This window comes from Larimichthys crocea, chromosome XVI (assembly GCF_000972845.2).
Source record: "Larimichthys crocea isolate SSNF chromosome XVI, L_crocea_2.0, whole genome shotgun sequence".
Lineage (NCBI taxonomy): Eukaryota > Metazoa > Chordata > Actinopteri > Sciaenidae > Larimichthys > Larimichthys crocea.
In genome coordinates, this window is record NC_040026.1 from 17,921,506 (window position 1) to 18,051,087 (window position 129,582).

General features: G+C 40.2%; 5 protein-coding genes and 1 pseudogene across 13 annotated transcripts in view; all 6 read left to right on the forward strand.

Annotated features, from left to right (window-relative positions):
• Window positions 1-3,405, forward strand: part of LOC104924139 (ras-related protein Rab-5C-like) — a 5,142-nt gene extending 1,737 nt beyond the window's left edge. The window contains exons 2-6 of one of the 2 annotated variants that reach the window (XM_010737387.3): window positions 3-351; window positions 570-721; window positions 1,466-1,588; window positions 1,691-1,784; window positions 2,421-3,405. In XM_010737387.3, the coding sequence (XP_010735689.1) occupies window positions 183-351; window positions 570-721; window positions 1,466-1,588; window positions 1,691-1,784; window positions 2,421-2,548 (666 nt within the window). In that variant the 5' untranslated portion in view covers window positions 3-182 and the 3' untranslated portion in view covers window positions 2,549-3,405. The remainder of the gene's footprint in view (window positions 1-2; window positions 352-569; window positions 722-1,465; window positions 1,589-1,690; window positions 1,785-2,420) is intronic. The other variant, XM_010737388.3, reaches the window with a different exon arrangement.
• Window positions 3,406-12,069: 8,664 nt separating this feature from the next.
• On the forward strand, window positions 12,070-86,157 carry LOC104930988 (zinc finger protein 385B-like). 5 transcript variants are annotated; one of them, XM_027289767.1, is made up of 10 exons: window positions 34,119-34,223; window positions 34,849-35,139; window positions 38,875-39,153; window positions 71,700-71,854; window positions 75,587-75,694; window positions 80,440-80,623; window positions 82,851-83,225; window positions 83,374-83,576; window positions 83,753-83,851; window positions 84,743-86,157. In XM_027289767.1, the coding sequence occupies exons 2-10, from the start codon at window positions 35,124-35,126 to the stop codon at window positions 84,971-84,973; spliced, it is 1,650 nt and encodes a 549-aa protein (XP_027145568.1). In that variant the 5' UTR covers window positions 34,119-34,223; window positions 34,849-35,123; the 3' UTR covers window positions 84,974-86,157. The 5 variants fall into 5 exon arrangements, with proteins under 5 accessions (XP_019120260.2, XP_019120262.2, XP_027145568.1 ...); XM_019264715.2 differs by lacking the exons at window positions 34,119-34,223; window positions 34,849-35,139 and adding an exon at window positions 12,070-12,235; XM_019264716.2 differs by lacking the exon at window positions 34,119-34,223 and having other exon boundaries at window positions 34,407-35,139.
• Window positions 86,158-87,572: 1,415 nt separating this feature from the next.
• On the forward strand, window positions 87,573-95,429 carry LOC104930985 (dnaJ homolog subfamily C member 7). 2 transcript variants are annotated; one of them, XM_010745898.3, is made up of 14 exons: window positions 87,573-87,677; window positions 90,291-90,379; window positions 90,615-90,739; window positions 90,879-90,992; window positions 91,128-91,202; window positions 91,410-91,528; window positions 91,638-91,791; window positions 92,185-92,349; window positions 92,524-92,615; window positions 92,708-92,781; window positions 92,881-93,027; window positions 93,129-93,284; window positions 94,126-94,200; window positions 94,297-95,429. In XM_010745898.3, the coding sequence occupies exons 1-14, from the start codon at window positions 87,607-87,609 to the stop codon at window positions 94,332-94,334; spliced, it is 1,494 nt and encodes a 497-aa protein (XP_010744200.1). In that variant the 5' UTR covers window positions 87,573-87,606; the 3' UTR covers window positions 94,335-95,429. The 2 variants fall into 2 exon arrangements, with proteins under 2 accessions (XP_010744200.1, XP_027145279.1); XM_027289478.1 differs by lacking the exon at window positions 87,573-87,677 and adding an exon at window positions 88,229-88,251.
• Window positions 95,430-96,841: 1,412 nt separating this feature from the next.
• Window positions 96,842-113,388, forward strand: aclyb (ATP citrate lyase b). 3 transcript variants are annotated; one of them, XM_019264796.2, is made up of 30 exons: window positions 96,843-97,023; window positions 99,503-99,684; window positions 100,252-100,374; window positions 101,274-101,336; window positions 101,689-101,879; window positions 102,606-102,685; window positions 102,931-103,061; window positions 103,308-103,426; window positions 104,222-104,358; window positions 104,643-104,704; window positions 105,022-105,139; window positions 105,329-105,483; window positions 105,863-105,956; window positions 106,214-106,270; window positions 106,832-106,861; window positions 108,699-108,840; window positions 109,041-109,209; window positions 109,284-109,388; window positions 109,515-109,711; window positions 109,836-109,917; window positions 110,024-110,134; window positions 110,221-110,348; window positions 110,439-110,532; window positions 110,956-111,110; window positions 111,201-111,351; window positions 111,464-111,607; window positions 111,728-111,841; window positions 111,994-112,076; window positions 112,463-112,539; window positions 112,613-113,388. In XM_019264796.2, the coding sequence occupies exons 2-30, from the start codon at window positions 99,526-99,528 to the stop codon at window positions 112,705-112,707; spliced, it is 3,366 nt and encodes a 1,121-aa protein (XP_019120341.2). In that variant the 5' UTR covers window positions 96,843-97,023; window positions 99,503-99,525; the 3' UTR covers window positions 112,708-113,388. The 3 variants fall into 3 exon arrangements, with proteins under 3 accessions (XP_019120342.2, XP_019120341.2, XP_019120343.2); XM_019264797.2 differs by lacking the exon at window positions 106,214-106,270 and having other exon boundaries at window positions 96,842-97,023; window positions 112,613-112,707; XM_019264798.2 differs by lacking the exons at window positions 106,214-106,270; window positions 106,832-106,861 and having other exon boundaries at window positions 112,613-112,707.
• Window positions 113,389-115,101: 1,713 nt separating this feature from the next.
• On the forward strand, window positions 115,102-119,820 carry klhl11 (kelch-like family member 11). Its single transcript, XM_010745893.3, has 2 exons — window positions 115,102-116,294; window positions 117,719-119,820. Exons 1-2 carry the CDS (start codon window positions 115,717-115,719, stop codon window positions 119,301-119,303), a joined length of 2,163 nt encoding a protein of 720 aa, XP_010744195.2. The 5' UTR covers window positions 115,102-115,716; the 3' UTR covers window positions 119,304-119,820.
• A 3,616-nt stretch (window positions 119,821-123,436) lies between these two features.
• Window positions 123,437-124,889, forward strand: LOC113747877 (7-methylguanosine phosphate-specific 5'-nucleotidase-like; annotated as a pseudogene).
• Window positions 124,890-129,582: the final 4,693 nt, after the last annotated feature.

The window sequence follows — 129,582 nt, forward strand, 5'->3', positions numbered from 1 at the left end:
AGGTAGACCGGGTTTACTCCACTGCTGCCCACCTGATCCGGTTCTTTCCACCAGGGAGTTTGGTTTCTGGCCTCGGTCTCACCATCAGTGCCTGCTTGTCCGGACTCTGCTCCCATCTTCACGCCTTCACGTTAACCTGTAGTTTCAGGCCATCTTGTCCCTGACAGTTACTGTCCTTGTCAATGGCTGGGCGCGGTGGAGGAGCAACCAGGCCTAATGGTGCCACGGTAGCAAACAAGATCTGCCAGTTCAAACTGGTGCTGCTGGGCGAGTCGGCGGTGGGAAAGTCCAGCTTAGTGCTGCGCTTTGTCAAAGGCCAGTTTCATGAATTCCAGGAGAGCACCATTGGAGGTAAGAGAGCTCTTTCTGGATGCTTCAAGAGCTGAACTTTTGGGATTTGGGTGTTTGAAATGTATCACTAAGAGTGCCAATACAAAACCTTAGAAATATAACCATGTTATATGTGTTCCCACGGTCAAGCAAGTTAGTGGCGTGGTTCATTTAATGTTCTGATCTTCAGGTCTAACACATTATCATTCCACTCATCTTCTTTGTCCCGTTCTCCTCAGCTGCCTTCCTCACTCAGACCGTCTGTCTGGACGACACCACTGTGAAGTTTGAGATCTGGGACACGGCAGGTCAGGAGCGCTACCACAGCCTGGCTCCAATGTACTACAGAGGCGCTCAGGCTGCCATCGTGGTTTACGACATTACCAACACGGTAGGTTTCTCAGAGTTTCTTTAACTCAAGTGTAACAGACACCTTTCTTCTTTTTAAATAGCCTAATAAGTGAAAAGAAGAAATTTCTGTAAAATAATACAAATGCTACCTGATGGGTTGTGGCCAAATTAATGCTACAGTTAAAACTGTCATCGATTCACCAGAGACGACAACAGAAGAATCAAAGTGAGCCACAAAAAAGGGGCTAACATGGCATGTCTTGTAAATACTGACCACCCATGATTTCTTTATTTCTTTTTACTTTATACAGTACTGCTGTGAATGTTCCTCATAAATAATGAATGGTTGGAGCTACCTCTAGTTATGTGTGAGCTATGTATTAAAAAAAGAAGTAATAAAACTGTTAATGTAACAATACCAGGCCCAGCAGTAAATTATATGGCCTCTCTTGGGACAAAAACTCTTGGAAAAGTCTCAGAAAACGATTTCTTATCGTGTTTTTCATGTTTTATTGGCAAAAAACAAACAAACCCCAGCTACATTCAGAAGTTTTAAGCAAAACTATGTTGATATGTCAGTTTCAGAAAGACGTGTGTTGGATTCATTTTGAGGCAGTGTTACAAAGTAGAAAGGAGGATACATGTTTAATGTTTTATGTTTAGGTATGTAGTCTAGAATTAGACCTGTAGGTGTTCAGCCTTGTGGGTGTTGTATTTACATGACAACTTTAAATATAGTTGTCATGTAAATACATAAAAGTGATAAATTCTGTTGTTCAATTAGGACACATTTGCACGAGCGAAGAACTGGGTGAAGGAGCTGCAGAGACAAGCCAGTCCCAACATAGTGATCGCTCTGGCTGGAAACAAGGCGGACATTGCAAACAAGAGAGCTGTAGAACTTCAGGTATCGAATATAAATCAACTTTATTTACGAGAATTCATTGGATCATAAAACTAAGCTTGTCAGTGCAGTAAATGTCTAACATTATTTAAATGATGTGTTTAGGAGGCACAAGCATACGCTGATGACAACAGTCTACTCTTCATGGAGACCTCGGCCAAGACCGCCATGAACGTCAATGAAATTTTCATGGCTATTGGTAAGTGCATCACTCTGTGGAGTCAAAAGTTGGATGGATAATTCAGGCAGACGTTTTTAAAACAAGGAAAGTCTCACAGCTTTCCAGAGCTGGCTTGATTTAAACAGTTGCTGTTAAATTTTGTAGATGGAATGGATTTAAATTGTTCTTCGATCAATCAGAATATTATGGAGCCTAGCAGGTGTCGTAGGGGAAAATGATTTGTGTTTTTAAAATAATTATTCATGTGCACCGTGCAACTTTGAAGGTTATTTATGCTGGAAACAAACTTCGCCTGAAGGAATAAATTCAGCATTTGTTGGTAGTAAAATGCCAAAAGACAGCTGTTAGTTTGCTGCTAGTACTCTGAGTACTCCTCATTAACTGACCTGAGTAGCCCCAACAGCCTTTAATCTTAGTTCATACAGTTGACATTGACTTTTTTTTGGCTTTAATTGATAGTTAACGGTGCAGAGAGGGCATGGTTATAACAAGGGTCAATCAAACCGTGATTATATATTACACATCTTAATCATTACGCTATCAGCTAATTGCCAAATTTAACCACACAAATTACTAATTAGTTTTTTCCACGTCTGATTTTGCAACCCTGAACTTTAAGGATTTGCTTTAACATTTTTGATCCTGTCCCTGTAGCCAAGAAACTACCGAAGAACGACCCTCAGGCCGGAGCCGGACAAGGTGGGCGGACCAGGATCGGAGTGGATCTACAGGAAGCTGCTCCACAGGGGCACAGCAGACAGTGCTGCGGCGGGGGCAATTAGCACAGTACAAAAACGATGAACTTAGTGAGCGAGCCCTGAACAGCGTTTTAAGGACAGCACGTAGCTAAAAACCCAGAGAGGCAGGAGAAGGCAGAGCCAGTCGCCAGCCCTGCACTTAAACTGAGATTACAGATGAGATTATCTGGATCCTTTTTGATTTAAGGAACATTTTTTCCCAAAAAAAAAAAATCATAAGCTAGAGGGAATTACCAAGATCCCTCACTACTTCTCTTCTGTCTTTCCCCCGTGTATCTATCTACCTCCCTGTTCATCTTCAGCCTCTGTCTCAGTTGATTGAATTCTGTCTTAAATATTTTTTTTGAAGGGTGATGCTGAGGTTGTTTGCCATTTTCCCGAATTGTTTGAGTGTGTGTTTGTGTGCGTGTGTGTGTGTGTCTGTCTTATGTATGTGTATGTATATAGTACACACACATACATGTATATTGGCAGTTTACTTTTCTACTCTTGTCATTTCCCTCTACATTGATCATCTTTAGGAAAGATACAAATACCCGACTATTAATGCTGAAATTGCAGATGACGGAACGATTAATCTTAAAAGGATTTTTGTCTTAATGCAATTTAGATCACAGCATTTTGTTCTTTTTAGGGACCTGGATGTGACACAGTTATAAGTTAAACTCTAGACTTTGCTTATTGGAGCTGGTCATGATTTATTAGGCTACACATCTGAAGATGTTTCTGAACTGTGCGACAAATGCAGTTGTTTGCATTCATTGTGTATTGATACCTGTAAACACCAGAGAGTTGTTAGCCTTTTTTAAGAAAAAAAAAAAAGTGAAATGTGAAAAGAACTTGTAAATCTAAGAAGTAAATAAATAACATGCACAGATTCATTTTGTTTCGAGTTGTTTTGCAGCGCTATGCTTTGGCTGTGGAGGACATTTCCAGTGATTAATTGCATGTCTGTTTTCCAGTCTGTCGGCTGCCTGTTGGGTTCAAACCTCCCTGGCTTGGTTTGGTGTCAGAAGCAGCATAGCCACAGGTTTTTAAATTCATGAGACACCATATTGGCCACAAATATAACACACACTGTTTTGTTTTTCTTGTGAAAAAGCAGGAACTGTGACACGAGACTCATGATTCATGTCACGGTTAATTAACTGCTTCATGTTCATTTTCTTTTGAATTATAAACTAGAATCAGAAATAAAGTTTTTATCTTATTATTTAAATAGATTTATATTTTATTGACTTGCTTACTGTAACTATGATCTTCCCACCTTGTTGAATTAGGGTTGGTATCGGGTTAAAAGGTTGTTATCTTATAATTGGGTCAATCTAACCTGTCCAAATTCTCCATATGCTGTGCATACGCGTTGTGCAATGTCAATATGCACATTTATTATGTGAAACTATCCGTGTGCATGCAGCAATGAAAAGTAAATATTTGGTCATGAGAAGATTAAAACTGTCCTTTATTTTTTCTTTAGGTGGAAGACAAACATATAGCATGTGTGTTTATACAAAATATGGTTGCCACTTAACCCTAACATGCACCAACAGGCCATTTTAATAAGGTCAATTTCTTTGCGTAATTCACGTTCGATTCCGTAATGTTGTTGTTCGGCGGCTGACTCATAAGATATGTCAAACTGTGTCCTGTAGTGTTCAGCATCTTTACATCAACGCGGTATCTGTTTCAACTTGTCTGAATTCCCGGGAGCACAGATGGGCTTTAACACGACCAAGGTTTGATTGTATCTTTATCGAGTGTGCTCATCCGTAACAATGATATTTCTGGATCAGTAATATTCATAAAGCTTTGTTGAACAATGGAAAAAAAAAACACATTAAATACTGGGAACCTTGATTGAGTTACTAAGAAATGTCTGAATCAGGTTTTTGGCCGCATGTTCTACAACACAAAGATTAAAAACCTAAAATGTACATTTGTGATCGCCTGAAATAATCAGCTGAAACCACATTAGTAGAGATTTTCAAACACTAGATGGCAGCATCACACCTGAATCCAGATTCAAAGATTCTTGGCACAATTATTTTTATTTTATTATTTTGGCGTTAATATTTCCTATTAAGTAAAAGAAAAAAAAACATCAATTCATCTTAAACAATTAGTTGATTAAACATTTAGTGACTGACATAAATTAATCTGCCATAATTTAGATAATTGATTCAGTCATTTTTAAAGCAAAAATGTCAAACACAGTTCAAATATTACTATGTTTAAGTGGAGACACTCACCCACGATGTAATGGCTTATACAAACACACATCGATGTTCGCATTTGCATGCATGTCCATCTGTGTGTGTGAAAGTGTACAATGTGTACATTGAATACATAATGAGGCTTTACGGGAAAAAAAAATGTTTCCGTGGCAGTCGTGTGCTTCATTTGTGTACACCTGATTTTTCTCCGGCTCATTTCAAAGCAGGGCTTTCTCTGGCTTAAATGCAGCAGTTCGCTTTATTGTGATGAACGGTGACCTTTCAATGGAGGTGCCTGAAGCTCTTTGGGGGTTTTAAGTCTATTAGTTAAAGAAACTGTATAATATATTAAATGGGATCCACGCAGGGGAAGTGTACTGAGCCTGTCGTGGCTTTTAGAAACATCTAGGCTGAGTACTGAGAATGTGGACTGCAGTAGCACATAGTGAAATACACTGACTCTTGTTATTTTATTCAGTGCAATGAGCTGAAACTAATGCAGTTTTGCGCAAAAACACAGTAAATCCTCCGTGTGTGATGATTATTATGTTCAGTTCAGTTTTAGAGAGGCGTTGATTCGACTTTATGGTCATTTGGTGGGGCTCTAGTTTGTGCTGTATTGTATTATACTGAGAGCCATTTCATTAAAACAAATCTTCTGCATGAATGGAATTAGTGCTAGTTGGATACCTAACCTGTGGTAGGGAAGTTGGCTGTTTAATAAATAATATAGTGTTATTTCAGAATACAGTCATGCTCAGTAAGGAGCAGGAGAGACCTGACGTCAAACACTGTATTTTTAAATGAGATAGCTGCCAGTTTCAATCCAAAGTCGGCACCCAAATTTCAAACAAATTTCCAGAAAATTGGCAAGAAAAAACGTGAATTTGTGTTAGGATTTGGGTGTGTATCGAGATTAGCAGCCAGGCACATTAATTCTCCGGTCATGTGCCCGTTAAATGGTTGCAGAAGATGAGGCGACAAATGATGGAAAAGCGTATGGAAACTTCTGTTTGTTTCATGTGTTTGTTGAAGAAACATGCATCACTCTACACTGATCTGATGCTATTTGTCGCCTCACATGCTTCTTGTACATCATGATGCTTCCATTGCTTCAGTTTTAGTGACACACCAACTTTTCCACTTCAAGCAAAGCTGAAAAAATGTTTGTTGTGATATTTTTCCTTTTGAATTTAAAGTATTAGACTATGAAAATATAAATAAAAACAGAATGAGCTTTATGTAACTTTTCATAGAGGGAATAACACATTCTTCCAAGAAGATCTAGCCCCCCTCCTCAGTTCAACACAGTTTCCTGGTACTTTCTTGGTCTGGTATGACCAGTAGTTTATGTTATTGGCTAATGCTCTGTATATTATCTTATGGCCACAGAGTGGCTGCTGTTCAGTAAACGTCTCACTTCATAAACGTTTCCACTGGATAACAAGTTTGTCTCTATGTGTTACACTGAATATTTCTACACACACACACACTCAACAAATTCAAACAAGAAGTCAAGTATAAGATTTTTTTTTTCTATTTTGAGCTGATGAATGGACTCGTTCATGTTTTACCCAGAGACAGGAAACTAATGAGGAGGAATATGTTTGCTTTAAAGGTTTCTTTGTGTTCCACTCACAGGTAGAGCAGGTTAAAGTCTGTTTGGGCTGACCCTCCATGTAAAAACTACAACCATGTAAAGATTTGTACACCGGAAATGGTGTTTTTTTTTTTAGGTTGACAGTTCTGCTATTGTGGTTTTGATGCCTCAGACCTAACATTAAATCCGCTTTTAAAGCCATTTGAACACACACACACACCCACGCACACACACACACACACACACACACACACACACACACACACACAGGCCTCAGAGACAGGCAGCATCTCTGCCAAAAGCAAGGCGGCCGCTCTGTTCACAGTAAATGATTTCTCATTTGTTGAGCTGTCAATCAAAGACGCGTTCTGTCAAAAAAGAAACTAATTTCATACTTGGCCTCTGTGAATCATAATGGTGTGAGAGCTGGACTGAAATTGCCTGTGTTCAGAGGGAGGAGGGTTTGCAGAATAGAGGAAATGTGCCCTGAAAATAAATGCAGTCACAAACCATTTACACGTTCACATTATTTGTTTCTACTTTATTCGTACGACAAATGAAAACAGGTAAAAAAAAAAAAAAAGGCCAAAACGTAACTTCAGTCCTTTTTGCGGTTGTCATAACAACGAGGATTTTCAGATTAGCTTCGGTGCTGTAAATGTGTTTTTGCTTGAGAAAACCACTGACCCAGTTCAAATAGACAGTCAGATACTTCCAAATGCTCGCTCTGATGGATTCTGTCTATCTTCACGGACAGAAAGAAATGTCATTAAATACCAAGGGCACAGGGACACGGTATCTGGATTGCACATTCTGCGGTTTGAGATTTCAGCTGATAGCGATGTGATGTGGTACAATAATTGTCTCTTATCTAAAATGAAACATCTAACCGTGTTGCTACCGGATAAGACGCTAGTGAGGAAGGAAGCGGGCTAAAGCACAATAACAACAATTGTCGAAAGGATAGTAATTGTTTCTTTTATCCTAACCTAAGCTAACCAGGATCTGGCTCCTTTAAGACGAAGCTGAATTATTTTCTTTTGAGAAAAATTTAAAAAGCATCCAGCCTCGCAATTTTGCCATGTTTCTTTTTTTTCCTGAACTCCTTTTCACAAATTTTAACACCCGCAGAGCAGACGGCCCGACGAGGGGGAGATTTTTCTGCAGTGTCACACTTTTCCCAGTATCCAGAGGACAATGGTAGAAGGTATACTTGCAGGATTTTAAAATATATTGAAGTGCTCATACGTACACTGCGAAAATGTCATTGATTTTATTTAGTCATTGAACTTTATTCATGATTTTTACTTTAAACAATGCCTAAAAACCACATAAAATCAGGAAAAAAACAAGATCTAATATGATTTTGTAACTCCCGTTTCAAGATAGTTTCAAGCTCTCATTGTCGTCCCTTTGGCACTTCGTCTTCAGGGAATCGTCGCCATCTCGAGCTTCCATTACTGAGAAAACTCAAGTGGACTTAAGTGACATTGACCTTCAAGGACAGAGGTGCTGATAGAACAATGATGTATATTTGAGGGGCACATCTTACCCAGAATTGCATTCTGATCTTTTACAGTTTCTATCAGTCACTTTCCTGAGAGTCATTCATCGTCGGGCTTGCCTAAAAGTAACTGTGTCTTTGCTCTGTTCACTCTGAAAATGTTCAGGCCTGATGTGGGTCTGTACTGCTCAGAGGGACGTGAAGTAATGCATGTTAAATGAGCACAGGGCCATGATGACTTCACATGAGTTTTTCAAAGTAAAAGAATGAAATGAGGAATGTCAGACAAGGTCATGTAGATAAACACACTACTGTTGTAGCCTCTAGAAATAGTTTGAATGAATGTCTTGTTTAAACGTATATATGATATTTGCAACAAATTTTATATCATCAAATCAGAGAAACATCCGAGAAAGTAAAAAAAGTAGCAACATATTCGATATGCCAGGCATATATGTACGATGTTGCCACAGGTCATTAGAGGCCACAGTTTTTCATATCTCAAACTCAAATCTTGTTTGGTAATTTTCCATGTCATTATAAACACAATTTATTCCGTACTTGTTGTATTTTTCAAAAATTCAATTTCTTTGTCCTGTGTACTGAATAGTTTCTATTCATGATCTCTCCTGGCTTCACGTCCTTCAAATTTCAGACATATTTTATTGTTAATTTTTTACTTGAAACAGAAAAACAAACCATGATGAGTTTAGAGGAAAAGGTAAATAAAGTCAAAGTCAATAGCTAAAGTGGCACTTGAGAAAGTAAAAATAATAGAAATAGAAACAAAGAAAAATGTCCCTGACATTTGTCACGCAGAGCAGAAAGGATATATTTTTCTGTCTTAAATTTATAGATGACGATAAGTTAGGAGTTGATTATGGATGTAAATTTAAGAAATCTCTTAACGTCTTCTGACAAATAAACTGAGTCAGCAGTCGATGATTGTAGCCTTGCTCGAATACTTTTTACCGCTGAGGGTTATGCTGTTCCAAGTCTGGCTCCGTGCTATTCTTCTCTTACACATCCTGCTTGTATCGTGTCGTCTCAATCACACTTTAAAGTCAAGAGAACATGTTTTTCTTTTTTTTTAAACTGTTGCCATAGTGACCAGGTTAAACTGAAATGTGCCGGGTTGTTGAGGATCCTGATAATTGTGGGACCAGAGGAATAAAAATGTCCCTTTAATGAAAGCACTCAAGATGATGATGGAGCAGAGCGCTGGTACAAACTTTGATGCTGGGAACACGTTGATTGGACTCGAGCTTCGTGGAAATGGAGCGAGCGAATATATTCAATAAATCCTCCATCCAACCTTAACAACCGCAGCTTGAGTCTACTATTGTGGGAGCATCCAGCCTGAGCTAGCTTTGTGTGTATCTGCATATGTGTTGTTTTCTTTTGTATCCACACAAGCAGAGACATCAAGAGCCCATGATGAGCTGTGATATCTTACACCCTTGTCTGTGCTTGCATGTGCACACAAGCGCATGTGCACCTTTTTATTTTTAGGGTGGCTGCCTTGTGGCGGGGTCAAGCAGGGTGCCAAAGGGACTTCAACAAGAAGGACATAGCTCAAACTCCAAGTATGTTTCCAACGTGCATCCATCACCGTCCAGCTGACAGCTGACCAAAAAGCACACACCAACAGGTCGGCCGCAGCACATGCAGGCATGCGCCCGCGTCACTCTCCTGCTGAATTCGTTTTCAGGCATCTGCTTTTGAACATAGCCCAACAATGTTAATGAGGGGTCCAAAGGGGGAGGGATTAGGGAAAGACGGCTGGTGATAGGCCGTGCAGGACACAAACATGACCTAAAGGTGGAGAGGATTTGACATGGCAGAGTGATACAACATTTTCCTTTGACCCCCCCTCCACGACCACTTTATCTTACTCCAAAGTGGCTGTTATGTGGTGAAGGGTTTTAATAGAACTGTTTATGGCTATACATTAGCATTGTTACAATGCTGTAAAGATGCCGGTAGATGTTTTACACAGACTTTATGTGAAGTCGTGCAAAAATGTACTTTCGCTGGACGAAATGAGCAAATAATAGAACAGCTAAAAAATTTTATTTAGACTGAGGACTCTAACCTTTAGGACAACAATGACAGGCAAATTTTGAAGGGTAAAGGGTGCTCCACTAATTTTACACATACATAACCCTGATGTCACTGCGGTTTATTTCAGTTTGGTCTCTGAGACTACAAAGCATAACACAAAGCCTCAATCCAATCTGAACACATATATATACACGTAATAGGGAAAATTCAGGGTATCTTGGCCTCGGCTGCTTCAATTTTATTACTCAATTTAATTACTTCTATTTCTATCTCCCAATTATTGGTAAAATGCAATACCAAATCGCTGGAGTATCACTTAAAGATTTGCTCTGTTATACTATTAAGTGGAGCCCAAATCAGTCAGGTAGATTGGCTGATGTTAGATTATTGCAGATATTTTGGTGTCATCTGTCGTCTGATACAAACACGAATTTGCAGTAGAGAAATGCCAAACATGTTGTATGTTTTCAGCCAGTTTTGTTAAAAAAAATTGTTCACAAGACAAGTTAGGTCCATGAACTGTATGAAACATGGATGTAGCTTCTGTGACGTCATCTGAGAGGATTGCAACATTTTTCCACTTCTTTCTCTTCTTCCATGCAGACAGAGTATTAGCACCAATATTTAACTGCAGCATTCACTGCAACCTCTTCAGCTCTAGCAGCTTCCCCAGCTGCCATATTCACAAATGGCAGTGGTCCATCCCTTTCCACTTCATAGCCAAAACAGCGACCATTGAGGACAAGAAGTGTCCAGCATTCCACACTCAACTTCATGACCGTAATGAATGCACCATCTGGATACTCACAGTACACTATATTTTGACATAACTGGCAGTGTGAGTACTCAAAATAGCAAGTATAAATATGGAGGTACAGTTGTCCCTCGCTATAACGCGGTTCACTTTTCGCAGCCTCGCTGTTTCGCAGATTTTTTTAGTGTAATTTTGCATGTTTTTTATTTTTTTTACAGCGTACTGTACAGTATGAACGCGCATTGTGTTCTGCGTCCTGATTAGCTAAGGGAATACTGTACAAAATGCGTTGTATGTTCTGCACTCAGAAAAAACACCTGCACCAAGGCCTTCAGAGGAAAAAAGAGGTACCGTCAGAGGAACTGTGAGATACGGTTTCATTTACTAATACAGTATTATACTTATTTCTGTTAAATCTGCGAAAGTTTGAACTTTGAGAGTGTTTAAATAAGAGGGAAATGTGAGAAAATGTTAATGCCTGTCTGAGAAAAGTGTATAAAAGTGTGTGATTAGGGGTTTTACGGCCTTAAAACATGTATAATAATTGTAAAAAATAAAGCTGATTAATCCGCATATTTCGTCTATTGCGGGTTATTTTTAGAACGTGTCCTCCGTGATAAACGAGGGACCACTGTATATAAATTGAGACCTAAGTGCCTAAAACTGCAGTTCCTCAAATGTCCACTTGAGGCTGGCTACAGAACGAGTCAATTTCCATAAGTCCCCATGTTAAAATGTCCAACTTTACAGCAGAATTAAATAAAGTTTACAGTCTGGTAGAAAACAAAAGCAGTTTTGGTCTCTATAGCTAATTTCACATCACAACTGTACTGAGGCTGAATTTTCTATTTAACTCACCACCCATTCAAATTATATTAAAGCTTCAATTTATGTATAATTAACAGCGTGACTGTTTTGATTATTAGGTGGGTGCCATTACAGATGGCTTGTCTGAGCAACCAGGGTTCATTCAGTCCCGCCTCAGGGTCCGCCATCGATCAATGTCTTTGCCAATTTTTAGATTAGCTGGAGGCAGCAGAGGCAGAACTGCCAAGATGGCGGTGACCAGAGCCACCATACTCTGAGCTTCCAGAAACTTGTGGGTGACATCACGGATACAGCGTCCATATTTATACTGTCTATGACTGAGACACAGTACTACTGTGTCTTTGTTGTTATCTTACAGTCAAGCCTACCAAGCAGCCATGTTAAGGAGACTAAAACACTAAATCCATTTTTACGCAGCATTGAATTAAAGTGCACAATAAAAAGTTAGTCCTGCTGGTTTGAACCAAATGAAATGTTACATTTCAAACAGTCTCAGCTCTGACACAGACTCATCTCATTTGTCCTGTCCCCTCTCTCTCTCTCTCTCTCATCCTCGCGCGCAGTGATTTGGTATCTCAGTGGCGCAGGCGGCGTTGGCACAGCGCGCGCACAGTACCCGCGTGGTTTTTTTATCTTCTCTTGACTCTGCTCGCGGGACTGAAACGCCTGCAGCTGAGCTCGCGCTGTAATCTGTGACAGCTGGAAATGGACAGCGGTACCGGAGGAGCCGCGGAACCGTCTCACACAGGTAAGAATTTAACATTTCTACATGTCGGAGATGTTTCTTTGTCATTTTTTTTTAGACACGTGGAGTCTGCCCTGCTGTCTGTCGACTAAATGTTTCTACAGTGTCTCTCTGTCATGAGGTAAAAGGGAATTTATTTGGTCTAAAGCTGATAAAAATAATCTATTACTCTGTGTTCGTACACTAATAAGAAATCACTTTAATGTTCTTCATTAGTCCAGGAACGACCACAGTGTCTTTACTTTTCATATTGCAATATTGTTTTCAAATATAACACAATATTTCCTTAATTCACATTTTGTTTATATAATAATGTGTTTATACTGTATTTCTGGTATGGAGGGACAGGATCCAAACATTTTTGTTCTTTTAATTAACAGTTACATTTCTTGTCTTGATTTGAAATATTTTACACTTCGAGGGTATAAAATTACTCTTACGAGCATTCAGATTCAAAGGCACAAACATGAAGTTATTCGTGTGCTTTTATTGTTGTTCGCAGCACTGCCTCTGTCTTTTCAAAATAAATTTCCCCCTCATCTGTGGTCTTCCTGTTGATGAAGGTCAAATGTTGTTAACGAGGTCAATGAATGGAGTAATTATGTGAAGCTTGGGAGTTGTTGGCTCTGCCGACAAAAGTCTCAGTCAAGGTGTGACTGCCTGCTTGTGTTGCCATGCATATTTTCATACTGTGTACATACTGTAGTCCTGTGTGTGTGTGTGTCTGTGTGTGTGTGTGTGTGTGTGTGTGTGTACATGCTAGTATTCCGCAGAAGAAGTTGGAAATTGTCAGTGAGAGAAAGTCGAGACGACTCTAACTAACCGCAAAAGACAAAAATATTACCCTGTTTACTAAAGTAAACTTGATTACAGTTGCAGCAGGTGGACAAGAATGACATTGACTTTATCACAAATATAAATATAAAATATTACAATCCATCCGATTCTTTAACAATGGCACTAAATTCAAATTATCAGTAGTAATTAACAGATATAAATGCACTTATTCATTGAAGAATTTTAATTCTGATTATTCATAAACAGTGGTGTAAAGTACATTTATAAGCATTTTTAAGGACCAGAGTGTCAGATTTAGTGACATATAGCGGCATATTTTTTTTTTATTTCAACACCATCACCTCAATCTTTACTTTCTAGCGTGAAGGCAAAAGGGCCTATCTAGAGTCAGCGTCCAACATGCAGCTCCAGTATACACTAATGAAAACATACTCCTACATTCTGTCAGTGAAGTCCTCTAAATCTTACACGCTGGATCTGTAAAGGACTAGACATATCTAGAGTGGCATGGGTTGGTGGTTCAAACCTCTTTGAGCAAGACTGATTCCTAAATTACGTCCCTTCAACTTCATCTACTATATGTTCGAGATCCATGGAGAAAAAGTCTGAAGAGGTCAAAACTTGTAACACTTGTAGTAAAAAGAACAGCTTGCTCATCAGATCGACACATTAAGTCTATCTGGAGGTGTTCTATTAGATAATAAATATGTATATATATATATATATATATGATTGGTTGTTTAAATGTTTTTGCTTCATGTCCATCTTATTTTTAAGGGGCATCCCTCTTTACCTTTAAAAAAAGCTCCCTTAACCTCACTTGATTATTGCTGCACTAACATGTCCTTGTCATACTGTGCTACTTTGTAATGAGTTTTCGTGATGAAGGCCACACACCGAATTGCACAGTTCTTCTGTGTGTGTGCTACAAGTGTTGCTCGATCTCTTCAGCATATGTGGGGGAGGAAAATGTAAATCGCTCCAAATGAAAGCATCTGTTCAGTGAATGTATTGTTATGCTCCCCCCCCCCCCCCCCCCCCCCAACAAAAAAAAAAAAGAGTGAACTCAATGAGCTGTGGTTATTTTATCAAGATTTTTCTTGTCTATAAAATGGAAGAAAATATGAAAAATACCTAAATATATTCAGAATAACTATTACTGAAGACTAAAAAAACCCAGCTACTATTTACATTTCAGTTAGTGGGATCACTGAATGTTTGGCATTTTACTAAATATACTTAAGCTTTCTGAATAATCAAGTAATCAACTTATCGTCTTGCCTATACACGTGTATACTCACACATTATGTGTCAGCCTTGCCTTGTGATAGTTCGGATTGTGTTTCTTCCTATACGCGCTCGTCTCACACTGTCATTACCGTGAGTGTTGCCATGGCATACTCAGCTGCTACTCAATTCGAGCAGAGGAGTCCCACTTAAACACCCAGCACTGGCCACATCATCATCTTCTGCATCCTCTTTAAATGACCTTGCTCTCTCCTCCGTCCCCTCTCCAAATGGCTCCAAATGATGCTCGCTCCCCTCCTGCCAAGCACCGGCGCATCGCCGAAGAGATGTTCTTTCCAACTACATGCAAGCAGTCATTTTCGCTGTGAACAAAAGGTCCTTGATTCATCAAATCCTGCACCTCCTACTGCCCACTCTCCAGAGTGATGCTGTAATTTTCACCAGCACTCCCCCCTGTGCGAGGCTCGTAGAGTTCGTAATGTTTTTTTTTCGTACCTTGTGTGATTGTGTTGAGCTCTTAGGTGTGTTCACAGCTGGGCCAGACTCACTCTCCAAGCAGCATGACTTAAATTCACACAATAAGCTTCCTAAAGAAAGAATATTTACGTTGCAAGATCAAATCAGCTTTGAATTAAAGACGTTAAAGAAATACATTTGTTTTGAGGCTGCCTCTGCACATTTTAAGTCTTCAGAAAGATGATTTTAGTGACCAGGAGCATGAAAAAAATCAGCTTAACTAGACCAGTGCCAAATGACCTGAGAGGTCTGGTTATCTTTTAGCTTTTAAGCTGGTACAACAAATTATGGCCACCCCAGTCCTTAACTTTACGTGTCTGACCAGCTTAATGTTACTAGTGCCTCATTTCACAAGGGTGATTATAAGCACTGCTTATACATGTATTGCAAATAGGTGATTCATTAATGTTCTGATGACTAAATAATCATTTGTATTTTTTTAAAGCAAACATTCTCTAATGTTCCACCTTCTCATTTATAAGGATTTGCTGCTTTTCTTTGACCTGTGTGATGGTAAGCTAAATATGTTTGGATTCGGGCCTGTTGGTTTGTGAGTGATAGTCGGTTGCTGCCCTCGTGTGTCTTTCGATTAGTAAAATGTGTAAAAATGTGCAACCTCATGGTGCAAATTGCTTTTTTTGTTGTTGTTGATTTAAATGTGTCTGTAGTCTGCTGTTGGCTGTTAACAATTTGGACTGTGGAAATATATTTTTCCAAAAAAAGAACCAGTCAAGCTCACAAAAACATCCCCACAGTAGAGGTGAATATATAATTCAAACAGCCGGACACTAGTTTTTAGGAAACATCACTCAATGGGAGTAAATTGTGTATTTGTTGGTGACTGTTTTCAGCAACAGATTTGGTGCTCCAGTGATTATTCTAATCCACGTGGTGATGTATGTGAGGCAAACTGAATATAACGTAAGTTATCATGATCTTTGATATGATGGGAGAAGTTGTGGTCAGGTATCTCTGTGATATTGGAGTTATAGATTTTAGTCATTTTAGTGTGCGATTTCCTTCAGTACTTCAGGTCCAAGTGGTCGAAAGTAACATTTACTCAAGTACTATACTCAAGTACAGTTTTGAGGTACTTGAACTTTACATGAGTGTTTTCAGTTTATGTTGTGTCACACTTTATCTCAGAGCTTTTCTGCACCACATTTATTTGACATCTTGGAGTTACTAGATTTTACATCAAAAGACATTTGATAAGATTATACAACACAACACATTGTTCACGATTAAACAGGTTTGTGACCTCATAATACTTGTAATGGAGTATTTTAACTCGATTACTTCTTCCAGCACTGTCAGGTTCACATAAAACAATTCTAGTATCAGACCTGAAATCTAGCAGCACCCACCGCACCCTCCATCCTGCGCCTGGCAATAGGTCACATTCACAGATTCCTTCTATCCCAAACAGTGGCGATGAAGTCGAGTGACCAGCCTATCTTTTCTTTTCTTTTTTTAATCCCTCTCTTACTTTCTCTCTCACCTCAGAGCATTCTCTGTACTTTGGCATTTGGCTGCTGCCGTCTGTCTCAGTAAAAACCATCAGCTGTGAAATTGAGAATAATCATGTGGAACGAGATTGGGATGGGAGCAGCTTGAGCTCCAGACCCTCACTGTCAATGGACTCATGGCTCCTGCTGATAAAGTCCACCAAGGATTGAACAATAACACACAAAACATTTTTTTTGTTGACGTGTGAGGAATATTACATTTTGTCACCAGCATGACCTAGATGTCTCTGAAAAACTCGATACTCTCAGGTGTCGGGGAGGTAAAATGGGCGGTAATTAGCCCACCCAGACCTGCGTTTTCTGCATGTTTTAAGAGATCTCCCATTGGTACTCGCAAATAATATTCTCCGTGGGGTGTAGTATTCCTAATGTGTGTGATTATTCCACTTGAATATTCAAGTCTGACTAATGCAGACATGCAGATCTGTCTGTCTTTATCTGTAGAGCCTCTGCACGGTTGGAAAGATAACACTGTGCTGAAACCACATAAGAAAAATACAAAAATATATATAATCATAGGTGTATCATATAAAAACAATGTTGCACTTCATCACAGAGAAACATGACTATGTGCAAACCTGAAATATCATACTCAGAAATTATTCAATAAAAGAGATCACAAACATGCCCCGTAGGAGTAATATGTTATAATAATCAAACTGAAATTAAAATGAACTATGTGCTCGGGAAATGAATCAGTAGGCTTTCAAATTTATGTATCAAACACAACCTCTTATTTGGTCTCTGTAATAACCTTTTCTTTACATCCTGAATAATGCAGGCCAAATTACAGAGCGCGGACTACATGAAGGTCACAGTTCGGTAGCGCTGAATACAATTACAGTTTTAATACAGTTCCAATGTATTATGTGTTGCTCTCTAAATATAGAACATAGTTAGGAGATAAGTAATGTTTTAAGCAATCCAACTTGAGGTTTTTGTAAGAGGAATAAACCTGATTTAATCTGTCTGATGTCTGCTTGATCTGGAGTGGTATATATAACTTGTGTACAAACCAACTATACGTTAATATTTTAAAATAAATCCATCGTTTTATTGTGTATACAGCTGTCAGTGTCGCTTAGACCTTTGCTTTGTAGATACACATTCATTTATCACCCACAAAAAATCACCCAAAAAAGACAAAAACAAAACAAAACAATGAGATATTACTATGAAATCTCAGTAATTGTTGTGGCCTTGAACACAGCTTGTTGAAGACTGTTCTTGGCATAACTAGGAATTATGTAAATGTTTATCAATCTCACCATAATCTCTTACATCTTACAGTTTAAAAACTAATACTACAATCCTTTAAATACAAATTGTCAGTGAAGCTTTTGAAAAATTTGAAATGAACTGGTCGATAGTAGACCTCTCATCTGTTTCCCTTTCTCCCAGCTTCGTATTAAAACATGCTCAGTCTTATAATAATTTATGAAAGTGTTTTTCACTGTAGCTGTGTGACTCTCAGCTTTCTCAGAGGACAGATTACATTCAAGGACTGCAATGCATTACAAATACTTCATCATGTTTGAGGTATTTCACTCCTTTGCAGAAAATTGCTTGTCCACAGATATTGCTTTTAGCAGGGGTTGTTTCAGCCTCTTAAAGGTGCAGATAGACTTAAATCAGTCAGAGCGGTCCACCAATGGGAGGCAGGACTCAGCTTCAGGCCGTCCGCTCACCATGGTAACCTCATATGTTTAATTTCTTGAATTAGTTTAACAGTATTTTCGTTTTTAATGTTTTATTGGTTGTAACCTAAAATTAAGAACTGTATGGTTCTTGTACGTATTAAAACATATAAAACCGGCTGGATAAACATAATTCTCATAAATATCAGCACAATATTTGAACAAAAATAATAACATTGAATGTCGGACTTGCGTTATACCTTTGCTTTTGATGCAATGATGCGATTTCTTTAATGCATAATCCATTTCTTCTACGAAACTTTCGAAAACTGCGAAAATGATCCTTGTAATTTTCCAGAACCCGACATCTTGTCTTGAGATTGCTTCTTTTCCCAACCAGTCTAAAACCTGAACCTAAATATCTAAAAATATTTTCAATGTACAAAAGAGAAAAACAGAGAGTCCTCATCATCTTTTTAGGAAGCTTGAACCAATCAATCACTCAAATGGTAGTTCATTTTCTGTAAACCATCTTTTTATATCATCCCATATATAAAAAATTGATTAGAATATAGGTGAGATAAAGGATGCATATGATATTACGATACATACAGTACATTACTATTAAAGTAAGAATACAGTGGTCATACTAGTCTTCCCTGCCTGTATTGTCAACACATTTCTTCTGCAGAAAAAATTAACAATTAAGTCAACAAATGTTCTGATAAGACACTTCTGCCTTCCGCCTGTGTGACTAATCTGGAAACAGACTCACGACGACAAACCAATAGTCACCTTCAAAGGGAACTTCCACCTGTAAATGTGCAGCGTGCACCTTATCACAACAGACTCGCAGCAGATTGCTCTTTCCAAACCTTTCCTTCTGAGGCTGCCTCACCTCAGACACACTGAAATGGATTTCTGCTTAAGTCTCCCATCAAAGATGTAATGGCTCTCGGGCTGTGTCATTACAAGTCAGATGACAGTCTCCTTCACACTATGGAGGCTTAAACCTGCCTCTGGACTGATAACTGTGATCTTTATTTGGCTGCTTAGAAGCGAAGATGGGGCAAAGCCACCTCCACGACTCTTTTCTGATCCACCCAAACCAATGTCTGTCAGCTGCAGCTTTTTCAAGGTGCTGCAAAAATGGCCCTGAAATATCAATATAAGACATGTAATGACAACACAAGCAAGTCAATACTGCGCTGGAATAAACTGAAGAGAATCAGGCAGTAAGTAGCTTTCACAGCTTGTAGTATATCACTGCATAAATTATGTCTCCTGAGGTTGAATCATCAGCTTCCCTATTGGGGAAAAAACAAAAAACCTTTTTGTGAGCGGCTGCACTCGTGTGAAGGACTCTGAAACAACATAAATGCCGGCTGTCAGGAAAGATACACACAAAGATACAGTAGTCCACAAACTGTTCTTTGTCCTCACACGCTGCCAACTCTCCTGTCGTCTTGTCATGTAAGTATACGTTGGTATGTACACATAGCACAGAGAATCCCTTGATTTCTCCGTCTCCATCTTTCTTGAAAGCAACCCTGTAGTCGCCTCTCAAATGCCAGTCACATGCTGCTGCCAGTATTTTTCCAAAAATGCTGGCTGTTAGGGTTCGCAGCATCCAAAAAAATGGCCTCGTGCGTGTCGCATTTCGACCAGTGCTCTGAAAAAAACAAGGTTTGTGTTGGCTGTAATGTCTGCCAAAAGAAGCAGATGTATGTAACGTCGCAGCCCTGATGGATAGCCCCCTCTTTGAGACCCCCGTCACATGAACAGAGGGGTGGACAGACACCTTGAGGGCTGTGTGGGAAGTTGAATTTTCGCACGGTCCATTACCTCTCCATTCCCCTGTGGCTGTATTGCAGGTACAGATTCAACACAGCAGGCAGCAGTGGGAAAATGTTTCTCTTTGTGTGTGTGTGGTGTAGGTGTGTCCGCGTACTGTATGTGTGTGTTATCTGTGCCTGCACGTCGACCCGAATGAAGCAGTGTTCTGTATATTTGTATGATTATGCCTCATTTTGTCACTGAAAAGGTGATGATGAGACTAAACGCGTCAGATATAGGTGGCTTATCTACGTAGGGAGGCACTATTTCCAGGCTGCGGCATTATGTCTGCAGCGATTAACCGATTTCACATTTAAAACGTCATGGTTTTGCATCTCTAAAACGAGTTAAAAATGTGTTTTTTGGTGTGAAACACCTTCAAGAACACATGAAAAGAAGCATTGCATTCTTCATAAACACCAAAATGGCACATAATCCCCTCAAGGGCAAAACACCTGCCGAAGGCCACGTTCAGACAGGATCAGACACTATGGCCAATCGCCGCAGGGTTGTGCTGCTTTGAGGGGGTCTGCTGCGGGTGTGTTGAACATAACCGCTGTTAAACAATCAGAAAATAACATGAAATAATAAAAATCCACCTGGGTAGCCTCAGTTTCAGTGACATTTCAGGCCGAATGTGGATCAGCAACCGCAGCATGATGTTGGGTTTTAACTTCTCTGCTGCGGGTCACTGCGGCCCGCATTTGTTAGAATCCATGGGCTAAACTATGATGTATGTTTTCTGGCTTGGTTTATTTCATGTATCCAGCTTCTCTGTCTGTGTCTGGCTTACAATTTCCGCTGCAAAATCTCTATGTATAATATATTTGTGATCTGCTACACAAGCGTTGGTTGTCCTATCTCTTCCTGCAGTTCTCCCTCTGAATTTCTCTCGCCTACAACAAATGCCTTCACGTCCATAAGGGCCAATATTTATACAGGTGTGCGTGTTTGTGTAATTAATGCCGAAGTTATGAGAGAGTTGGCACGCTGTGCTATCAAACGGCAATGCACACGACAGCTTCATCTTTCAGAGATGAGAACATTTCCTCCAGAAAAAGGAGCGCCCTGTCCTTCTCGGGTTTTTCTCGGATCAAATGGCCTCGCTTCGCACCTGATTTGTCACGCAGTTGCTTATTCTGAAATGATTTTTTTGCTCTTTGTTCCTCCACTAAACGGTATCTTATATTCTCTCTAATGCCTATTAAAGCTGAACACAAAAGGCCAGCCGAGCAGGCCAAATTAAATGGCCGTTAATTGAAGCAGCCATTATAGCTTGGCTCTGCTGCTTGCCTAGCACCGTCTGTTGCAGTCATGACTGAATCACAGTCAGCTGATGGTGAAGCCTCTGGACTTGATTTTTGATCATTTCACTGAATGAATGTCACTTCTTTTTAAATATCATTCTAATTTTGATCACTTACTGTTGTATACGGACCTTATTTCCATCAAGGCTTGATGACTGATGGGGTTTTTTTTGGTCACATTTACAATTTTATTTCTAACAGAGAAAATGTTTTGTGTATTTTCTGCGAGCTGTTTCTCCATTCCCCGTGGAGCACTTAACTCCAGGGGAGAGATGATCACTCTCCAGGATAACAGCTGCTGAGAGCTCCATATTGTCTCATAATGCAAAAACACTACGGGAATATAGCAGTTTAAATATTATGTTTTTGTTCAGCGTTGTGCAGAAACTCTCCATCGGTTTCAGGACTTTTAATAGTTGGTCGCACTTGTACGGCTATTTGCTGTCAAAGCCTGTTTTTGAGAACTATCTGATAACCGTACAGTCAAACTGTAAACGTTATAGCAAAAGTTGGACCATAAGTTTGAGGTAAATTTAGAAAAATATATTTTTATAACATCATTTAATCATTTATACTGTGGATAAGGGGGACCAGGGCCAGGTCAGAGGCAAAGATTGTTAATATATACAGTATATATATCATGGTGACTGGTGAGTCTAATTGTGACATTTGTAGCAAACAGTTTACACGTCTAGCAATTACTGAACATTATAATTCATGTAGATTTGTGTTTCTGTCAAACTGTTTTTGGTCTCTTCAGCTGCTAAATACTCCATAGTGTTAGCTCACTAGTCTCTGTGTATGTGGTGAGAGTGAACTAAAACAAGTTATGTGGGCTATACGACAAACAATGAAGCTCCGTAAAGTCAAGGTGAGCCGCAGATTCAGGTGATGATTCTCTGTAATTTCATCACTGGCTCTCATCGTCACATTGTTTTCACATCATTGTCATTATGAAAGTATTGATCATAGCCGCAAGTTGAAGAAAGACTTCAGCAACACGCATCTGGCAAATCCATTTCTATTATGATCCTGCTCACTGCGATCACAGCTCTCCATCACAGCGAATGAAATAATGTAAACGCGGAGATAGCGTGCTGGTGTTGTCCTATTCAGTGTTCTATTAAATCACCTGCAGGCATTGTAGTACAAACAAAGTGAAAAATGTAAACACAGTTACCGTGGGGAAATATACTTAAAGCATGATAAGGACTGATTGAAGATGATTCATCCATCAACTGTTCTGGTGGTGTCACAAATCCAGCGCTCGTCTATAAATCAAACCCTTGGCTGTGGGTAACTTCTTGTGTCAAGTATATATCCCGAGTATATAAATTCAGGTAATGCTTGTCATTAACTGCCTTTAATTATCAGTTTAATTACAAGAATATAATTGAAACTGACTTATCTGACAGTCAGGCTGCGTTATTTGTTGTAAAAGCTATCCAGGTGCTTCTCCTTGCCCTACCACCTTCAGGAACCGGCGAGATAATTCAGGCAATTAAACCCATTTTACCTAGGGAGTGCACCTAATTAAAAGTCAATCCAATTTAGCCTTTCAGGTTTCCAATACGATTCATCCAGACAGCGCAGATAAGAACTTGGAGGATGCGTGATTAACGGGAACGGGAGCGAGAAGGAGCAGTGATCTTATCTGCAGTCATCTGTCAGCGTTGATGATGATTTGCTCCAGAAATAAACCTCCATTGAATTTCTTCACCGTGTAATTAGATACCTCAGCAGTTCTCATTCAAGTCAGGAGTAATGTCATTTAAAGTCTGGCTGGATGTTTACTGATGCAGGGAGTAGTGGGCAAGAATCAACATCATAACACACGTTTTTATATCGTATAACCTGCCCTGCACAAACTGCATTACTACTGATGTCTGCTGCCACAGGGACAGTACACACTAAGTTAGTGAAGACTTAACTTTTGCAACAATGTTACTGTCGTTCTGCACAAATTCATCTCTGTATGCCTTCAATGATTGAGCACAGCTTATGGAGGAAAAAATTCAGTCATCTATCATAAAGGACAAAGAAAGACTCGGATTTGAGCAGACAGTGTTTGAAAAATAGAACAATTAATCAAACAATAAATTATCAAAGTTAATTTCCTGTCAATCAGTTAATCATCTCAGCTTTAGATTGTATTACTTTTTATTTGTTTGAATTGGTTTACCGATCTAACCATGTACACCTTTAGAATAGTACATTACTTTAATATTTGGTACGTGCCGATCCTGAATCTGATACTTATATTTACTTAAATACTGATTAAACATGTATCTTACACACTGAAATAGGAGCTGTGGACTACTTTTTATCTAACACGAGCTACTTTATCCAAATACTGAAGGTGCCTGTTCAAAGTTAAGTTTATAAGCTTAATTAATTGATATGACACGATTGAAACAGGGAAAATGTTGTATTTGTTAAAACCACAGAACTGAGTCCATCCTTACAGCTGTACAGCGATGTAACAGAGTTTCTTCCCCTCACGAATGATCCCTCACACCGGCTGCAGAGAAACCACTTGAACCAAACAACAGACAGTTGTCCCGTTATCAAGTTACTCACAGAAATAAAGTTAATTAGTGACAGCTGATGTCGACCTCCAGTCAGACAAGCTGTGAATGTTTTGTACTCTGCTCTTCGCTAAGGATAATTGCAGTTGCAGTGTAGCAAAAATACCGTGTCACAAAGAAGAACACAAAACAGATGAGTTCAGCAAGAAAGGGCATTTGATAAAATAAACTAAAAATACACCAGGACCTACCTAGTGTGTGACTGTTAAACTGATCTTCTTATTATTAGATGATGATCTAATACTGTATATGTTTATTCCACCTCTGGGGAAAACATAAATTTAGCACCTATTGTGAAAGATTTCAAGTCCTCCTGCTTATATGTTCTATATAAAAAGCTACCCTCACTACCAGCTCCACATAATGTATATTTATCAACTGATGAGCTAGACATGGCCTAGACAAATGACACGGAAAACCACCCCTGAACACATCTCTTAGTCATCCTCATTAGTCATCCCTGCCTCCATGCTTCCCTCCTCTCACCTCCTGCTATCACTCCGCATGGAAAGCATACGTTCCCCCTCCAAACTGAAGGATGTTCTGCTTGGCATGCAGTCAGGTAGCATAAACATTTAAGCTGGAGTTCAAGAAACAGTGAGTCTAACTCGGAAGAGCTAAAAGAGAACTGGGAAGAGGGAGACGGATTGAGATAAGGTGCATGTCTCTGTGATTGAGATGTCATGAGTCCCTGCTTCAGCCTGTGTTATCAGTGTCATGCAGTTACTGATCTGAGAGCTGTCAGGAGCACGAATCCCAAAGAGAAGATAGGCAGGAAGCAGCTCAACCTCGCTCTGCCCTTGGAGTCCTCTCCGAATTAAGCTGAAATTCCTCAAATAGTTGCACGGGTTGTCTTTATTTCCAAGTTTTTACTCAAAGTTATTTTCAGAGTTTAAACTTCTGAGTGTAAAAATGGACCCGGCAACACACTACCTTCAAAATAGACATTTGGCAAGTTAAAGGGGGGGAACACCTATTTATAAACAAGATGTAGAAATACGTGTAGGAGATGCAGCCTGTGAAGACAAGTGTTAGAAACCGAAACCTTTGCCGAATGACTTTTACTCCATAAATGACACTCGATCCCGTTTTGACATTGTTCCAGAAGATACCTAATTGAGATGTAAAGCTCCACCAAAAATACAGGTGATTGCAAAGAAGGTGAATGGCGTGAGTACAGGTATGTGACAAAAGCGGCAGACGAAGAAGAGGAAAAACAAGCTCCCAAAAGTTACTTGGGTTTAATGAGGCAACATTTTGACCAAAAATGACAGCTCCGCCTACAACTAGGTAATAAAAAAAAAACCTCATCACTCTAGGACTACTGTGTACATAAAAACACATCACTGTCCTGAAACAAGCTACAGAATATGTGTGACTCACATTTTTGCAGTGTAAATTGGTTTCAAGTGTAAACCTGCTGTGACTTTATGCATTTGGTTTGTGGACAACTGTTTGGAAGCCTTGAGTTTGGCATTATAGCCGTTAACATTTTGGTTTTTCTGGAGCCAGTAATGGATCGTAGTTGGATGAGAGCGTGGAGTTTTGTACTGCGATTCGGGCTGCCGCTTGGTTTTGACCACATTTAACAGAAACAAATGGCGGCCTTACTTGTCTTTAACATTCTCATATTACAGTCAAACAGTCTGAAAACATTTAAGGCTTGAAATCTTCAATGCAGTAACATAATCTTGACTCATATTTGATCTGCAATCCCTAGTTTCACAGTTTGATTTGAGTTTCGTGAGCCCGCTGTGTTGCGTGGCTTGTCAATCGCACGGTAACCACACCCTAAACCATACCCTGCTTCATCATATATTTTACTCTCAATGGGACCATAATCTACAAAACAAACATCATGCTGTATGGGAGAGGACTTAAAACAAGTGATAGGGGCCATAAACTCATGATGGAAACTGTTACTGAGGTAACAAATCAAGTGAGACGTAGAGTCATTTTCCATGAAGCTCAACACAATCTGGCTTTCTTTTTGCAGCCAATGACGCTGGCCTGTTCTGGTCAAGAACTAGCTGTATAGCGATACTGTTATAGCATCCTGTTTCGTAATTTAAAAATCACTTACATACTGGCAAACTTGTTGCTGTTGGTGTACCTTGCCCTTTGTTTAATGCCAGCCCCCCAACCCAAGACCCTGATATGGATCAGCAGCTACAGAGAAAAGGATGGAAAATGGACTAAATTAGAGAAACCTTAGAGATTTTGATCAACTTGTTTAACTTGGATTAACTGTTTGTGACGGCACTGCAAAGCAAGTCAGTCAAATATGATGTAGAAAGTTAACAATCCATCACTGTCTTCCAAAAACATACCGTATATCATCTTCTGAATTCTCTGAGAAGCCAGTATGTTTGTTTCTTCGTTGTTATAACAGGATGGATCACATAGGAAACATATTACCTTGATTTTCACCAACATACACCACACACTGTGTGATTTCACACAATTCCTGTCATCACTTAACCGAGCTAATTCTTGAAATAAACCCACTTTGTAAAAATGTATCTAAAAACCAATAAATTGAATTTAGGTCAAGTCTTGTTTTGAGCGTGGAAGGAAGGAAGGAAGGAAGGAAGGAAGAGGAGGATTACAGCTGACTACAGGCCAATCCTCAACAGCCCACATCTCCCTGTCAGAGAAGGAGAACAGCACAGTTGTCTGAATTAATCCATCTTATTGCAATCAGCACTTCCTCGCCTCATTTCTACGTCCCTGGAAGGTCTCTGCAAGCGGCCATATTTAGTCAATTTAAAGCATATGCTGACACAGTATGTTAGCTGGTTTGAGGACAGAACAACGAGAGCTCACAGAGGTGATCTCTAAAGTTTCGTCATCAAAAGCTCATTTATTTATTCTTTTTATCACGTCATGTCTTTGTTGATCAAGCTGTTTTATTTAGGGATGTTAAGATTAACAAAAGTTGGTGTCTAGGAAGTGTTTTAATTCTAACCCTCACTTCCTCTCTCAGCTCAACTTAAATGCTATTAAAAAGTCTCTATGTCTCATTATTGTTATTATTATATTATGACAGGGTCTGTCAAAATGACGGACGATGAAGAAACTCTAACACAGCCTCTGTGTGAAAGTGTTCCGAGTGCCATTACCGACCTGTTTAATGCCACCAAGGGTGACTCACAGATAAAGGCAGAAAGTTCCAAAGCTACGATTGAACCGCTGTGCGTCATTTGAAGGTGAAGTGACAAAGATGTTCGGTGAGACACGAAGTTGAGATTTATTACGCCGTTCTCTTAGCTGGCAAGCGAGGAGAACCCATTTGCAAATGAACGAACATTGCAATAAAACTCTGTTGAATCAACTTTACTGCAGAAATTTCCACAACACAAAGCTGAAACAGACATAAGAGTGATGCTATGCTGCTCATCTAAATTTCTGCAAGAAAGCAAAGAAGTCAAAAATATTAAACTGTTCCTTTAACAAGCTGGCTAATATATTGTTCCATTCTTTTTAAGTTCTTGCTTTTTTCCCGGCTGTTTGCGTGCGACTGTGTAAGCACCGTTAGTGCTCCACAGTACGTTACTGTCATTCATGCACAGGTCACATTTGCTTTGGTCTCCGCTGCAGCCTTAGGACTCTCCCAGATGGCCGATGACAGATGCCCACAATTGCAGTTGCCCTTGGTTGGAGAGCAGTCGCTCCCTCCAGATAAAAACATAAAACTGTCCTTCCCAAGTCCACCCCCCCGCCGCAATGTCCCAGTTCTCCCGCTTGTCCTAGGCTTGCCTTTTGCTCATAATTTATTTTCCATCATTGTCTGTCTCTCTTGTGTTTCAGGCTATACCTACTGTACTCTCTGCACTTGGTTATACAGTATATTAAAATAGATCAGTTTGTTCGAGCTCTTCTGTCACATCCTTTTCTCTCCTCTACTACTGCACCATTCTTTCGTCCTTGGCTTGATCCCATGTCCTCTGCTCTGGTTTTTATCATGGAGTTGGACGCATACCATCCCCAATGAGATGTCCTTTCTCTTATATCCTTGATATCCTGTACAAAAAAAAGAAATCTTGCTTTTTAACTATGTCAAGCACATGTGGCATCTGTGTTAGTGTTTAAAATGAGCAAATTAACACTTCAGTAAAGGTTTTCGCTAATGGCCTCTTGGCTTACAGTGTATAATGTTTTATATTAGATAAGCTAAAACACGCATTGTGTGAAAAACATGATAATTAAATAGATTAGTTCTCTGGTAAAGCTAAAATCGTCCAGTGAAGCTCCATATGGACAGACTTTGCATGGCCATACGCTATAACACCTCAGTTTAAGAGACTCCACCTGCAGGAGGGAGATTACATTCATTCCTGGCTGTGTGGCCTACCTCAGCTGTGTTTGTGTGCAGCGCAGAACTGCCTCTAAGTGAATGTGTCAAGGTTTGGCTGAAAGGATTAAGTCAAAGGACAGGGATTTATTCTACAGAGGTGGCCTCCGAGTTTCTCGGTGCTAAGATGTGTCTCTGTGTTTGGATTTGTTCGACATGGACAAGGAAAACTGCAGTTTGTCGACAACTGAGAAGATGCTCTTTTGTAATTTGTTACATTATGTCATAGTAATTGTAATGTAGCTTTAATTTGCATCCTACTAAATCTACAATCTGCAGAAAGACTGACAGAAAGGCATCACAATCATCATAATCTTGCACACAAACAACAACAGCCGCGAGTATCTCATCAATTGAGTAGCTCTTTGGCACAGATAAAGTAACGTAATGACGTAATGACATGAAACTAGGGGAGCCAGATGTATTCTGATGTCTATGTAATGTAATATTCTAACATCCTATCCTTCACCTATATGCATAGATATGTTGGTGCAATTTATTTTTCCTGTAACCTCGCTCACTGATTCTCTCTTCAGTTTCTCTTCAGCCTCCAATACTGACACATAGCCATCATCAAAACGAGTGGTTCCTATCCATGAGGCTGCTCACCGGTACCACGCCATGGAACATTTGTTACCAGACTGATGACGCACGATTTCACGACAAACTCTCCCGGAAGGCATTCATAGAGTCTCACTGCTACTTTCTCACCTCGGCACAGCTACCTTATCGCAGCGTGAAGTGTGTGTGTGATAGTCGCTTTATCAGTTTCAGACACAGCCTCCCCTTTAATCTGAGAAAAGGTGAGAGGGAGACGGTGGCCATTTAACCTTTAGTTTGGTCATGACAACCCAACCTCTCCACGGGACTCCTCTGCAACAAAGTTGTCAGTATAAAAAAAGCAGTCCGCTGTGCAGAAATGGTCTGAAACCTCTAAATGACGAAGGTTCTCTGTCCTCTAGATGCCCCCAACAGAATCCATAACCTAAACATTCAATAGGGAAAGAAAATTGGAGCACAGTTTTCAGTATAGTTTAATTGTTACATTATTCATTTGTCTTGTGTGGTCATTTAATGAATTTTAATATCCTGTAAGCATGTTGGGTTGGTGGAGTAGCCTGTATTGGCAGATACTGTACAATACTTAGCCAAAGAGGCGGCATGCAGGACGGACAGTCTGGTCATTTGCAGCCTCCCAACACATCAGAGAAGGTGACAGCTGATTGGCTGCACCTCATATCTGTCTTATTGTCTCACTAGACAGACAAACGATGTGGATTACACACACTAACAGTAGCAAGAACGGGTTTGTCAATGTATGTCCAAAATGCTTGACACAGTTAATTTGCTTATTGTTCTTGAGAAATCCTGCAGTCCTCCTGAAAGCTACCGTGTGTGTGTGTGTGTGTGTGTGTGTGTGTGTGTGTGTCTGCGTGTGTACTCAGATAGCAGCGGTCTAATTAAAGAGCTGGCATGTCAGAAACCTGCTCTGCCCCTTTGTTTAACATTGGATCTAATCTCCTGCTACAGAGAGGGCTGTGTGTGTGCGTGTGTGTGTGTGTGTGTGTGTGTGTGTGTGTTATCTGGTGATTGCTGTGAGGTGTATACAAGATGGATGCCAAACCAGTACAGACATTTGTTGGGAACCAGGCCAAGATATGCCAGAGAAGTGTGTGTGTGTGTGTGTGTGTGTGTGTGTGTGTGTGTGTGTGTGTGTGTGTGTGTGTGTATGTGTGCGTGTGTGTTCATGGTTTACATGAATTACTTGTGATACTGCAGCTTCGCAGCATCTTCTGTTGCCACCTTTTTCATAGATATTTATATGTTTATGTTTTGTTGTGTGAGTCAGTATCACATATGGAAATGCACTTAAACATTCTGCTGCACCACACTTGTTGTTATTGTTGTCTTAATATTGTTAAACAACGACGATAACCTCTCAATATTATTACTCAATAATAACATTACATCTGTAATTGTTGCCATAAACATTATGTTTATGATATAACCACACAGTTCATTTTAATCATTTACTGCATGTCATTTCTTTAATTGATGCAGACACTAGTCTGAGTGAGTAATATTTTCTTAATGGGTCTAAAATGTTGCATTTTTAAGCATTATAAGGTCCAGTGTGAAAGATTTATTAATATCTATTAGCAGGAATGGAAAACAATATTTATTAGAGTATAATCTCCTGAAAATAAGAATTGTTTTCTTTTTGTTGAGCGGGTCCTCTTCCATGTTGAACTGATATTTCTACGGTAGCCCAAAACAGACAAATCAAACATTGATCTAGATATGGACTTTTGCTTTTTATATGAGTTTTATATTTTGAGTTTTATATTTTCCTTTTTATATGAGTTTTATATGAGTTTTTTCCTATATGCTTGGAAAAAGTATGAGGAGTGGGAGAGTATTCTTTTGGTTGCAATCTGCAGCTTCACTGCTAGGTGCCACCAAATCCTACACACTGGACTTTTAAATGCAAGTGAGACCTAAATGAAAAAGTCAAATTTGTAAACAATTCACAACTTTTAATTACCCTTTTGCACCGTATAAAACAAAAAAAATCTGGTTGACTAGGTCAAACGTTGACTGCAGACGTCTTCTAGTTTTCTTATTTTAGGTCTTATTCGACTTACAAAATAGCCTACAACGCGCGTGTCACTGTTCACGTACGCACATACAGTGTCGTCCCATGTTCCCAGCACCAGTTCAGTCCAAGGGAAATGTAGAGACTAAAAATATGCACCCTCTTAACAGCTCCCACTCACTTACCTAACAGCGTGAATCACTGCATTATATGAGTGGAACATTTGCAAATGACCTTGCCATAGAGATCTGACACACAAAATGCCTCTCATGCTGCGGGATTATGTATGCAAACACAGTTGAGTCTATACGGTATACATATATACATATGACGGTGTGTATGGCGTGTGTGTTGCTCTGAGGGTCGAGGAGTGTGTGTTTGATTACACGTCACCTGTGTCTCGGTTGTGTGCGTTCATACTTCATTGAGCTCTTCAGGTGAGTCATGCTTCTCCTTGAGCTCCTTTCATAATAAAGGGCTCTTCGTCATCCTTTATTTACAACAGAGAGAAACATGTTCACACAGCTGAGAGAAGCTTACAACTCGGTCCTGATCCTCATCTCCACGTCAAGCAACATCTATGTGCGTACAGTATATGAGCATATTAGGGAAGCAGCTAAACTCTTTTAACTATCAAGTGTTCTGCGGATTATTTCAGTTACTATTAGGTAAATGGTGAAAAATGCCAATTATAGGCTTTACTATTCATAATTTCCCAAACATTTTCAGTTTTCTATCACATCAGACAAAGAAAAACAGCAAATCCTCAATAACATTTTGGGGCATTTTTGTTCGCAAAGTCATTTATCAGGGTGCAAAACCACCTGATAAAAGGTGAATGTTCAAATTTGACCAGTCACTCAATAGATTATTGTTGTTTTGTTTTGGGTTGGGCGAGTGAAGCAAATCAACCAGCCACTTTTTCTTGCGGGTAGCTGGTTCTGTGCCCTGGAACGATTGCAGATTAATTAACTAGCCAAGTCATCAACAAATAGTAATCCTTTGCCAGATCATGTGTTGTGCCTCGACCGCTTCTCCTGTTTGCCATCCTACTAATATATGAGTCCTTTCTTTTTCTTTTCTTTTTTTTTAGTTCATGCCTGCTAGCTAAATCTTTTTAACCTAAGGCACTGATTATGTTTCCCTACAAAAATTAACTGGGAACACAAACTCATAGTACATAAATGTAATTTCCAGGATACAAGGTTAGTTGCCGAGTCACACACATTCAGCAGAAACAGTTGACAGCATCTCTCCCACCAATATCACCATCAGACGCCGAGTCCCTATTGTCCTCAACATCTGGTATTAGGAACAGGTAATCATTTTTTCCTTGTACCCTAAGGGGACACACACACACACACACACACACACATTAGTCACATTACGACTCATTTTTACAGCTGAATTTGGGCCTGCCAACATTCTCGTTGTCAGGACTGTGAAGAAAACGGGTCTTAACATTATTCTAAAATTGAGTTTATCCACTTCAGTGCACGGATCAACACATTTTATGTCATCGGCCCCCGAAATCAACCATTTTCTTACAGAGTTCACTCACCTCCAGCTCCCTGCAGTCCTCACAGTCAGTAATGCCCATGTTTCCTCGCCCTCCGTTAAATATGGCTTTTTGTCCATTTCTTTGCCTTCTCTGCACGAATTACAGCATAATTGAGCTGCAATTTGTGTGGAAAAGGTTCAAATTTATATTTTTTCCGCTGGATGCGCGGTGTTGCCTAGCAACGCAGCTGTAATTGTAGTTCACCTGTCGTTCACTTGTTCAATATTCAGATTGACTGTCGAGGCTGAAACGAACCGTCGATGTTGGCATTTTGTGTGGGTTGTCTTTGATAATGATCATCATTTGAATTTATTCCAGTGGACTCATCAGTCAGTAAATGTATCTGATGTGAAACAACAAGATTATTACTCATATTTCTTCGCAGTCCGGTTTTTCCATGTCGGGCCAAGTATGAATGTCTGCTGTGGTCTGTTGTAGACGTAATGGAACAGTGATGACAGGTGTTGCGGCGAGGGAGCTCATCTTGACCTTAGTGTCTGGAACGATGCCATTTTTTAAAGAGCATATGTCGAAACATCCCAAGCTGTCTTGCGTATGAATGCTGAAGGCCTTGGTACACCTTTTAACACATCTGGATCAAACCTGATCCTTTCAGGAAGTTCCCTCTCTGCCAGCTGCAAAAGTTCACAGGTTCAGGTGGATTAAAAAGCCAGGAGGAGGGGGAGGGATTGGATTTGTTCTGTCTTCATTCTTAAAGGCCAATCTAAACTGAGGACCTGGTTCTCTATTGTCTATATTCTCTAAGGTCACCTTCTTGGTGTGTGTGATTATTATGGTTTCAACAGGCTTTGACTGTACAGAGACAAATGAACGTGTACACAGCAAAGGAACAAAAAACATTACACGGCCAAGTAGCCTTTATAGTGTCATAGATATACAGTTGCAGGGAATTAAGCGCAGCTATATATAGAGAAGTGAAACACTCTACTGTGCCCCCTTGAGAAAATATAGGACAATGATCCACATGCTGACAAGTGATTTTATCATATAATTAATGAGATTTAAAAATGGAAACGGATGCTTTTACCAAATTGCACATAAGTCATATTCATCTTTGTAGATCACTTGTTAATTTTTATATTTATATATGTGTGTATACATATTTGTGTGTTCCTAGAGAAAGACCTAATGTTATTGTGTATTATTCCTAACAACTCTTATACACGTCACAGTGCCAAAGCTTTTCTCGTTGCAGCCCCTCATTTGTCAAAGCTCAGCGATAAACAAGTTCGCCCCCGGTGTGAAACCAGAGCACATTAAGGCAGACAGCACATCATACAGATGGGGAGAGCAGCTTGCTGCAAACAGGCTGAACAGGTTGCCAGTTTTATAGCTGCCTGTCAGCTCAGTGCCCACCTGGTTGGACTGTTAGCCTCTATCCACCATCCCACGTTGACAGATTAGCATTAAGAAGACCTTCTTGGGAACTCTGATGAAGAAGTCGTGGTGTAGCTGACGTAAGCAGTCTTGTTTATTTCTTTTCTTATGACACTATCTTAGCTGTTATAATTCATAGCAGATATAAAGACTAAAAACTTTTCTTACTACACGTATGTAATACGGTAAAAATGCAGCTAAGAAAATTAAAAATTTGACCTGATGATGGTGCTAAAAGATAATATTTCTTTTATTTTCATTTATTCTCTGGAGTGTGTGCAAACTGTGTTCGATCGACAACCTCCCCACTTTGTTGGCTTTGTTGCACCTGCCCACCTGGGACACCTTTATCATTCTCATCGATGCATGTGGTCTGGTAATGCCGAGCATTAGGTTCGAATCAGGATAAGCGAAAACACCTGTGCAGGTGTGTTGGGCTGTGTGTGTGTGGCTCTCTTCCCTTCTTCTTTGCACGTGTTGTCTTACACACTGGCTGCAAAACCAGTCGAGACGTTTAAACTGCGCAGTAGACGTAGTTTGGGGCTGGTAAAGAAACAATACGCTCTATATGATTCCTTGTTTATGTAGGCAGCCATGTGGGGAACATTACAGCGTAGCTACAAGTGAGTCTTGATAGAGTGTTTTATGGGGTTGTCAGGTTATATCCATGCAGCTGTCTCAGGCCATAAAACAAAGATGTTGGGCATGCTGTTGGCAGTAAATGTTACTAGTGTGTCACACAGAGATGGGATGTCAGTAATTTCTTATATATATATATACATGTGTGTGTGTGCCTAAATATGCATGTGTGTTTTATTTGGCTGGTGTGTCATGATTTGTTAGTTGGAACAAGATGCCGATATTTTGGAAACTTTCTACTCCACAGAGCCATGATAGTAGAGCTAGATGTCAATAGTTTTGGTGCTCATGTAGTGTTATAGTGTCAGCAGGTAGGGCAAGAAATCTGTGTTTATTGCACATTTTGTAATAATGTGCAAAACTTGCATTTAATGTACAATTAATATTACTATTCCTGCAGTTGCTCTGGCCTTTTTAGTGTTTTCAGATGCACAGATAGACGGATACCGCTCTCTTTCTGTCTTTAAGTGACAAAAAAGTAGGGAGAGTATCTTGTGTCACGCTGATCGTTCAGCATCAGTTCAGAGAGACAGAGAGAGAGAGAGAGAGAGAGAGAGTACATAAAGAAGCATTTATGACCTGTGCTTTATATTCTTGGCGTTGATGCAGTCTTTCCTCGTCCTGGACCAACAGCCAGACAGGCTGATGAGTGCTGGTATTTAAAGAGCTGCTGGGGCCAGATAGCTTCACTACTAAGAGGACAGCACAATAGATACCGCGTTTACAGATAAAGCTTCTGATGCTTGAGCTCCTCTCTTGAGTTTTCTGTATCACGAAACTGGCCAACAAACTAAACAGTTCCATGAAACACAGAGGTCAGACTGCCAACTCGCTGGGATTTATCTCCAACCACACGGTCCGTAGACCGACCTAATGGCTCGTGCATGGATAATGCTACCAGTAAGTAACTCTCTTTACTGTGAAAGACTTTCTGCAAGGTGTTATGATTCAAGTGATATTTCAGTAGCAGAGTGCAAAATAAATTCCCTTTTTAGTGACATGTAATCTGTATATTATTGTAGATATTTTGCTGTTAGTATTTAGATATTTATTGTGTGTCCGTCCCCCCTTATTTGTTCAATAGCAGCCTTTCCGGTACAGTAATTTATGCTTTGTCATGTATTTCTCCTCATTCAGTCTTCATAAATGTTAAATATATTTATGCGCTCCAGTTTAGGATCTTATCTCTACAAATTGAATTCATTTATTTTTTATTTCAGAGGTGAAAATAAACAAAAGTAATTGAGATTGAATATCTATTTTAGTGCATGATCAATAAAGTATACACAAGATTGAACCTAGGCCTGTTTAAATTAATGGATTTAAAGCATACACCTGCTCCCTACTAGGTGTTATGTCCTCTGTAAAAAAAATAGTTAGGAAGACCTCAAACTTAATCAATGAGGAAACCAGGAGAAGAGCTACGGCACGGTGTCGTTTTTATTCTTTACACAGCCTCATCATGGAAAAGCTGGAAATCCAACTCGTGATTAAGTAGTTCTGTCTGATCTTGTTAGTAACTGTAGAGATGCAGTAACACGACATAACCTCACGTTTTATCCTTCTCAAATTAAATGTCATGGGACTATTTCTGTCTTTAATCTGTTTACTTGTACTGTGTACTATTAGCAGATGTAATGTAGTTGGTTCGGGGCAGATTCTTTTGCTGATGAGCTTGATAAATTTTTTATAGTTATAGAGTTTTTATATCACTTTTCCCAGTCAGCCCAGTAATGTTATGCCTAATTATATTTCTATATATGTATATATATAAAAAAAACATCTTGTGTGCAGCATTGTTTTGTTTAGTTCTTCACTTTCAGTGTTAAGATCAACCTTAAAGCTTGACATAATAATAATAATAAGATCATAATACAACAAACAGATGCCTGCAGATCATGATAACATACACATTTTTGGTTTGTAATAATGATTGAAAGGACAAAATAATCCTGCACACTGCCATCGCCTTATCAGTCCTCACTTTAGTAAAAAAAAAAAAAAAGGGAGTACAAATGATCGACAGCATGGATTTCTAGATTTTTTCACATTCGCAGAGTTTGTGGTTCTCTGGAGAGCAAGAACTTCACTGGTGGCTATTACAAAAAAAATAATAATAATGCAGCCCAGCAAGGCTTTTCATTATGACAACTCTGTGCACTTTCAGCTGCAGGCTGCAGGCATCACAGCTTGCTCTGTTGAGCACCAGTAACTTTACCCATTTGTTCCGTAGCAGAGGACTGGGCTGTTCCCAGCTGCCCACTCAGGTGCCAGACAGGCAGAGCAGTCCTGGCTTTGGCGCAGAGTGCCAGCAGAAAAGCAGCAGATGCTGGCCGGACGGCCGGCAACCTGTTAAAAGTTGTTTTGTAATGGGGCTGTCAGGTGCCAACTCCAGCTGACCACATAAAGATGAGTGAGTGGTGCTGCTTTGGTCTTTCCAGTGTGGCGGAGCAAGTGCACAGTTTGATACATTAGCCAAGAGAAGCGTCTGAACAGTGCTTGACTGTGTCTACAAACAGTGTCAGTGTTTTAAACTAGCAGCATAAAATGCATTCAGTGTGTAGATATCTAAAGCTAGGGGGGATTGATTATAAGATGATCATTTGCAACTCTTTCTTCATTGCATAAGGTAAACTATTCACAAATTTCTATACTGTATCTAAGTGTATGTAAGTAAAATGACTTTGGTAGGTTTATAATCCATTTCATGCCTGAACACGGGGATCTCGTCAATGCAAACCACCTTAAAGTGACAAAAGAGGCAAGAGCAAAAGTCTGAGCTCTTATCTGAGACACATTTTGTGCCTCGGACAGCCGGAGAGCAGTGAAGTTTTTCTGCCTCTGCCTTTGGGCCAAAAACAATTAATGTGTAAACAGTAATAAGTGAGAGTTTAGGTCCAGTTTAAGTAGTGCAGAAAAGATTAGTTAATCAATGAGATGAACCTGAAAATTGAATTTCCTTGGTCATTAAAAGACATGGCAACATTTGTACAGCTGCACTTGTCTTTCAAGGTCTTCAGCCGCAGAGATGTTCTTCTGCTTCTTCTTCTTTTTCCCTAATCCTGTCTCCAAGAAATAATATTTTCTAAATTACTAAATTTATTTTCCAATTACTTTGTCATCACTGCCCGGATTCATTTTAGAGGCATCTTTTTTGAGTTAATGAAGCGTTACATTTATGCACCACACCACGTCACAGGGCAGTAGTGTGGGTGGATGCAAGTAGTACAAAGTGCAGGACTTTGACTGACTGTGGTTCACATATGTAGTTTGGTTTAGGCAACAAAAGCACTTTGTGTTTCGTGCTTGAAGTCGCTGTAGATTGAGCGATGTGGTTGCTTAGAAATAACCATAAAATGTTTAATAATGTTGCAGTTACTATGAGTGAAGATTAGATATTTTTAGTGGCATTACGTTAAGTTTGAAAAATGTTTGCTGTTGCAAATTACGCTCTGTTGTATTCAAACTTAATCTCTTGGAGACAGGGTTGTCTTCTTATCGAGCCTTAGTGAACCTGTTTTGCACAATTTTCTGTGTTAAATGTAAATGCATATTCTATTGTGAGGAAAAAATGAGAACATCATGTCACCTCGTGTTACTACATGGTATTTGTGGGCTTTTTTTTTTGGTTCCCCATCCGCTTCCAGGCTGTAGTAAAACATCATCCAAATAATCATGGCGATGGCGTGCAGCTTTGAAGTCCATATTGCTGGTTTGAGGCTGATGAATTCCAGCGAGCACATTTCCATTTCACTTTCATCTCTCCACCAGTCAAATTGAATTCTTAGAACAGCAAAGATTTTTACAAATAACGGTTCCTGTTTGCCGGGGGTACGTTCAGCAAGGCGGAGGATAAAATGTCCAACGCCGGGAGGACTTAATTGATTCCATTATCACATAAACAGCATCAAAACAAAGAATTCAGTTAGACTTTCCACGTTCACAGCACAGCTCGCGTTTAGCCGCGGCTTGATTTATGCTGTCAGTCTGCCACAATCGCTCAGCCATTACAGGTATTAAGGCAGTGTGCTCTCACAAAGAAACACGTCGCTTTGTGTACCCCGGGAATCGGCTTTTATTATCTAATAAATAGAGAGAAGCTGTAACAAGCCACTTATCTACAGACTGTACATGTCTCTGTGTTGTAATGCCGTGATGTGTCCCAGAGATAGGCCATTCTTTTCAGCTAATGGATGTCTAAAGGGCCGGGTTATACGACAATGTGTTTATGCCTGCTGACAGCATACTGTCCCCTCAATTCAAGCTCTTTAATGGGGATGTCAGAGAGTTTTAACACAAGCATTTGGATGTATTGAAATGTGGACATACCCACAGTGTTGTAGATAAGCGTCCTTTGTCTGCCTGTGAAATCTCTCTGTTTGGTACAATGAAATATCAAAGCACTGCAATGGTGGTGCACATAAAATTGCAGTTTGAATCACAGGAAAGAAAAAGATACAAAAAAAAATACAGCTCTGAACTGAGTCATGCTGCTCTATTGCCCCCCTGTGGAGGCTTTAACAACATACATACCACACATTCTGATTTAAAAGTCTAACATTGGGGACTATGCTGCTTCTGTTTCACATGAATTTCCAACACCTCTGATTCATTTTCTTTCTCTGTTTTCTCCAGATATGAAACGTCCAAAGAGCCCCGACTGGCTGAGCGGCAGCCCCCCTCCTAAGAGTCAGGAGGGACAGGAGGAGGAAGAAGAAGAGGAGGAAGATGAAGAGGAGAGGAGGGTGGCGACGGGGCACAGGGCCAAACGAGAGCGCCGTCAGAGCAGTGGCAGTCCCACTATGTGCCAGGTGTGCAACATACAGCTGAACTCCAACGCCCAGGCCCAGATCCACTACAGAGGGAAGACGCACCAGAGGAGGCTGCGCCGACTGGCAAAGGCTGTTAGCACAGGTAGAGATTCTCACTACTTCACTTACACATGCAAAAGTTGAGTTACCTGCTGATTCACTGCAGATTATTAGATTTATTTATTTATTTTTGTGATATTCTACCCAGTTTATCACATCTCATCTCTAAGGGCTGACACCTCAGGAGTAAAACTGAGCTTGCAAGTCATCAGAACATCTCATACTACTGTATGAATATAAACTTCTGAACAGATTTGATTGTTTCTGATGCTGTCAAGCTTGATTTTATTGTGTCTTACCTCTGTACTGATTTTATTCTGCTGTAGTATCGTCTCTCCTGCAAAAAGAGCCACGTTATACTGTAGGTACAGCTCTACCACATCTATATTTATGAAGCTGATAATTGCTCAGCTGCTGCTGTGGTTTTATCCATAGCACTTTGCAGCTGGCATAGGCTGCGTGACACAGTTGAAAACTCTAGAAAAAGGTTGGTGAGGAATGATTCATGCCTAACTGTATGGTAATTTCACAGACTGTATTTTGTTGAAGTCTGTGCTTGAGGCAGTGTTGTATAGAAATTGGTGTTTTTGAGATGTAGCACCCCTAGTTTCAGAGTTTTATACCACTATCATAAATATGCTTTCTCAATCAACGTCCTCTTCTGTCTTTTTGCCTCTGACATAATGTCCATGAAGGCTGCTGAGCCTGGTTCCATTTTCCTCTTGCCCAGCTCCGGTTCTGGCATGACATTGGCTCCACTCACCGCCATTCATCAGCATTCACCGCACCCCTGACCTCAGTCCAGTGGTCCAAAATGGCTGTGATACAAACACTAACACTCCCCCGGTGCTCTGAGCTCACGGTCCGGTCAGCCCTGTTAATATACTGAGCTGAACACTGAACATTAGCTGACTGCAGCTATAGTTTGCAGCAGTTCACTTTACTGTCCATCAGGAAACTCTGTCAATAACAAAGAGCTGACATCAGAGGGAAGAAAACATTCTCTCAATAAGATATGACTCAGTTTCACCAAAAATCAATGAAGTAGTTGATTGTGTTTGACTTAGAGCCATAAAGCATTACATAATTCTCATGAGTGATGATACATAGTGCAGAAACAGGCGTCTGAGGCGCAGAGTGGAAATATCAGACACCATTCACCTGATTGCACATCATCAAAATTATTTAATATTTCTTATTTTATGGTCCAAAAGTTACATGATCTTGCTTTAAAACCGGCATTATATTAAGATTAATATCAAACAAGAATATTTGTGAGCTTTAGCAGACAATCGCTGTTTTTAACTTTACAAATAAAGACAATTTAAGAAAAAGACATAAAGACTTGTCATAACAGGGAACATACAGGTCTAACCATTACATTTAAGTGTCTGTGAGACATCATGCTTTGCTTTAAACCGGACCACATGAATTGGTGTAAAGCCATCAGTGAAATGAAAAATCGTGACAAAGAATCGTTTATTAAAAGAGAGAGATTCACATGTGGACCATCACCAACGTTGACTCAAAGACTCATAACTTTATATTTACCTGCCCACATCGCAAACTACCTCAAAAATGATCTGGGTTTAATCAACAACTCTCACAGTCTGAACAAAAACATTATGAACTTCTTCAAATTGATGTTTACTGCGGGGCTTTTGTATTGTCAGTGGTTCTGTTATTTTGTCATACGCAGTATTTTAATCAATTTCGACTCCGTAGAGGGTCTGTGGTAGAAAGTGGTAGAAACATATGTTGCTTTGTGTTCTGAGCCTTGTGTTCGTGCTGTTGAGTTTGGCATCAAAAGAATTGCCTAATACAGTGCAGGTACCGGGTCTGGCATTATATATAAATAGAAATATAAGGTTTGGATCTGCTGCAAAACTGTCAGAAAAGCTTTGTTTCTCTTCTGCGTTGAATGTGCAAGTCCTGCAAATGTTCAGCCGTCCAGCAGAAGTCGTGCTGTTTGGTGTTTTTTGGGCCAAAAACAAAGGGAAAATAGTCTTTCAGCAGACTGTCCCCTGATATCTAACACACCTTGTTTATTCAGGTGTTCACTTATTACAGCTCGCTCTGTCACGATGTTGCAAATGTTCACATCTGCAAACCACGAGGAGGAGGTGTTACGCATTTGGTATATATTTACTATTCCAGAAGAGCCCCTCGACCGTTCCCGAGCATTTTCTGCACACCTGTTTCGACGAGGGCCCATTAATCAACTTCACTCACTGCCACCTGTGTCACTCTGCCACGCTGACCAGCTTGATCAATCAGCACTCCAAAAAAAAAAAGAAAAAAAAGGAGCCCGTAATGAACAACTGGCCAATGAGATGGCATTTTTTAATGCTGATTTATGAGCCTGACACTCTCTGTGTAGGCTTACCGCACATATTTAACTGTTCCAGTCGAACACGGCGCATGAAATTTAACGAATACCGATATTCATTGTTTAATTTCCCCCCCTCACTTCAGCCTCATTTTGTTGTCATCAGAATGTTATTGACTTTTTCTGTGTCAGATAATAGACTTTGCTTATCATCATTCATACTTAAAAGTGAGAGACTGTTCCAGAGCAATTGGTGTGTGTGTGTGTGTGTGTGTGTGTGTGTGTGTGTGTGTGTGTGTGCGTGCATAGTCCTCATTTTCTGGGGGGGCTCTGTCTCGCTACCTATTATTATATTTTTGACTTTCCAGTATCCAGCAACAAAACTTTTAGTTCCTGACTCACTGATTAGGAGCTCTGAGGTTAGCTGGTGTAACATTTACAGAAAACTGGGTCAAGTTTTGTCCAGCTTTTTGCTGCAGAAACGCTTTTCTAATATTATAATATTTATATTTTAATAGTACCTTTTAAAAAATAAAAAAACTGGGTATTCTTTGATCTAGTATAGCTGAATCATAAGAGGTGTAAAGGCAGGTGTTGAGGGTAAAAGGATAAAGAGATAATAAAAGAAAGCAGGTGAATCTGTAAAAATACACTTAATGCCTAATAGGGATTGATTTGATAGAGCTGTGCATCGGTTATAACAAAGACATTGTTTTTTCAGTAGAAACGGCTCCTAGAGTTTTCACATTGCTAATTGCTACCACAGCAGTGTTACCGTGTCATTGAGAAGCAGATTTAGGTCAGACTCTGGATCTGTATTTTGGTATGCACGTGGCATTGCCATGCAGACTATGTGCAGTGCTGTGCAGTGGCTTCATCTGTGACGCGAAGAGCGTTGACAGACCTGGCAGAATTTATTGATCATTACTCACGCCACTAAAGATGCGGTGATAAGCTTGACAGTAGAGTAATCGTTTAGGCGCACTGACAAACAGGAATCCTTTGAACATCCCCCCCAGTTCCACATTCAACAACTTTTCTCTGACCCGACACATCTGATGCCTTGACTTACGTTAACACACACAGCATGCACAGGTAAAACAACAGGTGTAAACGATATAATTAATGATGGTTGAGTTCCATTTAGCTGTTTCTGGATCTTACTGCAGATTCATTGGCTGTGTTTACATTAATATTAACATGTGATATGCATTTGGAGATACGTTGACACCCAATCCATGACTTTTTGCATTTACATCTAGTATTAAAATGTATTTTTGGTATCGCAATTGTGCTGACAGTATTTACGAACATACTACTTGCCTAATTTGTAGTTGCAACCCTATTTAAATTGTCAATTGCTATTAATTTAATTGTTTTCTGAGGTGTTCCTGGAGCTTTTTTCTTTTTTCTTTCTTTAGATTTTTTTTAAAGCAAAATATCATTTGTTTCTATTTTCTCCAGCTGTAAACATCTATCTTTGTTTTATTTATTGTGGGAAAATACTGGCCATAAACATACACGTTTCAGTCATTGTTTTAAATATACTTTTATTTTGTCACCTTCTAAACCCAGTTCATAATAAAAAACCTGCTTAGATTTAGTTTCTTTGTATGGAATTAGGTCACAGCTTACGTCTGATTGCGGATAACTGGAGCCCATCATTTTGACTGTGTTTGCATATTTATCTGACTGAAGAGATTAATGATCCAGAGAATGAAATGAATGCCTTACAGTGCCACAATCAACTGAACAAGTGTGCATGGTCTTTCGAATGTGACCTCTATTCTGCTCCAGTTTGCTGGCAAAACAGCAGGGAGCAATTTGTTCTCCGAGTTGAAATCCTTCCCTTACTGACACATTTCTCTAAAACGATACTTCCCTACCACAATGAACACAACACACACAGAATTTACTCCTGCGCTGACATATTTAAACCACCTTTGCAAATGTTTTGAACACATTTTTCTTCCTGTTTGAATGTAGGGCATTGCAAAGATTCTTTGTTTATACTTTTCATAATGTGCCATGTGTTGAGATTAGACCTGTAACATGAACAGCATCAGCACTGACAGAGTTTGAACAGCCGCCCTGCTGCAGGCCACAGTGTCAGAGCCATCTCCTCCATTAATTGATTGTTACGATGAGACTCATGGGCAGCTTGTGTCAGTCCCTCAGGGTGAAGAGCCTCTCATGTCCCCCCCCCACACACAGGGCAAGCCGTGATTTCACACCTGCCATGTTTGAACCGGTTAAATGAACCCTTCAGCGTTTGATCCCTTTTGTTTGGGTTGCTGTGAATTCGACAACGCCACGGTCAAATTGAAACAACCAAACTAACTAAAAATAGCCATGAAATTGTTTATTTGGAGCAAAAAATTGAACTAGACCGCAGGCAGGAAAATAGCCTGTAAATTGTGCGCAGAGTGCCTAATTTGTGCCAGTGTTCTGTTCTTCTTTGTCATATCGAGGCCTGTAACAAATGTTTTTTTCAGTTATTGATTAATATAACATTTATTTTGCAAGTTAAGTCCTATCGTTTGGTCTTTTATATGTGAGAAAAATAATGAAAAATGTCGGGAAAGTGCAAGAGAATCCACACATCTACAGTCCAAAAGTAAAAGATACTCCAAAGACAAGACAAAGAGAAGACCTGCAAGTGTTAATATTTTTTGCTAAATAAACCTAATCAACCAATTATCAAAATAAGTGTTTGTTTTTTTGTTGTTGATCGAGTAACTGATTAATTTCCTAATCGTTTTACATCAAAATTTTGCTTTAGCTTCTAGAAAAAGGCTTTTTAAAAACTAATGTGCATAATTAAACATCATATTTAGATACTTGAAATCGTAATTTTTTAACATTTCTGCAGATCTACAGTATAAAAATGTGTACACATATACTGGTATGTATTTTATTTATCAGTATCAATTAACCAAAACAATGCTTCATGTCTTATTAACAGAAAATGATCATGGATGAATGAATTGTAGTGTCACATAGGAGGATGTTTTTCATATAGAGCACTAACCATCCCTTAAGCTGATACATCAACATACGACATGACTCATGACTGGATCCAGCAGCCTTCGGGCAGAAACTGTCAGCCTAGCAGATCATCGGTCAAACCTTGTAAACAAATGGGAAGGAAGATTCCTACACACAAATTCACACAAGTGCCAGATTTTATAGGATGTCTCACATGCCTGTGCTCCATATTTCTCAGTGTAGAGAGGAGAAAACGAGGACGAGCCAAGTCAATTAAGGTGACTGTTAGTATAATTCAGTCTGTGCTGTGATGAAACCAACCTAATAATACTCATTCCTTTCCCATGGCTGAACCAGCATTCCCTTTATCTAGCCTCATGAAGTGATTGTTCAAATGAAAAGAGATTTTAATGGGTTGCTTCATACTGGGAGTCTTTTTGAAAAGGGAACGGACAAAAGCGCTTTCCACTTTCTATACGCGACAATTCGCTTCTGAAGCACTGTGGAGTCATTTTCGATCAGGGGTCATTGTTTTGATGTGCGTTCGTGCTATAGATTCATGTATAACCTCACGCACACACGCATAATAGCGGTACAGTAGAGGTATGTGCGTTGCTCCAGCTCGAACTAAAGAGTTAAAGGGTAGCACAAGGTTAAACATGCCAAGAGAGAAATGTGCGTCTTGCACTGCCCTCTAAAACCACAGAATAAATGTATTATCTCAGTGAAAATCAGTTTAATAAACAAGGAAACTCGAGCTTTTTATATCAGATCAGTCGATAAAATCTCCTTTTCCCTCTGGCAGTGGGACCGGAGCGGATGAGGTTAAGAAAAAAAAATCACAGTAATAATCAGACCAGCACTCTCTGTTCAATGTTTATTCCAGCTGTGTGGACGAATCGATGAATATCTAGCAGTTTACATACAGCGTATGAACAGGGTTGAACATTTAAATTAAAAAAAAAACAGGCAGCTAAATTTTGATCTGCATTAATGTGAAATGATTAAGTTCTAAAATCCATCAGTCTTTTTCAGTTCCCGCTCTGCTTCATGTCTGAATGAAGCCGTGAGAAATATTAACATGAAAGACGCCGCTGTCTCAATGACAAAGAGATTTTTCATTTCAATTTAGCTGTTAATACTCAGTGTCAGATGTAACCTGATTGAGAAGAAACACTCTTCCAAAGTTATGTCTTTCCTTACATCCACAGATGCTTTCACAGGTCCACCCTGTACCTGTCGAACCAGGTCTCAGCAGACTAATGTGATCCGGTAGGATCCCTGTGTATTGACACAGGTCTTAGATCATTGTGGTGTCAAGAGGACTTGCTTTCATCTCTTCCCAGTCACCAAGCTGCTTCAATCGTAACTGTTCAGATCTCTGACTGTCCTCAGGTCCTCAGATTGAATGGGGTGTGTTCATTTTTTGAGAACTTCTAGTATAGCAGCTGGAGAACGAGGCATAAACGTATGCCATTAAACTTTAGTCAGTTGGGTTATACAACCTTTGAAAGCACAAATTGCTGGATAAAAAAATAAATAAATTATCAACTGTGCTCCGGTGACAAGCTTTTAACTGCTTCTTAACATGAATTGTCCTGCTTTTATCTTTTTCACGTAGCTCACATAGTTTGGTGGTTGCTCACTTTGTCTGTTGATGTGTGATCCTTCTGACATTCATTCATTCGAACAAATGTGGGTATGTCGCTGGAGCCCAAGTACCTTTTTATTTATGTCCAGCATGATTCAGAGAGAAGAGGACAGAAAGTTGTACTGGATGAAGGATACATAAGACAGCTTTGAGGGACAGTCTTAAGAGGATACAGATATCTGTTTGGGAGAGATTTACTTTTATTTTACGTCTCCGCTACATCTCCCCACACTTCTGCAACTCTTCCCATACAAGCATGCATCGCATACATTTTCGTGAGACTGCGCATAACTTGTTAATACCACAATGATGAAGAAGTAAGCAAGTTTTGCTTGCACGACAGCATTCAGTATTTTTGTATTGCAGCATTTGCTACTTACAGCAACACATGCCCCTGCGCTGCAGTGTTATGCCCATGTCAGCATCTCCTTCCGAAGACGCTTCTCCCTCTAAGCTCCTAACTGTCGTCAGTGACGTCGTTGTCAGACAGTTTTCAGACTCACTTCATATTTGCTTGTGTCCGATATGGAGCGACAGCGAAGGAAGGGACATTTGTTGCCCAAGCGAGACAGCACTTCTCCCCAGGCTCGGTGCCATTTATGTTGCCCTGGAGGACATATTGCTTTAGTCAGGGAATCCATAGTCACTGATCATCATCATCATCATGAAAAATTGTAAAATCATTGCCTGCAAGTATATGATGCAAACACAGAATCAGAGAAGGACGCATTTGAATGCACAAGACCACTGAACGCTCCGGCTGGTGGGCGACATAGCTGCGCGTTGGGCGGTGCTTGGTTTAAGATTGTTTGTTTTTAACATGGCGACTGGCTCAGTACACTACAATATGTTCATTTTTTAAAAAAGTAGAGGATATTTATTCATATTTGATCAGCACTACATGGTTTTATAATTCGATCTGAGTTCCACGAACATGCTGCGCTGTGCTTGTTGAGTCAAAACGCGTTTATACAAATTCAGACACAGGGAACGGTCAGTCAACCCACGGCGGTGTATCCATCATGCATCGCGCCGATGGATCTCCTGCTCCCTATAGAAAATGAATACGATCCGTCAACTTGATATCCATCAACAGATTCTGCGTGTCTGCACCATTACTCTGCAAGATGTGCACTGATACGTATCTCTGGCTATTTTTAGGTAGATATATGGTTGGTATACACCCATATACCTTCCAGCTAGGTGTAGTGATTTCATGGTAACCTAATGTGGCTGTGCTTGGATTTTTTTAAAGCCTTCTTTAAATTTGATTTTCCAAAGTCAAACACGTCCTAAATCAAAGCTGAAAAATAATGTCGGTCAGAGATAGGTCACCTAAAACATTTCCTGCACCATTTATAACAATTTTTCCACTGAAAGAGAAAATTAATCCTTTCTTCTCGCTGGAACAAAACTTCCCTTCAATAATGGAAAATCTCTAAGTGTCTCAAATAGAGCACTGCAGACTCTTAGTGCTTTTCTGATGGATGAAACTTTTTTTTTCCTTCTATATATAAATATACAGTAAATACATGGTAACACAAAGACTACCATGAAAGCTGCATGTCTGTAGGCACATATGCTGAAATACATTGTGTGAGCTGTGAAATAGGACATTTATCAGCTGGAGTTTTGTGCCGCTTGGCCTCGTTTCATACAACAGAGGCTGCCATTTTTAAGATATCGCTTGATCTGTCGTCAGCGGCCATTCTGCACAGTCTAACGGCCTGCAGGATGGAGCGTGAGCTGGAGACGGAGAAGCAGAGACAGAATGAAGGGGGTGATGTTTTTTGATTCGGTGGCTGGCACCTAAACACTCCGGGACTGATGGTGTTAAAGCAGACAGTTTTACAGTTTTCCCTATAGCTGTGTCATCTACAATACAGACCAATGATGACTCTATACCTGGATATTAGACTCAACTGGAACAAGTAGTTTGTTTTTGTTCTTTTGGATGGCAGTTTACTTTTGTTAGAACATGAGTCATTATCCTGCATGTGAAGCAGAGTCACGAGGACCGAAGACTGTGAATATTTTTAATCTTGGTAGAGAAAGCGTCACCGTTTTTAGATTGTTTGGATGTTTGGAAAGACAAAATAAGCACACATCAATATGTAACTACATTTTCTAAGTCTGTTTTGGAAGTGTAGTTACTGTAAACTAAACCTATGAATGATACTGTTGCATAATGAATAAGAAATGAATTACAGAGCAAAGGTGCTTTGTTTCCGTCTCCCCTCTGAATCTTTACCAAGTCAGTCATACACCATATAGATAAACAGATGTGTGCAGGGTTTAGTTGGTCCATGACTAGATGAAAGCATGCTGCGTGTAGCCGCTCTGCTCGAGGCCGTCTCCTTGCACGTTCGTTCGAATGCGGCAGCCTGAAATCAAGTGTAAACCTGTCAGGATTTGTCAGCGTCGTGCTTCCACACCACACTTATTCAAGTGGACAAGGAGTCAGCAAGGGGGAAACACAGGGCAGACGCGAGCAGTGTGTGTGTGTTCGTCTGTTTGTGTGCGTATCTTATCTATGACATTTGAGGCCAATGCTTCAGAGTACAGACTGTGAGAATAATTGTGTTTATTTGAAGCGATTATAGTGACTGTGGAATGAATAACAATGCAATGAAGGCCTGTCCTCCCTAGTGGTGCGTACAAGCCACGTGTTGACTCTGCAAATATCCAACTAAGTGCTCCAGGAAAGTTTACAGATGCACTGAAACTCCTCTTCTTCAGCAACTAAAACCAAAGGTTAATTATTTTAGTTTTAGTATTTTAGATTAGTTACTTAATAACGTGTCCATAGTGACAATGGCAAATAAATATCTTTTACTAAAAAATACTACTACTTATACTACTTAGATTATTGTTGTTTTATTATGACATAAGGAGCAGTGTATTTTTATATACTGAATAGTTTAATCTCTAACAATATATACTATTTCATAAACTCAGCAATTAATATAAATTATATTTTTCACAGCTCATGTACATTCGATCTTAATCTGCAAAGTGACTATTAGCTACTTTGAATTGCCGTCACACTAAATGTAGCGGTGTAAAAGTGCAATATTTGTCTGAAATGTAGTGAAGTATAATGTGTTATAATTAAAACTATATTTAAACACAATACTTGAATAAATATGCTTAGTTAATGCGTATAATTAAAGCAATCCTACTTGTAGAAATGAGCCAGTGAAGCTTTGAGTTGTTGTTGATGATCAACTGCTACAAAGACACGTATGAACTGTATCTGCAAGCTGTAGCTGGTACACGTCAACTAGATTTACTTCTGGATGGAATATTTCCATTATTAAGGTAAATATCACACACAAAAAGCTGTAAAATGTCCTGTTAGCATCAAGGTGAAGCATGACGGGGCAACACAGAACCGAACTCTACCCTGCGGTGTGTCAATAGAGTAATCATCGAAAGATTAGTCAGGAAAATTAGCAAGTTATTAGGTAAACAATAATCTCTCCCACTTGCTCATTAAAATAAACACTCTGTTAGAGCTGCACGCTGCTGGTTGCTTAATCTCAAATAGTTTAAATTAGCATTGAGTAGGGAGAGAGCTGCACTATCATTCTGCCAAGCTCCATGATTTTGATTTTTGTAATTTGTTACAGAGCGTTAACCCTCAACTGCTGTATCCTGATAATGTATCAAAAAATAGATTAGCAAATTAATTATGCCTCTGCATAAGAAATGCAATATATCTGCATGGTTACATGTTGCTATCTACTGATGCTTACTTCCACCCTTTTTCACTTGCAAACTGCTGTTCACGCTGTTCAAATGTAGATGATTCTTTGTTATAGAAATGTCTGTTAGGACCATAAATGTGTGATCTCTGCGTGCTGGCACAGAAATGCCTGTGTTGTTGTTACACTTTTAAACCTTTAATAATGCTTCTTTAAAGATTCATGCACATGCTTGTATTTTACCAACATGTTACATTGAGTTAAAGGTGTTAAAATAAGAATATGCACCTTTGTAATAAATATATTAATAAGCAATAAAACTTACCTGTGCTCAGTTCAGTACACTTTATTGTTTTGCTGGTACTACCTTGCTTGGTCTGGCATGACTAGTAGCTTATGGTGGCTAATGTTAGTAAACCATAGATAGAAATATACTGTTAAACACTGTTTTACCTTTAGTTACATGTAAAAATCTGTCTGCCTGTTTACAGTAAAACACAGTCATATTTTTAAACCTTTATTTATGTACCATTTTCAGGCAATTTATACAGAACAAAGCAGTTTTTCTATATTAGAGACTGTTAATTATACAGTAAAACATTGCAATATTTAATAGCATATAACATAACAGTATGGACTAAAATGCCAACCTTACACGTGAAATCAACAGTACTAATTCCCTTTCACTGGAATATTACAAAAGTATTTATTACGGTAAAATTCTGGCAACTTTCTTTCTTTCTTTTTTTTTTTTACAGTGTAACCTGTAATTGCCTGTAATGCAGCACCAGGCAGTGACAAACGGTGGATACATTTTTGGAGTGACACAACCCTAGCAAAAGAACTAGAAGAGCCACACGTTTAAATCATACATCCCCATTCAAATTCAGAGGAGGCTAAACCGGAAGATCACCAGCTCAGCCAGTTTAAACCTCTGATGCCCACAGAGCATTTACAGCATGCAGGGAAGTGGGGCTATTTTGGCTTCATGCACCACTGACCAACTTTCATAGGCTACGTTCTGCTTCCAGTTCTCCTCAAGGCTATGGTCACATATACGCAAATACAGGCGAGTGACCGTCACCCGCGAGGCGAAATGTGGTCAGTCCAGCATGTGCTGCAGACGGAAATCAATTTGCTGGTTTGTAGTCCGTTTTGGGGATCGACCACACACGTGTATATACTACTGGTTGAGGCTGTAACATCACTAGTCAAAGTTCATGTGAGGTAGGGATGTGAATCTGCTTCGCCACCACGGGAGAAGGTTTTATTCACCCCGTATGTGGCATAGGACGAAAAGTGAACCGGAGATGAATCTTTACCAACGTTTATTTCCTCGCAGCTGATTACATCCTTGATTGTACTCCGTCTGTACTACATGTGGTTCGACTTCCTGCTGCACCCAAAAAAAGCTGCATTATGGCCACTTCAAGCTCCTTGTGTTATACGTCAAAAACCATGCTGAGAGATATAACAATGTATAAAAATCGGAAGTTTTATAAATAAGAGGAAGAGCAGCAGAAACAGAAATCTGAGGTGTCATGTGGAAAAAAACGGCACAACAAGCATTTAATTTAAATACCACTCAGACTGCTGCTGTTTAATTATGACAGCGATTATATCAGTCACGCGCAGAAGCGGTGGTGAGAAAAATAATGACTTTGTGCTGCATGAGTGACTCAGGTATTTTGATTGAAACCTCCACACACTCCAACCTATTGTAAATGTAAACAGCAGTGTAGGAATAATTGATTCTAATCCAATAGGACTTTGCAATCAATCATAACAAACAGCGGACTGCAGCGTGAAGCACAACAGTATCTGGTTTGTTCATGATTTATAAAGCGCACGACTTGAACGTGGTTTGAAAGCTTTTAAACGTTCCTCCCTCGTGCCCACGGTGTTGATAACTCCGTCGCACAGCTGCATTTTAAACAGGACTGTAAGCAAGAACAGAAACAGACTGATAAATGATGCCTATTGTTGTCAAGTAATGCCAGGAAGGAAATTGCATTTGAGTGTCCTTAAGGGAGCGTGCAGGTGTGAACCCTGAATAGAAAATGGTGCTGGGAAGAAGAAGTAGAAGAAGGGAGGTGGGATGTTCATGTTGTTAATAGCCAGTCCTCTTCCAGCTCTCTCTCTTCCCCCTCTTTCCCACTCGCTCTTTCGCTCTCTCTCTCTCTCTTCACATACTCACGCAGAGAAGAATACACACTTGCTCTCCAGACTCTCACCATCACACTCTCAGCCTCTCTTTCCTTCTCCGGCGCTCTTCAATCCTGCCTCACCCTTTCTCTCCTCCTCCGCCTCATAAAGGGCAGCGCGATCAGCAGAGCGCATCGCCTTTTTTAATTGAAGCACATATGTACCGTTGTTTAGCTGCGGCAGTTTGGATCACAGCCAGGATGTGTCATTGACCGAGAAAAGAGCTGCCTTTTCTCACCTCAGTTCAGAGAATCAAAGTGGAGGAAAGAGAGACGCGGTAGAGAGAGGGTTTACCAGCGAGGAGGCACTTTTGTTGGTTCGGGTTCAACTTCTCTGATGGGAGATAAACTGGCAGGAGAAGCTTAAGTCAAACACAGACGAGAGCGGCAAGCAGAGGAATCACAAAACACGTGGAGATGCTGTTTGGTAAGACTGTTTGTTTACTCTAACAGTACATGTATGTGTCGGTAACACAACTACAGCCTCGCAAGTACCTGAGATTTTTGTCTGGGTGTAGTTGTGTGTGTGTGTTTTTACTGTGCATCCATCTGTCTAAATGCATGCAAGTTCTCTCCTGTCAATGTGCGTTTTAGCACGGTGACTTTACATCATTGCTCAAGGGCAGGCTCAGTCTCCTGCTCACCATCTGCCCTCTTTCAGTTCCTCTGCATCCAAAATGAGTCCCCGGCCTGTTTGTTTTTCTAATTGACCCCTTTTTTGATGAAGCCAAGTGTGGAGTTTAGACCAATACAACACTGTCGCTCCCAGATGTGTCAAGTCATTTTAAAGCCACACAAGAACAGCGCTGATATCGCTGTGCAGATTGCTGGCAATTATGTCTTTGCTCCCGAGGGAAATATGCCCAGATTAGCACATATAATTGGAGCCTGTTAAAGATAAAGGCAGTGTTGGGGTTTTTAGTCGTTTGTATTTATGGTTTGTTTTTCAGCGAAGAAAGCAAAATGCTGGTTGCATTTAGGATTTTTTAAAATTTATAACCAATTTAGTTTTGCCAAATTAAACGGCACGGACAGTTCACAAGTCTGTAGTTTGACCTCTAGGTAAATAAATTAAAAGAGTAAACAATAATTGAATATGGATGTTTCAGTCACATTTCAAGCAAAGCTTCTAAAAGTATTTAAGGTATCAGCTTCTTAAATGTCAAAAAATTCAGCTTTTCTCTGTTTCCTATCACTCTAAATTGATTATTTTTGGTGTTTGGAAGGTTAATTAGTTAATTAATCACAATGAATCAGTTAATTGAGAGAATAATCAGCAGGTTAAGTAGTAATTAAAATAACTGTCAGTTGCCCCAGCTATGTTTGTGTTTTTGATTCTGGATGGAAAAAGGAACTTCTTATTGTCTTTATTTGAGAAATGTAATTTCAGTAGTTAACATTAGGAGTAGGTTTAAATGGTGTGTGATAAATTCTGTGGTGTACTTTAAGAGCTTATATACACACTGTGCTGCGTGCGCCTGGATAGAAATGGTGTGTGTGTGTGTGTGTGTGTGTGTGTGTGTGTGTGTGTGGCAGCTCTGGATGCTTTCTTCTTTAAACGGCAGATTAGAGAGATCAAAAGGAAACAGTTGGAGAGGAGATAACTGTGGAGTTTTGCCTGGTGGCCATGCTGCAGCTGTCCCCGCCCCTCCACCCCTCGTCTGTTTTGAGCCTGCACTGACTGCCTATGTATATAAATCTCATCTCCGTTCTCAGAAATCGCATGTCGAGTCGCGTTGATGGGTAGAAATCTTGGATGAAGAACACATTTATTTCTCTACGTCTCTTGTTTTTAGGCTCAGTCGTGTAATGACACGTTTCTGTGCGTTATACCACATGACGTGAGTGACGCAAATCACGAACCAGTCACCTATGGTGCGACACGGTGAATGGTTTTTGTAATTATGTGTTCAGAGGTTCACGGTTTTACAATTGCACCACGAATGGAAATGAGCTGCGTGGTTGTCACGTGGTCGGTTAAAGTCTGGCTGCAGATGTTTCTTAAAAATATATATATATAAATTTGGTAATACAAGCAAAATCACAGCACAATAAAAGCAAAATAAACAACAATAAAATCAACAGAACAGAACAAAATAGGTTAAAATGATGAAATGCCCAAACTGGGAACCAAAACGGTGACAAATTCATTTGTTATGACATTGCAAGATCATTTATTCCAGATCTTTGGGGCATATTGTCTCCATTAGAGTTGAGTTGAGTCATCAGTCTCCTGTTTGCCCTCCTACATGTTTTCTCTTACATATTTGTTCTCCACTGCCAACTCACAAATGTTGGAAAATGTCCACATATTAATTTAAAAATAAATCAGATATGGTTAGAATGAAGTGTGACACAGGCTTGTTTGAGTTGTGTCATATAACATCTTCATTCCCTTCTTTAAAGCCGATGAAAAGACCCAAATCCTATTTGTGGGTGTGCACTGTGCATTGTCATAAAAATAAAACCCCCGCAGTGCTTTCTACCCCCACGTATGCATACAGATTATTTACTATGAATCAGAGGTTAAAAACACCACAGAGGAATCAGCTTGAAATAGTCCACTGCAGATTACCTCAATGATTACTTGCTATTATTAAGTGCAGTTGGTTTCAGCTGTGTGTCCTGTGGTTTTTCCTTTTAGCAGAGAGAAATCTTCCTTTTAGAAATCCTACAGCTGACTAAAAGTATATATTATACTGGTAAATATTTGTATTGGCATAAAAGATACAGTACTCTCCCAGTAGGGCCATAATATTTAGTTTATTGACTACATTTTAACGGTTAACTGGAGAAGAATTTATCCACTTTACTTTTAGTCTAAATGATTTATTTGGAACCCATAACATTAGTCAGGCAAATCAACTGTGATATTATGAGCCATCATATTAGCTATGAGACATTAATCTGTGTTCTGTGGGGATGGAGAGAGATAGAGAAAGCAAGTCCTCGTTTACTTCTTACGCTGTGGAAAAGTTTTTCAAAATGTTTGAGGAGGCAGAAGTTCATGAGTGGGTTTCGATGGGACCATTAATTTTCCTGTTGGGGCTAGAATTCACTATCCAGCAGTGTTAATGACTCATTATTCTAATTTTAGGGTAATGAGTATGGCACAGTATGGCTTTAATTGCAATACTGATCGTGCAGATTATCTTAGAGAACAAATTTAATTAGGCTAGTGTGCTTTGACTCAGTTCCTTGGTTTCAGTGAGATCATTTTAATTTGTTTGTGCCACAGCAGTAACTGAAACAAACCTGTCATCGTTGTGGAACCAGGTTTGCAAGTTCAGGGAACTTGTTTGTTTCGTGGGATAAACCGACGTGTATGTATATGAAAAGTTTAACATTTGCTTTGCCCATCAAGTGGATGAATGTTCATTGAAATGAGGCAGCACTAAATGTGTCGTAAATGTTGCCACTTTGCTCATTTTCTAGGAATAATAGCAATAATAATAACAAGCTAAGTACTTGGAGCAAATTCACAGAAAATATTTTATTTTTAATGTAAATGAACTAGTTTAATTAAACACTTTCCAGCCAGTAGATGCGATTAAATCACTAAGAAACAACATTTACTGTGGTTAAAGCAGGAAAATCTGTAAATCTGCTGCTTTATACTGTATTAAAAGCTTCCTCCGCAGGTAATTAAAGGGAAACTTTACTGATTTTTATCCGGCTTTGAGTCTCAGGACATAACATTATGTGTTTGTGAACACCAAATTCATCTATTAGCAAACAAAAGCAACATTTTATGACATTACTATATGAAACAATTCCACAGATGAAATCTTTTGCTAACAAAGTTAACAAGAGAAATAATCACTAACATCATCTTTGCATGGAGTGTAAAGCTCCACCACCAAACCACAACAAATTCACTTTCATTTGATGTATAACTTTTCATTGCATCTTTTCATTGTAGGAAAACATGTTTCCTCCTCTTGTAGAGTATGAATGCAAATTTGTATTTCAGCACATCATGCTCAGTTCACCTTTTTTTTACATTTTATTTTCAGAAACTCATTTCAATATACAGTATGCCTTTAATCTGTATGTATCTGTAAATGTGGCATCTTCTAAATTTGTGTGTGTTATCTCGAATCTTAGGCTCGAGCTGTAGAGGCAAAACATGCCCTCCTTAAGCTCAGGTCCCCTAACAGAGACTGACAGCCCCAATCAGTCACTGTAGAGTGTTGACAGTGTGAGTTTGATTAGCCTGACTGGTAATGACCGTCAGAGTTTGCACACACACACATACACACACTTATTTCTGTCACTTGAGAGGACATTGCACTGGCTTACATTCCTCCGATTGCTTACTCATCTCCAAAGCTCCAAAGTATGCACTATATGCTGAACCCTAACTGTAACCTTAATCTAATACTAATTAAAAAACCCTAAAATTTAATATCAACCCTCATGAAGACCCTTGACGGTATATAATTAATGGACAGAGCTTTCTGATTTGTGAAGTGCAGCCAATTAGATTTGTGTTAGACTTGTATTCTTTCTAATAACCAGCAGGGTGCAGCTTCATTGGCTGTTTTATGGGGAAATTACCATATTCTCACTTTATTTATTACCTCAGTAAGCAGTTTCCTCATGAGTTTATGGTTTCAACTGCTAGTTTCAAGTGTTCATGCATACAACATCACATTCAGTTTGTCAATTAAGTCCGTCCAGCACGCTGGGCTCTTGAACATCAGATCAAACTAAGCAGTGCTGATCACCAAATAAGTAACAATCTAACAAGATTCAGTTACTGCATTGCCTCAAACATATTTTAGTGTACTGTTTAGCTCGAATACGAGTTTGTTCATAACTAGTGCAGTCAAACTCACAGTATGTCACCCACAAGCTCAACACTCACATCCAAATATGATCATTTCTGGCTCCGAGTAACCAAGATGGCATCGTCCAAAATGCCAAACTCAGTTGTCCACAAACCAATGGGTAACATCTTGGTTTACACTTGGTGATGACCTAAGTTTTGTCCCTAGAAGGTGGGGAGCGTCCCCTCAGTGTGTTAACGTCTTACTGTCTCTACAACATGATGATGACAAGTATACACACACATACACACATATATTTTACTACTCTGGTAAATAATAATCAATAGAGACTATGTACATCTAAGTCACCAACGTTGCTTTTATACTAAACACTATACACTATTTTGAGTTTGAGAAGAATTTATTTTGATTGGCATGATTAGTGTTACATTATAGGTCTCTTAACAGGTTATGATAAAAAAATCCTAATGAAAAAAATGTATCTTGTAAATCTGTGAATCTGTAATTATAATAATTCATTTTTGATAGTGCATGATTAATAAAAAGCTGTTAAAGGACTGAGATTTATGCAGTGAACTTCACTTCAAAAATCATAGTTGCACACGTAGAAGCTTAGGGTGACTCATATCCAGCATGAAAATGAGGGCAAATTTTTTCCAAATGTATCCTGGGAATGGAGCTGCATGCCAAGACCAACTACATTAAGTCATTTTAATGGTTTAGACACATGCCATGGATTTCTATTACATTCTGAATTTGCCAAGAGCTCATTCAGCCTCAAGATATCTGGTAACCGGGGATCTGCTGCAGTTCAGCATCGGACCACTGTCACCAGGACCGTGAGAGGGTGATCTCAGGGGACCGAGGCCATGTGGGGACTGGCGGGTCTGTAGGCCACATAGTGAGGACACTGAAGGGTTATTTCAAGGCATTACAGGCTGCATCACCTGCTGCATGGCCTCTATGATTCAAGTAAAACTTTTTATTTTTCCAAATAATGACCCCTGAATTAAAAAAACACTAAATCCCTTGGGGTTGGGAGAATTGACAACACATTACAGAAGAACAGTAGTATGGAGACGCAAAGATATTTTCTGCTATGAGGAAAATACATGGGAACAAATTAATTAAACTTAACCTGGGCCTGCTTGCCCTGTCACCCAGACCCTTCTTGCCTATCCACTTTGTACCTTTTCTTACTGCTGACAATACATCGCTCCGAAGGTCAGTCGTGACGCCTATAATGGATTTCCAGCAGAGCAAGAAACCATCGACGTATCACCACGAAGTGTAAAGAGGTAAAAAAAATAAAAATAAAAATAGTGCAGCCTGAGAAATACCTGACTAGTCTGACACTGTATTCTATACTGTGCCTGCTCCACTTACTGATGTTATACAAGTGACTGGATAATATCTGAATCCCCGTCAAGAGATATATCATCAACATGAAACAGCAGGTTCGTAGTTAGTGGTTTAATTTTCAGCGACCAAAATTGGAGATAGCCGACTAACATGATTCAAAGTTTTCTATTACTTTCAAACCTATTAACAGACACGTCTGAAACATGTCACTCAGAGAAGAGTTTCTTCTGTCAGTAGGGTTAGTAATACGTGAAACTGAACTGAGTTTGAGTATTGTGGGATACCATCGAGGGAATTTGAGCTCTCCGTGTATGTGTGTGTGTGTGTATGTAAAAACATAAATGACATTACAAAGTTCTAATAAAATATATGTTCTTCTATTCAAAAACATAACGTATGTAAATTGGCTGCTGTACAGTTCAGTGGCTCATTATGGATGAGTGAACAAAACCTTAAAGTGTCTTCAGACAGAAAGCAAAGCGAAGTTTTGCCGTGTGTAATTTGCACCGACATGAGCAATGGATGCACCAATCGTGTCTGTGGTATCATGTCTTTGTACGTGTTCTGCTCATTCACTGTTTGATCTCAGTACTCACCTGAAACTCCGGTTTGTTATTTCCCCTCAGTCTCTCTTTTTTCCTCCAGTGTTTGTACACTTTTGAAGATTAATAAATCCCTGAGAGAATCTTTTTCACTCAAATTGAAACATGTTCACCTCGCACAGACACATCTTTGCACTTAACCCAGGGTGAATTTGCAGCTATTTGCACGTTTCCATTGACTTTTCATGCAATTAAGCTGCCTCCAAAATTAGCTTTGTCTTCTGTCTTCTGAACACACAGTAAGGGCTTTCGGTGCACGCACCAGACTGCTCGACACGCTCCAGCAGTCGGTCCATGTGCTCTATTCTTTGCTTGTGGCGTGCTGGAGAGCCACCACAAAAAGAGCCTGCACAGCATGTAGTTAAAGTTTGAATGGAGGATAAACTTAACCGTAAACGTCATCCCCATCCTCTCAATGTGCAAGATGAGGTGTCAACAGCCATCAGACTATGTAATGCCACATGTCCAATCCTGTCTCCACTAACTAGGAGAGTACGCTGACTGAACTGTGAACGCAGACTACCCCGGTGGATTTATTTGCATAATTTCTGTCTTCTATATGTTTCTTTCTCTGTGTATGAGTTGGCACATATTGTACTTTATCTGCATGAGGGAGCTGTGAGATACTCCTCACCTCTCATTCTGTGCTATATAGATAAGGAGATTATATTTTTTTGAGTCTGAGCTATCCAATCCTATGATCTATAATCCTGATATATGCACTTTTGTAATTAGTTTTTTGTCGTGCAGTTTGCTTCATGACAAGTTATCTTAAGGTTTCATGAGTCTTTGTTGCTAGTGTCAGTGACACCTTGAGATTTACTGAGCATATTGAGGAGACAAGAAGAACATCATGGTTTGGTTTTTCATTTGCACTTACCTGACAGAGCCTTCCTGGGACGGAGCTCTGTGATATGAAGACAGGATATAAGAGTTAAACAACAAAACTAACCTGCTAGTCTAAACGAGATCCAGCACTCTGGCAAAAATGACAATTTGTTCTGTTGAAACAGTTTTTTTTTTCTGTGTCACCACCTTTGGGGAAGTAACTCTGGAGGACACTGGCACTGATACACCTTCCAAGTCCTTCAAACAAGAGCGGTTAGCCTGTGGCGCTGCCTCTGTCTGCACCCCGCTGTCTGCAAAACTTTGAGGAAAAGTGCAATGGGTACTGAAAAAACTCCTTCTTGACTGTGGACTATTTCTAACTTTTGAAATGCATGAAGTTGGCTTTGCAGTATTTGATCTTCCTGCTGGCTACTGTACGTGACTGTCTGCTGACTGGGGATATTTTCTGTTTTGTTGGGAATTAATCTCTCTTTGGAGGGGTGACAAATGATCGAGGTCAATTGTTACAAAATGGCTCAAATGTAGCACATGCTTCAATTTGAGATACACACATGAATGCACACACACACACACACGCTCAGACTACACATTCTGTCAGCAAAATGCATTCACGTTTTGGTATTTGCCGAAATGCTGACTTGAATGAAAATATTGTGCTTCTAAATCCGGCGACGTGCCTCGAAAATCAAGTAGAAAATGCAAACCTGCTGAAATATGCAGCTGCCAGGAGAAATGACATCGCCCAAAAAATGTTGACTGCAAAATCCGAGTGCTCTCTATTAGGATTCATGTGATATACCGTCAAGATGTGTGCATGATTAGGTTAGCTCCCACAGCCTGCTTCTGCTTTTTTCTTAGGATGTTTTAACCAACATGATGCTGTTAGTAGGATCAACGTTTTCACTAGATCACTGAATGTTAGCCACAGAGATACAGGACATTGCTTAGTTAAAAAAAAGATTTTTAACCCTCTAAAAGGAGTCTTAAATATGCTCTTAATGACATATCATGTTAAAATACTGATGCTGAAGATCTAAAGCTAAAATCTGCACAACTTAGTGATTTATGTAGAAAACATAGATCACTAATTACTCTGAATATTTAAGATACAGTTGTCCCTCACTATAACACGTTTCACCTTTCGCAGCCTCGGTGTTTCGCAGATTTTCTTAGTGTAATTTTGCATGTTTTTTTTGTTTTTTTTTACAGCGTACTGTACAGTATGAACACGCATTGTGTTCTGCGTCCTGATTAGCTAAGGGAGTACTGTACAAAATGTATTCGTCGAGCCAGATTTACATAAATGTTCAATCGCTAGCAGTGTGACTCTGAAGTGAACTCTGAAGTGAACCCGAAAAAACCCATAATGTCGATGAAACAAACTGCACTGTCAGAGGAACTGTGAAATATGCGTGAGTTACTGGTAATAATTTCTTATGCGTCAAACCTCGTAGATTGATCATTAAAATTAAATTTGTTAAAAATGTTAACAGTATTGTACTTATTTTTGTTAAATCTACGAAAGTTTGAACTTTGAGAGTGTTTAATTAAGAGAGAAATGTGAGAAAATGTTAATGCCTGTCTGAGAAAAGTGTATAAAAGTGTGTGGTTAGGGGTTTTACGGCCTTAAAACATGTATAATAAATAGTAAAAAATAAAGCTGGTTACTTTGCGGATTTCGTCTATTGCGGGTTATTTTTAGAACGTATCCCCCATAAATTAGGGACCACTGTATATATAAGTATAGGTATTTAATTTGTTTGTAGCTCTTTTTAATGTTGATAGCATCCGAGACATGCTTTCACACGGATAAACAGTGGATTTGCTATCATGAACAGGGCTTTTTTAGAACTAACACTTTTATACTACTGTAGTTAGTGAACTAGTTACCCAGACATGCTAAACTCTCTTAAATAAACCTTTTAAATGTTTTATATTCACACTCCCATGTACGCCACATTACTGTGTGCCTAAAGCCAAAGTGTGCCCAGTTCCAGTTGCTAAGCTGCGATCGCACAATCACTGACTAACCTTTCTGTGTTATTCTCACTCAGATTTAAGGTTTGACAAACTGTCCTTTAACAAACAGATTAAGCTAGGAAAAGCTCTGGAATACATTTGCCGACGCCAGCTTGTCTTCATTAATGTGTCCCTTATAAACATCTTTAGAGATGCACCAGTTTAGCAGAGATCCTGTGATTCTCATCTCTGAAGCCGCTAATGTACGATCCTTGAGACTCACTCCACCAGGCAGACAGCCAGAGAGGAGCATCGAGACAGAAAGCTGCTAATTACTAAGTTCATGGGGCGGATGAAGCTGTAACAGACTTTAAATATCAATAAGTATGTGCTGCGCATCTGCTGACAGCCTTTCAGCGGGTCTGATTGGACTCAGGCTTATCTCAATTCAAGCAGATGGTGGCAGTTTATTTTAAGTGCGCTTGATACAGACGTGCAGAACGCTATGGAAGGGCACAGGGTCGGTAACAGAAGAAAAAAAACACACACAACACAACAAACACTGCTCTATCTGTGCTGCACTGATAGTGCATTCATGCTCATTTCCCAGCGGATCAGTGTTATCTCTGTGTCTGTTTGTCTTTTACAGCCACAGTGCAAAAACTCAAAAATGGTTACGGCCAAGTACATCATGTGCATTCAGTCTGACTTTTGTGTTCACCTGGTCTCAAAAGAGAAAGTCTTGAAATGTTAGATCATATGGAATCAAATGATGCTTCACCAGGACATGGTTGGTATTAGTAGTTTGTCATTTAATTCTCCTGTGTAGACATTAAAAGCTGCTGTAGCTTGCGTCCTTGTGCAAAGTAAGCACAGTATCCCATGATTTTCCTTTGACCAGAGGACAGTAGTCCTGGATTTCACCTTGAACAAATTCAATAGAAGTTTATGGACCCTGGGGTGAAAATGGGCCCACAGTGCTCCAGTTGAAAGTAGGACAGATTACCGCGGGGAGCCTGATCTGGGCTGGATGGTTCCCCGCAGGTAGAAATTCTCATGAAGCCGCTGGCTCTGCCAGCTGCGGCTGTGTGAGTTTAAATAGACAGTGACAGCCAGCGGGAGAATTTGCCTCTTGGCCGCCAGTCGTGGCCTAAATGTACTTTGTCACAATAAAGATGATTTATTTAAAGACCACACAGTGCAAGGCGGGGGCAGCATTTTAAGCCATCATGGAAATTAGGCCTTCACTCTCCACCGTTTTGTTTCCAGTGGAGGGAGCTAAGCGGAGCTGTCAATGGCACTTTTAATGGATGCTAATTCATCCTCCAGAGCTCATCATAAATGCCTAGTTCTCTGCCTGTTGTGTAAGCAATGAATGGCATCATCATTACTGCAAAAGCGCAGTGTACTAACCACTTCTGTTTTATGACTCAGAAAGCTGTGTGCTTCATTCCATTATGAAGTGGAAAACATACCATTCAGTTTTCATTATTTGACAATGTGTTTTGCAGGCTTAACAACAAAACACTGTCAGAAGTGGCGACACATTTGCCGGTGCATAAGCCTGCCGATTCTATTAAGCCATTAGTTATAACTTACTGCATGTGCTAATATAAAGATTAGTGAAAGACAGTGAGCAGGATTTGATCTGCGCCTATAGAATACACTGCAGTAGTGAGTAAAACAGCTCGTTTTCGAATATAGATGTCAGTTTAATATTCATATTCTAACATGGTGAAGAGTTAATTCAACATGTGGTCTGATGCTGTGATTACACAGGCACTGCATATATTATCAGCAGTAGTAACACAATATTTTAAGTGCTTATGTAATAGGCTTTATTAATAGGGTGAGTTGTTAAACGTAATGTAATTAGAAACTCTTTCGTCGGTGCTTACACAGGCTGTTTAAAATGACACTATAAGCCTAGATTCAGATTTACGATGTGTAGATGCCCTGATGTCAACACCAGATATTACATGAACACATTAACAGATTTGTGGTTTCCAAGTGGGAGGATATACAAACCGCCCAGATTGTATTTGATCCGGCATGAATTCATTTTTAACTTAAACGCAAGCCTGAACCACTGAAAAACAGATTACACTATAACTGTGGCTTCTTATTAAAATGGATGATAGTTTTGTAGTAATAAGTCAGACTTCTCAGTAATATTACAGCCATCTGTTGACTGTAGGGTCTTTATTTTTGCTCACAAGATGAAGAATTCATTACATGCAGCGTTTACTTAAGTTAATTATTAGTTCATTTATTTAAATTCTACAGAAAACACACGCACAATGCAACAACATCAATGCATGCATTATACATATGTACATACAGTATATTTATTTGACATATATACATAATTTTGTAGCAGTAGTTTATTTTTTTAAAACAGAAATTAAAAAAATGTCCCTAATTACGAGAAATCATAGCCTCAATGTCTAGTGAGAACATCAGTACAATGTTGCAGGTCTTTTATTTTGAAGGATTTAAGTACTCCACTGACAGCATAAAGAATGAACGGCGTATTCGTGACTCAAAAACTCCAAAACTGCCTTTTGTACCAGGCTGTAAACATGTTTTATTTCTGCTGTAAATATGTTTTAACATGCCGTCTTACGGAGACTGACTTGTTCTGTAACCAGCCTCAAGTGGACGTTTGAGGAACTGCAGTTTTTGGCACTTTACATATGCTTCACTTCACAGTTGTCGCTTGCTCTGCCCTCATGTTTTCCATGTGTCTTAAGTGTTGTTGTTAAGTTGCCAGTATGTTCTTTTGTATATTTTGTGTCCCGCTAAGGTTAGATATATCTTCCCATGAAAAGGAAATGTTGGAGCATCTTTTGCTTGGTCTTTGCCTCTGGACTTTTCTTGTGAATTCACAGAGAGCATGCACATGAGAGAAACCAAAGCTGAATTGAATGATTTGTTTCTCCACAATTAAAGAACTACTGTTGCTGTTACTGCTGGCGAATAACTTGATCAGAGACAGTCCCGAGGTGTCCTGTTCACACGACACAGTTAGTTATACCCACTACACCAGGTAAATTTAGGATTTAGTGTTCCTTAAAAAAACTCTCAACCTCAAGTTGAATAAAGCACATAAAAAAAATCACCAAATTCTCTGAAAAGTGCATTGTCACAAGGCTGAGACTGTCTTAGCTTATGAAAAGTTGACATGTTGATGCAACAACAGGCTGAATACTACATTGTTGCATACATTTGTTTCATTTCGAGGGAAAAAGATAACAAATAAAATGACTCTTAATTAGATTCAAGCCTGGGGGAATAAAGAGAATCTAGAGCCCAAACCATCCCAAACCTCTGGGGTCAGGCCAAATTGAGTCCCTCAGGAGCAAAATGATCCGCATTTTTCCATCTGCAGTTTGTCTGGTTATAGATTATGCTTGCACCACAATGTCTCTGGTCTCTATCACTCCAGTTAAATTTGCTCCCATGCTTAAATCAGTCTCCAGTGATGCATAATTCATTAAACATATTTTGATGGTAATAGTATGGCAAAACATTTGCTATACTTTTCACATCAAATTCAGTGCAGTGAAGCGTAATTCAGCTGTTAATGTCAAAAGGCATTAAGACCAAACAGAGGAAACTCATCAGGGGGATGTTAGTAGGTGTTATAAATGAAAGCATGCCTCCACACCACCATGTTGGTTCAAACTGAAGACAGAATCTGGCTCAGACCAATGATCCCGGGAAATGCATTCACCATGAAAGGAGCCAACGCAGCCTTTCCTCTGATGCTTTCGCTCTGATTCGCCGCTATAAAGGCATCTCATCCCCCCTTTTTTTTCCACCCTTCATGAAAAGATGCCATTTCCTTCCCTCTGTGATTACTGTGATGTTGAGTCACCCAGAGACTAATCCTGGAAATAATAGAGATTAAGCTTTTCCCCCAGTTTTTTTTTTCCAAGGTGCTATAATTTCTGCAGCTCATAATCTTTTATCCTTTCTCAATACGAGAAGGTTGGCTGCTGTGACCTACACTCCCATCCTCCACCACGAAGAAGCTGCTATCTTCCTGCATAGAAAAAAGAAAGTGAATACAGATTAGCCGGCAGGAGCTGGCTCTTTTTTTTTTTGAAGGTGGAATTAATTTTGCAGCAGCGAGAATGAAGAAGAAAATCAAAAGTGACACAAGCGCAACTGCTGAATTGACTATTTGCTAAACATCTGCCAACAGCACAAGCGTAATGGATTAAACTGTGTGTGTTTATCTTCCCTAACCCTCAGCCATTAGAATGTGCAGCTAACCAGCTTACCTCCTGTCGTAGCCTAACTCAGCATTAACTCTAGTCTTATAGTATAGTCTTATGTTTGCCGAACACCTCAGTAAGTCCTCATTAAACGTTAAAATTGAAAACATCTGTTATATAGGGCTGCCACGATTAGTCGATTAGTCACGATTATGTCGACGAACAAAAACTACTAAATTAGTAGTCGATGCATCGTTTTTTCAAGAACCTGCGGCTGCAGCTTCCACTGTCTGCCTTTCTGTCACATACACACACACACCCCTACGAACATGCACAGTAGTGGTAATCGGCGTCAGGCCTGACTGTACTGTAAATGATACCATAACACAGATCCTCCAGGAATTCACGATGTTGTGATTTGCAACTTCAACGCGACTTCAGTGAATCCCCCTGAATTCAGGGCGGTGTTGCAATTCTAACCAATCACCGCAATTTTTCCACAACTTCCACGCAGTCTGCCCGGGGGATTCAACTCGGCGGGTCAGGGACGGCCGCACGGTGCGGGAGGATCCCCTCGTGGGACCTCTCCCCGGCGCTGGCTGGCCTCCGCATTTCCTCCGCGGCGGCTCTGGGTCGGCATGGAAAGACTCTGGGGCGAAGGTGGCTCACAGCTCCGTCTGCGAGGTTTACAGCGCCCGCCTACCCGCCCCTTTCCAGGACAGTGAATTTACGTATGATCCGATTAGTCGACTAATCGGAAAAATAATCGGTGATTAGTCGACTATCAAAATAAACGTTTAAAAAAAAAATTCATAAAAGTTTAAATGGTAACCAGCCAAAAATGGTCTATATGTGTGGGTGTGTACAGCAAAATTACAATCCAAGTTTCCTTATAATTCAAAGACGAGCTAAACCAGCTCTGCACTGCTTTGATTCTTTGTTTTCTACATGTTTGCCTACACCTGAATTATCTACTCCTATTACCATTGTAAACCACTTTTGTGCCCTGCAACAGTAACTAATGCAGGGGTGGGACAGGCCAGATGATGGATACAAGAGACCATTCAAAGAAATAACCCACTAGTTTCTTTGTTTTCTGTCACCAACAACACAAAAATGTTTTTACTTAAATATCTCTGTTTGTTTCCACATCCAACTACATGGAAATATATTTTTCAGTTAACTCCAAACAAAAAATGGCCAGTTGTAGGAACTTGTAGGAGCCAGCGATAATTCAAACCAGGTTACAGATCCACACCGAATGTCATCTTCCTATTCTCCTTTCGGCTTTTTTCCTTCAGGGGTCGCTACAGCGAATCAGTTGCCTCCATCTAACCCTGTCTTCTGCATCTTCTTCTCTCACACCAACTACCTTCATGTCCTCTTTCACTGCATCCATAAATCATCATACTTTTAAAATATCACTCAATTACCAGTGAAGCAAAACAAACTGATGGTCCCCTTTAGGCGGTACAGACAGACAATTCCATAGGAACACGTGAGGTTATTTTATATCTTAAATGAGTAACTAAATCCCTCTACTCAACTTTTTTATTTTAGGTTACGAGTACAGTAATTGAGTTCATGAGTTCATAAAGCTTTAAAGGGATGAGTGACTATTTATAAAAAAGTAATCATGGCCTGCTGGTTAACACATTCCCAGCATGATTGGAGGATAAACCGCAGCTTTGGTCCATCTTGAAGTCTTGATGACACTTTCTTCACGCGCACGAAATGGGTAACTTGAAAGAGAGAGTCCCGACAGAAGCATGTTCCTCGTGTCGTCTGATGTTGTACAAATTCTCACAGACGATGTCAGTTTCTAGTTTGTTCGGCGCAAAGACGCAGTTAATTAAACGTCTCGCCCTGCTGTGTTTTCTGAATATATGCGTAGGAGATTAATGAGATCAATTTCAGATTTGTGTAGGAGAGGGAATCAATGTCCCCAAAAGTCATACTGACAGGCAGATTAAACACATCGGCCTAACGGAGGGAGGGTGGAAAAAAAAGCCTGTGGTTGTCTCTCTCTCTCTGTCTCTCTTTCACTTTGTCTCATTTCTATCATGTCATTCGCAAGTGACACGATTCAATACACTTTATTGGCATCAGCGGTACATGAACAGTCCCGGTGGAGCATTTAAATGAAATTGGAATTCATCAAAAACATCAAATCGGTAAACACGCATTACTTTGTGTGTGTTTTTGTGCGTATGTGTGTGTTTTCCAGGGAGATCTGTTTGTGCACATTACACATGCAGGATCAAATAAACAGTAATAATCAGCTTTAATCCCCTCTCTCATTTCAAATTCAAATCTAAATGGTACATGGTATGCTGGAGTGCCTGTAAATGACTGAATAAACTGTGGTAAAACAGAACAGGACAGGGATATATGTATGTAACAACTTAGTGTTATTGATTAAGAGTTGGTTTTACCTTATTTTTGGATGTTTTCAGTGATGTTGTTCCAATAGGCTGTCCTGTTTTTACTCTGAACACTGGACTTTCAAACCTGCCTGTAGTCTTTCGTTTTTTGGGTGCCAGGACTTGTTTGTCCTTTGTCTGTGGTGACTCTGGCTGTACTTTTTGGTCACATCCATCTCTGCTCTGCCAATTTCAATCCATCCATGGCTTTGAATCAGATAGAAATTCACTTTTCTTTGTGTTTGTAATCCTTTGTTCCAAACAGGTAGTTTGTTCAATTTTGTGGTTCGAAATTGCGACGCAGTGCTGGTCTGGCGTTATTTGGTCCTGCTGAGGGGAATGACATCTTTTATTTGTTTCTCTGTTTCAATTTCCAGAATGTGAAACTTCAATTTGACCGATCCACAATCTCAGGCTACTGTGGCTCTGGCGATGGCAACAACGTGTGCCACTTTGCCTCAACTATTAGATGGATTGGCATAAAAGTTTGTACATCCGTGCCGTGAATTGTGATAACCTTGGTGGTTCCTTAACTTTCCATCTATTGCTGGACAGTTATCCTGAAGAGACGTTTTGGCTGACCTGAGGATGGCTGAATGTGTTCCAACAAGCCACCTGTAACCACACCTACCTGTCAGTCAAAGCAGCAACTCTCTTAACTATGCATAATTTTAAGCCTTAATATAATTTGAACAGGTGGGTTACATAAAAATTAACCCCCGGTACAGTTGTTACGAACATGGAAATTAGTTATAGAAACCAAAACTGTTTTTTGAACCAGGCTGTAAACATGTGAAGTTGGACATTTCAACATGGAGACTTATGGAGACTGACTCGTTCTGTAGCCAGCCTCAAGTGGCCATTCGGGGAACTGCAGTTTTGGCACTTCCCCGTTGACGTCACTTCACAGCCATGGAGGTTGCTGCTTGGAAAGAATAGGTTGAATCTTCCTAAAGTGAGCTAACATCAGCCCTCACAGACAGAGTCTTCATATGACAAAGTGACTATTGGAAATCTTTGATCTTGCATTCAACAGTTCATCATAAAATGAACACAGTCAAGTCACAAATCTTTAACTTCGTTAAGTCCAAGTCCAAGTCTCATATCATTTATTTTCTATCCAGTCAAGTCATCAAAACAGTCTACATTTCTGCTCGAAGCACTGCTGTGCCAAAGTACAGCCTCACAGAGCTTCTAGCATGGCTGTAGTCTTGTTTGATATTCCAAAATACATTTTCATATTTTACTTCCACATAAGACATCTGTTGGATTACTTTGAATCGGATTTAAAACAAATTCTGGCAGGCTTTTATCTCCTCCCATATTCAATGCCAGAGAAAAGTACCCGGAGGCCTTTGTAGCTGCAGGCGAAGATAAAACAAGGTTTGTTACTTCCACCGCTGCTGCTGTTGTTGTTGCCTAAAGTAAGCAGAGTTCACCTGCACGGAACAACTCTACATCTTTGATCACTTGAACTTCTTTTTATATGACTCCTAAAATAATGTGCCAACATAAAGTATTCCCTCTATGAGCATGTTTTAAATCTGCAAAGGTTGTTTGTCTTCCCCCTTCCCCTTCATCTGCTATGTCTCACTGCTCTGCTCAGGCTTTAAGAACCATTTTGAATATGGGACCAGCTTAGTAAAAAAGCATGCTAATGCTCAAGGACTTTCTAAACGTGCCTCATCCTCTGAGATAACACCTAAAAATCCAGAGGTGAAAGAAGCAGAAAATTGGGGAAAATTGCTTTTTTGTTGCTGGGCTTTTCAGTTCTTTGAAATAACATCATTTCAACTTTAAGACTGTGTATTCACACTCTGCAGTACTTAGAGAAAATGTCCAGGTGCTCATGAACAATACACTTTATGATAATCTATGTTTTGGTGATGCAATAAAAACTTCATTTATCCAGAAGGAGATTAATTTCTCAGTACGAGTAAACACGTGGGTTCATCACATATCTGTCCTAAATCCAAAGTTAGTGAGTCATTTCTCATCATCCTCCAGTTGTCATCTGTTATGTTAATACTTCTGGCTCCATCAGTCAATTTCATTCAGTTTTTCGATGCAGAACGTTCCTCCTACCAGCCAATGCTCCCTCTCATCGAACTCTTTGACATTTTCCGTCCCACAAAGGCCAAACCGCCCTTCGACCTTCAATAACGGCAATTTTTTTAAATCGATATCGAGTCAAGCCAAGTCTTTCAAACCGATAAAAAACACTTCTGGAAAATTTAAGAAAACCATTTGATGACATAAAAGTAGTCAAACCAGAGTGAGAGAAAAAAATGGATGTTGTGGGTTGTTAGTTTGTTTGCCTTGACTAGAAATGTACTGATATGGCAAGGTTCTTCACTTGAATTTCATAGATTAATGATGTGCTGAATGAACCGACATTCATGTCATGATATTGGATAATCATAGTAAAAATAAACCAAAAATCATATCATATCATCATTGTGGTTATATTTTGATATTGCAAGTGGAAAAACCATTAAGGACATCTGGTTTCAATGCACTCATCAAACCCAGAATTCCTTTATACTTGAATCTTTATAAAAAATGCACATTTTTGCTTCAATATCACTGTTTCTATTGCTGAATATATAATTCAATGCAAGTCAGTCCTCATCTGTTGATATCTGATAACAGAAATTAATAAAAACTAAACATTCACACATAAACTAAATTCAGATCGAGCGCTATCTTCTATTCGTTTTAACTAATTTCACATGTGACCTTTTTAAACAACTTTTCAGCATACAGGCCTGACAAACACTCTGTAATCACAGTGCTTATGTAAGACACTGTGCATTTTAATGTGAGCGCATGAATGTTTACTTTGGGTCTAGACAAAGGTCAGTGCCGTGGTGCTCTTTAAAGCATGAGCAATCTGAAAGCATTTAGGTCAACCAAAATTAAGCTTGATGGGATGAGAGGTTATGCAGAAGGAGATTTCAGAGCAGAATGTGATGGCTGAAAACACCACAGAGGTAAAGTAAAGAAGACGAGATATTTGTGAGCAATAAAAAACAAACAAATATGTATATTTTAAAAATAAAAAGTACAATCTACCTTAAGCTTTAAAACCTCCTTAGACGTCTTTGTCTCTTTAGATTGACTAACCCATTTGCAGGATCTGAGGAAGTACAAAACCACACAATTACACACACTGGTGCTGTGTTTAAAGGCCAGAGACATTTGTCAAGATAAACTATGGACTTGTGAAGCAGGAAAAGGCCGCTCAAAGCCTCTCATCATTTATCCCCCGCTATTACTGAAGTCATTAAAGCTTTACTGAGTGAATCATTCACTGTGGGAATGGGTCTTGATGTCATATGCTGTGTGCTAAACTTTGCCTTCATCCTTGCGTGTAGGATGTGCCTCCAATGAAAATGGGTAAGATTTGTGTGTATCTGCAAGAGAGTTTGAACAGAACTTAAAGAAAAACAGTTGTGACAACGATGTGTTTACTTAAATATGTTCATCCCTGCTGCAGGTGCCCTCTCCCAGAGCCAGGTCCACCCACTCCTGGGCTCCCTGCCTCTGCCAGGTCGACCCCTCCAGCGGCAGACTCACGCCCAGCTGGAGCGCTTCCTGCCGCTCAGGGTCAACAGCTCATCGCCACTCAGCCTCTTCCCCAATTTCAACGCGGTATGATGCCATATACATTTCCCTAGACAAGATTTTGTTTGTGGCCTCAACACGCAATCACCAAATCACACATACAGCTAATAACTGAATGAACACACACACAGACAATAGAGATGCACAATTGTTATGGAGTTTTCTATCCTTAGGTTACACAAGGTCATGTGGGGACCTTGAGGTCCTCGGCAGTATTAGTTGTTTGGCTTTGATTAGGTGCCAGTCTATCTCAACACTGTGGTGTCCAGGGTCAAAGAGAACTATTGCTGCCTTCATAGTCATAATAGATAGTTTGCCGTTGAAGTTCCAATCTGCGTAAACAGACATCTGTGTCTCCAGACTAGAATATGCTGACAATAACACCTCCATGGGTAAAGACATTCTCTTTGACTAATTCTGGGCGTATAATATTTGTGGTATTATCTTTGGTCCATCAGCACGAGTTTGGCAGAATGTGAGACTGACTCAGGCACTTCTGATGAACTTTGAGAGTGTCTCTAATTCTCCTTGGTCCAAGCGTCAATAAATAATACAGCATAAGACATCAGAGGCTCCTGAACACTTTCTTCCTTCCTGACCTCACCATTGACCTTTGACTTCAGCAATTTCTCCACACACAGCATCAAATCTCTTGCTTGAAAAATTTATTAGTTCAGAGGCTGTGAATCTTGCAGGATAAAAACAAATAAACTTGATGGTATTAAACCAGAAAGCAAGCCTAGAAATACAAGAAAGTGAAAGAGTTGAACTGTTTTGTTTGGATTTGCCATTTGATTATGTCAGAGGTACACATATTTCACACATATTTACTGAAGACTACAAAGTTAGTGCATCTCACCAGATAAATTAAGCTACTAGTCAGTGGTACTGTCTGTTAAATAAGAGCAATGCATGGTGATGATTTGCACACAGGACATGTTTTCATGGGGCTCTCACACTTGAGGCTACACTGGGCACTCAAAAAGTTATTCCATCCCAATCAGAAGCTTAAAATCTTTTCTCCAAACCCAAGGAAAGATTGACAAATATTGGCTGAATCAAACTAAACTTTAAAGGGTTTAAGCTGGTAACCATGAACCAGCTCTGGTTTGAGTACCAGAGACCGTTTTTTTTCCCCTTGTGTCCTGTCATTTCATTACAAAATGCAAAGATACTGAATTAAACTTGTATTAAGGTGACTGAGATTACAATATTTGAATCCTACACTCAACCCTACATTTAATATTCAAAATAAATATTCATATTAAGTCACACTTGACCCAAGTGAGTCAAGTCCACTTGGGGTCAGGCATCATTTTGAACATCACATGACGTGTCACAGCTTCAAACTAATTAGGTCTAATTAAGGACACATTAAAAACAGACCAATGTGCCATGTAAGTCCACTTACTTGGCTGATGGGGTTGATTAGAGGTCTTTATAAAGGTGACTACAACCCAAGGCTAATATTAATCTGCGTGAGGATATGAAAAATTCACTGCCTGTTCTAAATCAAAGCTCAAAAGGCTTCAAATAATGTGTGTAAGAAGAAGTTTATTAAAGAATAAAAGAAGTTGATTGTAATCAGCAGTTACCTCAAGTCACCCTAAAACCTGAAGCAGCTACAACTATGTTTCTTATTTATTTATAATCATTTCTCACAATCCTTTAAATCCTTTATCTGTTATAGAAACAGACATCATCCACGACTTGGATGATGTCCAAGTTATCCACAATTTGGCAGTAGAATTGCATATATTTAGCAAGTCAAATGCGAAGCTAAAATGCTGCAAATAGGAAAATGGAAGCAGCTTATCTGCCACTTGTAAAATCTACAACACCAGCTGCTGTCATGCAACTTGGAAAATAAGACGAGGCACCAAATTACGAGAGGAAATATGTTAAAAGTTATTCATCGCTGTGCTCTAAATAATTATCCCCTTTTTAGTTTGATTATGAGAACAACTTCTGACTTTTTTGTTTGCCTGTTTAGAAATAGAAATCTATTAAAGGAACGTTAGGATGCAGAACTATTAAAGTTTATGTAGGACATGCTTGACAGTGCACTTTGTATCTATGTTGTAGCAGGAAAATCTAAATATTTTATCAAGACTAAATATTACTTGGCTCCAAACAAAGGTAAAAATATTATGGAGACATCCCAGACACGCATGCACATGCATGCATGTTTGGTCTGGCTCTAAATGATGATTGGCAGACTTCACATAGCTTTAACCCTTAATGAATCAGAGGAACGTGCAAAATGTGTCTGGCATGTGGGTTGGTTGAAAAAAGATTCCTGTCTGACACCTAATGCTAAAAATATGACTGGGCTAACACAGCTGCACTGTGGGGATTAAAATATGAACAGAAGATGGGTTATTTAAAAGGTGTGAAGTCAGAATTATAATTTGTTAAATATGAAGAGCTTACATTCATTCTTAACACCTAAACACACACATCAACACTGACAAATTGTTCATCACTAACCTGAAAGATGGCGGTAGTAGTGTAGACCTGTGTTCATTCAGGGCCTGCTTATCAATGGAAAGATGAAAGTCTGTGCTACTCCACTAAAATATGTCCTAACAGCCGCTGTAAATTACCAGTTATTGTTACCTAAAATATGAATATTACAACAAACGTATCAGTTTCAGAACATCGGGATTCATCTTTAAGTCATTTTATTGACTGTAAAGGAGATACCTGTTGTTTCTGTGATACTACTTCACCCGGTAGACTGTGTGCCACATATATCAAAGCTAAAGTCCTAAGGCTAAAGTACTTATTGTAGCATCACAGGTTCAATTCCAGCCTGGCTGCTTTGCTGCATGTCATCCTCTCGCTCTCTCCCCTTAATTTTCTGTCCATCTCTCCAGCTGTCACTGTCGATTTAAATTTAGTGATACATACATTCTGTGAAGAGTGAGGTTACAGGGAGAAGAGATAAAGAAGGTGGAGGATTTTAAGTATTTAGGGTCAACAGTCCAAAGCAATGGAGAGCGTGGAAAAGAGGTGAAGAAGTGTGTGCAGGCAGGTTGGAACGGGTGGAGAAAAGTGTCAGGTACGATGTGTGATAGAAGAGTTTCAGCTAAAATGAAAGGAAAGGTGTACAAAACTGTGGTGAGACCAGCGAAGTTGTTTGGTCCAGAGACAGTGCCACTGAGGAAAAGACAGGAGGTGCTGAGGTTCTCCTGAGTGACCAAGATGGATAGGATCAGGAATGAGTACATCAGAGGGACAGCACATGTTAGAGGTTTTGGAGATAAAGTCAGAGAGGCCAGACTGAGATGGTTCGGACATGTCCAGAGGAGAGATAGTGAATATATTGGTAGAAGGATGCTGAGTTTTGAACTGCCAGACAGGAGGAGGCCTAGAGGAAGACCAAAGAGGAGGTTTATGGATGCAGTGAAAGAGGACATGAAGGTAGTTGGTGTGAGAAGAGGATGCAGAAGACAGGGTTAGATGGAGGCAACTGATTCGCTGTGGCGACCCCTGAAGAGAAAAGCCGAAGGGAGAAGAAGATACATTCTCTGAAGGGGTGGATGTCAGAAATACTTACATTTTTAAGCCTTTCTATCTGGTATTGTTGTCTTTATTTGAAAGGGACACAACTGCACAGGTACTGTAGTATAACTGTAGTGTAGACATGCAACGAAGTTAGCATTTTGATTTGCACTACTCTCTGAGTATTACACTGTCAGAAGCAGGACTAACATGTTCGTATCTGTCCATGTTTGTTTGTGTTTCACATCATAGATGGATCCAGTGCAGAAGGCAGTGATCAACCACACTTTTGGCGTCGCTCCGCCCAAGAAGAAACCCATCATCTCTTGTAACATCTGTCACCTGCGCTTCAACTCCACTGTAAGTCAGACACTTTGCTGAAATCAAAGAGCAATATGTTGGTGTCTTTCCCTGAGCTTTCATCTGGCATACTGGATAGAAATGGATAGTCTGCAGGGAGGTGGAGAAACAGCTTTGACCACTCCGCTCTTATCTGTTTTCTGCCCAATGTATTCATTAGTTAAATCACATCAACCTGCAATGCATTTTTTTTAATTGAATTGACATTATCTCACTTTTCTCACCGTGAGACCCTCTGAATCACTTGATATTTGCTTAAAGTCAACAACGGTCGATGACGAACCTGATTTATTGTCTCACGACCTGTCATCTAAAGCTCATCTTTTGATTATTTTTGCAGTCAAGCGGGGTTCTTAAAAGGAAACCAGTCAGCTAGTTCTGTTCCTTTTTTTTCCTCTCCTTATCACACCTCCCTATTCATATTCATTTGGCTCCCAATCCTATGGAGTTCGTTTATACATATTTGCATTTATATTGTTAGGAGGAACCTGGTGGAATGACAATGACTCTTCTTTGTGTGAATTGTGAACTTAAAAGAAGCAGGACACTGGCGCAAGCTCACTATACTACCCTTACATCCTCACCTGTCTCTTTCCTCTTGCTCTGTCTGTGTCTTTCTCTTTCCCACTCTGTACTTTTGGACATACAGTGATGTTGTCAGGAGTCTGTTTTCTAGCTAACAGGCTCTCTCCTCCTCCCCTCTGTGTTACCTGCAGCTGAGCTGAGGGTGCTGGTTGACCCAGGAGTTGGATGCCGGGTTACAGGCAGGTACCAGGTCCCAACAGGGGGCTGCACTGAGCGGCTGGAATTCGCACTTGTTAAAGAAAATTAACTAAAGGAATAGTTCTGAATGTTACAAGTCTTTTCATACTTTATACTCACTGATTGTGTAGTACATACAGAAGGTTTCGCCTTCATAATCATTCATATTTATTTATTCTTTATATTGGACACACAGCCTCAGCTTACCATTCAAAGTTCAATTAAAAGATCTTTACATTTGATGTAACAGTTGTCTCTCATGCTGGAAATGAGTGGTTATATAAAACATTTACTGTGTTTACATTGCTATGATGAAAATATATAACCATAAATTCCCAAAGTCATTAGGATTCATTCTCTGGGAACCATGAATGTCTGCACAAAACTACATGCGTATTTAAGTTATTCCCATATTTGAGTACTTGCTTTCGATTATTATACTTGAGCAAAAACAAAATAAAGCGCGAGGACAGGATCCAAAATGAAAGGGTTATCATTAGCCTGCCTTTCTGCACTGCACATGTAGAGATTCATCACGTTGGTAGCTTGTTGTCCACTTCAACAAACACCATCACCTCAATTCTTCTTGTCCTTCCACAAAGCTTAACAGGAGCACATCTCCAGTCACCATTCCTAATAATAATGAGCTGACTAATCGTCTCTGCCCGTGGCGACATCACAAATGGCGACAATCTCTGCCGCTTTCTGCTTGTGCTTAATGTGCAAGTTGGTTAATTATCCAACTAGTTGTTCTATGATATGAAATAGGTCATGTAGCTTGTACTATATGATCAGTTAGTTTATACTTCGAAACATCGCTCTTATGCCTGGTCGCCATTGTACCTGTAACGTTAGAACGAGTAATGTGTAAAACACTGCACAGTTCTATTATTTTTCTATATAGAAATGCCCATCCTTTATTTATAGCTGTCAAGATACTTCAGTTTGGACCAATGTGGTGGACAGACAGACAGCAATTGTCATCCCTAGAGCCATGCAGCTAGCGAGTCTAATGAAAAAATCTAAAACTCCACAGTTTGGTATTTAGTTTCTCATAAATAAAAATTATTATAGCCATTCTTTGCTTCTTCAGCAGAGTCCTTGATTGCACTAGACGGGGGTCTAAACAATGCAAAGCTGGAGCTGTTTGTTCAGTATGAAGACAAAGATGGATGACTGTGAAAAAAGGGATCTGCGGTGTATATTACATGACGGGTGTGCATAAAAGAGGAATAGACTTGAAGATCTTCAAATGATTCCTTTAAGGCTGCTAAACTCACTGAAAAAGCATGAGAGATTCAAGCCCCAAGGATAACACGTGATATTCTAATTTTTGCTGCCCTTTTGTGGAGGACAGTTGCTGCTCACTATGTATGAAGAGTTTGGGCATCAGTGGTGTGAGAATGCATAAAGCTGCTTGAATCAAGGTCAGCGGAGGCCAAGCAGTCCTGACAGTCTCCTTCAGATATGCTAGGATGAGGATTTTTGTTTTGCCGTCCTTGAACACTTACACTACATGTTGTTCTCTCCTTAAGTTACTATGGTGGAACATAGTGAACTCATACTACACTGGTAGTATGCAGATGGAAGCAGATTCATCCCTCTGACTCAGCTGAAATTCACGCTGAATGGTTAGTGTGCACTGACATTCAACGTAGCCAAAGGGGTTGTACACCCTTTGTTCAGCCCTGTATTTTTGACCCACGGTGGGACCCTTTCTGTTTGTGTAGCAGCCTAAGCTTTATGCAAAGTGTTGATGGGGAGGACTTGTACCCTTCCGTACTATACACACAGTCATTAAAAGATCACCTCTGCACACCGAGCTCAGGGGCTGTGTACACTGTGTGCCTGGAAACCGGTACGGATAATTTGAGCAATGACAAATTATCCAACAGCCTTGTGTGAAGCGCGATGTAGGCCTCGATCTCAGACACGGGAGAGCGTTTGTGTCTTTCAAAAACAGAAAGGCACTATTGTTGCAAAAGGATCAAGCTGGTTACGTTTTATATTTTTCTTATGGTTGACAAATCCCATGAAAAGAACAAAACTAACAATGACTTCTTTACTCTGACAAGATTTTGACATCTGATGTTGTTATGTGTTACGTTTCCGTTAGTCCGAATAACATTTAGGTGAGCTTTGGTTGCATGCAGGTCTGTGTGGAGAGCAAAAGAGGTGGCCAAAATACAATGGAACCCATCGCCTATCCCACAATTATTTCACTTTTTACAAGTTTTTTTTTTTAAGTTTAAAAAAACTGTTTATAGAGATTAACCAAAACATGTTTCTTGTCATTCTCGCTGTAAATATTTTTAAGTGTGTCACAAATTCTGTTTGTAATTCTTTTTTTATTTAAAAAAAAGGCAAAATAATTTCCTAAAACAGCAGGACGGTGCTATTTTTTGGCATGCTACTCAAGCAGGAGTAAATAGACCATTTGTTAGGGACAGTGGGGGATTAATACAGAGAGTGTGGCGTATGCGGGATTGTTAGTGGATTTGCAACAATGTGGCTCATTTATGTATTTTGTGTATTTTTTGAACAACAGTGGAGGCACAGGAACGAGATACATTAAGCTTTGGCAACACTCACTTGTTGGTAAAATCGAGATAAGTTCATTGGTTTTGTTCTTTTCTTGGGATTTGTTCGTGATAAGAAAAATACAGAATATCACCACGTGGATCCTTTCTTATTTCTGCTTGTTCTGTACCCTTGATGTCATGGATAATTAGATTTAAGACGCTGAAGCTATTTGAACTTTCACCTTTCACCTTCCAGGTGTAAGTGAGAGACACTTTTTCACAGAAGACATTTGGACGCAGCAGGAAAAGCACAGGCGTAAATATTGCTGCCGTAAGTTTAGCATGGGATCACATGGACTCTTCTTGTGAATGCGGTAAACACGATCCCATTTGAGGGCATTGCATAAAATGAATGATGGCTGAATTCCATTTAGCTCCTTCACTGCCAGAGCCCTGTATTTGTTCATGGTGACACTGGCACACTGTCATAATTTACTGGGACACTTGAATGGAACAAGGCCATTAATACTGTTATCAGTAACGCCTGACGCTTTTCCTACAATGACGTCTCAAAATGACTGCTGTGAACGAGGTCTCTTTGCCCTGATACATTTCTTTATCTGTAAAAGATACATTGAAAGTATTTTTATTTATTTTTCAACAACAAACTAAGAATAAATTGTGCAATTCAAGGAAATATGACAGAAAAAAACAATAATCCGAGGTTTATCTCAGCCTGTTAATCACATCTCAGGTCTTCATCAGCAGATGGGGTTTGCTCATCTGAACAGTAAACACAATATCAATGTAACATAATAACATAATGATATGATTAAAACACAGTGATGAACTTTATTGCTGTTTGTAAAGCAGTGCATATAAAATGTATAGATCTGATGTGTTTGTGGATCACCAGATAAGTGTGTTTTGCTTCAGTGTCTCTGTCGGTGCGCTTGTACTTTCTGGAAGCCGATCTTCGTCCGTAGAGCACATGTCGCCTTATCTGCAGCCCATCCGGAGCCATTTTGGGAATCCAAAATCTGCATGCATCTGTTGTCGCACTGCCACAAATGTGTTTTCCCTCGCAAGAGGAAGGCACAGAGGTCATTTCGTGTCACAACGGATCAATGGAAAGATGAGCGTGTGAGCTCCAAGGATGGTCACGAGATGCCACGATGCCACTAATGCTCATTTGTGCACAAACCACAAAGATGATGATGATCAAAATGGTGATATGACTGAGTCAAATTCTCAGTCGTATAATTTCCCCCCGACTCCACGGGAGCATGTGAGGCCAAAAAGATGGAGCAGATGGAAAGATTACAGTTTACTGATTTCATGCTGTCCTTCACTAATTTAATCATGTCAGTGATTCTGTTAATACACTGTACGCTGACTTTCTCCTCTGTTTGTTCTGCACGCGTGTGCATATCTCTGTGTGTGTGTGTGTTTCATGGTCAGACCCAGGCAGAAGCTCACTACAAAGGTCACAAACATGCTCGCAAGCTAAAGGCCTTAGAGACCCAGAGGAGCCGGCAGAAGAACGGACACAGTCCGTCCACGGCAGGAAAAGACAGAGACCGAGAGAGGGCGATGGTGGGAGGAGGAGCGGTGCGCACAGACTCACATTTGGAAGACATACCAGGTATAAATGTTTCTTTTTTTAAAAGGCACCTCTCTCTTCATCCTCTGAGTAATCAGTGGTAATTGGAGAGACATAAGCACTAAGGCTTGGTAGCTGCCACTCAACTGGCTAATTACCAGCTATTACCTGTCCTGCTATCATTGCCCCTGTCAGATAGGTAATTACTCCCATCAAGCGAAGACATTCTGCATGACGAGGAGCCTTAAAGCTCTTAAAAAAGATGCCAATGTGAAGAGGGATGTAGTGCTTTTACTTTCTTTAGTTTTGATTTTGTAAATCTAGTGGCTCAATACGACTCCCACTTGCAGCTTCTTGTTTTTGTCATGACATGTGATGATACTTGGCTATTGGAGACGTCAGAGGGTGTATGTTTTCTTGTCAAAATCAGACCAAATAGCAGTAGATTAAAAGAACAGAGGATGCCAGCCTGTATTTTTGTAGGAGGCCTACACGTTTATGTAGTCATCAGCAGGGGCTAATGGAATTGCAAGCAGCAACGAACAGCATAGAAAATGCACAGGTATGTAAATATCTTTCAAATTAAGAATGTGATTAAAAAGTCATATTATTAATCTGGTTTTTAGATTTTTCTAGATTCCAAAGATGAGATTTAGTCCAAAGATGACAGCAAAAAAAAAACTGCAAGATTAATTTTCTTTTCTTTTATTTACTTAATGGACTGACTGATGATTTCATCTCCATAGATGAAGTTTGAAAAGCTGCTTTTTGCACTCAGATGCTAACATGACAGGAGAAAAGGTGAAACAAAGTGCATTCCAAGAAGTAACTCAGGGCCAGGCGTGGGCGTTTAGGTGAAAATTGAGTCTTTGAAGTTATGATGAGAATAAACATCTGAGGACCGGGTTCCCTCAGGTCATAATGCACTTTATTCAACCCTTTTGTGCATAATGCATTGCATTTATATCCATAAAAATAAAGATGTGTTTGAAGATGTCTGCACTGTCCTTGTGTTCTTGATGAAGCTATTCACTGTAATGGTGTCAAAGAAACGTCGGCTTATGAAACCAACTGTGTATAACCTTCTATTGTTGGTGTCAACTGCGCTTTATTCCTAGACGGCACACATACGGAGTGTCCTTATAGATCATTTCCATATTCCATAATGTTATAGCTATTGTAGCTGCTGCTGTAAGAGTAACAACTTTGCTGTCTTTACTCCCTTTCAGTCATTTGTCACTCAGCTTCTGATTCTGCCCGACTAAAAAAAAATTCCAATCCTCTTTTCTGTACTCTGTCTAGCTTTCCTTTTCATTATTGATCTTCCCCCCTCTCATTTTCTTCCAGAGCCTATCAATTTCCTTCTAACCACACAATGATAAGCTTGTTACATTCAGCCGTTACCATGGCGTTTGATTGATGGTGACAGAAGGCAGGAGGCAGAGGGACCGAGGAAGAAAGATTGAGACTGCAGAAAAGATATGAAAATTAAAGAGAGACGATAGAGCAAAGAAAAGTAAACTAGCACAAGAAAATGAACAATAACAAAGATTTTACATGATTTCTTAATAAAAAATAATAATAATTTGACAGACAGTATTCATATAAAAATGATTGTATTGCTTCTGCTGTGGTCCAGAGTGTATGATCAGAATTTAGTCCATATTAATAGTCTGTCATTCAGAAATAACAGAGCGTAGAAGGCAGTAATCAAGTCACGTTTATTAATTTATTAACGTAGAAGGCAGTAATCAAGTCACGTTTATTAATTTATTAATTCAAATCAAAATCATTTATTTATATAGCTCTTTACAATAGCCAGGCGGTACCCAAAGTGCTTTACAACAAAGCCATAAAAGAAAACCCCCCAACAATACGTAACATGTACATAACTAATAAATACAATTAAATTAAAATACAATTAAAATTAAAAGTGCTATAGTGTTAAAACCTTCCAGAAAAACGTAAAAAGCAGCAGACAGAAAGAGTACACCTGAGGGCACTGCCCTAGTCGGAATAAAACGGCAATCTAAAAAAGTGGGTCTTAAGTTTTGATTTAAAAAGGCTGAGAATGAATTTGTCAACAACTATAACTCGCCCTCTGAGTGCTACTGTAGGGAGGCTGGTGTATAAACAGCTAAAATGACAATATAGTGTAGCATTGTTGGGAAATACTATACATTAATAATGAGATATCTTTATCCAGATAATATCCCACACTAAATATCACATACAAATGAAGCTTCTATGTTTATTCATCTGTCCACAGGCCCAAGCACTTCTTCCCAACCTCCACTGCAGCAGCCAGAAAACGGCCAGGGAAGCTCGCTGGCACCCACTCTTTCCTCGCAGCCTTCGTCCACAGACTCCTCCTCACTCCGCTCTCCTCAGCTGTCCCCACAAATCTCCGCTGGTCCTCAGCTTTCTGAGCTATCTTCAGACACTCCACCCATGGAAGAGTGCTGCCCAGCCACCAGTTCAGCCCCAGAGTCTGAACCTCAGGGGAGCTCCACAGGAGCTGAGGAGGAGGTGGTGAATATGGAGGAGGCAAAGGAGGCCAAGAGCATCAAAAAACTACTTCTCCACTGTCCTACGTGCAAAGTCACAGTCAATTCCAGCTCCCAGCTGGAGGCTCACTGTAGTGGTGTGTACTAGAATACTACTGATATAGTTCGGTTGCTATTTCATACTTGTTGACATGAAAATGTTACAATAGCTTTTTACCTATAACAGATCATTGTGATTTTTACCTATAGTTCTAACATTTGGTCCTCTCTGTTTGTCTCAACCAGGCTCTAGGCACAAACAAATGCTCGATGGTCAGAACAGCAGCCAATCGCAACGCAGGGTCAAGATAGTGTCATCGCCCAGGCCTACCTGCCGAATCAAGCAGCGAATGGGCAACAAGACCAGAGCGGTTGTGGGTGTATCCAGCCAGCCCTTTCACTGTGAAATGTGCCAAGTGTCCGTCAACTCAGAGACACAGCTGAAGCAGGTATGTGCATCAGCAATATGACTCATTTTACTTATGACTAAAAAGCTGAAAATGTACAATGTCTAACCTCTGGATCCTACAGGGGAAAAAAACAACCTGATTCGTCGGCTCTTTGGTGTGTTAGTCAGCGCTGTCCAGTCTGAGTCACTGTTCTGTATATTTCTGTCCTCTTTAAGCACATGAACAGCAGGAGACACAAAGAGCGTTTGGCTGGGAAGCCTGTCAAGGTGAAGTTCACCCCCTATAATAAACTACAGCCCAGCGCTGTCTTGGCGGTAAGAAAACACACACACACACACACGCACACACGCGCACACACACACACACACACACACACACACACACACACGCACACAGTTAACTACTTTTACTCTTGTCTACATTCCACGTCATTAGAAAAATATATATTCAACTGAAACAATACAGCGCATACTCATTTGATGCAAATGTGAAGCTCTGCCTGGCACTTATCAACATATTTGCAAGTCTGATGGCTGCCAAAAGGTTCATACAAATAATTGCTAAGTGACTCTATTTATTATGTGAAAACTCAAGTGGCTTGTTTTAACTCGACATTTGAGAGGCTACAGAATGAAGCTTGTTAATGTTTGTTAGCCCAAGAATGAATAGCGTTCTAGTCTTTTCTACTAAATAAGAGAAACGGAGTAGATCTAATGTGACAACACTACAATTTGTACTCATACTTATATGACTAATAATATTTCACATTTCTAAATGTTCCCTCTTCTAGTTCCTTAATGCAATTATTTATTTAGCTACGCTTTCAGCTCTGGCAGTGTCATTTGGTTGGTCCAGAACTTTGGTCCAAACTGAAATGTCTCCACAATTATCGGATACATTAGCACAATGTGTGCCAGTGTATAGAAAATTGTACTGACATTTATGATTCCCACACAATGAATCATAATGACCTTTTATTTAGCCCCGTCATCAGGTCAGAATTTCATTTTGGTTTATGATCAGACACCTGCAAAACTAATGACACCCACTTGTGTCATTAGTTTTTGCATTAGCTGTACTTTGTGTTAAGTGCTAATTAGCAAATGTTAGCATCCTAATATGGCAAATTAAAATGGTAAACATAAGTGTAACTTTAGACTTTTAGTCTAGTTTAGACTGAATATGTGTCTTTTCTTTGTTTTCAGACTAAACTGGCCCTGCAGAAGCAGCTATCCAAGGCCCTGCCGGCAGGGTTCCTGACCAGCCCTCTTAATCCAGCTGCCTTGTGCACCATGGCATCTGGACCCATGGCACTACGACTGCCGCCAGGTCCCACAGCTTTCATCCATAGTCCCCTGATCAGCCCCACACTCTTTAGGCCTGCCCCAGGACCTCTGAGGGCCACACATGCACCTATTATCTTCTCTCCGTACTAGCAATGAGCCAAGCTAGTCTGGAGGATCTACAGTAGAGCGGACCTAACCTAGTTTATCTTGGCTCAGTGAGGACAAAGCACGGGGGACATCAGGACACATGCAGCGACTGAGAGGGGAGAATATTAGCATGTCAAGTTTGGCAGGTTCAAGTCATAAGAACAGTAATGCATAGTCCCCTGGTGTGAATTGAGATTTCAGCGCTGATTGACCAGTGTCAGCCCCTCTTAAAAATGGAAGGACCATCGCTCAGCTGTTTCCCCTCAACAAACTGTTGAGTGCATGTTCCCCGGGGTCTGGACCCCTCTGGAAGCCATAATGACAAGCATCTTTTAGTTTTATTTATATAAGACAATGATAGATTAATACACTAGAGTGTGCAAATGTTACTATGTGTTTGTTGCCAAAATTCTTTCAGTTTGAGAGCTTTCTAGCTGTACTCTGAGAGAACAAGTACAACACTTAATTTCTGCTTTATTTTTTTTATAACAAAATCTAAATAGAGAAAATCTAGATTGTGTTAAACTCCCATGAAACTCCATACAGCCAACCTTCACCTATGAGACAGAAGTTCCATAACAATGGATTTCTGAAGATATTGCACCTCATCAAATATATGTCTTTACAGCTGTTGTCTGATATGGATGCTTTTTTCTTTGTCGTTTATTTTAAAATAAATATATAGACACATTTTGTCCGTCTATGTCTTGAGGTGACAATCAACCACCACCCTGACATGATGCCAAGAATACTCGCTATATAAAGACAGACTACACTGAATCCATACAATGAGATGGAATAAATACGTTTTTGACCCTTGTATTTCTTTGACTTTGAGCCATTCTAACAATCTTTTCAGGTGATGGTTAGATAAGTTTTTTGCTGGTTTGTGCAATATGAAGATACAGGCTGATGTGTGCTGTTCCCCAAAAAAAATTTAAAAGATTTATCCACAAGTTTTTAAATATGTCTTTGATGTCTTTATTAAACCTGTTATTTTCTAGAGCTGTATTAAAAAAACAAAAACAAAGTTCTTTCACTTTAGAAATCTGCTCCCACCTGATTGTGCTGAATCATCCTAAGCAATATGTATTTTTGAAGTGTCACCCAGTGAAATAATGACTATTGTAACTGTGCATCAATTGCAATAATGTAAATTATTATGTGCTAAAAATGTCGATACTGTATTCTATATGAACTTATAAATAGTAATGTTTTTTACATGGTTGTGGCAGTCTCTTTCTTCAAATGGAAACATGAGTCTCTATTATTATATCATAGAGAACGTAGGCTACCTTCATGTACAAGAAGTGCCATTGTGCCCTCTATTGCTCTACTTTATGATATTCTAGTGCCCTCTAGTGCTATTTTACTAACAAGAGCAAGACAAGGGATTATGAAGTAGGAGCATGTCAGTGCTATCTCGTGCATTTATATATGAACAGATTATGAATAAGAGTGATAAGTCATAATGGTAGTGTGAAAAAATAGAAATGTCATCTAACAAACAATCTACAAAGCATGGTTTTATGTGCACTTTAAGACACACTGATGCACAAACTATGTGTTTTAACTGAAAAACATGCAGAGGAGCTTCAGCTCTTTTATATACAGTATATATATGCAAAATTAGTCACAGCATGTCCAACTGTTTATTTGTGAATAATTTTATCTGTAAGATCCTGACAGCAGCCTGATCACCACACAGACACACAAAGAGATTAATCTGCACTTGTCAGCTGTTCTTTAAAGTCATAGAAAAATGACTGGAAGTTCATGAGCTGATTGAGAAATGCATTAAAGCCTATGGAAAAGATTAATGGTTAAGGACAGAGCAACTGTATTATAGACATGGTTTAAAGACTAAACAATAGCGCATTACTGGTTATTTTTTATTTATTGTAACATTTATTTTGAAAGGCTAATGTCTGTACACATTGGCCAAAATGCAGGACTTATGCATTTCTATTACAAAATTTCCATCCATTTGAATTACATAGGTTTAATATAAATTAACTGATACACTTAATGTGAAGCAAGTAATAAGACGTATGTAATAGTACTAATAAACTCAATGTGTAACCAGGTTTATGCATTCAATATAAATAAAGCCAATTTGTTTGTTAATTGAAATGCATAAGTGGCCAAAGCATTTTTTTTGCATATAAAATTTCCATCCAATTGAATTACATATGTTTAATATAAATTAACTATATTATATTTAACTATATGTTTGGCCACTTGTGCATTTCAATTACATAAATATATAATATAAAATGTCCATCCATTTGAATTACATAGATTTAATATAGATTAACTATATTTTTGACCACTTATGCATTTCATACATACATACATTACATCATACATTACATATAAAATTTCCACAAAAAAAAAAAAAAAAAAAAAAAAAAACCCTGCATTTTGCCCAAATGTTTGTTTTGTTGGAATTGTTAACTAGCAATTTTAGCACTGATTTTAGTTATATAATTATTAGATTTTTGATTATAATCTTAATTTTCTTGTTGGCCTAGTTTCCCATGACCTCAATATAAAAAATAAAAAATAAATAAATAAATAAAAACTTAACAGTGCCCGGAAATGACGTCGGTTCGTGTTCGTCCTTTCCAGAAAAAATGGCAGCTGTTGACATCGACGTGCCGGTGGACATGGAGACACAAATCTGCAATCCGGAGGACATGGAACGGTAAACGTGGAACCGCGCGCTCGGTTTGAACGCGCTTCGTCCGTTACACTGAAATAACCGTTAATCCACCGACCGAAGCCAACCGCCGTTAACTGACAAGGCTCGTGCGGACCAGCCCCGGAGACGAGCTAACCAGGCTAGCTCGCACAAGGGAGAAGGAAACGGGGGATGCTGTGTACTGATGTAACCCCGAAAAATGTTTAATTTCAGCGGGTTTTGATTAACGACACACGTCGGTGTTGTCATAATTTAAGTAACTCGATCTAAACCCGCGAACCGTGGGTTTATTTTATTCTATATTTCGTAGCTAAGGCTCGCTTCTTCGTCGTCAGGAAAACCAGGCTAAGTAAATTAGTCTTGACACATGCTCAGCTTACAGACACACCAGAACTATTGTCTTCTGAGACTCGTTGGAAAACACGAATGAACGTATTTATACGGGGTTTTAAAAACTAAAAAAAATATAATAAGACATAAAGCAGAGTGTCTCTTCCCTTGACACGAGTTAGCAGCCGGTGCTTTCATCCTTCGAGAAACTTCCACACAAGCCGGCCGCTTTAAAAAGCTAGACTCGGTACGTAAAAACAGCAGATAGATATAAAGTTACACGTATTATCTAACCTAAGAAACTTAAACTAAAACTGTCATAGTGAAAAGTTTCATCAGCCATTTTTTTATAGCTCGTTTCATTTCACCTGGATGGATGAATCATCTCTCTGGGTAATCATTATTGTAGGTTTTATAGGTGTGATGTTTGTGTATGTCACCTTTGTTACACAGTTTGTTCACTAAAAGTTAACACGTGGTTCTGATTTTTCTTTTTAAAACAAGATATTATAGTTTTTACGTGTATAATTACATAAATACAGGATCAGATGGACAAACCACATGCAAAAGATTAAATATAAAATTGCATTTATGCCTTTTATTAAGCGATCTGTCCAGTTGTTTATACAGCACCACCAGAAAACAAAGTGTTTTATGTGGTTGAACCAGCATCAGAACATCAGGATCCAGGGATCTGATTACAGATAAATAAGAGAGGTTCAATTTCAGAGATGGGAAACATCATGTTTTACGATTACAGAAGCAATTCCTTAACTCCTTCCTTTAAATCCAAACCAGAACTGTAAACCTGATTCTTCAATCTTTAATCCTATAGCTCACTACAATGAGCAGATTGAGATGAGCAATGTGAAGTCAGCAGCTATTAGTTTGTTAAAACAGGACTTAGGAAATATAAGTCAAAGTGTGAGCCACACATGTCGTTTTATTTTAAAAGTCATGTCAGTAATATCTAAATTCCTATCTCATAATAAGATGTTTCCTAAATGCATCAAGCAAACCTGTTTTCTGTAATACCAAACATCCTACATGATGAAGAGGTGTTGCCTCTTGTATGGCGTTTTAAGATAAGTTAACCACTGGATAAGGTTTCCCTGTTACCAAACTATTTTTTTTTTATCTCAGCTAACAGACACTGCTGGACTGAGAAGTACACGATAGAGAGACGTTCTGCCGTGTAGCTGAGTCGGAAATAGCCCAGCTTTGTTCAAAACAAGCGGTTGCTTCTAATTTAAAACAAGAACACCTGAAGATGAACCGACCTGATTTATTATTACTGTTCGGTTTTCGGGTGAACACACTGGAGTCATGCAGCCTCTCCTCATTATTTTAGGCTGAATCCATTAGTTGTAAATGACTTGATAATGGAGCTGCGGCCCTTCATTCGATATTATTAAGTGATGCTCAGAGTTGCTTGGCTTTTTTTTAATAATTAATCCTTATTTTAGCTGCTGTGTGACTTCTACATTTATGCACCAATATTATCAGCTGCGGTTGGCTTATCACAACTGTTAAACAACAATATATTGATATCATTATTGTTTGCATGGTTTAGTTTGATCAGTTGTGGTCCTGCCGCAACATAGCCCTTTCTTTTCTTTTTTTGAATATATCAAGCATTGACTCATAACCGCATGTTTTGGTGTGTGGGAATTACAACTAGACCTTAAATAAGCTGAATCACACGTTGCCACTCCTGCCAGTGGGTTAGAGTTTCCTGTTTTGCACCCAACATTACTTTTGTAATGTTAATATTGTTTGTTGTTAGAAAACACTTGCATATACACTTACCATAACACATTTTGACTGTGACCTGAACTGCAACATTTTTATTTTTTATTTTTTATTGCTTCACCTCACAGAGAGCAGCACAACAGTGGCTTCTTCCACACTTGAATGAATCAGTAGTGATTTACTCTTACTACTTTTGACAGGATTGCAGCAGGTGAATTTCACTGCTATGTTTAGTACCGGAGCTATCAGGACTGTGTGTACCCTGCTCTGCTGTCCCAGTTCCAGGTGTAACGCACCACAGTCGAGTCCTTTTCAGACACCGGCACTCTGCCTCACTCGCAAAGAAGAGTTCTCCAGCTCGTCTGGTTTGGTGACAATGACTTAAAGTCTTTCACTCTCACAGTAATAAAGAATATTTCTAAGAGTATGTTGCTGCTGGTTTATTGCTGAATGGTTCATCTTTGTTTTGTGTTATATTAACTGCTTTCTGTGATCTATGTACTGATTTCAGTTTTTTTTTTTTTATCTTTCCAGTCAAGCTGAAGGCTTCAAAGAACAAGGAAATGCTTTCTACAGCCAGAAAGATTACTCTGAGGCTTTCAACTATTATACTAAGGCCATCGGTGAGGTTACAACTAACTTATCATTGCTGGAATGAAGTTTTTGCAGTGGTTGGATGGGTGTGTGCATCACCCATTGACCAATCTTTGTTAACTAATACATGTCTATTGGCAATTCTTCCTTCTGTGTTAACTGTGTATATTTACAATGAATCTCTATACATATTCCAAGCATGGGACTGCTTGCAATATCTGTATTTCACCTGACTGATGTGCAATTCTTCCTTTTTATCTCTAGATGCATCCCCCAAAACTGCCAGCTATTACGGCAACAGGGCGGCCACCCTCATGATGCTCCGTCGCTTCAGAGAGGCCCTAGAAGATTCCCAGCAGGCTGTGCGGCTGGATGACTGTTTCATGAAGGTCAGTCGTCTGTCGGGAGAATCTCCGTTCTTAACTTTGCATTGCCTCAAAAACCTCAGTTGCAGAATAGGGAGTTAATATATAAGTATGTTTTTGCACAGTTCTAAGTAGGAAGTGTCCCCCCCTCCTGTCATCACAGGGTCATCTGCGTGAAGGCAAGTGCCACCTGTTGTTGGGAAATGCCATGGCGGCCAGTCGCTGCTTTCAGAAGGTTCTGGAGTTGGAGCCGAGCAACAGAGAGGCCCAGCAGGAGGTGGGGATCAGCTGAACCTTTGCACATTTTACTTGCTGTAAAACATCCTGAGCATAGTCTTTGAGCCAAAGACTGAATAATGCAACTCATCTCAACTGTAAAGAGTGCTAATAAGTGATTGTTGTTTTATTTTAGAATAAGACTGCAGAGACTCTGCTGGAGTTCGAACGCATGGCAGAGTTTGGATTCGAGAAGCGGGATTTCAGAAAGGTACTTCACCTTCCCATTTTTTTTTACAGTTTTGCCCAATTTTAGTTAATTTGTCATGCGATTAATTGTTAGTCTAGTTTGACCTTGACTCTTCTAATGCTCAAAACTTAAACATACAAGCAACATCTGTGGCATCACAATATATTTTATGAATATGCTTTCATTTGTATTAAGCACCAGTTTTTTGTTTTTTTTGGTGCGATCCAGGTGGTGTTCTGTATGGACCGGGCCTTAGCTGTGGCTTCTGCCTGCCACCGTTTCAAGATCCTCAAGGCCGAGTGCCTGGCTCTGCTGGGTCGCTATCCAGAAGCCCAGTCAGTAGCGAGGTAGGAACAGCTCGTGTTGGGTTCATGGTGTATGATTATTTTGTTACAGTTGATGCATTTATTTTTTCCTCTTGTCATTATTTTCATCATAAACATTTTCTTTTTCCAGTGATATCCTGCGAATGGATTCCACGAATGCAGATGCTCTGTACGTCCGAGGCCTGTGTCTGTACTATGAGGACTGCATCGACAAAGCTGTACAGTTCTTTGTCCAGGCTCTGCGCATGGCACCCGACCACGAAAAAGCCCGGCTAGCCTGCAGGGTAATAACATCACTTAGAAACAAACAAGGCAAATGTGTATGAAACATTTATGGCGGTAATGTGCAACCTTTAGCCATGAGCACACAAAGACGGTGAAGGAGGAAGTTGATGTAAATTATGCCAGATTTAAATATTCAAAAAATCAACTCTGTAAATGTTTCATGAGGAAGAAAATGCATGCAATGCAAGTATACACACAATGCAGTTCAGGAGACATTATTTCTATAACATTATTTTTTGGGTGCAAAGCATGATGGCTAAAAACGAATGGAATAAAAATGTTCAACACTGCCTAACAAAGTAAATCCATGCTAAAATATTGTGAATGTCTTAAATTTCTGTAGTAAATGTTGCAAAAAGAAACATGACGACTGTTTCTCTCCCTAAAATCAGAATGCCAAAGCATTAAAAGCCAAAAAAGAGGAGGGCAACCAGGCATTCAAGAACAACAACTATGAAGTTGCCTATCAGCTGTATACCGAGGCTCTGGCGATAGACCCCAACAACATCAAGACCAACGCTAAACTCTACTGCAACAGAGCCACTGCTGGAGCAAAGGTAAAGAGCAATAAATCAGCAGTTAACGCTGCAGACAAATGACATATTACGGCATTTCATCCGTAATCCTGTCTGATTATTTGCCTAAAATAGCAACCTCGTGCATTGCCTGCGCCGGCTTTTCCAGCCCTCTGTCTTCCGTCACTTCACTGTAATTAACTTCTTCCTCAACAGCTGAAGAAACTTAATGAAGCCATTGACGACTGCACCAATGCGATCAAACTAGATGACACTTACATCAAGGCCTACTTAAGAAGAGCTCAGTGGTATGCTATACAGTCGATATGAGCACTTTTTTTTTTCTTAATTTGTGCGTTCTGTTGTTCAGTTTTTAAGTGACTTTGTGTGTGACCCGTAGTTACATGAACACAGAGCAGTATGAGGAGGCCGTACGGGACTATGAAAAAGTTTATCAGACAGAAAAAACATCAGGTAAGCTGATGCCTTTTTAATTTTTGCTGGCTGTATACACTAACCGCTTTGCTTTTCACACACTAAACGTAGCTTGATTTTTCATTTTGTCGCCTGTAGATCACAAGCACCTGCTGAAGAATGCACAGCTGGAGCTGAAGAAGAGCAAAAGGAAAGATTACTACAAGGTGCTCGGGGTCGGCAAGAACGCCACAGACGACGAGATCAAAAAGGCCTATCGCAAACGAGCTCTTATGCACCACCCAGGTAGCCAGCGTGGAGTTTACGCAGGCACGCAGGACACAGATTTGGATGAAATATCATGGTTATTCATCTTATCTCTGCCGTGTCGTGTTATTGTCACGCAGATCGCCACAGCGCAGCGACTCCAGAGGTGCAAAAGGAGGAGGAAAAGAAATTCAAGGAGGTGGGTGAGGCTTTCACCGTGCTCTCCGACCCGAAGAAGAAGATCCGCTACGATAACGGACACGACCTGGATGATGACGGGTGCTCTGATGGGAGAGGTATGCGCCCTTAGTTTTTTTTTTTTTTCTTTTCTTTGGATTCATTCAGCCTGCTGGTCATTAGTGGGACGATGGAGATGATTTCACACGACTTAAGACAATAGATTTATCAATAACCGTAGAATTACTCTTCATCGTTTGCCGAATAAACCTTTTCCACAGCCGACATTTTGAACCTGTCATAGCAGAGAAAGCACAAGAGTAAACAATGAGATTAACAATCGCTGAGTTCCGTTTAGCTGCTTAAATTTCAGGGTACTGGTACGGTGCATGGCTTACTGGGACACAACAAAGCCATCACTAATGTTATTAGTGTTATTATTTCCTACAATAAAAGTCTATAGTCCAGACAGTGTAATATCTAGGTTAGACTATTGATCAGCTCATCATCAGCCAATATTCATCTGATGTGTACTATCCATAAATATCTCTCAGATGACGCATTTATTTTATTCTACAGGAAGTCTGTATCTCAGAGGAGTAATGAGTAAAATAAGGTGGTGGATGAACTAGAATTATAATGGTGAAATAAGAAATTGCTTACCAGAAATAGAAATATAACCACTTCCACAGTTACGCTGTCATTCTGGCAGAGACACTGAATATTTATTAAGCTCTAACTGCTCCCAGTAAGCAAGTGTAGGCTTCAGAGAGAGAGAGGAATATATTGAACTTTTTTGTTGTCAATTTGTGATATCGTTTCTTAATTTTCATACTTAAAAGTACTTTTCTGTCACAAAACTAAATAATGCTACACAAGAACAACATCGCCACCATGTTCTTCCAGAAGTTCGTCTTCACCAGCTCATCTTGCTGTCTTTTGCTTTTGCTTTGTCTCTAGATTTCGATGCAAACAACATCTTCAGGGCTTTCTTCGGCGGCCACGGTGGAGGATATAGTTTTGATTCCAGTCCAGGTATGTGTCTTTTTCAGTTCAGACATCCTTCATCATTTTATTTGTCCCGTAAAGGAAGTGCATCCGATTAACTTAACTTCTTTTTTTCTTTTCTAGATTCTGGACCCGGAAATTTCTTTTTCCAATTTGGCTAAAGCAAAGGAGCGTGTGGAAGAATGCAGCCCTGCAATGGACAAAACGAAGTTGGACTCACAGCCACCCCATGATGCTCGTTCCTTTGAGTGTCTTGCAAAAAAATCTCCTCACTTTTCTTTTTTTAAAGAGGTTTTTGATTATTGCATTCACTCCTAAATTTAGTCCCTACATTGATGCTAACAAATATTGGGGGGGAGGGATAATTCAGAAGGTTTAGTTATGGGGTAACATTGTAAATAAATAAAGAGGTGCTTTTTTTTTTTTTAAGAGGTTTGGATCAAGCTGTTCGGCGCATGTCCCTATTGCCAAAATCAAAATGATATGAAGTCTAATCTTGTAAAACTGCTGGAAATGTAAGCATCATGGTTGAGTAGTTTTAGAAGATCTAACGTGGTATATGTTTTTAAGGTTCATCCTTCTTGGACAGCATGTCTCTATAGAGCAAGAGTCGATGTACTGTGGAAGTTCAATGTCATAACTGACCTCAGGACAGCCTGGTAAGGACAACGCTGGTCTCCTGCGGGTGTGTGTCCAGGTTTTATTGGCTCACTTGCCAAATATAGAATCAACGTGCAGGGTTTTTGTTTATTCTCCTCTTCCTCATGCTGCATTGTATATTTGACTCGACTGTAAATCGTTTTGTGTCTATAAATCTTTCTCCTTCAGTCTTCCCCCGGCCTATTTATATTTATTGTACTGTATATTCTAACATGTACACATACGGATGCCAGTGCTTTTTTTTTGTTTAAGAGGCTCATTTGTAAATGCGTTGCACATTTTCCTCTCAAATCGTGAGGCCAAAATCAACACATCTACACCCACACCCACCTTTGTCCGCTGTTGAAAGCACCAACCGAGCATCGGTCCTACTGTTCCCCATTCAAATTCAAGTGGTGCCTTACAAGAATGATCAGTTAACCTCCTTAAACTGAAACCTACATCAAAAGCAGTGAGAGCGAGCCACATCCCATTTCCAAAAATCATCAGCCATGTATAGCATGTTTTTTTTGTTTGTTGTTTTGCTCTTTTTTTAGAACATTTGTCATATCTGACCAGTGAACATAACTGAAGGCGAATTCTTCATCCTGACAAACGTGAAAGATGTTTCATGCCACCTTAAATCGTAGCTGCCTAGCCTAGCTGTCATCCACCTGTTCTTGTCATGCATGTTTAGTCAGTTACAGCCCTTCCCCTACTTGTTTCACCTGTTTTAAAGGGAAACTAATAGTAGGCTGGAAGCTTCTATTGTTAATAGCTCTGTCACTGATCGATATGTCTGATTTTTAAAACTTGTCACAGTATTAACAAGACATGCTTTTCTTATTGCGAAAAAATAAAGGCTTGTCTTTTACTGTAATGCTGGACTTTTTCTCTTAAATAGCTTATATAATATTCAGATCCAGAGCAGACTATTTGAGTATTTTCTATTTTATTCTACTTAGTACACATTTCAGGGGAACATCTTATGCATTTTACACCACAACACTAATTTGAAACCAAAGTTTCAGATTTAGATTTTACATACAAACATATGATGCTTTGTTTTCGATTAATCGGCCTAATAAAATATACCGCTACGTGAATTTTGTGCCTAAACAGTCATTCTGCTTTATTATCAATATTATTATACAACCCAATGATATATATAACGATATAAAGGTCTGAAAAGGGTAGTTTTACCTTTTGATTGTTATTTTTCTGATAATTACATACTTTACAATCCAGTAAATTAACATTTTGTGGGACTATTTCTTGTCATATTTATTTTTAAATTATGACATTACTACTTTTACTTAAGTAAAGTATCTGAGTACATCTCCTACAATTGTCTGTACATTTTCATATGATCAGATTCATTTTAAAACCTTAACGCAGGATAAATTAAAAGAGAATTATTTAACCTAGAAATTTGCTAGTTTTTACACACAGACTTCTCCATTTCTACCTGGAATTTAGAGTTTAGTTTAATTAGAAGTGAGGCTATAAAAAACTTTAACCCAGGATAAAAAGGGTGATATTTAACCTGGAAATTTAATGTTTTTACACACAGATGTATCCATTTCTATCTTTCTTTAAATAAGAAGTGAGGCTATAAAGGGAACCTTAATCCATGATAAAAAGAGTGATATTTAACCTGGAAATTTAATGTTTTTACACACAGATTTCTACATTTCTATCTTTGTTTTAATAAGAAGTGAGGCTATAAAAAAAGAACCTTAACCCAGGATAAAAAGTAATATTTAACCTGGAAATTTACTAGTTTTTACACACAGATGTATCCATTTCCACTTGGAATTTAGAGTTTCTTTTAATAAGTGAAGCTATAAAAAAAAGAACTCATCCTGTTATGTGTTCACCATTTGAATCAGGTGGTTATTTATCATTTTATATCCCGTTTATTATTATTATTACTATAGTGTGTCTTCTTATTGTAAAGCAGTGTGGGTGTGACTGACATCACCACGTGATCGCCTCGGAGCCAATCAGGCGCCGCTATCGACGTGCAGTCGGTCGCCAGATTATGGTGCGACAGGAGCGGAGTGAGGTGGCAGCTGGTAGCAGGAGCGAGGAAACAGTCCGGTACGAGAAGGAGAAGGAGACGAAGAAGCTGCCTCTCCTTTTAGCTGTGTCATATCTGAACAGGAGGTGATCCCTGTGCTTCGAGGAGGTGCTACTTTCATTGACAAGGTGACCATTTTATCTCGTTTCTTCTTGTTTTGTTGTTGTTGTTGCTGCTGTCGGACGTTAGTTAGCTTCGTCTGAGCACTAGCTGCTATCTGCTGCAGGACTTTAAGGCGAGCGGATGTGAGATGCTGTGAGCTCTGTCGGCCCAAAAAAAAAAGAAAAAGAAAAGTGACTGTCATCCTGCCAGAGATAGAAAAGATACGGCTGTTTCCTCTGCTCTTTATCTCAGCTGTAACACCTCTCTGTAGCTACATCTACTACATCTTTGCAGAAGTTGTTATATTCAGCCAAGCTCAAGTTATTGAACTTGCCTGTCTGGCCTGTAGGGAGTGGGTGTGGTAGCACGAACAGGATATTTCATTCACGTGTGCTGCCCTTGGTTTATGGTGCACATCACATACAGCCTTTGCACTGATGCACAGCCATGCTCATGAAAACACACAGGCTGTGTCTGAAGCAGCCCCTTTAACTGGCCCCCTCCATGTGATGTGATGTGATGTGATGTGATGTGATGTGATGCTACTCCCACCACCAAATCCAGTTTTCCTTCATCTCAGGGGGGGCCTGTGTACAGTGACACACATTTCACGGCTTGATGGCCTCAAACAATGGGGCTGTGGACCCTGTGGATTATGGCAGGCTAAATACTGGGACATCTGTCCCCCCCCTCCTCGTCCCCACTGAAAGCATGGACAGGATAGTCTGCTAAGCTAAATCCTAGCCAGACTCTCCAGGTTAGATTTAACAGACGTCTTGCAGCCATTGCAGACTTTCTGTCTTCAACCCTTTTTTTTTTTTTTTCTCCCCAGAAGCTGGAATAAAAGCAGTCATAAAATGTTATCGGCAGCTGAAACGAGATGCATGTTATCGCTTATCACTGTTTAGTTTGTGGTGGTGATAGTATGGACCAGTTTGGGCCTTCAGAGTTGTAAAACTGTGCCAAAGGAAACATGACCTAAAAAATGCACAAGCGTATGTTTGTGTTGGCTGGTTGAAACAGCATTGACAGCCTGAGCAGGTCTGACAACATGCAACGATGTCTGAAGCAGGAATGTGACGACCATCGGTGCAACCTGTTGTGTCGGATTATCTTCCCTCAGATACACATAGGCTTTTACTAGAAACTAGAATCTTTTTTTTAAGATTATTTTTTTGGCCTTTAATGATAGGACAGCTGAAGATAGACAGGAAGCAGGGAGCAGAGAGAGGGGGGAGTGACACGAAGTAAATTAGCCGTCCAATGCGGGATTCGACTATAGCCTCCACACACGGGGCGGCCGCTTAACCCACTATGCTACCGACCGCCCCGTAGTAGCCTTTTTTTAAAGCTTGTTGTGGCTTTGATAGTGTCAAAACTATTGTAGACGATGTGCAGAAGGGGGACGCCGCCGTTTCTTTTTGTCTGATCAACAGACGAAAACAGAAAGATACTTAAATTAAAGTGATATGAAACAAAAACCGCACTTTTAAAAGAGCAAATATTGTAATTTTCCTTTGAAACAATCAACCTATAGTCACACGTGAATCTGATTCAGTTGAAACTTCGTTCCAGCTCTGGCTGTTGAAACACTTCAGTGTCAAGGCTGGTTTGTTGATTGAAGGAAGGGGACTACGCTTACTTCATGACTCAATGTGGGATCCTATTATAAGTGTCAAAGCGGTTAAAAGAAGATCACTTGACCTTTTCCTTTAATAATGAGATGACGCCAATCTATAGATAAACTGAGGAAGTGTTTATTTTCAAGGAGGGTCTTCGGTTTTTAGACTTTTTGGAACAAAGAGTAGTCGAGCTGTCATCAGTCACGTTCGAGAACCTTAAAACTCGCTGTGTAATCTGCGCCTTTTCCAGTGGCTAGTTGTGTTAAAGCCTAAGAAGAGAAATGATTCTTTGAGATGAATGAAGGCATTTATGCACCGTACTGAAAAAAAAAAGCAGAAAGGAACTATGTTGACTCAGTAAATGTAGGACAAACTCAATGTTTCAGCAGTTTTAAGTTCTGGTGCATCTGTAGATCTCAGACTGTAAGTCTCCTGGAGATTTTTGCTTGTTGCCTTCATTGTCAGTCGAGCGTATTGTACAGATATGTGGCCATGCAGCAGATAGGGAATACTTTTACGCTTTATCTCGGTTCGTGCACAGATTGTAGCGAAGGATTTGTCACCGTGGAAATCTCAAACACAGATAAGTGTCGTGGCAGAGCTTTAGAGAGCCTTAGCTTGAATTCAGTATAACCTGTGACCGATTAGATTAAGGCTAGTGAGTCTGACTTTGTAAACCGTTACTGTGTGACTGTTTGACTCTTTAATTACAGCGTGTGTCCCACTTCCACTCAGTTTTTCAGTGCACCTTTTGTCTGTGTGTGTTCAAATGCATCTATGCTTCAGTTTTTAGTTTGTTTTATCCATCGGTGTATAAACATGATGATGCTGCAGCTCTGTGAAATTAACTGCTGGCTTCCTCCTCCTCCTCCTCCTCCCAAAGGTCCTGTGCTATCCTGCGCTGCCATGTCGGCGAAAGCCATCTCAGAGCAGACGGGAAAAGAGTTCTTGTACAAGTATATCTGCACTGCAGCGGCCGTGCAGAACCGCTTCCGCTATGCCAGTGTCACCGCCGAGACCGACTGGGACCGCCTCACACAGGAGCATTCATGGCTGCTAACAGAAGTAAGGCCTGACTGCAACAGACCCCGATACAGCCTCTCCAAGAGCCTTCAGCTGGCAGAGCGATATTGAAATCATGAGGCTAATTACACGCTGCACGCCACTGAAACTCTGTGCACGCGATTCGTAGGACATTATATCATTACGGTGGCATGTGACCGTGTATTTAGATGCATTGAATGACTGTTGTGTGTACTCATGAAAACATTTTAATAGAAAGTTTTCAGCGTGTCATGTTGAAGTATTTCCTTACAACCTGGCACAAGTGGGTGATTTCAGTAATATGACAAGTATTAGTAACTAGTTTTAGTAGCACAAGTGAATATCAGGTTTCTAAGGCAGTTTGATATCTTGAGATAAATTACAGTGAATGAATGGATAAGGAGCGCTGTCACTATCAGCATACTGCTGAAACAAGGAAAGAAATCCCTGCATGTTGAAAGCTTGTCATATTTTTCAGAATTAGGGAAGTTTTGTGATACCAAACATCATATTTCGACTTGTTTGTCACACCAGTATTGATGCAAATCTCTGGCTTTGGTTTTAATATGTGTCTTTCTTCCTCTGCAGCGGTTGGTGGTAAAGCCGGATCAACTAATCAAGCGGCGCGGGAAGCTCGGCCTGGTGGGCATCGACCTTGACCTGCAGGGTGTCCGAGAGTGGCTCAACGGCCGCCTCATGAGAGAGACCACTGTGAGTTGACTGTAATGTCGCCTGTCTGTGTTTTAGTGAGCAGCCCAGCGTTACCTTGAGACAGTGAAACATGATCCAGGAACTCTAGTTCAAGTAACAGACGAAACAGACACCAAAAACACAGCGCGCAGTGGTTTATAATACTATAAGGAGGAATTTTACTTTTCTGGATAGAAGCAGTCTTTAAGGTCATTTAGCGGTTTTGTCAACAGACAAAGAACAGACTGTTTTTTAATGAAGGTCAAGCCATTCTGTACCCGCATTCAAAATAACAATTTAACTTGCTTGGGATCTGCTAAGATAAATATTAAATACTCTTCCAGTGGCCCAGCTCACCCATAACTTTCAATAGATAGAGATATGTTTACCACTGCCGCCCTCTTCCCCTCCTCTGTGTGATATTTCTGGCTAATTATGTCGTAAATGAAGATAGCAGTGCGACCTATCTGACTCAGGTAGTAAATCTGCCACACTTGTGTTTTGTGTGACATCTGAAGAGAATATAAGCTGTACTTGTACTTGTTAGTACCAGTGTATGGAGCGTCATGCGTAGAAGGCTGCTGCGTCCAGTGCCAGAGGCCATGGGCTTATGTTTAGACCTGCCAGGTCAGAGGTTATGTAATGCAATAGAGGAGGATGGTCTATTCTGGTCCACCATACATGCACATGCACACAGGCCGTGCTACACTTCAAACAGGCCATACTTTCACTGTGTAAAAACACACTAACTATGTTTTAATTTTATGCTATTCTATGTGCTTTCCACTCAATAAAAATGAAACATGCACATATAAAATCTCATAAACCAAACAGGGTGTAGTAAATTAAATCTACATGTAATGTACAGACTATCCACACTATCCAGGTTAAACTAATTTGCTTTTGTTTGTCTTGACTAGGTGGGAAAGGCAAAGGGCGTGCTGAAGAACTTCCTCATCGAGCCGTTTGTTCCACACACACAGGTAATGTATGACGTGACGTATTTCTCGTGCGTCTTGTGAAGCCTTCAGTCAATAGGTACAGACTCAAAGAGCTCCATACAGCGACACGAACCAATCAAGGGACCGAGACAATAACACACCCTCAGTGTTGCGTGGTTGGTTTCGTCAGCGTTATGTAAGGAGTAGTGTTGCAGTATGTGAGAAAAGTTGTCTATACCAATATTAGTTCATTTAAACTGGCGAACTTGTTGTTCCCTCAGGACTGTTATTGAAATGGCATGTCAGCCTTTTGTAAATAACAGAGAATGCACACGCTGCTGTTTTGCAAACAGAATTCGTGAAACCGTGTTTGTCTTTCCTCGTCTTACCCCAGGAGGAGGAGTTTTATGTGTGTATTTATGCCACGCGTGAGGGCGACTACGTGCTTTTCCACCACGAGGGAGGAGTGGAGGTGGGCGATGTGGATGCCAAGGCCGAGAGGCTGATGGTTGCGGTGGATGAGAAGCTGAGCGAGGAGCAAGTCAGAGAGCAGCTCCTCACAAACGTTCCTGATGACAAGAAAGAGTACGCACATATCCCTTTTTTTTAATTTATTCCATGTGAAAGATCCACAACGGTTTAACAAAATAAGACAAAAGAGTGATTCTAAGCCTCTGTAGTAAAACAAAAAAAAGAATCCTATATCTGAATCATCAAATCCAACTAGATCATCTTGTATCCAGGAAATGAAGGGCACTTTGTGATGTGATATTGTAGCCATGTTTTGCAATTTTATGTTTACTGGACACTTTCATGTGACTAAGAGTTGATACTTTCCATGATATTCTGTATCCAGAGCTGCTATCAAGCACCCTGCTGATTCAACATCAAACCAGAGAGCTTTAGATAAGAGGTGCTCCACCTCAAGTGTTTGCAGTTACTGCTACAGTACAATACAGAGATAACCAGCCGTGTTTTTTAGATTATTATATTCAGTCGGCGTCCCACTTTTTAACTGTCTGTTTTGTTCTTGTATTTTTCTGCAAATGAATCGAAGAGGTTCTCAGACTTCGGTGTTAGTTTGTGTGGCCTTGAGCAGTGTGTTTTTTAAATCACCATCCACCAGTGTTTAGGGAACATTCTGACCTCTCTGGGTTTTCCTCACAACATCTCCCCTTGGAAGCAAAGTTATATCTAGTATAGTATATCATAGCTTCACTGGTCTACACTGATTTTATGTTGTTTTATAGTAAGATTTGTTCTCTCGTGAAGATTTCAATCTACTTTTTATTTGTTTTTGTCTTCTTAAAGAATCCTGGCCAGTTTTATTGTGGGCCTCTTCAACTTATATGAAGACCTCTATTTCACCTACCTTGAAATCAACCCTCTAGGTATGTTGTAATTAACGTGTGTGCATATTTACATTTATACTTTTAGGACTGAAAACAAGTTATTGTTCTGTTTTGAGAAGATGAAAACAGTTTGTATTTCTTCAACAGCTCCGTTTGTACAATATCAATTCAAGAGAATGAATTAAGCACTTTGCAGAGCTTCATTATTAATTCACTTCTGAAACATACTTTTCTGTAACAGCGTTTATTGAAGAAAACATAACTTTTATTTTATTTTTAACCAGTCGTCACCGAAGATGGAGTGTACGTCCTCGACATGGCAGCCAAGATCGATGCCACGGCAGATTACATCTGCAAGGCTAAATGGGGTGATGTGGAGTTTCCACCACCATTTGGCAGAGAGGCATATCCAGAGGTAACATCAGGAGAATAAATCAGGTTCTTATGTATGTGTGTTAAGATCTGAAGGGTGTTTTTCTTTTGCATCCGTATACCTAATAATCTTACATTCAGTCATTTCATGTTCAGGTATTCACTAAATACCTCAAACTTACTTCCATGTCAGGCATTAGTCAGTAACCGAGATGCACAACTAGCTTTCTTAGCCGTTTGCACTCATTCATCCGAATGTTTAACCACAACATGATTCTGTCCATTGTAGGAGGCGTACATAGCCGATCTGGATGCAAAGAGTGGTGCCAGTCTGAAGTTGACCCTGCTAAACCCTCGTGGCAGGATCTGGACCATGGTGGCTGGAGGAGGGGCTTCAGTAGTCTACAGGTACATATGCACTGTCTGGTTTCTGGTTGAGCCGTGAGATGATGAGAGCTTCGTGTCTACTTGGCGAACTTTTGTGTATTTACTTCTTAGTACTGTCTCTTTGTACATACTGTGCATCCTGTACAAACGGCAAACACTTGATTATATGATTATCAAACAGTTTTTTGTTGTTTTTTTTTTCTCACCCCGGGCAACATACTCCCGTGGGTCTTCTATTCACCTCTGTGTAAATATAGTTGTATAGGTAAATATAGGACCCAGGGGCTTTGCAGTACCCAAAGGCTATGTGCAGAGGCCCACAGAGAAACCCTAAGCTCCGTCTACCAAGTATACGGTTAGTTCATGTTCAAGTCCAGTTCAAGTAAATAAGCTTGACAAACTTGTTGGACGTTACAGAACATTAGGAGCTGCTGTGTTTTGCATTCACTGAGACATGGCTAGACCCTCTACGGACGAAACAAGGCCACAAACTGTCATGCCCAAAGCCGCATATCACCACAAAGAGTGGGAGAGGCGGCACAGAACATCCCCGAGGACAGACTCTTGGCCATACAGGGTATTTTGGTGACTGCAGCACACAGCATCATCAAGGACCACTGTCCTCCTTACCTTCTGCCAGACGTTACAGGAGCACAGGACTGCCTTAAAAATAGTTTTTACCACCAGGCCAACAGACATCTCAACTCTAAAACCAACAGGCTGTTTGTATTTGTCCAACACATTTCATTGTACTACTGAGCCTGTGTTGAATAGATATGACGGATAAAACTGAAACCGATCTTCACTCTTCTCCAGCGACACCATCTGTGACCTTGGAGGGGTGGATGAACTGGCAAACTACGGCGAGTACTCTGGCGCACCCAGTGAACAGCAGACCTACGACTACGCTAAAACCATCCTCTCTCTCATGACACGGGAGAAACATCCTCAAGGTGGGTACAGCCAGCGCTTCATCACGGCGTGTTTCTCTCCAGACGGTCAGAAAGTAAGCCAAAGGTGAACGTCTGTGGGGGAGTTAGCAGTACACTCTTAAGAATGCAAATCATTGTTGGATCATTCTTCTGCAATATGACCTGCTTACTCTCCTTTAGAGTGTCACAAGTGCCCTGTTCACTTGCCAGCAATAGCTTTCATGGCTGTTACCTAACTGTGGGGTGTCAGATTTCAGTCATAAACATGTTATACAACATATCCCCCCTCTCTCTGTCTCCTTCAGGGAAAGTGCTAATCATCGGAGGAAGTATCGCCAACTTCACCAATGTAGCAGCCACATTCAAGGTGAAACATTTATCCAAAACACCATGAAAATAAACTTTAAATGTCACCATAGGCCTTCACAGTTAATTGAATATCTGTTAAAGAGCCCCCAACACAATATTTTGTTCTTTGTGAAACTTAAAAGTAAATGATCTCTGTATTTGTTGAGTCTATTTTGGATAATTCAGCACCGTAACTCATGTAATGTGTGTTCTCGTGTATTATTCATGACTACTATGTGTGGAGCATTCTCCATGAGGTGTAACAAGTTCAAAACAACGCTGGAATTTCAGTTTTTCTGAGCCACTCTTACTGACTGACACACCTTTACACATCAGGGCATTGTCAGGGCCATCAAAGACTACCAAGGTCCTCTGAAGGAGCACGAGGTCACCATCTTCGTTCGACGTGGCGGGCCCAACTACCAGGAGGGGCTGAGGGTGATGGGGGAAGTAGGTGAGTGCGAAGAAGTTGAAGGTCATGGGGAAGAAAACAAAGGAATTCCAGTATGACTCTAGTATGTCATTCGTTAGTTTGGAAATACTTGCTGTCAAGCAATGCATGCACAGGCGATATGAGAGCGTGAGCGACTTAAATTCTTCTTAAATTGACTTGTCAGCCCTGTTTTTTTCTTCTGTTCTGTAGGGAAGACCACAGGTATTCCTATCCATGTGTTTGGTACCGAGACCCATATGACGGCCATTGTTGGAATGGCTCTGGGCCACCGGCCAATCCCTAACCAACCCCCGATGGATGCGCACACCGCCAACTTCCTCCTGAATGCTAGCAACAGTGCAATGGTATGTTCATTCAGTCACACACTGAAGGAAACTTAGCACGGTGTAAACACATTGGTCACACACTGAAGGAAACTTAGCACGGTGTAAACACATTGTATCCACTTAACTCATCCCTGCTTGTGCCCATTAAAGAGAATTATTATTATTATTGTTGAGTAATACATTAACATTAGAGATTGCTCAAATATGCAGCTTTTCTTAAAAATTCACATAAGGTGTGTCAAGACTATACTGACTGTTTATAGGCTCGTACATGGTGTGTGTATAAAATGGAAAAACCTTGTTGTAAGAGGGAACTTGGTCCCATCCCGTCATTTCTCCCGGTAAGCTTCTGCAAGCCTTTGAATAACATGAATGTCCATCCTGTTTTATGTCCCAGACTCCAGCTACAACAAGGACCGCTTCCTTCTCTGAACCTAGGACGTCTAATGATGTCACCCCAGCCAAAAAGTCTAAAGCCGGTCTTCCAGCAGGTAACTACCACGGGAGCACTCGCCTCCCCATGGCTTCTTATCAGCAAGACTCCATATGTACTCAAACACACTTCTGCTTTTTTCATTTCTCTTATCCCTGCTTCCTGTATTTGTCCCTTCCTCCACTCAAATGCCACCACTGCTGTTCTGCTTTTTAAATTTTCTTTCTATTTCTTCCTCCTCCTCCTCCTCCTTCGTCCTCTTGTTGTTTTGCTGTCTGCTCACCTTCATCTTTTTTTCATGCTTGTTTCTCTAAGACTGTCTTCATTCTATACTGTGGCCTCTGAAGAATGTGGTCACAGGCGATTGGAAAGGTAAGTGATAGGTGTGCCATGCCCACACTGCGCTCGGCTGCCTACACTGGTTTGCCTCTTTTCTTCTTCTTGACCCTCACCCTCCTCTTTCTCTTTCAATAGAAAGGAGCGTGTCTGTGTGTGATATATCTGCATCACCTCATGCTTTAGAATAAGTTGTCCCTGGAATAATTAAAGAACAGAAAGAATCATACATAATCCACAGCTCATACATATCATCAGTTTTCTAAGGATAGCGAGAAAAGATTTGTCCTCTTTAGACTGAGTTGTTGTATAGGGATAGTTGGCTGTGTTGAAACGATGCGATTGTGACTAGACTCCGCTCTTTAGATTGCTTTTCACAGCGGCACAGTAACGGCATGCTCTGTAGCAGCTGAGCTTTGCATGGTCTTTCCTCTGGCGTGCTATGTATGGAGTGTTTTCAGAGATGACACACAGTTGATGCACTGTTCATTGAATAAGATGAAGATGCACTCATTCTTTTCTCCCTTTTTGTTTTTTTGTTTTTGTGCTCATTTTGTCGTTTTTTTTTTTTGTGTTCTCGTCCCGTGGGGGTCACAGAAGCGCAAGCTTCTTCAGGCTGCAGCGGAGGTATGGAAGGGTGTGAAAAACCTGTCCTCCTGCCCTCTGTCTACTTCCCCCCCGCATTCTCATTTTCCCTCCCAGTCTGTCCTTTTTCGCCTTCTTATGGTGGCTTAAGGGGGGCTGTTTTACGTCTCTGAGCACGCATTGGTTGAACATCCAAATACAACACACACAACAATAAGTGTTGCGAAAATAAACCATGGCAAACAGTTCTTTAATATTATTTTTATTATTAGAATTTGACCGCAGGAGCATGAACCACCACAGCCGAAAGAAACTGATCATTTCAACATTCAAGTCCAGCTTCATCCTAAAATCAAGGTGTCTGCAGGTGTTCAAAAGTCAAAGTTATTAAAAATTACAAAAGTCTGAAGGCAGTAATGTTCTAAAATGTTTTTGTATCCGATTGTAGGCTGTTGGGAGACGTTATACTGTACACCTAAAAGTGTACAGTGTACTAAAAGTGGCATTGTTGCGACAGTGGATTACACAATCCCTTTTTTCAGTCTGCACTGAAAGAACTGCAGCAAACGCTTGAGGAAGGTTATGAGCTCATGATGAAGGATCTTTAGCAATTTTAGCAAAAACTTGCATGAGCCTAAATGAATGAATCATTTTCAGTTCAGGCTAATTCATCCAACTGCAGTTCATTTCATTAATTCAGAAATTAATGTTATATACTATTCCCAACTGGTTTTCATAATGGAAATCTTCACACAAAGATTAAATTACATCATCTGTCCGAATTCTTAAATTTCACATGTTGAAACCTGCAGAAACCCTTTGAAACATTTACTTGTCACTCTATATCCCTCCTGCAGCGACAGTGCTGGACAATTGATATCTAACAAAGGTTCATCTGGTTCAGATCAGAGAACGACACGAGGCAGTGAGTGTGGACACATGGGAGGACTGGAACAAATGTGTGGGAAGAAGGTGCTTAACTTAACAGAAAATGCTTCAAATCACAACAGAACACATGACAATCATCAGCTCTGCTGCAGAATCCTTTCAGCTCAGACTGGACAGAGACGTTTTTTTCTTGCACTACTGCTGGGTTGCTCTGGTATCTGGACCTTGCCTTGAAAGCTGTGTCACGCTTTTTTTTTAGATGAACTTATGTGGTATTTCTGCTTGGCAATGGGAAAGTGGGGTAATGTTTCTAATAACAGCTTTTACAAACAAAGTAGAAAAAGCATTTAGTTGGTCAGAAAAGAGTTCCTTGTTGGTCAAACCAAGTTGACAGTTCCAGAGAAAATGCAAGTGCACGGGCCTCGTGTAGAACTTGCAGTTGATAGTAGCATGTGAAATCTAAACAGTATTTCAAATTAATTCAAAATCCTCTACCACAACCAGTGGTACCATCCTATTTTTAACATTTTGAGACCCCAAATTAATCCTTTTGACCTGGAGGTGGACAAAATAATGGATTCAGAGTTGGTCAACTTGGTTACACTTGCAAAAGTAGTTATACTAGGTTGATTTAAGCGGCAGCATTTGTCAGCCAGAAACCCAAACTGCAGTACAAATTAGTTCACAGTTGAAGGGGGAAATATGCAAAACATTATAACTCCAACAAAGAGAAACATGACCTTCCTTTGTGATGGTGTTTTGTAACTGCAAACTTTTTAATCATGGGTTATTTTCTCTACCTCCTGTATCTTTGTCCTCAGAGTGAGTCCTCTGTACTTTGCTTGTTGCGTCCACATTCCTGCTGTTTTCCCATGTCTGACCCTCTCCCCACGCCTCTTACCCTGTGATTATTTTTATTTCTGCCTCCATCTTTGACTTATCTCTCTCTCTCTCTTTCTCTCTTTGCCTCTCTGCCTTCTCGTTCCTTCAGCCAAAGCCACCACACTCTTCAGAAAACAGACAAAGGCCATAGTCTGGGGCATGCAGACACGAGCCGTGCAAGGCATGCTGGACTTTGACTACGTATGCTCCCGGGATGAACCCTCAGTGGCAGCCATGGTCTACCCCTTCACGTAGGTTCCCCAGGATAAATTACAAACTTGATACTCCACTGATTAAGGACGCCTGTGCAGTGTTAAATAGGTCACCCTGAATAAGTTTCACTGCAGATATCATGTGTGTGCACTGCTCTTGGGAAGTTTTAACCACCATAGCGAAGTTAAAATAAAATTATATTCATATTCTTCGACCTTACATTTGGTTTGTTACCCAGTGGGGATCACAAGCAGAAGTTCTACTGGGGCCACAAGGAGATCCTGCTGCCGGTCTATAAGAACATGGCTGACGCCATGAAGAAGCACACCGAGGTGGACGTCCTGATCAGCTTTGCCTCACTGCGTTCAGCTTTCGACAGCACAATGGAGGCCATGCAGTACCCACAGGTAGCAAAGACGTGCAGCAACACGTTTCAGTTTCAGCCAGTCATGGAGGCGTCTTACCTAATTGTGTTTTTCAGATCCACACTATCGCCATCATAGCTGAGGGCATTCCTGAAGCTCAGACAAGGAAGATGATCAAGATGGCTGATGAGAAAGGTGTCACTATCATTGGCCCCGCTACGGTATGTAGCCATATCACACCAACAGAGCAAGACTTTTAACAAAGGGACTCTTTAAAGTACAGTTGTTGTCTCTGTCTGAGAGCATATGTATAGATAATTGAATCCCTGTTAACGTCTGTCTCCCAGGTTGGTGGCATCAAGCCTGGCTGCTTTAAGATCGGCAACACGGGTGGCATGCTGGACAACATCCTGGCTTCCAAACTTTATCGTCCTGGCAGCGTGGCCTATGTGTCGCGCTCTGGGGGAATGTCCAACGAGCTCAACAACATCATCTCTCGCACCACGGATGGCGTATACGAAGGTGTGGCCATCGGAGGAGACAGGTACAAAAACCTATTTGCAAATAATTTGTTTAGGAGTGAGAGGCAGCTTTCCTGTTGAAGCCTGGTGTGAAACTGTTTTACATTGGTGTCTGAATGTTGCTGTATTTTGGTCCTTTTTGTCCAGATATCCGGGCTCCACATTCATGGACCACGTCCTTCGTTACCAGGACACTCCAGGGGTCCAGATGATAGTGGTGCTGGGAGAGGTGGGAGTAGTTTATGTCTTCAGATTAACTTAATGTTTTGAGTTTTTTTATTTATTTAAAGCATGTTAATTTATGTGTATTTTAACATCTTTCACTGACAATCCAGATTGGAGGCACAGAGGAATACAGGATCTGTCAAGGCATCAGGGAGGGCAGAATAAGCAAACCCGTGGTGTGCTGGTGCATTGGAACCTGCGCCACTATGTTCACTTCAGAGGTTTGTTGGCTGAAATGACTTGCTTAGGATGTTGTTGGTGTTACCTGGAGAACTTTTAGCTCAACCTGTAATACCCCCATCTTCAGGTTCAGTTTGGCCATGCAGGAGCTTGTGCCAACCAGGCTTCGGAAACAGCTGTAGCCAAGAACCAGGCTCTGAGGGACGCTGGAGCTTATGTACCAAAGAGCTTTGATGAGCTGGGAGATGTCATCAAGTGAGAAATTCAGCACGTGGTCATACAGAGTTTGTCACTGAATTGTTTTTTAGGGTTTTCCACTGAGAGTGTGTGCATATGATTAAACAGGACTGTCTATGATGAGCTGGTGGCCAATGGTACCATCATTCCTGCTCAGGAGGTGCCACCCCCAACAGTACCTATGGATTACTCCTGGGCCAGGGTAAGAACATGATCATTACTCCTTGATAAACCCAAAACGTTTTATTTTCTCTACGGCGTTCTTTTTAAAAAATAAAATATGGATATTTATCAGCTTATTTTGATTAAAAACAGCTGATGGATATTAGATTTTTAGTTTTAAGATAGACCCATGACTTGATCTGTTGTTCTTAATTAGAGAATTGTGTCCTAGCGTGTCCTGAGCCGGACAGCTGTTCAAACAACTTGTCAGTGTTCTCTGGTAAACAAAATATGTAACGGCGCCACTGCTTTTATTACCAACATATCAGTATGTCTACACTGCAGTTCCTTGTTATTTACTCACATATACACTGATCTGTGCTTCATTCAACATGAAACATTTTCACACTGTGTTGTTACCTGTGTGTTTTAAAACCCATCTTACATTTGTTCTACTCTCCAGGAGTTGGGCCTGATCCGTAAACCAGCCTCATTCATGACGAGCATCTGTGACGAGCGAGGCCAGGAGCTCATCTACGCCGGCATGCCCATCACTGAGGTCTTTAAAGAGGAGATGGGTTTAGGAGGAGTGCTTGGCTTGCTTTGGTTCCAACGCAGGTTGGTATGATGACTAAACAACGACTGCTGGTGGCTTTACTTTACATCATAAATGTATTTTCAAGTGGAGTAAGCCGCGTTTCTTTGTAGGTTGCCGCGCTATGCCTGCCAGTTCATTGAGATGTGCCTGATGGTGACTGCTGATCACGGGCCCGCCGTCTCCGGTGCACACAACACCATCGTCTGTGCTCGCGCTGGCAAGGACCTTATTTCAAGCCTGACCTCTGGCCTGCTCACCATTGTCAGTACTGCTCACACACACACACTCATAGTCTGACACTCCTCTTGTCTTTTACTGTCCACGTCAGCAAGTTGTTTCTGTACTGAAAAAAAGATTTATTCATAAATTCCAGGGGGATCGTTTTGGAGGAGCTCTGGATGCAGCCGCGAAGCAGTTCAGCAAAGCGTTCGACAGCGGCATGCTGCCCATGGAGTTTGTCAACAAGATGAAAAAGGACGGCAAGCTGATCATGGGCATCGGCCACAGGGTCAAATCAGTATGTAGATTTTCACACTACCTCAAGTGACCATATCAAGGTTCATAAACGATGTGCCACTTTTAGATTATAGTAGAAAGTTAAACCATCGCGCAAAACAAAGTTTCTCTCCGCTTTCAGATCAACAACCCAGACATGCGGGTGCAGATTCTGAAGGACTTTGTCAAGCAGCATTTCCCTTCGACCCACCTACTCGACTACGCTCTAGACGTAGAGAAGATCACCACCTCCAAGGTACGTGTCAGCTGAGTGAAGCAGAACGTGAAGACTGTTGGAACATTTTACTGACAAACACACATTTCAGTGTGACATCCTTGGACGGTGTGCAAAACCGTTCCACCTTTTTTATGTTAAAGTGTGCTGATATTCCTCTTTCTTATTCTCAGAAACCCAACCTGATCCTCAACGTAGACGGTTTTATTGGTGTTGCCTTTGTGGACCTGCTCAGGACGTGTGGTGGCTTCACACGGTAAGAATATCAAACTGCTGCAAATATATGTCTAGTAGGACATTTTTGTGCTTTGAAGGGAGTACTTTTAATGAAGTTTAGCTTTAGTTAGTGTATTTTCTGTAAGAACTCTCCCATTATAGTTTTTCAAAAGACAAACAGTTCTTACAATAGATTAATAGAGAATATTTTGTAGATTTTTATAGTTAGTGGACAAACTCATTAAACACTTTTCTGCCTACGTCGACATTAGTATTATATAAATGCTTTTATTATTAGGGTTATGTCTTATTGTATGTATTATTCATAGATCAGATGTCAAAAGTCCATTGTCTGTACTGTTGCTCTCTGCGCTGAGGGCACAATATCCAGTCTTGTTTCTCACATGAATGTTGATCTCATTCCAGGGATGAAGCTGACGAGTTTGTGGAGATCGGCGCACTAAATGGGATCTTTGTCCTCGGACGTAGTATGGGCTTTATTGGTGAGTCCCACTCAGACAGAGCCATGACACTAACTTTCAACAAGATGTTTAACTCGTGTCTGTCTTACATTAGGACATTACCTGGACCAGAAGAGGCTGAAACAGGGTTTGTACCGCCACCCCTGGGACGACATCTCCTACGTGCTCCCTGAGCACATGTCCATGTAAACCCCCCCGCATCGCAGAATGAGACACGCTTCCGGATGTGACTGCCCTCATGGGTTAGGCAGCATTACACATCTCACTTAAACGTATATATGTACACTCCGGTTAGCTGCCTTGGGAGAATCAGGGCAGGATGATTCTGGAAAGTGGAAGTACTGTCTAAATGAGAGATCTGGGTAGAAGTTTTCAATCTAGTTTTTATGGAGAAAAAGGGGAAGTATATTTTCAAATGTCGCTTTCGCAAAAATTTAATATTTAGCCTGAGATGTAATTTATTCAGTTTTGAACAAAGAGCCAAACCAATGCACGCTGCAGCAGTTGAAGGAGCACAAAATCAGTTGATACAAAAAAAAAAGCAAAGAAACCTGTTTTGCGTAGTTGGTACGATGGCAGGATTTTAAAGCACATTTCAGTCAGCATCACCCCGTCTGATTAATCTGCAGTAATAGCTGCTGATGTAAAATTTGATCAAGCTCAGCAATACAGTAGCATATCTCTTTTTTTATACTACTTACAATTACCAATTAACAAAAATGTATTGATTATTTTAATCAACATTTGCCTGTTTTAGGCCACAAGAGAGTATTGCACCTTAGTAATATTGGTTTCAAATTATGTTTTACTCTGTCATCACACAAAAAACCAAAGTTATTTTTAGCAATTTCTTGTCTTTGTTTTAAAAAAAAGGGTCTGGTTGGTATTACAGAGCTTATCCAGAAATTAAATACAATGATTCAAGTGTCACTCCACCATTGCCTTTCCGAGAACAACCCTGGTTGTTAACCGGGTTGAAATTCATCAGCTACTGTAAAATTAGTTGCAGCTTCGGGGTGTTTCACACAGAGTATGAAATTAACTAACTTGTGTTGCTATTCAGAAAATCGGATAGAAAACATTACATTTAGACGTTTTGGAAAAGGGGACAAACAAAATGCTTCATGAATGAGCCCTGTGAGTCTTTGAAAGCATCTTTTGGCGAGGGACCATGAAAGCAGTTTGCTTTCCGTGGGGAATATTATTGCACATAATACGGATGTCGGCTCTGTAAATGATCCAACTTTCACTAAAAAAAAAAAAACTTGACACCGACTCAAAACGCTTTGTAACTGCCCACTGTACGGCCTGCTGTGTTTGATCTTTGTTTTGCTGTTTTTATTTAACTGTGAAAAAAAAAGCATTGTTTTTTTTGTAATATGCTGTCATAATAGTATAATAAAGAACTTCTTGTTTTACTTTTCATCTTGGCTGAAGTGTGTAATGTTGAAATCTGCTGTTGGTGAAGAAGTGTGATCTCTGCCATGTGTGAATTCGGAGAGGAAAGAGGAAATCCAATCCCAACTGACTTTGTGCAAGAGGCAGCAGGGTACACCCTGAACAAATCACCAGTTCATCACAGGACACACAGAGACAAACAACCATTGAAACTCACATTCACACCTATGATTCACCTATTAACCTATGACGTGTATGTCCTTGGACTGTGGGAGGAAGTCAGAGAACCTACGCAGACTCTGCTGGCCTAAATTAGTAAACATTTCATTTAAATACCTTTATACAGCTATGAGTCAAATTAAGTTAAAGTATCATTTTATGTATTATTTTAAGTTTTATATATCTCAGGTGTGTGCAGCATGAATATTAACTGAGGTACACTTTAAAAGACTACTGGTTGTATACAGTATATACACCTTTGACGTATATGGATGGTCATATTCATTTGTATGATGCTTATGTCTTAATATATACATAACGGTACATATAATTAACAAGTAATTAACAGTGCTGGCGTTAAAGAAGAGTCTGACAGCTGTTGGAGTGAGTGGGAGTAGCAGTCTGTTGCTGAAAGGAGCTGTTTAAGGCGGAGTTGTACATGATGGATGTCAGCTTTGCAAACATCCTCCTCTCCTCCACCTCTATGGAGTGTAAAAGGGTGCAGTCCAGGACAGAGCTGGACCTCTTGACCAGTTTGTTGAGTCTTCTTCTGTCCCTCCTGCACACTCCAAAGGACATCAGTCTCCTTAGCACGTGGACAGACAGACAGACAGACAGACAGACAGATAGATAGATAGATAGATAGATAGATAGATAGATAGATAGATAGATAGATAGATAGATAGATAGATAGATAGATAAGAATATTTGCCACATTATAACACACAAATTAATCGTTTTAATCCATTAAAACATTCTATATAAAAATGCAAAAAAAAAAATGTAAATAATAAAAATAAATAAAAACATAATTCAACGTAGCATCAATGTGGAAATAGTATGGCTTCGTAATGGTTCGTTTTTTAGCAGAAATGGACAGTGGACAAAAAGAAAATAATTTAATTAGTGACTATTTTGATGATTTATCAAGTCATTTGTTGAGGAAATATGCCAAAAAAATAAAAATAAATCACTTGTTCCTTCTCCTTCAATAGTAATGTTGAAAACAAGGCATTTAAATAGGTCAAATTGGGCTTTTTGGGGGGATATTATCATAGACATTTCTTCCATTTTATGGATTAATTTTATGGAATAATTGCAGCCTTGTTTTGGACAGGTCACAAAACATGTCCTTTTTATGTTGCACCCAAATGCAACACAATAACACATGTCTTATTAAAGCAATTAATTTGCATTGAGTTCATCAAATGTATTTTTCTGGATGAAAACAGGGATCAGACAGTGAATATGATTCATGCTTTGACATGTCAGGTAGGCAGATGTTGGCCTCATCAAGGGATTCAACTGCACCACGCATGCGCGACGACGGTGCAGCCCTTTAAAACAAAGTTAAATGTGGTTAAAATAAAAAAGACGTATTAATGCGTCACACCGACATTAAAACATCGCTAACACCTCGGACCTTTTTTTCTGTATTTGCATATATGTGTCTCCTGAGTGAGCGTAGATATTATTCTGAATCTGAATCTTAAAATAAATAAATACAGAGTGTTTAATGTTGTGAAAGACGGAAGTGAGCACTCCTGTTTTTCCGAGCAGGGCTGTGGACGCTGCGCATGCATGTCAGTGTTTGAATGTTTCTTTGCGTGTGTTTTATATGCCTATGAGTTATTCCCAAAGATAGTTCAACGCTTCCATTTGCCTCCGAGTCTATCCCGCTGCGGTATGGCAGCTGCAGCAGCAGAAGGACCGGGGGACTGTAGCCGGAGCAGCGGCGGCAGCAGCGGCTGCGGCGGCGGCGTCGCACCGGCAGCAGCGCGGACAGGTGATGGGGAACCTGAGGAGGCCGAGGAGTTCACCTGCTCGGCCTACTGCTCCGAGCTCTCCCGGCGGCAGAACGAGCAGAGGAAGGCGGGTCTGTTCTGCGACGCGACGCTGGTCTTCAGCTCCGAGGAGCAGGACAGGGTCCAGACATTGACCGCGCACCGCTCCGTGTTATCGGCGGCGTCGCAGTACTTCACGCTGCTGCTCGGCGGACAGTTCTCGGAGTCCGTGTCCGGGCGAGTGGAGCTCAAAGAATGGAGCTCCACGACGGGACCAGACCCGGAGACAGTGGAGAGCGTGGTGCAGTTCATGTACACCGGAGAGATCAGGGTGACCACTGCCAATGTGCATGAGGTGTTGGAACTTGCTGACAGGTAATCTTTTTTATTTATTTATTTAATCTGAATAAAATGTATAGTAACACACGGACGTGTTGCGCAGCAGTCTTGTGTTTGTAATGCTGAATGAGCCACACCTTAATCATGACTTCATTATACCAACAGGTGTGACTTGTTTTGAGTTCACACACACACACACCTGTGGAGCTTTGCAGGGTTAGCCATTTTCTTAAGTTGGATGTCTGCATGTTTTTGTTAAAACAAGGCCTCACATTTAAAGATAGATGATAGTCAAGTCGTTGCCAATAGTCTTAATAATCCAAGGCTGCAATTATTCATTGTTTCATAATGAATTAATGAAGAAATGTCTGATAATATCCCCAAAAAGCCCAATTTGACCTATTTAAATGCCTTGTTTTCAACATTATTATTGAAGAAGGAAGTGATTTTTTTTTTTTTATTATTGGCATATTTCCTCAACAAATGACTTGATAAATCATCAAAATAGTCACTAATAAATTATTTTCTGTCCATTTCTGCTGAAAAACGAACCATTACAGAGCCATACTATTTCCAGATTGAACCTACATTGAATTATGTTTTTATTTATTTTTATTATTTACTTTTTTGTTGCAAAATACACATTTGTATTGTGAATAGGTGATCCAAAGTTACATATTATGTTTATTATTAAAGGCCTTACATGCCCATGATGCAGCCACATTTTGACATTTTTGCCTATTTAGGGTGCAGATTGTTGCTGACTTGATAACTCCCTTGTGTTGTCGCACCTGTTGCACCTTTATGATTGTTGTATGTGTATATACAATGGACGTAGGTAGGCGATCTCGTGTTTTTCCCTTCATAGGTGCACCCACCTTCAGTCAGGGCAAAGGTCTGATCAGCCAGAATAATTGAAAGATAAAACAAGAAAACATTTGTTTTGGTCAATAAAAATGGGACTTTTGAAATTTTTAGTATGAAAAGCACAGATGTAATCCCATTTATTATAAATCATTCACTGATCCTCATTATTATATATACAAGACAATTTAAAAATACAGTACTTTTAATTATATTTTTAAGGAGTAGTTTGTGGTAAGTACACAAGTACATGCTGGTTTGTATGTGGGTTTAACAGGCACTGCTGAAACAAAAGTAAAAACACTTACAGGCCTGTATTCAAGGTTGTAGAAGCACAGTACTGTTAGAAACATCAGGGTAATATGTGTTCAAAAAAGAAATTCAAAGGAGAAACGCTACATTGATGTTTTTTTTAGCAGGCAGGCATGTTTCAACACGGCTTATTACTTTAGATAGTAATCGGTGTCTAATATTTCAGAATACTGTATGCAAGCGTTTGTTTTATCCATCTTTACCGCTTGGTTCATCCTGTCCAATCACTGATATCACCTGCTGAAGTTTTGCATACTGTTCATTATCCTTACATATTCACACAGGTTCCTGTTGGCCCAGCTGAAGAACTTCTGTGGAGAGTTCCTGATGAAGAAGCTGAGCTTGTCTAACTGTGTAGCAGTGCACAGCCTCGCCCACATGTACACCCTGGACCAGCTGGCCAAGGGAGCCGCCAAGACCATTAGGAGAAACTTCCACAAAGTTATCCACAATGATGAATTCTTCACGCTGCCATTTCACCTGGTGCGGGACTGGCTGTCAGACTCAGAAATCACCGTGGATTCTGAGCAGGAGTTGTTTGAGGCCATCGTAAAATGGGTGAACCAAAACACAGAGGAGCGAGAGGAGAATTTCAAGGACCTGTTCAGGCTTTTAAGGTTGCCTCAGATTGCTCCTACCTACCTGACACGGGTGGTGAGAAAGGAGCCCTTAGTGGCAAACAATGCTGTTTGTCAGCAGCTGGTGTCTGACGCCCTTGAGGTCCACGCTGTTCGCTTTGAGAGCTTCAAGTCAGCTGATTTAGAGTCCCATGCCTCCTTCACGTCAACAATCCAGCCACGTTTTGGCCAAAACATGGATGTAATCATGGTGGTGGGTGGCGTTTCAGAAGGTGGAGACTATTTGAGTGAGTGTGTGGGTTACTTTGTTGCTGAGGACCGTTGGGTAAACCTGCCGCACATTCACAACCACCTCGACGGACACGCCATCGCAGTCACCGACAGCCATGTTTACGTGGCAGGCTCCATGGAGCCAGGCTTCGCCAAGACGGTGGAGCGCTACGACCCCAACCTCAACACCTGGGAGCAGGTCAACAACCTGAGCACCCGCAAGCACTCGTTCGGCCTCATATGCGTCAAAGACATCCTCTACAGCATCGGCGGTCATGGAAACTTCAGCCCAGGCTTTAAGGATGTCACTGTGTACAACCCTGAGCAGGACGAGTGGCAGAATCTCGACCCAGCACCAAAGATACTACGAGATGTGAAAACAGTGAGCGTGGAGGACCGTTGCGTGTACGTGATGGCCAGGACCCCTGTAGACATGGACAATGATGACGGACTGAGCACTTTGACCGCTTGCTACGATACAGAGAGTCTCAAGTGGCAGGAAGTGGACTCCTTACCACTCGTTGATAATTACTGCAATTTTCAAATGGCTGTTGCGTCCACCAATTTCTACCACACGGCTTCCTGTTGCTCCAAGAGCTACAAGGTAACGGTTGAAGCGGCTCAGCAGAAAATAAGCAGAAACATCTCTGACGACATCCTCGAAAGCCTCCCTCCAGAGGTCCTCAGCATGGAGGGCACTGCTATTTGCTACCTGGGTGACGACATATTCATCATCGGCGGGTGGAGAAACAGCAACAACATGGACAAGCAGTACCGCAGGGAGGCCTACCGTTACTGCGCTGAGAGGAAGCGCTGGATGCTGCTGCCGCCCTTACCTCAGCCGCGCTGCCGAGCCGCAGCCTGCCACGTTCGCATCCCGTACCAGTACCTTTACGGCTGCCAGCACTACCCCATGCCCCAGAACCTGGCTCGCCAGAGAGACCGCATGCAACAGATGCAGCAGCTCCATCGCCGCACTCTCACTCTGCGCAGACAGCTGCAGTCTCAAATCGAATGTTGAGATCCAAAGCTACACGAATGTGACACTCTGCACTTAATCTGCTGATAAATGGCTTGTTGTTAACACAGTTTTATCTTAAATTTTTTTTGCCTTTTTAATGAGGTTAAATGTCTGCATGGGGATGCACCTGGGGCTGCTTTGCTGGAAAGAAAAAAACTGAAGAGTCGTACATAATCATTTTGGCCTTTCATCATCAGCTTATGCCTTACTCTTATTCTGCTTTTAAATGATACTGTGATTGCTGTCGCATTTTGTGAAAATATAGTGGAATTCATTGCAAAACAACCTTGTTCGGTTTTTTATATGTTGTCTGTGTTGACACTCAAATGATGTCAACATATGTTCTGTACAGTTCTCAGTGACACTTTTAATGTGAAATTTGCTTAAGTGTCAAGATGTAATCATAGGAAAGTAAGTTATGTCTACATTTGTTGTGATATAAGTTAGTAGAAAATGACAGAATACCAGTGTGGGGATATTAGTGTTACTTAGTGTAACAACCAGCTGAGAAAAGAAGTATCAGCTTTAACTGTTTCCTCCTTTCACTACTTGTATCTTATTTCTCTTCTACCTCCAATTTCCACCGTGGTTTCACCTCTTTTGCACCGTAGGGATTGAAATATCCAAACGTTGAGCGTATATACTGTGTATGTAGTGCGTGTCCCACTTAAAACAGACAATCATTTATCAGAACTTTTGTAGCAAGAATCAAGTAAGCACATGTTGGGGAACAGGGTGTTCAGTGATTGTATCTTTACCCCCCAAGTCAAGACATAAACCTGCTTAACGCAGTGTTGCACGTAAAACTTTTTTTTTTTTTAACATTTGTACAATACTTTTCGCCATTCCAATCGGTCTATAAATGTATTTAATTTATTTCTTAAATATTTCGACTAGTCAGAAATTGCTTCATTTGATTTGATTTCATGTTGTTGCGTTGTTTTTGAAAGAGAGACCAAATACCACCGCACTAAAGATGGGACGTCATTTTTGGCCCTATTTCTGGTTTAAAATTTGGTTTGTGGGTTTTAGTCGACTTATTTGGTTTGTTCTGAATTTGTGAATTAGAGCTTGTGTTCACGTATGGACGCTGCACTGTGGAAAGACTCTGAAATGTGTGAAACACACTGAACCAGTAGGCTGTTATGTTTTTGTGCATGTTTCTCTAAATGATCCCAATTGTGCCATAAAATCCCAACTGCCCCTCCGTAATACAGTTGAATTAACTGTATTTCCTGCACTAAAGGACCTTGAATGTTAACTTAAACATTATGCAGTGTTGCAGAACATAGTGTTGTGTGGACCAGTTTCTGTTGAAATTGATAATGCCTGTGGTCAAACAGCCAAGCAGTTTATGAATATTATTTAATTAGGCTTTGTTGGTCTAACATTTCTCCGACATACTGCACATACAGTATTAATTGATGATTAATTGATCTGTTCCATGTGGAGGGTTTGAATTTTCAAGAATTTGTTTCAAGTGAAGTGTACACGACCACAGGATTACTGCAGATATAGACAGATTTAAGTGATTGGCTGTACTCGGTCAAGATCTGACTCGAGGTTCGGTTTCAAGGTTTTTGTTCCAGTGATTTGAGTTGAAGTTTGATTTATCAGTGCTATATATGCAGATTTCATGCAGCCTGTGTTACACATTGTGCCATTCCATTTGTATGCGCCAGAGCTGCAAGTGTACATTTGCAATAAATAATAAACGATCAAACCAGTTTGTTGTCATTTTTTTGTAAGACGTCCATCTTCAAATAAAAATCGTTTTTCTTGTAACATATACTGTTTATCACAATACACTTCATCATAATATGGAGCTAAAACAGTTACATTATAATTTTGGCATTGAACTGAAAAAGAACACTGCCATTGAAACAGTTTGTGTTTGGCACTGAAGAAAATTACACTGAAAAATAAAAATGGAAAGAAATTATTACATTTTATTGAGCTTTTTATACTTTAGTGATGTGTTTGTCGATGACAGTGTTATAAACTTGTTTCAGTGCCAAATAAAACTTTTTGTGTTTCAATATCAGCATTTCTGTTTTCAGTTCAGGTTTTGTTATCCATGCCAAATTATACTCCTAATGCCAAAATTATAATGCCACAGTTTTAGCCCCATAATTACAGAGAGGTAGTTAATTATTATTACTTGATGATGATATGTATGTACGTCCCTGTATCTGAAGATTCAACACATGGATAGAGATTTTTTGATGATACATTTTTATTTATTTATTTTACCTGTGGCTACTTAAGTCATTAACATCACTGTGATATAAATGTACCAGATTTATTCTAAATTTGACAAAATGAATGTGCTAATAGTTTAATTCAATTTTGAATTTATTTTCTAACCCTTTTATTATTTTTCTTTTTTTTAACAACAACTAATACTTAAAAAAAATTAATTCAATGTCCAATATAATTTTTTATTTTTTTTATTTTAACTGTGGCTACTTAAGTCATGTACCAGATTTATTCTAAATTTGTCAAAATGAATGTGCTAATAGTTTAATTCAATTTTGAATTTATTTTCTAACCCTTTATTATTATTTTTCTTATTTTTAAACAACAACTAATACTTTAAAAAAATGTGAATTCAATGCCAATTATAATTTATTTTCTAACCCTTTTATATTTATTTTCCATTTAAACGGTAATACTTACTTTAAAAAAAAAAATGTTTCAATGTACAATATATTTATTTTTATTCATTTAATTTACTTATTTAAATTTGACATGATACGGTGCCACCGCGAAAATAACCCCTCGGTGAAGTAGGAACTAAAGTGAGAGCCGGAACCTTTTAATTTCAATACGTAGAAAAAGAGGAGGGGGAATTTCGGGTTGCAACAAATAGCAAGCGATGTAAACAAACCACCAGCTGACTGTAATCTGTCACATTATTTTATAATTATATATTTTTTTAGATGAATACAGTTTGAATTTTAACGTTATGTGCTTTTAACGGTTGGTCCTGAATCTCCGGTTGACACGTCATCGCTGCTCCGTTTGAATGGTGAGTTGTAACGGTCAGGTCACGTTAAGAGGCCAAACAAGCTTTAAAAGTTAAAATAAATCAAGATTTTAGATGTAAAAACAAAAATCACAATGTGTTTTTAATGCAGACAGAGTGTGCTTTGTATAACGGAATAAACACGGTGTGAAATCAGACAACGGCTTGTTAATTATTAACTGTAACATATGAGCACTGTTGATTAAGGTTAAATCAAAATAAAACAAGACTCATTTAAGTTGTTATGTCGAAGAAAATAGTAATTTCCCTGAAGGCAGAGGTCAACTGAATATCAATGAATTATTATTTTTATCATTTGAAACATTATTCTCCTTATATATTGAATTATTTGCATGTTTGCTGCCAGCTGACCTGATTCAAAGATAATAGTTTTTTATTTCACTCTGCAGATATATCATTCCCTTGGATCAACACGCCCTGAGGACTGTCTGGCAATTCGGCACCAGCTGACCAAGACCGAGGTGAGGAAGCTCCCCCAAATAAAAAGACAATGGGACATTTCATTTTTAGAAGCTTGACATGGTTAACTAATATTAAATTGTTGTTTTAAAATGTGTCTTTTTTTTCATGCACACACTAAAAGTAGTGATGCCTGAAAAGACTGAAAACTAAAAAATAATCCTACCGAATCTGCTTTTGGCTCCCAGTCACTCGCCTTCTTCCTTCCCCCGAGGAGGCTGGCTCTATTTGGCAGCGGCAGCTAGTAGTGGCATTTCCGGTGGCAGCCGAGCGCCACTAACCTGTCGAGCTAGGCAAGTGCAGCTGCCAGCACCGGCAGCTGCCACTGCCCTAGCGGTGTCTGAGGCAGGTCAGTGGCAGCTGCCTCAGATACTGGCATCTGCCGTGGCAGGTCGGTGGCAGCTGCCTCGCAAGGTTAGTGGCAGCTGCCTCAAACACCCGGCAGCTGCCACAGCAGGTCAGTGGCAGCTGAGGCTGCCACCGGAAGTGCCACTACTAGCTGCCGCTGCCACAATTGAGCCAGGCCTGCTGCTTCCCCCTGGAGACTTAGTCTTGATATACATACTAAAATATAAGACTAAACTCTTCTGCTCAGATCCCAGAGCTGGCCAAGTGCTCGGTGCTGATGAGAGGGCGCAGAGTGGAGGAGACAATCCACGCCATGCAGCGAGCAGGTGCAGGCAACCTGCAGGTGAGTGAACTGTGGTACATTTCATCTCCAAAACACGGCTTTTTGGAGACAAAAAAAGATACTCTGTGTCTCTTTTTTTTTAGCTAATACATACCACTTATATGAACGCCAGACAGATAGTCTTTGGTACAGACAGCACATTAAATTTACCAATTTTTTAAATTACAGGGGACAGATTTTTTGATAATCCATGTGATTTTTGTTCATAAATTGGTTTTTAATAACTGAGATGTACAAAAAAAAGCAACAAGTAAAACAAGAAAATGTACTTTCTGCGTGATAGAGTACTGTTATCAGTTCTAAACTGTCACCTTTCTCAGGTATCTCAGACTTCGATATGACACTGACAAGGTTTGCCCACAACGGCAAGAGAGTGCCCACCACACACAGTAAGCGCCGCAGAGAACTGGCACTTTTCAAAGATTATATCATGTTTCATATGTGGAGTGTCTGTGTCTTTCTGAAACTTTCCTTACTTTTTTACAGACATCCTGGATAACCGTGTTGTTGATCAATGAGGAACTGCACTAAAAGATACCGTGATAAGTGTCCGATCGGGCGAGTAATTCTGAACTGAAGTATATGTATACATACATATTATATGTTCATTATTTTTTGATGTCCACTGTGATAAGGGTCTGTTGAACACCTACTATCCCATAGAGATTGACCCAAGCAGGAGTGCCGAAGAGAAGCTGCCTCTCATGGTGGAATGGTAAGAAAAAAACAGACTCATCTAATAATGACATCAGTATTTTACTGTCAAGTCTTTGAAACCCCGCTGCCTCAAAGCAAGTGAATCAAACCCATGTCTCATTGAGATGCAACACTTGTCTCGTGCCGCTCTCTCCAGGTGGACTAAAGTCCACGAGCTGCTGATTGAGCAGAGGATCAGGAAGGACATGCTGGCTCAGGCAGTAAGGAATCCACGCTATGCTCAGGTTTGTTTGTCTACAGCAAGAAAATAATTTGTCGTTGACACCTACAAATGTAATAACCTTTATGCTGAAAGCAATATTCACCTTAAAGCCACACTGAAATCATGACATAAAGAAAACTCAAAAATCAGAGGTGCTCTGCAAAGAAAACAACAACTTTATTGGTTAAAATTTTGTCTTCTTATTGACAACAGATTATGAAGAAGCTACAATACCTGTTTAGGATTAAAAATGCATCTCAGATAGTTATTGTCTTGTTTTTGGAACTGTGTGTGTTTCGTTAGGGACGGCTACAAAGTGTTTTTTGACCATCTGGCGGAGCAGCAGATCCCTCTGTTGATCTTCTCGGCTGGTGTTGGAGACGTCCTGGAGAGGTGATCCAACAGAACCACGTCTTCCATCCAAATGTCCACATCATCTCCAACTACATGGACTTGACCAGACTGTGAGTTGACCACAGGCATTCATACATGTGCATTATTCTATGGAAATTGCCTGCAAATGTAATGTAAGCCATCACTCACACACTCACAGGCAGGCAGGCAATATCAAAGAACTATGATTATGATATTATGATATCATAGGCAGGCAGGAAAGATCAAAGGACTATGTTATATGTGATGTCACAGGCAGTCAGGCAAGATCAAAGGACTATGATATATGTGATATCACAGGCAGTCAGGCAAGATCAAAGGACTATGATGTCATCAGATTCTGGTTCTAGATTCCAAGAGATCAAAGCCAAAGAACTATGATGTCATCAGATTCTGGTTCCAAGTTCCATAGTAATGTAAACAAGTTTTACAGAAGATGGGCACATGATTTTACTTTACTGTAAAAGGGAGAGAGAGAGAGAGAGAGAGAGAGAGAGAGGAGAGAGAGAGAGTCACACACACATAAACACACAGCCGATGGTGGCCTCAGACATCTCCAGGAACCAGGAACCAGGAACCATGAGCAGCCGTGCTAGTGCTCATCTTTAACCAACTGACCAGCTGAGCCTTGAGGGGTAGGAGAAGATATGCAGACCAAACTAACAAGTGTCAGTATCAGGAAACTCAGGAGTGGAAAGATGGAAGAATTATTCAGTTTCATGTGACTTGATATAAAAGCAAAACCATTGGACACAGAAATACAATGCTTGGACAAGACACTGAAAGATTGTAAGCTGCGGAATGTTCCAGTGGTATGTCATGTGAGAATAAACAGCCAAAATGATTGTTTAATACAAGACATCTACATGTTTCATCACTGGCTGTCCTGGCTCTGCAGTGGGTGGTACTAGCTGCTAGTTTGGCAGATCTAGCACTGGGATGCCCATGGGACCAATAGGTGGAATGTTTCCAAATATGGTGGATGCACTAGAATCTCCATCTAGGACATCATCAGTGGTTGAGATGTCTGAACTGGACTCCGTGTCTTGTCGTGTTTTTTTCAGAAGGAGGATACTTCTGGCCCTTCTTGGACTTCTGACATTTGAGAGTCTCCTTCATGAGCTTTTTAGCACAATCTCTCCTGCGAGGCATACCTAGTGAACATTAAAAATGACAGTTACAGTCACCATATACCATCACAAGCATATAGTGACAAATCCGTGACTCACCCACTCACGTTTTGATGACTGCCCGTTTATACACATTCGGCATAGTATCCCCCAATCGCATTTTCCATGGCATTCACCTACATTGTGTGGGGGGGTATCTGCAGTCCTCTGTGGGCGCTTGAACGATAAGAAATAATATTCGAAATCATAGTGTTTCTTATGAGCGCGGACAAAGAGCCCCCTTGATAAGTCCACGCGGTGGCTCCGGGAATAACCCTAGCCATTTCGGCTCAAAGTAGGTGCGTCACGCCCTGGTCAAGCTCACGGTCTGTGAAAGCACTAATGATATGTGGGTTTGGACATATCAAAAAATTCTTAGAAAGTACAGCCTCCTCTTTGAAGATTGCGAACTCAGTTGGGGTTTACTGCAGTATTTCAGGAGCAGTATGATTTTAACTAAAAATCGACGCTGAACGGGACTCAAAGCTGGAATAGTCTAAACTTACCGAAGATGATGTACCCAAACAACAAGTATTTCGCACCAGGCGCACCAAAAAGTCTTATTTTCTCAAAAAGACAACAGAGCGCCTTATAAGCGATACAAATAATGGCTACAAGGGGGGGGGGGGAGGGGGAGGGGGGGGGGGGGGGGGATAGGAGGGGGGGGGGGGGGGGGGGGGGGGGGTAGGGGGGGGGGAGGGGGGGGGGGGGGGGGGGGGAGCAGGGGAGCGGTGGGGGGAGGGGGGGGGAGGGGGGGGGGGGGAAAGGGGGGCAGGGGATGGGGGGGGGGGGGGGGGTGAGGGGGAAAAGGAGGGGGGGGGGGGGGGGTGGGGGGGTGGAGTGGAGAAGGGGGGGGGGAAGGGGAGGGGGGGGGGGGGGGGTCAGATGGAGAAGGGGGAAATAATGGTTGGTGGGGAGGGGGGGGCGTTCAGGGAGGGGCTGGTGCGAGCAGGGGGGGGCGTAGTGTTGTGGGGGGGGAGCAGGCAGGGTGGGGGGGGGGGGGGGGGGGTGTTTGGGGTTCTAGTATGTGGGGGTGTGGTTGCAGTGTGGGGGGGGAGAGGGGGGGGGGTGTTGGGGGGGGTGGGGGGCTGGGGGGGCGAGGGGGGGGGGGGCTAGTCATAATTGCGTTTTCCACAGTTAACCATAGACATAATATAAGTAAAAACCCAAGCATTGAGCCACTGAATCTTTAACGTAGTTGTCAGACGCTTGTTTGGTATCTATTATAAGTTTGACTGAACTTTCTGACGAGTTTTGTTACTTCCCTTTAGTGCAGCTCCACTAGTGGGATGCATACGCAACCCAGCCACTACTGTAGTTCTATCAACTGACGCCTTAGAATGGCGCCCATATATGCCAAAACCAATCATTTTAAAATACCATACATTCAAGGGGCGCCTATCATTCCTTATAGTGGCGTAAAATACGTTATATGGACCGGGTTTGAAGGTACCATTACACATTTCAGGTTTTAGACATCATGCAGTACAGAGACATATGCCAAATTGTAAGACCTCGTAGGGCGTCGTCACTGAGACTATGTTAGAACGTTTAGACAGGCTTGGGGGAGGCACAAAGACTACGTCCAGAGGTTGTAGACAGTCTGGGGCGGTTCACAGAACTACGTCGAAGTTATTTAGACAGTCCATGGGGACTACAGAGACTACGTCCAGGTTTTTAGACAGTTTTGGGGGAAGACTAACACAGTAGACTAACAAACCAGGTTCATAGACAGCTGGGTGGACGTCCACGGGACATACATCCAGGTTTTAGACAGGTTTGGGGGGGGACGTCATGGAGAACACGACGTCCAAGGTTTTAGCAGTGGGAGATTTGGGGATGTCACAGAGACCAACAAGATAAAAAAAAAAAAAAAAAAGGGGGGGGGGACACAAAAAAAAAAAAAGAAGGGAGCGCGCTCCTGTCTACCATATCAAACACAAACACAAAGACAACACAAAACAAACACAAAAGAAACAAAAAACAACAACACAAACACACAAAGAAAAAAAAAAAAAAACAAAAAAAAAACAAACAAACAACAACAAAAACAAAGACAAAACAATAAAAAAAAAAAAAAAAAAAAAACAAAAACAACAAACACAATCAAAACACAAACACACACAAAAAACAAAACAACAAACAAAAACAAAAAAAATAAAAACACAAAACAAAACAACAAAGCAAACAACCACACAACAAAAACAAAAACACAACAAAACAAATTATTCATTGTAGTAGTTGTATGTACCCTGTAAAACCCACGTACAAGTTTGGTTAAAAGGATTAAGGTGTGGTTAACTCAAAACTTAAAACAAGTTTAATTCACTGCTATTTTTTTGTCAGTCATCTTAATGGATTTTCACTTCTAAGTACACCGGACTCCAAAAAACTTCAATCAGTTTTTGTCACCGTTACTCAAATGTTAACATGTCGCCTGTGAGCTCGCGTCCAACCCATAAAAAAACGGCAAAGTCTACTACCAAGCTAGTTCCCAGGGGACAGCGAGACTCCTGCCAGCGGCCGATGGGGGTATAACCCAGGGGAGCGAGTGCTTAAGGTGGGTACCAGGTTCGGCTGGAGAAGCTGGTCCAGTGGGTTGGTTTGCTTGGCCCATACTGAGGGAAAGGTCAGGGGGCCACTGGGGCCCTGCACGCTCCTCAGTGTGTAAGAGGAGCAACGAGAACGGCCCTGCTCATGGTTCCATGGTCTATTTTCCTGGTTCACTGTGAGATTCTGAGGCCCCATCGCTGTGGTGTTTTATGGGTTGTGTGAACGCAATCTCTCGCTCTCTCTCGCTCTAATGCTCTCTCTCCCTTTTACAGTAAGTAAAAATCATGTGCACCCATCTTCTTAAAACTGGTTTATATTACGAAATGGAACTTGGGAACCATAATCTGATGACATCATAGTTCTTGGCTTGATCTCTGGAATATAGAAACCAGAATCTGAGGACATAATAGTCCCTGGAATCTTGCCTGACTGCATGTGAATATCACATATATCAATAAGTCCTTAGATTCTTGCCCTGACTGCCAGGGTTGTTTTTTTGGGACATCACATATACATAGTCCTTTGAATCTTTCCCTGACCTGCCTATGATTCATAAATACATAATCATAGTTCTATTGATATTGCCTGCCTGCCTGTGAGTGTGGGGAGTGAATGGACTGATTTCAACAAGTTATTACTATTTGTGAGTTATGATCATGTAGTTATTTTATTTTTTATCTAACTATTTTTGTTTTATTTTATTGTATTTTATTTTTAAATTAATATCATTTGTAGGAGTGTGGTGTAGTGGTTACAATGTAAAACCCAAACCCAAAGGGGTACAAGTGGGCGTTAAAAAGAGATGACTTGTGTTTAACTCAAAACTTAAAAACAAGGTTAATTCACTGTACTATTTTTTTCAGTACATCATAATGATGGATTTTCACTTCTAAGTACAAAACCGTAGCCAAAAACTTCAATCAGTTTTGTCCACTGTACTCAAACATTATTTTAAGACTTGTACATCCTGTCGACGTCACATCGTCCAACATAAAAAAATCAACAAAAAAAAACGGCAAATTCCATACTAATACCCCCAGACAGAC

Excerpts from the sequence above, each read along its gene's own strand:
- LOC104930985 (XM_010745898.3), top strand. The coding sequence starts at position 87,607 with ATGGCAGCTGTTGACATCGACGTGCCGGTGGACATGGAGACACAAATC. Across the intron at positions 91,529-91,637 it reads GAAGCCCAGTCAGTAGCGAG|TGATATCCTGCGAATGGATT; the intron begins GTAGGAACAGCT and ends TTCTTTTTCCAG. Across the intron at positions 94,201-94,296 it reads TAGTTTTGATTCCAGTCCAG|ATTCTGGACCCGGAAATTTC; the intron begins GTATGTGTCTTT and ends TTTCTTTTCTAG.
- klhl11 (XM_010745893.3), top strand. The coding sequence starts at position 115,717 with ATGTCAGTGTTTGAATGTTTCTTTGCGTGTGTTTTATATGCCTATGAG. Across the intron at positions 116,295-117,718 it reads GTGTTGGAACTTGCTGACAG|GTTCCTGTTGGCCCAGCTGA; the intron begins GTAATCTTTTTT and ends ATATTCACACAG.
- LOC104930988 (XM_019264715.2), top strand. The coding sequence starts at position 12,193 with ATGGACAGCGGTACCGGAGGAGCCGCGGAACCGTCTCACACAG. Across the intron at positions 39,154-71,699 it reads GGCAAAGGCTGTTAGCACAG|GTGCCCTCTCCCAGAGCCAG; the intron begins GTAGAGATTCTC and ends TCCCTGCTGCAG. Across the intron at positions 83,852-84,742 it reads AGCCCAGCGCTGTCTTGGCG|ACTAAACTGGCCCTGCAGAA; the intron begins GTAAGAAAACAC and ends CTTTGTTTTCAG.
- aclyb (XM_019264796.2), top strand. The coding sequence starts at position 99,526 with ATGTCGGCGAAAGCCATCTCAGAGCAGACGGGAAAAGAGTTCTTGTAC. Across the intron at positions 109,389-109,514 it reads CTATCATTGGCCCCGCTACG|GTTGGTGGCATCAAGCCTGG; the intron begins GTATGTAGCCAT and ends TCTGTCTCCCAG. Across the intron at positions 110,135-110,220 it reads CCACTATGTTCACTTCAGAG|GTTCAGTTTGGCCATGCAGG; the intron begins GTTTGTTGGCTG and ends CCCCATCTTCAG.